The sequence below is a fragment of the Thunnus thynnus genome, chromosome 21 (assembly GCF_963924715.1).
Source record: "Thunnus thynnus chromosome 21, fThuThy2.1, whole genome shotgun sequence".
Classification (NCBI taxonomy): Eukaryota; Metazoa; Chordata; class Actinopteri; order Scombriformes; family Scombridae; genus Thunnus; species Thunnus thynnus.
In genome coordinates this window covers 16511884-16656062 of record NC_089537.1, presented here as the reverse complement: position 1 = coordinate 16656062, position 144179 = coordinate 16511884, and the positions used below count along the sequence as shown (strand labels likewise).

General features: G+C 40.4%; 3 protein-coding genes and 1 non-coding gene across 9 annotated transcripts in view; 3 read left to right on the top strand and 1 right to left on the bottom strand.

Moving 5' to 3' along the window:
• The window catches only part of zfhx4 (zinc finger homeobox 4), a 174794-nt gene extending 166777 nt beyond the window's left edge, over positions 1–8017 (top strand). For all 4 annotated transcript variants that reach the window (XM_067578654.1, XM_067578655.1, XM_067578653.1 and 1 more), the window contains exons 11-12: positions 1–3158; positions 3667–8017. The exon at positions 1–3158 is cut by the window's left edge and continues 2254 nt beyond it. In XM_067578654.1, coding sequence (XP_067434755.1) covers positions 1–3158; positions 3667–5237 — 4729 coding nt within the window. In that variant the 3' untranslated portion in view covers positions 5238–8017. The remainder of the gene's footprint in view (positions 3159–3666) is intronic.
• Positions 8018–23721: 15704 nt separating this feature from the next.
• pex2 (peroxisomal biogenesis factor 2) lies at positions 23722–32448 on the bottom strand. The gene is made up of 2 exons (XM_067577954.1): positions 32314–32448; positions 23722–25384 (listed from the first exon to the last, which is right to left on the bottom strand). The coding sequence occupies exons 1-2, from the start codon at positions 32315–32317 to the stop codon at positions 24396–24398; spliced, it is 993 nt and encodes a 330-aa protein (XP_067434055.1). The 5' UTR covers positions 32318–32448; the 3' UTR covers positions 23722–24395.
• A 92-nt stretch (positions 32449–32540) lies between these two features.
• Positions 32541–129765, top strand: LOC137173222 (restin homolog). 3 transcript variants are annotated; one of them, XM_067577951.1, is made up of 28 exons: positions 32541–33011; positions 37052–37201; positions 47557–47627; positions 53159–53282; positions 54931–55110; positions 55404–55670; positions 66110–66193; positions 75371–75490; positions 81753–81920; positions 83810–83989; positions 90256–90339; positions 90644–90811; positions 91017–91100; positions 92006–92173; positions 94018–94248; positions 94418–94648; positions 96466–96567; positions 96817–96893; positions 97254–97398; positions 98684–98921; positions 104942–105026; positions 107651–107762; positions 118181–118290; positions 118530–118604; positions 120187–120280; positions 120384–120424; positions 125039–125141; positions 128497–129765. In XM_067577951.1, exons 1-28 carry the CDS (start codon positions 32775–32777, stop codon positions 128893–128895), a joined length of 4128 nt encoding a protein of 1375 aa, XP_067434052.1. In that variant the 5' UTR covers positions 32541–32774; the 3' UTR covers positions 128896–129765. The 3 variants fall into 3 exon arrangements, with proteins under 3 accessions (XP_067434052.1, XP_067434053.1, XP_067434054.1); XM_067577952.1 differs by lacking the exon at positions 66110–66193; XM_067577953.1 differs by lacking the exon at positions 75371–75490.
• trnal-uag (transfer RNA leucine (anticodon UAG)) lies at positions 33052–33133 on the top strand. Its single transcript has one exon. It is a non-coding gene; the product is annotated as a tRNA-Leu (tRNA).
• Positions 129766–144179: the final 14414 nt, after the last annotated feature.

Genomic DNA, 144179 nt, shown 5'->3' with positions numbered 1-144179 from the left:
ACCCCCTCCTCCACCATCTTCTGCCCCTCCTGCGCCCCCCCAAGTGCAGCTCCCTGTTCCCTTGGATCTGCCCCTTTTCCCACCTCTAATGATGCAGTCTGTCCAGCACCCAGGCCTGCCCCCTCAGCTGGCCCTCCAGCTGCCCACTATGGACTCTCTTTCCACAGACCTTACACAGCTCTGCCAGCAACAATTAGGTCTTGATCCAAACTTCCTCCGCCAGTCCCAGTTTAAGCGACCACGTACCCGTATAACGGATGACCAGCTTAAAATCCTCCGTGCCAACTTTGACATCAACAACTCCCCCAATGAAGAGCAAATTCAGGAGATGTCAGAGAAGTCTGGCTTGCCCCAAAAAGTCATAAAGCACTGGTTCCGTAACACCCTCTTCAAAGAGAGGCAGCGGAGTAAAGACTCTCCCTACAATTTTAATATTCCTCCCATTACTACATTGGAAGATATTAGAATGGAGCCCCAGCTTAGTGCACATGAATACTATAGAACTGACTCAGCCTTGAACAAGAGGTCCTCCAGGACCAGATTCACTGATTACCAGTTGCGGGTGCTTCAAGATTTCTTTGACACTAATGCCTATCCGAAGGATGATGAAATTGAGCAGCTCTCAACTGTGCTCAACCTACCAACCCGGGTCATTGTGGTGTGGTTCCAAAATGCACGCCAGAAAGCTCGCAAGAGCTATGAGAACCAGGCAGATTCTAAAGACAATGAGAAAAAAGAGTTGACCAATGAGAGATACATCAGAACCAGCAACATGCAGTACCAGTGTAAAAAGTGCAACATTGTGTTCCCCCGTATCTTTGACCTTATCACTCACCAGAAAAAGCAGTGTTACAAGGATGAAGATGAGGAAGGTAATGAGGACAACCTCCTTGAGGATTGCATAGATTCTACTGAGCAAGGACCAGCTAAGATGTCCCAACTACCATTAGAGCTAACCAGACAGTCCCACGGAACTGCCACCAGTTCTGGCTCAAGCTCCCCTGTGATGGCCTCCCCTCGTGCCAGCATGGGAAAAAGTTCCCCCAAGCCAGATGTTGCCCCTGAAACTGAACCTAAACAAACTGAGACTGCCCCTTCACCAGTGGTCAAGTCACTACCAGAACCCAGACCATCTAAGGCTTGCACACCTCAGCCACCTCCTCAGAAAGCTCCCCAGCCACAAATGTCAAGACCCCATTCCCAGCCACAGGCAGCTGCAGTGCCCTCAAGTCCACTCTCCCTGGCCCTTTCCTCACTCACAAACAGTCTCCCCCACCAGATGCTTCAGTACCAGTGTGACCAGTGTAAGATTGCATTCCCCACTGTGGAGTTATGGCAGGAGCACCAACACATGCATTTCTTGGCTGCCCAAAACCAATTCCTTCACTCCCAATTCCTTGAAAGACCCATTGATATGCCCTATATGATATTTGACCCCAACAACCCCCTGATGGCTAGCCAGCTGTTATCTGGAGGTCTCTCCCAAATCCCCTCTCAGAGTAGCTCTGGTTTGACCTCTGCTGCAGGGTCTGGGGCAATGAAGAGAAAACTGGATGACAAGGATGAAAGCGCTAACGATAAAGATGGCGGAAACAGCAGTGAAGAGCAACATAGAGATAAACGTTTGAGAACTACCATCACACCAGAACAGCTGGAGATTCTCTATGACAAATACTTACTTGATTCCAACCCAACAAGGAAGATGTTGGACCACATTGCACGAGAGGTTGGCCTGAAAAAGCGAGTTGTGCAAGTTTGGTTCCAAAACACTCGTGCAAGAGAGAGAAAGGGGCAGTTTAGGGCTATAGGGCCTTCCCAGTCCCACAAGAAATGTCCCTTTTGCAGAGCACTGTTCAAGGCAAAGTCTGCTCTAGATAGCCACATACGATCTAGACACTGGCATGAGGCTAAGCAGGCAGGCTTTAGTTTGCCACCAAGCCCAATGATGAATCAAGACAATGAAAGGGGTGAAAGTCCAAAGTATAATTTCTTTGACTACCCGCAGCTGCCTACCAAGACTGAGCCAAATGAGTATGATCTGCCTGCTGCATCCTCAACTCCAGTCAAACCATCTGAGTCGCATATAAAAAACTTCTTAAGCCCTTCATCCTTAAAAGCTGAAAACTGTGATGAAACAGAAGGGCCTAATATAAATTCAGCAGAAGCTTCATCTTATGATCTCAGTAAGATGGACTTTGATGAGACATCATCGATTAATACAGCCATTAGCGATGCTACAACTGGAGATGAGGGTAATAACAATGAGGTTGAGAGCTTCACAGCCAATGGAGGGGACAAGCTGAGTGACAAGAGTGGCCTGATGCCAAATTCTGATGGTGGCAATGACAGGTTCCAATTCAGCATGGTGAGCCCTGCCCTCAGTTTCTCTGGAAAAGACTGTGACTCATACTTAAGTTACAGAGATGATGATGTGGACGATATCAATGACAGGAGTGAATCATCAAGCCTTGCTGATCCAAGTTCCCCTAGTCCCTTTGGGGCAGGTACCCCCTTCAGCAAGTCCGGGAAAGGCAACAATTCTGGGGATAGGCCAGGCCACAAAAGATTCAGGACCCAAATGAGTAACCTGCAACTTAAAGTCCTCAAAGCCTGTTTTAGTGACTACCGCACTCCTACAATGCAAGAGTGTGAGATGCTGGGCAATGAAATTGGACTCCCCAAGCGCGTTGTCCAGGTGTGGTTCCAGAATGCCCGTGCTAAAGAAAAGAAATTCAAGATTAACATTGGAAAGCCATTCATGATAAGTCAAGGCTCACCAGATGGGCCCAGGCCCGAGTGTACTTTGTGTGGTGTAAAGTACACTGCCCGGATGTCCATCCGAGACCACATCTTCTCCAAACAGCACATCACCAAAGTGCAAGAAACCCTGGGAAACCAGGTGGATAGAGAAAAGGACTACCTAGCACCAACCACTGTCCGTCAGCTGATGGCCCAGCAAGAGCTGGACCGCATGAAGAAAGCTGGTGAGGGACTCAGCCTGCCTGGCCAGCAGCAACAGACTGCAGTGGACAACAATAATGCACTTCATGGCCTTAGCCTGCCCTCAGGCTACCCAGGGATATCTGGCCTTCCGCCAGTGCTACTTCCTGGGGTCAATGGGCCATCGTCACTTCCTGTTTTCCCACCCAACACACCTGGTGAGTTAGTATGACGAACAGTGAAAAAATAAGTTAAATAGACTAGAAGCTTTATGAACTGATCTTTATCATGCACTATTTTATTCTACTATACTACTGTTTATTCTCTATCACAGTGGTGTTTGTCAAAAAGTCCTATTTTTAAATACTATTTTAAAATTAAAAATGGTGGGATTTAGTGCATGCATAATGTCATCATCAGAGTTGAACTGCTAACTGATAATTCAGAGATTTTTTACAACAAATGTATCTTTATCATGGCTTTTGTTTGTGTTGTTTTGTTTTTTCCCCTAATTGTAGGTTTGGTATATTTATATTATAATATATTGGCAGATTGAAATTATCATAAAGCGCATGTGACAGTTTTGATCCATAACAAAATCTTAAAAACTCAGCCAGAGACAAATTAAGCATCTTTATCTTGTCATACAAACAAATTTCCATAGTGATTTGGGGTTGAATATTTAAATATTGAATATTTCCATATTTATATACCACTGTATTTCAGCTTTAGCGTCTCCCGGTGCTGGCATGCTTGGGTTCCCTACACCAGCCACCCCCTCTCCTGCCATGTCTCTCAGCACTACCCCAACCAAGACTCTTCTGCAGACTCCTCCTCCTCCTCCTCCTCCTCCACCTCCTCCTCCTCCTCCTGTTCCCTCCACACCTTTGGCAGCAGTAAATCATACAGAGCAGCAAGGTAAAGACTCAGAGAGAGACAGCAGCAAGAAACCAGGAGACAAGCCACCTCAGATGAAGGTGAAAGGCAGAGAGAATGAGAGCGGCTCACGCCCTGAGACCCCCAGCATGGCCAAGAAAAGGGAGAAACCAGCTCCAGGAAAACCAGGAAGTGAGACTCCACTGGATGCCACACAGCTTCAGGCACTTCAGAATGCCCTTGCTGCAAGTGATCCCAGCTCTTTCTTGGGGGGGCAGTTCCTGCCCTACTTTCTTCCTGGATTTCCCAACTGCTTCTCTCCCCAGCTTCCTAGAGGGGTCCAAGCAGGAGGCTACTTCCCACCACTGTGTGGAATGGAGAACCTGTTTCCATATGGCCCAGCAGCAGTCCCACAAGCTGCCATGGCCGCTGGTCTCTCCCCAACAGCTCTCCTGCAGCAGTATCAGCAGTACCAGCAGTCCCTCCAGGATTCACTGCAGAAGCAACAACAGCAGCAGCAGAAACAACTTGAGCAACAGCAGAAACAACTACAGCAGCAGCAACAAAAACCAACCCCTGTGAAGACACCCCAGAGCATACAGAGCACCACCACCAACTCCTTCAAACCAAAAGAAGCTATAGATGCTAAGGATGACACCAACACAGGCTCTTCAACAGAAAGCACAAAAGAAGAACCGAAAACAGATACCAAAAGTACCATGGATTTTCCAGACGCTTTTATTGTACCGTCCGTCAAGCATGAGTTTATATGCAGGAAGTGCCAGATGATTTTTGCTGACGAAGATTCAGTGGTGCATCATCAGAAGTCCTTCTGTTACTTCGGACATCCTTTTACTGACCCGCAAGAGACAGTGCTTCGAAAGGCAGTGAGCAACTACACTTGTGTTGCCTGCAATGTGGTTGTTAACGGGAATGAAGCACTTGGCCAACACCTTCAGTCGAGCTTGCACAAAGAGAAAACAATCAAACAAGCAATGAGAAATGCCAAAGAGCATACTAGATTATTACCTCACTCTGTCTGCTCCCCTACTCCTAACACCACATCTACCTCGCAGTCTGCAGCTTCTTCTAATAACACCTTTCCTCATCTCTCTCGCTTGTCCATGAAGTCCTGGCCAAATGTCCTGTTCCAGGCCACCACAGCCCGGAAAGCTGCTTCCTCCTCCCCGTCTGCCTCTCCTCCTCCCCCCCTCTCCTCACCTTCAACGGTTACCTCAACTTCCTGCAGCACCTCAGGGGTTCCAACCTCACTACCCACCGAGAGTTGTTCAGATGAGTCTGACAATGAGCTAAGCCAGAAGCTGGATGACTTAGATAACGCGTTGGAGGTCAAGGCTAAGCCGGCCTCTGGCCTAGACGCGAGCTTCAGTAGTATCAGAATGGATATGTTCAGTGTGTAGGAGTGACAAAAGGATCCCTTGCTTAAAGAAAAAAATAAGACTTTTTAAACTGCAGTTCCAAAGTTTCTCTTAACCCAAAAAATTACAGTACCAAATGATTGACTCAGGATTGTTTTTCCCATATTGATATGCTGGCAAGATATTGATTGATTTTTGTTATGGACAGAACTGTTGCAGATGCTTGACTGAGCTTATATTGTATACAAAAACATGGAGTAGGAAAAAATCCCACAGGCTCCCTTGGGGGGCTTGTTTCAAGCCAAAAACTCTCACGATAGCAAATTGCACCTCAGCTGGATTGTTTTCCAAATGCTAGCATGTACTGTATGGGATGACGATCCAGAACCCTCAAAGAGAATCTCTCTTAGTTTAGATAGGTGTAATTCAGTAGCTTTAAATTCTCAGGTCAGAACATAACATTTCTCATTTGTTAAAGCAGCAACAAGCCTGGGTACACTTGGCTTATAACCAAAACATGTCAAGCTTTATCGGACGCATTTCCTTGATGTGTATAGAGTACCAAGAGACAATATTACTGTTACAATGGACGATGTGCATATCCTTTTAGTTTTGCCCTACAAAGACAGTATGGTTTTGCCACTGAGGGAATTTAGAATGGTGAAGTAAATGTGTATGATGCCCCTGTGTTTGCCAGTTTGTATCACAACAAGCTGTATCTATTTCCCACCCCCTTTTTTTCTTGTAGTATATACTAATCTGTGCCAACTCTTACCTTCTCACTTTTACCTCTGCTCACACCCTTTTCTGAAGAGGTAATAACTCTAGTTTTGATAGACTCTCGGATTATGTGAATATAACATTTTTCATTTGTGAATTGCTGTACTGTTACGGTACCTGCTTGTGTCTGGACTATAGTGCACTTATTTTGTTTTTATTTGTCTTTTTATCATTTGAGTAGGCCATTTGTTAATTTAATAGAATTTTTCTGTTTGTATGTATGTATGTTTGTGTTTTAATTATTATTTGTGTCTATTGCAGCAGCATATTGGTCCATATTTGTTACAGGATTGATGCCTAACAATCTAGAGACCTATTTAACAATTGGTGCATCCATGAAAGCAGTACTGTATACTTGAAACTGTTAAGGTACAAGTTGGTCACAATGTTAAAAAAGGTATGATCATTTGCTATACGTTTGCAAATATGCTGCTTTAAAAGGGGGACAACAGCATTTGTGTTGTATATTAAAAACATTTTCATGTACTTGTAGGACTTAAAACAGTGTTACACCTATACGCTGCCATTTAGTGCATAGGTTGACGTCCTCCCATCAATTTTCTGGGCACTTCTGATGATCTACAGTTAAAGTCAACATTTTTAATTTTTCCACATTTAGTGATTTCAACATTGCAAAGTATTACCTTACAAAGTTTTGCTGCTACTGTGTAATGTTATTTTGCCTGCCATAAATTCTCTCAACTTTCTACCAGACAAAATACTGATCCATTAATTGCTTTGCTTTTCTCTTTTTATTTTATGTTATTTTGTTATTTTGCTGTGGAACTAAGAATGTGAAAGCTGTCAAAGGGTGTTCAATTTTTTACGAATCACTTTCTAGTTTGGTAATTAAAACCAATGTGATTCATTCCAAAGTAACAGAAGGCTATTTGTATGAAAGAAAAAGGCTTGTGAACAAAGAAAGCAAAGCTGTTGTACATATTCGTAGTTGGCTGTGCATGGTACAAATTTATTAATATGAAGAAATGCAAAAATGTATTGCTTTTGGTATTTCCTATTCTGAGATGAGCAAGTAGCATGTAATGCAACTGTTTGACAGGTTAAATCAAATCATGCTTAGTTATTGTTTCAAACAATGAAATCAAGTAACATTTCCTCTTATGTTTTATTATTGTAAAGGTGTTTTTTTTCTCAAAGTTTTAAAGCAAAATGTCAGTTTTTAATTTTCTGTGTGAGCTTTTTAAATGTCATTATTTGGATTTTTAGTATTTTAACATTTACTTTAATCCTGAAGACACTTTTCGATTGTGTTTCATAAGAGACATCCTGGCCTCCCAAGGTGCAATTCTGCCATTGTACAAACATGAGCGACTGTCCTGATTCCAAAGGCTTTCACAACTCTGGCTTTTTGCCTTTCCCCACTCTGTGGCTCAGCATTATAAGACTGAACTGTCAGCTAGCATCATGTGCTAAGATGTTAGCATCAGACAGGACGCTTTCCACACCAAGGACTGGTAAAAGCTAACAAACCAACAAAAAGGATGGTCCAACAATATAACTGTACATAGATATTGCAACTGCACAGCAGCCAAAAACAAAAAAAAAAGAACTTTTTAAAAAAAAAATGGATGGATTGTGTCATGTTTATGGGGACAGCCTTCAAAAGGTTGAAATTGGAATTGTTCTTCTGGATGTCAAAGGGATTTTCATGGCGCAATCATATCCTACACAATATGTACTCTTCAACATCTGGGTTACATAGGAAATGCACCCTGAGGTTTTAATAAGAAGAAGCCCCTATGGCTAAAACTTTAAATAAACTAAACCAAAAATGTTATTGATGTTTTATATATAGAGAGTAGTCGCATTAGTTTTTGTTACTGTACTGTTTGAGGTCTCAACTGTACCGTATCACGGTAATAACATGGTTTTGAAACCTTTTTTTTATTTTGTCACAGACCTGTTGTCATAGTTGAAATGACGTTTATTGTAGATGGTATTTGAACAACTTCTGGAAATAGTTCATCAAGTATGTTTGTTGCTCATTGTTGTGATACATTAAAAACTGTATCTGCAAACCAGTTTGGTCTCATCAAATATTATTTATCTCATTTTCACTCTTTCATATTCTAATTAGCTAATTATCTCATTATGATGAATTCTCATTAGCTTGTCTTTCACACATCTGATTAGTAGGTTTTTGCATTTAACTCAAACTAATTCACAATATGTAATCACATGTGGTTGTCATGTTATTTTAATGCAGTACTTAAAATCATCATATCTATAAATAGTTTACCTCTTTACATTATGTGTATATATATATATATATATATAGTTTATTATATATTACAGTTATATTGTGATGTGATTGGCAGTTTAGTTTTATTTTGACAGTAATGTAAAAGATTTATTAGTGTCAGTAAAATTACTAATGCAGTACTAGATGTGTGTAGCATTTAAGACAGAATTTGCAATTCAATTGGCAATAGTTTTTGTTTTTGTTTTTCTTAACATAGTTTCCATATTACACATTCAATTAAAGCACATTTTGTCCCGTAACTTTCAGCAATGTCTACGTATGTCAGACTGTTAACAAAGTAAGTATTGTGTCAGCATCCCTCTAATAATTATCATTCCAGTTACTGACAGTAAAATTCTAAATCATACACTGGGTATTTCCCGTCATTATGCTATTTGTGGTAATCTGACTCTAAGCAGATGCAGGGGATTATGTTTTGAAGTGTCTGCTAATCTGGATCTGATCAGGTGCTGCTCTAGACCCCACCCTTTAAAAGGGAAAAGTCTGCAATAATAAATCACATCCATGGATAAACAGACGTACAGCCGCAACAGAGAGCAAAGACCAACTGTTATTGCCTAAAATGGCTAAAGTTGATCCTATCATTACAGGTATGTAAGGCCCATGCTAATATGTTGAACAGAGTTTACAAAAGGCAAAAGCATGTAACATTTTAACCTAGATATTCCAAGATAAATAGACGAGAAATTATGTTTTGTGCTGCCGACTATATGCTTTTAAAATTACATTAAGAAACAAAATGGATGCCAGTGTGAGACAGGAGGGTGACTTTTTAGATCGGAGGTCAACAGATGCTGTCACATTAAAAATTGCACCTCAGGAACACCTCAACACAATACATCACACCCTGCCAGCGAGACGTGTCCGTCACCAGTGTCAGGGTCACGGAGAAAGCCGACATTCACAAGTCGTTAAATTCACCTAATGAAATTTCACAAGGGCAGCAAAAATGAAGGGGAAGATGAGGATCTTTTCACTCAGGCAGAATCGGTTGTGTCCTTTATTGTTTCGCTCAACACACTTCAGTGTGCAGTGAAACAGCCGCGACATGTAAAAGCCTCAAAAACAGCTTTTTTTCTCCCCCCTTCTGACTTCACCCCTCGCCCTTGACGAATGTGCTTGGCTCACAGGGTGCAACCGTTCTGCTGAATGGCCCTTTCCTGTTGCTCACCCTTAAAGCGCAGGCGGTTGCCGAGGTAGGGCTCCCCCCTGCTATATTATGGGATTGAATTGCGTTTGACCTTTGTGGAGAACAATGGCTGAAGGCCTTTCATTTTTTTGGCCTTCTCAGCGCTTAGAAGGAAGGACCTCTTTACACTGTGTTTTCACTGTGGTCTGCCAGTAATTCACAAGCACGATGACAATATGATCCATGCACAGTAAATGTGTGTGTTTGTGCGCAGGACGTTACACACAAGTGTATTATTTGCCAATTCTGACTCATATCTACTGAAGTTACTGTTTATAGGTCAAACAAAATTTAATACCTTAAGAAAAGAACCATTTTGATGTGACCATATTTGGGGGGGCCACCCCATTCTGCTACCTAACTGTCGTAGAATAAAGAGGACCTCTGAAGAGAAGAGTAGTTCATAGTATTTCAGACACAGCTTTGCTAAAGAGGCTGCAGCAGTGAGCGGTCTTGCCCTTAATACACGATAAAAGGTTTACTGTAAATTCTAAATGGCGTTTTCTGCAACCCATACATCACTCATGACCATTAGGTTCCACCCTCACTGCACAGTGCACCCTTCTAGCCACAGCTTTCCAGATGATACAGTACAGAGGCTGCAGTGGAGGCAGATCTGGCTTTGAATAGCCTGCAGCCAATGGATTTTCTCTGGATAATACAATGTTTGGGACAGAGAGGCAGGGATTAGTCCAGACGGATACATCCACCACCCCCCACATGCCCAATCTAATTAGACTGGAATCAGTTTAAGATGAAAGCAAGCCCTAGCATCACCACACTAAATACTGGAATTAGTATTCCCCGCATGGGAATTTAATGACGGAGACTGAAAATCCAATCACATTCACTCCCAGTTTAGCCCCTCATGCATTGGGCCTGGACAATGACGAAACGAAAGAACAACAACAATGATTTGTCTGTCAATAGATATTGACCAGCATCACATCTGAGGCCACTTGCGCATTGGCGTTACTATGTTTTCATCATTTAACAAGGATAAACAGCTTATAATCAGATATTTAGACAGTCTGTTTCTGATGTAAACCTTTGTCACATTCTGACTCCTCCAGGTGCTGTTATAGAGATGAACGGAGACAGGAATGAAAAAGAAGAAACAGTGAGGATGTTTTAAGACAAAAACGCCTATAGTCTCTGTGATTTTGGGCCTACAAAAAAAGGTAACTTGTTTTGAGGAAAAAGAGGGACTTTGCTTGTCCTCACTCATTTATTCTTCTTAGAGGGCTGCATTTGCACATAAAATCCTTTAACAGAGATTGGTGAAGTTAGTTATTAATCAGCTCTTTACATCAAAGCCTTGATTGCTACATAGGAATTGAAACTGTCAAATTATTGTTATCAGGCAGACAGCATCAAATCCTTTTTAGTTTCTATTATCTTACAGACTTTGAGCCCACATTCACTGATAAAACAGAACACATTCTGCAGCACACATTTATGTGAAACATTTTCACAGTCTCTTGACTTTATCTTGCCCTTATTATTATTATTTCCCTACCTAAGTATATGCAGTCAAGGGAACTCTATTTTAAAACCACTAAAATGCAAGCCATATTTCAGTGTCAGGCTGGTGATTAACAGCACAGACCGGAAATAACTCCTGCACCTGGGTTCCTTCCACCACACAATATCTCCTACACCTGCGATTCATCCACCAAAGGGTTACACCTGAGAAATCAGGAAACCATTGTCCCTCGTGCACAAATACTCAACCTGAAATCTTATTATTTATTGCTGGCTGTATTTGGGGGTATGCACAAAAACAGAACCTGTTGTTTTTCTGCTAACAGGTGTAATGCAACTTTTAAAACTCACCCAACAACTGATTATGCAAAACATACTTACTTTTTCCCCTCAGGAGGAAATTCAGTTTCCTTTTTTGGTAAATGAGGAGATAAATATTGTTTGTTCAGTTGGCAGCACTGCATCAGTTGGGAGGAGGACACAGCAATAGGCAACAAAAGGTACAATTCTTGTTGTGATGCGTCCTTTAAGATGGAAAATAAACATTAACAACATTTTCTGTGGATTTACCCAGGTGTCAACAAAGGCCACACACAAACTAACATATGAAAACGGCAATCTAATCTTTTTTGTGTAAATCTTGCGGCCTTCCTGCTTTTAGTGTTTACTGCTGCAATACCTCATTTCTGAGGTACAAAAGGGAAGAAGGAAGGTGAGGAAAATGGAGGGAGCAGGAGTACACCTGCCTCATTATTGCATTGTGGATGAAGGATACAATCACTGCTGGCATTTCTACAAGACACACAGCCAACTAACACATATTTTAAAGTGAAAGAGAAGGAGGAGGAGGTGTGATGGAGAAAGGGAGGCAGACCCGAGAGAAAAAGAAAAAGAGACAGACAGGCCAATGGGCTGATAGAGACTGAGTGTCAGGGACAGAGAGAAAGAGAGAAAGAAAGAAAGGAAAAAAAGGAAAGAAAGAAAGAAAGAAAGTAGGTGATATAGACGGCAAAATGAGCAAGTGATAGAAGTGAAGTGAGAGTGAGAGCAAGAGAGAAAGAAAAAGAGGGGCGACCTGAGAGAAATCAAACATAAGCTCTGTGCAACAGAGGTACGTCGACAAATGAGCATGTTATGGCAGCCCGCTGGGACTTCCCCGGCAGATCGTTTGTGCTGTTTCCCAATCTGTTCTGAGGAGCGGTACAGCCCCGCATGGGGATGTGTGAAGGCGTCAAGATGGGATTGCTTAAGACAGATGAAACAAGGTGTTTTTTGATGCCATCTCGAGCGGACAAAAGCCTGATTTCCTGTTTTGCCTGTGACACAAAGGGTGCTGTGTAGTTTGCTGAACAGTTCAAGGCTTTTTGTTGTCAGGGCTGTAAATAACTAAACACACGAGAGATGAAGTTATGGAGGGGCTGGATCCACATGCCAAAAACTGAAAAATATGTGACACATTTTCTTTTTTCTTTTTTTTTTTTGGCATTAATAATGCCTTAACACCTGTAACAAACAAATAACATTACAGCTCTCTCATCAGTTCCGTACGTATTTTCTTTCAGTGTGAAGTGAATGTTTTTGGCTCTCACACTTAACTCTGGACAGCCACAGCTTTCCTTACATTCACTCGACCCCCTGAAACAATACCATAGTAACAGAGATCAGCGTGTCAGGCTTCGTAATATTACTTTACATTTTAAAGGGCGCTGAGCAGCCAGGCTAAGGTTTTTACAAGGCGCGCTGAGTCGTTGGGGAAATAAGGGAGCAATGGAGGAGGGAATGAAGGAATTTTAGGGGGTGATGGGATATGTCTCACTCTTTGTTCACATACACACACATACACTCACAAACTGAAATCATACCATGTGCAGCGGAAGAGCAGGCGGTGAGGAAATAGAAGCTAAATATAAAGTGACACGATGCATTCCCCAGGTCATTCACAGGCCCCTGCACCAAATCACAATGCTCCACAGCTCGTCATTTATCACACGCACAGTCTCAACAAAGAAAATTATAAAGCAGCCAAATGCATGCCTTGTAATTTATAGAATCACTGATGAAGGGATGAAGAGACGCATTGACATCAAATTGGCTCAGATGCTGGGCATTCTTACGGTCCTCTTTGTGTATCAACTCGGCATCCTGGCAGGAACATTTGTAACAAAAAGCTTTTTCAATGTTTAAATGAAAATTTTAATGAGGCCCTGTGTTTCTTTTCCTTTCGAGTCTTTAAGAGCTCTCTAAATCATTAAAACTTGCTCTTTCTTTGATTTCAAGGTCATTTGAAGAAATAAGGCAGCCTTAAGTGGCCCTCGGACCAAAAGTGGCCTATATGCCAAAGACCGCAAATGAATGTAGCCTAATGCTTTTTAATTTGCATTCATCTTTAAAAACACAGAAAAGCCATCTCCAAGTTATAATAGGCTGAGATGGCAGTTGGAGGCCCTCTAGTCATTAGTAGCAATGTAGCTCCTCTAAAATGAAGGCCTTTCTCATCTTGTTTTAAGTTAAGCCCATTACTACAAAGATACATTAGCCTGCTGTCCACTGCCTGTTTGTCTGCATACAATGTTTCTGTCTGGCTATGTCTGTCTGTGTGTGTGTGTGTGTGTGTGTGTGTGTGCCCATATATATTAACATATATGTATGGATTCGTCTCCTTTTCCTCCCCTGTGAGCGTTAACACATGCAACACTGCCATTCAACACACACATGCACGAAAACAAAAGATGCTAGAAACAGGGACCTTAGGAGGAGACGACATGTATTGTTTGTTTAATCACGTGTTATGAGATGACTCTCTGTAATTATGTTGTCATCTGCCCGCTTCAACACGGCAAAACTGGGCCGCCACAGCATGCCTTGCTCCTTGCTCATAATTCCACACTTCAAGCTTTAACGGTCAAAAGCAGAGAGAAAGGCTTTTTTTTTTTCTTTCAGTCTTTAATCTTTTTTTTTTTTCTTCCTTTTTTTATTAACGTCGCTGTGTACAGATAGAAACTGTGGCTTTTTTTTTTTTTTTTTTGGAGCAGTCACATAAAGCCTATTTGACAGGCGCTATGTGTCAACTCCCAGTGCATATGAGTGTAGGGCAACAGATGAACGGTTTTTACGTACTATATTGAACTGATGAGACAGCAAATAACTGTGTGTCCTATTAAACACAGCAAGACGGGTCTTTCTTATTTTCTTTTATTCCCCCTATCCTTCCCTTTCAATTTAGCTTCATGTGTCCTTCTCTTCTCTGTTCCATTTCCTTTGCCATTCTTTCCCCTCTTTCTTTATCTTCCTTTTTCTCTTTTCCCCCTCCTTTTTCCTCTCTCTCTCTGCAAGGAAAGGTGGTGTGTCTGTGAAAAACTGAACATCTCCAGTGAAATTGGTTTTCTGTGGAGAAACTGATGGATCACTCTGTGTTCCTGACGGGAGTAGGGGATTGTTTATGCCATACGGACAAATACATGTATACACACACACACACTCTCTCTCTCTCTCTCTCTCTCTCTCTCTCTCTCACACACACACACACACACTCACACGTACACAGATATGCAGGGGTGAGAGGACAAGGGGATTGTTTATGCTGAAGCAGAATGAATTTTTATGAGCTGTAGATTGCTGTTTATGGGAAAATACACTTTTAAGCTGCGAGAGATGTAATCTAGATTGTAGCATTCCCAACAATGAATTATGGTTTTGGAGGCAACAGCTCCAGCAGCCTTCCTCTCACCCTCCATTTCCTCAGCACACACACACACACACGCACACACACAAGCACACACATTAGTGGCAAAATGTTACTGCTTTTAAAAACAAATGATTTCGTATGTCCAGCAAATCAGGCACATCTATATAAACACACACACACACTGATCATGAACATCTTATCTGTAGACAAGTGTGTGGTGGCAGCTAATTTGCATTTGTGAATTTTCCTGCTATGATAGACACACACACGAGCACAAAAACATTGTCTAAAGAGCTTGTCGTAAAGTGTTATTTGATTATGGATTCTATTGATCAGCAGTTATCAATAGTGTAATAGAAATCTGAGTTTTATAATATGATTGTGTTCACCTATTTTTACAGTTAAAGTTAAACAAAGGATTCATTCCAATTTTCAGCCTCAACAGCATTATTATCATCATTTCTTTAACACCAGCAACCCCTATTACACGAAGTGAGAAATTATTCCATTACCAGCAATCTTTTCTCCTCCTCCTCTTCCTCCACAAACAGACACATGTAATACTACTCACACGCTCTGTGAATGATGGAGGAGAAGCTTGCTTATATTATTCTAACATCCAAAGTAGCGTTTGGCTAACGTGCACAGACAGAAGGTTGAAATTTCACACCACAGAGCGTCGTACACACATACACACAAACTATAAAGCATCCTCTAATTTACAATAACAAGACAAGACTTGCTACAAAACAAAAGAGGATTCATTTTAGCATTATGTTCTAACCGTCTTTACTGACCTCTTCACTGCTTTGCAGGTCCTAAAATTTTTTATGTACTGCGTCTCAGTCTCCTCACAGACATGATGCCTTGTAGAATAAATACATGAATCAAATGCAGCAAATTATTAATTTCTTACAAATGTCACATAAATGCCTTTAATAATGATATACATGGCAGAATTATATATAATATAAAGACAAATACAGAACAAAGCTTAAATGTGGGGAAAAGTGTTGAGTGTTTTAATGATGGCTATTCTGTATTTGAAACATCTTGTGGATCTAAGCTTTCGCAATTGCATAAAATGTGTGCAGGTGTGAACTCGCATTCAAACATAATGCATCAATGAAGAGATTAATTAGTATTATATTTCTTCATACTGGGTGCAATCAAAAAAATAGTGTGTTGCCCCGTTCATGACCAAATGCACCACTACCGTCCTGTGCAGGAGTCATAAAAGAGATCCTTAATTTCATCTGGTGTTTCATAACTGAATAAAGGTGGGAAAAAATGACTAAAATGACAAAAATTAGTCATGCTAAACATATAACTTCTTGTGCAGTCAACTCCTATCAATGTGTGTTGGAAATAAAGGGTTTTTATTCAGAGATTAAATTCATTCCTTGTGTCTTTTTTTTTTCTTTCGTTCCCAGTTTTTTATCAGCACTCATGCAATAACTCGAGTGGAGATGGAGCAAATGTATTCCACCCATATGTATGAATGAATGAATGAATGAATATGATTAACAAGTCTTGGACCCTCTCAAGGACAAAGTGCTGTGTTCGTCCTGCGTGTGCTGTTGAGAGCCTCAAGTCTGTGTTTGTATGTGTGTATCCTTGCATTGGTTGTAATGCATTTTAAAATCAGCACTGACCTTTGTCTATGTCTCAGTTTGGGGTGTATGTATGTAGCTTTGAATTTGAATTTTGTGAGCATATGTTTTCCTTGTCTTTGTGTGTGTGTGTCTGGAGGTCTTTGTGTGTAATTAAAGGGTCACATATTGTATGTTTGTGTATATGTGTGTCTGCAGGAAGTTGTCTTTTAGACTGAGTCCATGCTGCTTGTTGTGGCGTAATGACAATCTACTCCCTTCCACACCACAGTACACACACACACACACACACACACACACACACACACTCTAATACCCATCTTTCCCTACTCTCCTCCCTCACCTCCACAGTGGTTGTCACATTCAAATGCAGTCGTTTGCAGGTGACGTACCCAGGAAATGCTGTCCTGTAATTGTGTCGCTCTGTCTTTCTGTGGTGCTGTCTTCCTGTGGTGAGGTAGCCGGTGGCTTGCCGCCTGCCTGCCCGCCACTCACCAGAATTACCAACTGAGGGGAGAGAGGGGTGAAGGAAGGAGAGGAGGGGTACCATTAAAATGCAAAATCACCACTGCGGTGCAGTGCGGTGCCTCGCTCCCTCACTCTTTCTCCGAGGCAGCCATCTTAAGATGGAATGAGTATGTGTTTGATGGTGTGTGAATGTGTGTCCGTTTGAGTGTGTGTGTGTGTTTGTGTGTGTGTGTGTGCACGCGTGCATGCATCTATATGTCTGTGTGTTTGATAGAGTGTAGAGTCAAGCTGCGGCGAGGAATGGTGAGATGGCGTGGGGTTGGCAGGCGGGTTTGTGTGTGTGTGTGTGTGTGTGAGTGTGTGTGTGTGTATGTGTGAGGCAGGGGTGATAAATCAGAGCTAGGTAAAGGCTTTTTAATGCAGCGGACCCCTCTCCCAGCCTCCATCTTCTGTCAGGGCTCAGTAAAAGATGAGAGCCCCCTGGGGAACAGCACTAGCCTGCAGCACAGCACGGCTACGCCGCAGGTCACACACACACACACACACACACACACACACACACATAAATGCACACATGGGAGCCTGACGCATAGCCACTGACTAGGCCTTGTGAATGAGTGAATACATGAATAACTGAATCTATTCAATGCATGGAATAAAACTTTCCACAGGAGCCACGTTTATTGATGAACACCCCCCAAATAAATGTGTTTTTCAAATGATTTCCAAATGAATTCCTAAATGATTTATGGCCGGTGATATTGCATTTATATCGGAGAAAATATTTTCGTAGAAAACAGAATGGATATTTGCTTCATTTCTGCCTGTGCTCCTGAGGTCAAACAGAGTCTTTGTCGATGATGTGCCTTGAGTCTTGAAGCGGCCCCAAGTTTCGGGGGGCCGGATATGAAAAATATGTGGAATTTGCCAACATCTGACAATACTTAGTCGGCAATATATCTCCTGTCTGATAGAAAAATGTGTTCTGAATTGCAGATACGCTCTCTTTTCTGGCATACCTTTTTAATTTGACTTTGAGGGAAAACACGCTGGGCTCCTAGATAGACAAGCAGAGATATGACTGCTGAATGTTGTGTAGGTCTTTGTGGATGGGGCAGAGAGAACTCCAGCAGCTTGGCGCAGAAGACAAGCACAAACACTTGAGAACATAATACTTGACAACGAGCCCAGAGTGTCAGTTTGGGGCCCTGCAGAGAAAAGTCTGGCATGTTTGTGAAGAGGATGAAAACAGAGACTATGAAAATGCCAGAGAGCTGATTCTTAGGATTTCAGAAATCTGGACCCCCAATTTATATTATTTTATTTCATGCATTTGTCTAATTATTAAACAATCTACTACATCCCAGAAGAGGTTATTGCACTCCAGCCAAACCACAAAAGTCTTAATCTCAGAAAAACGATGATTACAAAAATCAGTTTTATTTGCAGGATTTAGTTGAATTTATGTAAAGAAAAAAAAAGACTCAACGTGACGTGAGGCACAGACTCACAGGCAGAAGTTTTTTTTTGTATATTATGCTGCACTATACTTGACCCTGCTCTAACAGGGTCAGTTATAGTATGCATATATATTAATTTGGTGGGTGCTACAAGAATATAAATGCATAATTTAGTTGACATGGTCCCAGTTGGAACAATCCTCTAACCCTAGCTTGATGCTCTACATGTTAAGCAAAAGTGTCTTATGTGAATTGTCTGAAGTGAGTGAGATTGAGAAATAATATCTCTGAAATATTATCTGTACCTCAACAGAAACAGAGAAATTATAATATATGAAGATATGACAGCTTATAATTATTACAAAAACTACACTAGATACACACACATGCATGGACTATAGTATTATAGTCTTTAGAAGCGAGGATTTTGTCTGTTTGGAGAGTACCAACTCCTCATTGGAGGTTTAGACCTCATGTACTACAACAGAGGAACATTATAATCAAAGTTTTTTCTTCAGGTTAAAGCTCCATGTTCACTCAAGAGTATATCAGCTCAGACAATGCATAGATATACTCACAACTGTGTGTTTGTGTGTTTAGATGCCGCAGTTCAGTTTGTGCTGTGCTCTGCGTTGAGATGTGAAGGTTAATGCGCATGTTTGTGTGTGTTTATTATTCTTTCTTGTGTATGTGTGTCTCTGTGCATCTGTTGGACTGAGCAGGTTAATGCTGGTTGACACATGCGGTTCACTGATCTCCTAGAGGAATCGAGACTCGCAGCAAAACCTTCACACACAGGTATCCATGGCAACAACAAAAATTATATTTCTTCCTTCCCCGGCAAGCCGGAGATTCCAAGATGCTGAAATGCACAAATACATTGTCATTACCCGCCAGCCTCATACTTAACAGGGTTAGGCTTTTTATGCCTGCTGTTCTCATTGTTCAGTGTGTTGCCTACACATGTAATTTAGAAATTCTTCTTGTTACCTTTGCCAGACAGAAACTCCACATTATCTTTACATGCAGGGATGATGCTTTTCTCTATGCCCACATGAGGTTCCTTTATTGAAAGCTCTTTCCATCTATGGACATTATTGCCTTTCTGTTTTACATTCTTACGTATTTTTCATTTCAACTTTGTTCTGAGATATGAGAATCTTGATTTTGTCAATGAATTGAAGCAATGGTAGTCAGATTACCAGAATATATCAAATATTCATGACACTTTACATGTGCTCCTGCTTGTATTTGTTGCTTGTGTGGATTGAGGTGCCTTGTAGCAGCATTGATTGACAGAAGATGGGGAATAAAGCTCTGTTCTGTTCCATTTTCCTCTGTAGTTGCTGACAACTTCTGGTTGATTGCACAATGATCAGAAGCTTTCCTCACAATTATAGTACTGTATATGTTTATGGAAATGAGTCTATAGTCTGAGCTCAAACAATATAAAACTAAATAGAACAAAAAGAAATAGGAAAAACAGACTTACTGACACTGATTTGCATGTGTATTCACATTTAATCTGTGTTATAAAGATTGATATGTAAAAATTCTTTCTGATATATGTTATTAATTTGAGTTACCTCAATTATATCTTAAAAACTTATTTCTTCATATTCTTATATTTTACAGCTTATACATCACACGTCAAACATCTTTTTTTAACAGTCCGCTTAAAAAGTGCAAGCGATTATATTGAACCAATAGGTGGACTGGCATCGGAGCCGAGCGCATGCCTTCTTTTTCATCTCTTTGAGGGGAAATAGGAATAAGCACATTGTGTCCTGCACCACATTCCTGAACAAGCAGAGGTTCAATCACATTTGCAGAAGTTATCAAAACTTTCAAAGAGCTCAGCTGGCGCCTTAAGCCACAGGAAATTCACTGGGACATCTGGAGGGATGTGTGCAGATTATTGCTCATTTAGTCTGTTCTAGACATCAGTAGGAAGAGGACTGAGATGGCTAAACACACACGCAGACTGGAAGATGCACACACAGACACATACACACAAAAAGGCTTGACTCTGGCAGATCTTACCCCAGGCGCACCACAACACACCTGTGTATAATCCCCCATGATGCCCTCTGGTTGTTTGTCCAATCCCCTCGCTACTCCTGTCCCAGCTCATCCAATCAGAGGACAGGTCAGGTAAAGTTTGCTTCCATCTCTTTAGCCCCGTGTTAGCGTAAGAGGATGTGAAATATATAAAATATGTTGAAAAAAATGCACTGCTGGTGTTTTTATTTGATAAAGTTTCAAATACCTCACTTATCCAGTTGTTTCACAACAGTAAGAGCAAAGCAATTTAATGTTCAGTCAGAGTTTACTTGTTCTTAGCATCTAGAAAAACATGTTGTGTGCTGCTTCAGGGAAAACACTCAAATCTGATGTTCAGATTAGATAGATTTATAATGTATGAAATAGCTAATCATTTTACTGCAATATGAACACCATGGTGAAAACGACAAACCTTTTAAAAATCAGTTTCTAAAGGTAGATTTTACATAGATATGTAATATTGACTTATATGAATCTACCCTCCACATCTCTGACTGTATGCATGCATGCTGTCAGGGATATCTTTGTTTCTGATGTGGAGGAGGAGGATAGAGCTGCCTACATTGAAACTTTTTAAAGTTATACTGTGGAATAACCTTTATTGACGTGGATCACAAGGTACAAGACTGTTTAGTGTATTTTCTTGATCTTTGTGTTTGCTCTTCCAAAACTACACATATTGAGGTGAACATATAGATCATATATAGATCCCAAATTATCCTGGGTCTTGAGAACAAAAAAGGAAAGGCCAAATTCTATATATTCCCAAACCAATGCCGCTCCATCTTTCTCAAGGTGTGAAATGCAACCAGACAAAACCTCAACACCACGATAAAAGCTCAGGAAATGACTTCCTTATTTTAGGTGTGATTGATTGTCCCCCTGACCTGTTAGACTGAAGAGGTGGTTAAGAAGAGGAGGCAGACTAAGATAATTGGGCCCGGTGGTATCCAAAGCCCGGCAGGTGTTGAAAGAACTCTCATAACACAGGTACCTGCAGCGGCTGCAGACCTGAACTCAAGCACACCTAGGATTTCACTACCTTGGAGGAATTTTGGTGTTTTATGTTTGGCATGTCTTTTATTGAATAGATGAAATATGAGAGATACTTGTAACTCCTATTGACATATTGGACATGCCACAAGAAAAAAAGATATACAGGTGTCAAAAATCCTCTGAGGTGTCAACAAATAAATGGTGCATTTTTTTGTTTCATCTTTTCTTGGCATGAAAATAATGTCATTCACTCTTTGAAAGCGATGTCAGTTGTCGGAAATATCTCCCCATTACAAGTGGCGAAAAGTAGGTAAAAGCTTACACCATGAGCAAAAAGGATCAGAGATGGAATTTAGCTGAAGTGAAAAAGCACGTGTTTTTATTCTTTAATTTCATTAGTGATACATAGGGGTTTCTGAGTCCTTCTAGCCATTTCAAATGAAGAGGTAAAAGCCAGGCATATGCTTAAATGATAACATTCTTTCTCAGAGAAAAATGTGCACATACGAATCAAAGCTATTGTACTATCCTTATTATTATCTGCAAGCCAAGGGCTCTGTTCCAATTAAAGAATACCACAGATGGACCATTCAACAAGCATGCACACAAACGAACCTACAATAGGTACAGTAAAGTACCCAGTATTACAGAGCCAAGAGAAGAGATTTTTACTTTAAAAACTATTTAATCAGGAAAATCAATGCCTCACATCAAAGAAATGGAGATGAGGGACAGGCGGATAAAGAGGCTCATCAAAGAAGGAGATCTAGTTAGGGATTCAACACCCTAATTCCCTTTCTCTTAAAACCTTCGTCAGAGGGGGCACAGGGCCAATTTGCTCCCTAAATGGCTGCGTGTGAATGTGCAGATTGCTTTGCATAGCCGCTGGGAATCTGGGCTTCTTCCTCTTTTTCCTCTCCTCACGGAGCCTGTGAATTAGAAAAGATCCAAAGACAGATAGGCTTAACGGAGCCCTCGCTACCTTCCTTAAGTCCAGAGCCCTGTTCCAACTTCCAACTAATTCAATCCATGGCCTAACTCAATTAATAGACTTTAATGTACTGTTTCTTCTTTATCTTTTCTCTTTCCTGGGGATTGGGGACTTCAATTAGAGTTGTAGAGTAATATCTGCAAAAAGGTTTGGATTGTAAGTCTGTCTGAATGTTAAGACAATGACATGTCCCCGTGGCATTAAGGTTGATCATATATGCATCCTTAATCTCAAACATCTCCTTAATCTCCCTTTCTGGGACTCGTTGTACATTAATGTAATGTAGTGCATGAAATATTGACAACCAGTCTTCCCCGTCTCAGGCTTTATATGCATTGCTATAGGATTCATTAGTCAAAATGTCCTTGATGTGAGAGAGGACCTCTGAGTATCCACGTGATGAGCCCTGTTTTTTACATTATGTCAAACCAATCATCATCTAGAGCTGTAACCCCCACCTCAAGGTGTACATTTTCTTTTAATCCAACAAGGGGCCATTTCAATACTTCTATATGTGCTTTAAACCATGCAATTCATTAATTTTGGCCTTGCATTACCCTCAAGGTCATTTACTCCAGCACATAGTGAATACTCCACAGACCTGTGAAAGTTCTCGGAGAAATAAAGATCACATCGGTCAGTAACATAAATAATTTAAGTTCAACCCTGCCAGTACACCTTCCGAGTATTCTTCAGGGCATTCATGCACCTCATGAGGACAAATATGTCATGCTTTATCCTCTCCACTCAACAGAAACATTAACCTCATCTGAAAGCCAATGTGTATGCATCTTTTTGAGCTGGTAGAGATCTGAGACCAGCTCTCCGCAATAGGCTTTCTATCACGCCTGCAGTTCCGATTGATCGTCTCGGCAATCAGCAATTAAGCCCTAGTGATCAGAGCGGGAGAGGGGAGGAAGGGGAGGGAAGGAGAGGTGGGAGGTAGCCCTCCCACCCACCCACCCCACTCCTCTCTTGTCAGCCCAGGAAAGGCTTCACTCAGCTGGGGTGCGTTTGGCCCGGGGCTGGGCTCACTGGTGGAGGTTAACTCCAGCATAAATAAGCATCTTTGGACTCATTACAGGGATTAGAGAGTAATTCGCCTGCGAGGAAGGAGACGACTGCCAGGGTTTTGGTACAGTTTACTACAGTCTTATAGGGGCGAGGGCCCGAGAGATTACAGAGGGAGAGAGATGGAAAGGCAGCAAAAGAGAGAAAGGCCAAGGGAAAAGAGAGGCTGGCTGTCAAGTGTATGTGTGTGTGTGTGTGTGTGTGTGTGAGTCAATCCAAGCCCCCGGCTGCCCCCTTGATCTTGAGCATGTTGGGGTGCTGTGAAAACGGATAATGGGAGTTAGAACGACCAGGCCTGTCTAGAGAGAAGTGTGCTGATTGTTATAACTTTCCCTCATCTCTCTCTCCTCCACTTAACTAAATAAACACCCAAGAGGTAGCACTCTATCAATTTTAATGATGTTGAAATACAATTTAGGCACAAAATACACAACAAATGCTAATTTGGCCATGATGAGAGGCTACAGAAATTCCTCCCATTATTTATTCAGCTGACTTTCTGCATTTTTCATCAGAACAAATATTCCCATTTCAACAAACACACACATACACACACTCTAACAGAAAGCCAATTTGGAGCATAAATCAACACGTTCGCTCATCAAATATATGCTCTGTGTGGTTCTCTGTAGTCTGTCCAGTGCACCAAAGACAAATAGTTCTGTCTAAAGTCCAGCTGGAGAAACGGAAGGGGCAGAGGATTGTCAATATATGCACACATACATTAAACATAGCAGGTCGATGTGTGTTCAGAAAAGACGTAGACATCATAAAGACTGAAGTCCAGTCATAAACTCATACACCTTGTGAATCTTTCAAAAGGAGGGCTGCCCACAGAACAGTGATGGTATTACATTTCTGTTTCCATGATACATTTTAGAATATGATAATTAATATTTTTAGAAAAAGATTTTATAGATTTTTAAAATCAAAACATGGTTAACTCTTAGATACATTTAGATGTTCATACAAAAGGTGGTGAGTTGTGAATCTTTTCACTGCATATGTGTGCTGTATTTCACAGCTTGTACAGCTATAAAAATATGAACCACCATTTTCATTTTAGCAAGTACCTGCCATCAGTCATGACTACTTCCAACATAGCAGGACAAAATCATGACCTGCCGACCATCTCGACCTCCATCTTGACCGGCTCCAGCTGCCCCGCCTCTGCGCCACACTTGGGACAGGTGATGTAAGCGTTTGCAATGCTGTGACTTTTGATACAGTAGTAGCAGAAAACATGCTGGCAGCCCACCATATGAGGCATGGTTGGCCACTCTCCACACAGCCCGCACTCTTTCCACACCCCTTGCCCATCCCTCCCGCCATCCCCACCTGCACTTTCTCCCCCAAGCAGAATCGAACACACCGTTGACTTCAGTTTCCTCGTATTGATCAGTGGTAACAGGAAGATGAGGAACTCAGCAAAGCCGTGCCACAGCAGCTCGCGGTTCATGTACTGGTAGGTTATGTCCCGGATCACATTGGGCTTGCTGAAAACCACCCGAGCTCCCACGATCCTTTCAGCCAGGACAGGGTGATGACCTTTCCTGAGGAACACGAGGAAGTTGACGAGGCTTGCGAGCTGGGCGATACTAGAAACCAGTGTCAGACAATTGCGGAGACCCTTTTGGAGAAACCCACTATCAATTTGAGACACAGGACCTCCCGAACTCAAACCTAAGCAAAGCAGCAGACTGTGGGAACGCTCCTGAAGCCAATGGGGACCTGCTGTGAGCAGAGCTAGACTCAATTTCTGCCTGCGGGACAGAGGTTTGTAATGGGGCGATGAGGAAAGGGTGTTGTGGTAACGCAGGCTCAGTAAAGACTGGCCCACTGTGGTGCTGCTGGAATACAGTGTAAACCTCCACAGGAGCAGTTGGAGCAGAGCCCTCAGTTCTGGCTCCACCGGGGTGAGCAAGCCCGGGCGGCAGTTCTGGAAGCACTGGGAGAACTGGGTCCATACCAGCTGCTCGAGGGCTGAGTCTAGCTCAAGGGCATCCAGCTGGCTAATGCGCAATACTGGGGTCAGTGGGTCGACACCAGTTTCTGAACCAGAACCTCCAACAATCTTTTTGTGGTTGTCCTCACTTTCCAAATCTGTTGGAAAAATATAAAGAGCATAAAAGTCAAATTTCTCAACATTTTTATGAGTTGACATTACTTTCGCAGTGTTTGCTTCATGTGCAAAACAAGGAGAAATCGAGATTTTTTTTCCCAGCTTGGATCTTATTTTTGTTTTGTTTAGGCCATCATTAGTGTATGTTGATATTGCATTTACCCATTTCATTGCAGACAAAGCAAACTCTGTCAAATACAGTTATACAATTTAGTATACCACAGAAGTGATCAGACAAGTTTTAAACAAATACAAGCTGGTACAAAACAAACTACTTTAACAAAAGTGGAACATTCTTAAAAAAGGCATAACTCAGCTTATCTGACTGTAACAACAAAATTATTTAAACATAGATGGATAATTTAAATAACGCTTTGGCAAGTACTCTTCCTTATTATTCAGAATTCTTATGTTTTTACATTCACACAAAATATGATACTTTTCTCCTAGACGACGACTGTCATCACAAAGGTTGCAGAAGCACTGGTTTCTATCTTCCAGTGAACTTGGTCATTTTGGTGTTGGTCCCCCTGAAGTTACAAATAGTCTATTACATTGGTTTTAATAAAATGGGTAATTTTCCATTTTAATATCTGATTTAAATTCTACATCAAGATCACATACTGACATCCAATTAATCTGAATGATCTAAATCACTAATGTGGAAGTGAAAATACCAGCAAAGCTGAACTTCCATTGATGGACATTTCCTAAATGTGAGTGTTTTAAATAATAATTGTTGGAAAATGGATTTATTTCTTAAAAACCTTAATTTTGAAAATGATACAAAAAAAGCACAGCAGATTTTTCCTTCAAGCTGCCAATAATTGAGTACAGAAAAGTTCTTATGACTTTATATTATTGTACACTATCGATATATCGGTAACACCATGCTGGAGCTATTAAAGTCATGAATATTAGAAAAACATATAGAGAGGCAAAAACTATTAAAGGACAGCTCGGTTGTTGGGAGGAATGAGGCCCTTGAGGTGAAGCCCATCCTATTAGGAAGGTTATTTTTTCCTTATACATAGGAACGGAAATCACTTTTCACATGTAAAACCCGTCCTTAGTGCAACCTTTGAGCTGTGCAATGCGGAGGACCAGGGGGTCTTAGACTGCTCTCTTCGGTGTATAAACACACACAATCCAACACACACACACACACACACACACACACACACACACACGTAGCCCAGGGGCTCTTGGTGCCTGCTCCCTCTGGAGATAGGGGTGTGTGTACAAATCACATCACTAGGGATTAGGCTAACGGCACAGTCTCTGGTACACCGTATACATCTGCCAAATGTGGAACAATTTTCCTCCCCCTAGAGTCAACTCCATATGGGATCTCGCCATTGTGACGTCTGGGCTATTTTGTGCTGCATTCGTTACCAAACTGCTCTCAGTTCCCCAGTTTTATCTGTCTTTTCCTCAAATGAAATGCTTAGGAAGTGGGGGACTAACTAATGCAAGGAGAGACAGTGCATGAGGGCCACAGAGAGAGATAGATAGAGAGAGAGAGAGAGAGAGGGAGAGAGAGAGAGAGACAGAGAGGCCTTTTTTGACAGTGGCTTTTGTGTCTTGCTGAACAGGATTTGTCACGAGGCTTTAAAAGAGATTTCAGCCGGGTAAATATGGCAGTTTTGACAGAAAGAGAGAGAGATGATGGTCACTTTAGACGTCTCTCGAGGAAGTAAAAAAAACATTCTGATATGTGGTGGCAATGCTCGGGTTTATTGTGGTGCACAGGACCATCTGTGTATTCATGATGTTTCAATAGACCCAGGATACACCGTCCAACTAAGTTAGAATTAGCAAATGAATGAAAAAAGAGGGAATTCACGCTGAAGTAAGCAGGTGTGACAAATTCATTGAGTTGCATTTGAAATGCTGCCATGTTTAGTGACTAGAACCTCGCCTGTGACGGAAGAAGAGTTTGGATTAAAAAAAAAAAAAAAAAGGAGAGAGAGGTAGTCTGAATGTGTATGCGAGCCAATAAACATGCTCCATTTGTTTAGCTTAATCTGAAAAGTTTTTCCTTGATGGGAGAAAATGTGCAGATTATGTGCCCGTGTGTGTGTGTGTGTGGATGTGTGTATGACTATTTATGTATGTCAAGTGTAGTCTTGATCTATGCAGAGCTTTAATACAGAGCTAAGTTAATCTATCAGTCCATAGATACACACACACACACACACACATACACACACACACACACACACACATAGCCAGGTGGTGGAAATCTCCGTCACAGCAGCAGCCCTCTCGGGAGAGTAAACCCGGCCGGGTCCAATATTCTTTTCAAAGCCTTTTATCGAGCAGTTTACAAGTTATGAATGAATATGTTTTATTTGGGGAAACACGGTATTGACAGCCACCTATCAATAGTAATGTGACTATTGTCAAGGGTCTGTCAATATTAATGTAATTATGATGTAGAGGGATCAGAGGGATGCCGGAGTCGGGGGCCAAGTAACATCTCCTGCCCACTGCCATATCAATAGCTGGGATTGCTATTGACAGCTTCCCTTCAGAGTTGCAGTACTTGCCAAATATATAACAAGCAGACACTTCAGTCAATGCTGGGCTGCCTATAAAAATTAAGCATTTGAATTTACAGGACCTTTTACCGTGGACAGCTGGAAATCCATGTTCCTTATGTAATAGTCAAAAGTCACAGTCAATGCCAGTGTTTACAGAGTACCGACATGGTGCGTTAGAGCGTGTGCACAGACACTACAGCGTTTGCACACAAAAAGTATGCATGGATACAAGCGGACAGACTCTTCCTCTGATGTATTCACTCACACACATACACCTGATGTGATATATTGACTTGATAATTCTCTTGTGGGTCAGCCAACCGATCGACCCAGAGCCAAAATGCCCTCTCTTGGAGAGTTGGCGGCTATTATTATTCGTTTATTTGTAAGGGACAAGTACAGAGAAACATTGACAGTTGCAGAAGCATTATCTGATGTACTGTACATGTTTATATAACTGAAGCTAATGTCCAACACCAGTCCCTTGATGGGCATTGATAGTTCAAGTTCATTGAAATGACGCGTTACAGTTTAGAATCCGTGCACAAAGTAATAAAAGAAAAACAGCAACCGTCCATGACAACACAACAACAAACAGACGAACAAAATAAAACAAAATGCAAAAACATTTCAGCATTTATAGGCTGACAACCAACAAAGTCAGAAAGCAGGTTAGAGGAGTTCATAGAAAATCAACAGAAAATCACCTGAAAAGTCTGAGGTCTCGCTTTTCTATCAGGGCTGTATGAAATATTTTAAAAGCATCTTCGAGGGAGTATTAAAGAGTATTGTGATTCAGGTCAGATGAGAGTTTTTCCCTCCCCTTGTTCCCTTAGCCTGTGCATGTTGTTCAGACAAAGATAGCGCACTGACTCAAGGCTGACTGCCATAGCTTACAGACAACAACAACAACAATATCCAATCTAACAGGGAACACACTGCAACATCGCTTCAAGCAAAAGGGGCCATGACCAGTGTGAGGAGGGAGACATGAGGCAACAAAAGCGTACAGAGCATCAGACTGAAGCCTCGCAGCTGCACCGGGTCCTCTGAAAACTATGCTGTAATGACAGCTACCCAACAGAAAGACGGATAGACAAAGAGACAGACGGACACGTTAGACAACACGTCATGAAACCCCCAGCTGGGAGCTCTGAGCTACTGTCTACTGATACAGTGAAAGAAATAAAACTGGGGGCAAAGATAGCCAAGGAGAAAATACGAGAGAGGGGGGGGAAAAAACAGATAAGCACAAACCTCTCCCTAGAGCTGACCTTGAGACTGACGGTCACAATAAAGGAGGAGGGAACATTCCTGAAGCGTACGCGGCTCAGCCCTACTGAGGTGCGGGCATCCAGGGAATAGCCTATAGACAGAGGAAGGCTGCTCTTTCTTCTTGACCTTGGCTTTGGTGTCTAGGGAGGAGATGAGGGTGTTTAGGGCAGGGGACTAAAGACTAGGGGATGCTGGGAAGGTGGAGTGTCTCTGGGGGATTGTATTTTGCTTTTTCTGCAGCGGACCAGTGCTCTGAAGCCGCTCACAAGGCTATCATTTCATGCCAGTTGGAGACTGTGTGGCCAAAAGTCTCGATTTAGCTGCTGGCGTAGTGTAAGCGCTAAGCACTTAGCTATGGTTGTTAGCATAATATATTTGCTGAAATAATGCATAAACGTTCACTTGGCTTTCTATGATGCTTGTAGCGAGAAATAGGCTATGCATTGGCAAAGCATGCTGGATTACAACTTTACATTTTCTTCTCTCGCTCATGTAAATTAATTTGTGTAAAAGCTCTGGTGAATAAAACCTATTTCTCTGAGCACTCCAGTCTCGTTTTTCTCTCTCTCTCTACCCCCCCTGCTCCCCCACTTTATTGCCCTTCTTTCGCCAGGAACGAGCGCGGGCCTATTAGCCAAGGCCTGCTAATGTCCTCACTATGAAAACGGATGAGAATGTCAGATTTAGAACTTTTAAGAGAGTGATGTCATACAGCAGACCACAGGCATTACAGGGACGCTAAGATTACCCAGGCGGTAACCAGACTAATTGTTATGAGTCTGTTTCATGAAAAATGAATGTGTGCAAATGCACAGAGGGGTCTTCAGGCTGTGTGTGTGTGTGTGTGTGTGTGTGTGTGTGTGTGTGTGTGTGTGTGTGTATGCGTCACACACTAATGCTTTATCAAGGCTCTCCTCTTTCTCTAATCACCCAAGACTCCGCCAAGCCATGGGGTGAGGGCCAAGTTAATGTCTGAACACACACAAAAAAAAAATACACATCAGTTAGAACACCTCATCTGACGCACAAAAAATGTGCTCTGCTTAATCTGGTTTGCTCAGAAGGTAAATTATTTAAGAGAATTAATTGATTTCATGAGTATGAAGGTTGCGTATGCTAAGGCTGTATGAGTAATAAGTACAGGGGTTTGCGAAAAACAACTTAAAAAGTCATAAAACATTTAGAGGGCAGAATGGCACAATGAACGTGGAAGAAAAAGCGGAACAGCTAATAAATGAGAGAACTGAAGTTGTGTCTTTCTTAGGAGTCAACGAGAGAGCACTGGGACCTAATCTCATGCAAATAAAATGTGTTATCCTAAGGAATATTTGATCAGCACATTTCTTGGCTCCATTTTATGCATGAAAAACACAGGGATAATAAAGGAGAAAACATTTGTCTGTGTTTTTTTTTAATCTGAGAAACAATTAAAATGTGTGTGGGAGTGGAACAGTCTAAACTGAGGGGAAGCTGCTTTTTGTCTCCTGTAAAATATTTGAGAATGTTGAGACTATTGCAGGATGAGAGATTTAAGAGTCTGTCAAGCCCGCTGTACAGACACTACTTTTTGGGAACTCTTCATCTATGAATTAATTTGGGGAACTGGATTGCTGACGCTGCAAATCGTACCCCTAATGACATGTCAACATGTTATACTTTCATCTTGATTTGGAAATTGAATGCCTTGATTTCTTATGAAAATAAGATAATAATGTGCCTCCTGGCAATGTACAGATCACAGCTAGTGCACTGCAAATATGGAAAACATAACGTGATACCTAGAAGACAATATAATATGATGTACAGTATGTAGACTTTATCAAAATTTATGTTGCATACTGAATGTTGACAGAATATCCTACATTGCCTATCTTTAACATTAGTTTTATGTCTGCCAATTCCTAGCGTACTGAAATGTCAGAAATGAAAATGAAACTAGATAGAAAATCAATTGATAATACATCACATAACCAATTAATTCTTTGTAACTTAGTCCAGTGAATATATCATTCTAAATTGAATGTCTTTGGCACTGTTGATCAAGAAAAAAAAAAAATCATGAAACAGGCCACAGGTTTTCTTTTGCTTTTGCTTTTTTGGGGGTTAATTGACTACCCCTAAATAGCTAATCTGTCTAGGGTGGATTTTTGTCCACATAGGTGCACATACTGTATATTTCCATGCCATTATTGCATGCCCTCATATGGAAACTGTATAGGATGACCTTCTGACCCCAGAGTGACATCACAGCCCAATTTAACCTTAGCCATTCCCGTAAAACACACTCATACACTAAAAACACACTCATTAAGCTTAAGTGTTTAGCTGCAGAGGCATGCGCCTGTACTTCAATTTCATGCAATCAGCCAATCCACACTCTCCTCATAATGTCATTGTGTTTTAATTTTTTTTTTTTTTTTTTTTTTTACATACCCATCAGTCTTTTGACAACAAAACAACCCTAAATCTGCTCCATTTTGATAATAAGGCAAGAGCATTATGTGATAATCACAGTGGGGGATTAAGTTTTGGGCAGTGTGTGTGTGTGTGTGTGTGTGTGTGTGTGTGTGTGTGTGTGTGTGTGTGTGTGAGAGAGAGAGAGAGAGAGAGAGAGAGCAGTGCAGTCAAAGCCACTGGAAAAAAGGAGATATAACCAAGAGAAAGATAAGAGTAGAGGAGTGATGATTGGGATGAGAGAAATTAAGTGAGTAGTCTCTTGAAAATCAATAAGATCAACTTTGCCTTGAATCTCAATGTGGAAGGTTTTGATCTCTGGCACTGATTATTTAAGGGAATAATGGGATTGTGTGGGGAGCAGTATAACATCCTCTTGAAGGAACACACAGTCACAAGGTTACCAGTCAAAGTTAAGTCCATAGACATTAATGATCGATTCGATTTGAAAAGTAGATATATAGATATAAACGATCAAATAGTGCGATATGGACACAAGTTGACATGAGACAGATAAGTCACACCTATTAAACGAAACACACGTGCCGATTTGGAGCTTTTCCGTTGACGTACCAGTGGGTGGAAAACAAAAATGCGACCGACTCGGTTCTTAACAACACAACGACGATATTTACCCATTTCTTTCAAGAGAAAGGCGAATTCCTGTCGTGCAGTCCTGTCATTCCTGACCGTGAGGGTTCCTCTTGACAGGAAGAAAACAACAATCTGTATTTCCGGGTTGTAAACCTCGACCCCGCCTCTTACAGAAAACTCATCAAATGGGATTCAGCAACGTAACAATGATGACACCCGTGATCAAATATAGCCAATCAGATCACGCAGCGCCAATGCAGCGGCAAACTGCAGGGGGAAGCGTCAGTATTGCCTGAAAATAATTCATCTCCAGCACTCCGTTTGTTGTAGTAACCGCACGTAGCGACCAAAGTTGTTGCTGAAGCCACGGTAATTCACATTAAAAAAACAGAAAATGTTCAACCTAACTCCAAATGCCAGGCATTGTCATTTTTTGAAAAAAATGCTCTACAGTTTAATGATGTAAGCTATAAGGCTGTGCAGAGATTGAACCAAAGTGACCATGAGCCAAACGACAACACCAGACTCAGGGGACGCCTTGGAGTGGTCGGGAGGGGGAAATGATACTTTGAACCTGTCCTCACCCCCAGGAGAAATAGAGCTTAAAGTAGCCGTTCTGTGCCCTGGCACTGAGACAAACAGCATTAAACAGCTTCTGAACGAGTTCAAAGGACTGTACGAGCAAAGGTTGAGATGCCTGGAGCTGGATACCACTATAACCCGAGAGGAAACACTGCAGGTAGGTAGACCTGACCTCCTCTTCATATAGGTATATCAAGGGTAGCGTGGCCGAGCGGTCTAAGGCGCTGGATTTAGGCTCCAGTCTCTCTGGAGGCGTGGGTTCAAATCCCACCGCTGCCATTATGATCCATGAGGAGTGCTTTGTTACCTCTGAAAACGTACTGTCCTAAATATGAGTAACTTTGTGTCCACTTAAGACACAAGTTTGTAGGGGAAACCCGTCAGAAGTTTGACTATTTGTAGATATTTGTCCTCAGTTACCTGTTGACATAATAAATCAAGTCAAATTTATTCACGAGCACATTTAAAAACAATAGGAGTTGACCAAAGTGCTTTACAGAAAAATGTAAAAATACAGTTGAAGAATTAAAACAAAATAAATAGTAAATTGTAATAGACTAAATTAACAATTTTAATATGCTTTCAAAAAAGGGGGACTTAAAAGCGATTCTTTAAAGGTGGGTCTAGTATGTAAAAGTGGTGATAGATGGGGAAGATGGTGAGGGGAAAACTGTTCCACAGTCTGGGAGCAGCAATGGAAAAAGCTCGGTCACCTATAAAGAGAGTTTAATAAATGTCTTATCATATTAGACATGATCAAACATTGACTCCATCCAGCACACATTCCCTGTAAAACAGTTTCTTTTTTCACTGGGAAACCACATGCAAACTCTGTCAGTAACTGCTCCAGGGGTCTGGACCCTGGATTGTATACACATGTACAGATGAGTAAATTATTTGGACATGTAGTAAATCTCGTGGGGCTAGTGAAGGGTTAAATACTCCCCACCAGGATGTACCCTTCAGAACTGAGTGACATTACACAGTGTCTTCACTTGTACTGCTTACCTCTGATTTCCTCGATCAGGCTTCAATAAATGTTTCTGCGTAAGACATCCAGGTATCCTAAACCTTCTTCAGTTACGAGTTAACCTGCTCTCAATATTTTCATTCTGATCATCTGCATAATTTATGCTAAAAATTACAATAAGGGCCTGATTCAGACCCAAAGTTGCTACAGTACGTCTAGTTTTCTGCAACATCTATTGTCATTAGGTTATCATCCATCTAATACAAACAAAAGAGCATCCTGTCCACCGTGACTCGGTCATCAGAAGATGACCTCTGTCCTGTCAGATAAATGAGAGGAGGAAGCGCAGGGGTGCTTTCATAAAGCCGCAGCACTTGTAACAGGTGGCAAATTGCATTATGTTTCCATCTGAGCAGCAGAGATCAGGAACACAGATCCACACTCATATTTAAAAAAGAGAGGTTTCTAATCATCAAGATTGTCATGTGACATCATTTAGCTACAGAATGTAGCCTGTGTGAGCTGGGCTGTGCATCAAAGCAAGTGTAACAAGGTTTCGGAGATGGGTTTCGGTCAGCCGGCCCCAGTCGAGGGCCTGCTTAACAAGGTTATGTGTTTAGAACCCAGGAGCTCCCAAGTCCTAAAGGTTGATGTGCTCAGTTAATCATGAAGCTTGTCCATTGAAAACACAGCACCCATTCATCTGTAATCCATTGTAGGTTTATGATGTTTCTTAAAATGTTAAAACATTTGAACAAACTCTAAATTAAAGAATTCATATGAAGTATGTTTGTATGTTTTATGGGCAGTAATCATGAATAGCTGTGCCAAAGCTATGAAACCGTAAACCAACAATGGGTTTTATATGTGTATTTTCACTTTCACACCTTAAAATACAATGTCAGGGACTAGATTGTTGTCTTAGATACTGCCACGTCTACTATCTTTGAAAAGTTACTCTCCCTGAAGCTATACATCAGTGTTATATTATGTGTCATGGGACGGCATACCTGCTTGTTGACTTTTTTGGCTTTAGGGGACAGATGTTTATGAACACAGATGTACAGGTGCTCCTCTAAGGCATACGAATTCTGAAATTCAGTGGCACCTCCTCTTATCAGAGCTCAAATCATTGTATGTGTGTCGGCTATCCGGCAAAATGTACAATCCCTTTAAGGAACAAGTGCACAAACTGTGAGGATTTAATTAAGTATGTCAGATAGACTATGTGGAGCTGGTTCAGGTGACCTATTTTTGTAAACAATAAAATATGAACTTTGAAATGCAGGCAGAAAGCAGAAGCAGGGAATAACATCTTTCTATGCATGCCCGAACCCCTGACCCAACTACCTACTGTACTCTTGCCTGAAGTATCCCTTTCTATTAACACAGTTCAGAGGTCATCTGTTGTGAATGCAGGGTGGGCTACTGTGTGTAGGTCAAGAGTATCTGACATTACAGTCTGGCAGGTCCAGTTGTATAAAGAAGTTTTGGTTTTGAAAAGTTAAACGATATTTAAAAATTTAAAGCCAATTACCACTCAGGAAGGCAATGCCTAAAGTAGGGCAGTGATTATGAGAAGAAATTCAATAAAGTCCCACTAACAACAAGCTTGTGGTTATGATGATGTATTATTTACCTAAACTGTAGACTCACAAGTCAGTCTCTAAAGGCTTCGCTCAACTAGAGACTGAGGACAGTCTCCTAGCTTTGGTTATTAAAACTGGGTGGAAACAATTAGAGTCTTTAAAAAAACCCTGCATCGCAGAACCAATCCAGAGTCTTTAGGGTGGCCCTTCATATTGGCACAGTGTCATGGAGGAGGATAGGGGAAGAGCATGGTTTCTGGTAAGGTGTGACCTTGGCAAAATGTAAGGGATGTAGGTTTGTTAGCGGCTGTTCTTGCTGCTGTTCAAGCAACTACCTTGCATTTAGAGATCCCCACATGATCGGTAGGCAGGTAGACTTTCGATTGTCTGGTATTGTGAGACTACCTAAACTGAGAAAGTGCAAGTGAAAAACTACCAGATAGGGAGTACAGCTGCAATAAATTTGGTGTGAAAGCATTATCAGCTTTTGAATTCTAGATGTTGTAGATGTTAATAATACAACTTCCCTCAAAGCATGATGTTCTCTACTGTTGTGGGGCCTTGTCCATATGTTAAGAATGCATGGACTTCTTGTTGGGATGGAATTAGAGCCTGTGGTCTTCAGCAGTGGATTTTACCACCGCCACAATTTCAGTTAGTTGCCTTCAGATGTGTGTTGTTGTCACAAAGTAAAATAATCACTACCTTCCCTGCAAGATTATTGACTCCCCAAACCTTATGTATCTCCCTGTTAAATCAGAGTCCTAATCTCAATGGGACAACCCTTAAGACACAAGGCAAGGGTTAAATACAACTAAATAAATTATACGTTTCCTGTTTCTGTTATCCTATATGTCTGGAGAACGCTCATGTTTGCCCTTCAGGCCATCATTGGGGGTTGTGCTCTGATCTTCTGTTCATCTAATCATGTGTCAAAGTGATAAGACATCCCTTTGAGTTTTGATAAATGTTGGGGAAAGTATGCATCTCACTTTTGTAGTCTGTCATTTTCCACTCTGATCTGCACTACATTTATATATCAGAGAAGATTACATACTGTCTTACCATCAGTCTCTTATGAACTATGTTCAAATTGCAAATCATTTACAATATTGATTTATTTTCAAGTTGAAAAGTTGCAAGGAAGGAAGGAAATTTGGAGGGATGGAGCGGCTTAGTGCTTGACTTCAACACTGCATACTTCAGTTTGTGTCCCTCCTCATGCTTTAATTCTGAATTTATTGATTCTTTATGTTTTTCAATGATCTGTCTCCAAACATGGTCATAAACATACATATATATCACAATTCACATGAGTGGATGTTGTTGGGAAAACAAATGGAAAAATGTTGCCACTGAAAATCTTGCAAATACTTAGAGTTATTATGAATGTACCTCTTTGGGAAAACTGTTGGATTTATTTATTAGTGAGCCATGCAGCTGTACATAATTTTTGATGCACAAATTACGTGTTTACTAGTCTCCTGTTTTAAACAGGGATTTTGTTTGTCATTTATTCAACTGAGTCAATAAAACAAAACAATTTGCATTATAGAAAACTGCTTGGTCCTACTGTCAGCTTGTTAAAACACAGCAAATAAACCACTGTTTGATCCTGCTGTGCTGTTATTCTTGCAGAGGAAAGTGGATTTCCTGCAGTCTTATGTGAATGACCTCGCAGACCAGAACCAGGTGTTGGTTCAGACCATTGAAGATCTGCAGAAGGAAGCTGACCACAAGGTTTCCTATTTGGGAATGAAGCTACACACCTCTGATGATATTTTGGATGTAAGGTTTTGTACATTTTTTTATTTTAAAAAAACATTGTTTTGGTAACATTTCTGTCGAATGAGGTAGTTGATCAAGAAAGAGCATCATTGGTTTTTTTGATATGTTATTAATTATAGAATATTATGGTATGTATTTCCTTTAAAAGATTTTGAGTGGCAAGTTTGGAAAATTGTATTTGTAATATGTTTGGACCCTTTGCAACCTGAAAATAGTTACGCCCCCTCCTTGTGCCCACATATGTATGAAACAAAAATCCTAAATTAGCCACAACCTTGAAGAAAAAGGTCACGAAAATAAGGTGAAACTGTTCAGGTGATCCCCTGTAAAGATTTTCAGCAGGAAATTTGAATGCAAACCCAACTTATATCCTTTAGATACAGTATATACAAATACATTGCTTATATTTATGTCACCTTGCTGTTTAACCAGGTATATTTATTTAGTATTCTGCAATAAGTCTAATCATAAATACAATCTATATACAAATATAAAACATGGACAGACACAACAGCAATTAGAAGAAATTCAAGTGAGGAAACAAGAGAGAAAGAGAGAATAACAGCTCATGGCTTTCTTTTCTATTCTGCTGTACCACTGTCTCCAGGATCCTTTGTTTCTGTACACTACACAAGGCCAAGGCCTGTCTGACATTACAGAATTCAATCAGTGAAGATCACATTGATCATAGTTAACAGAAAAGTCCATGAAAATCTCTACAAACAACCCTCATTGTTTGTAGTATCACTATGTAGAATTATAGCAATACAGAAAAGCAATTAGGATGAGCATGGAGTCATGCAAGAGTTTTCTGTTTTTAAGTGTAATGGCATAATTCTTTGTTGAGACCTGTTTTTAAAAGATACAATGAACTCTTTAAGATAAGATGCGTGTAAACTGAAAAAGGAGTCAAGCAAAGAAATGTCTATAAATACCTTTTCAAGTTTGTGGTCCAACTATTTTCTGGAGGAAACTACAAATAATCATTCATTCTTAGTGGACTGGAGGTGGAAAGCTGTTTGCACAAATTCTCCATCAAAGTGTTTTTTTTTTTTTAAAGATTGCATCAACACAAGGCAAGTCTATAAAGACATCATCACCACTTGATGTAGTGACCTTAAGTTATTGTTCCATTTCAGTTATGGCTTTCAGTCCAGGCTTCTATCAATATTAGCCCTTCTGACTGGATTTTGCACACAGAAAAGTAATTATGGCCTATTATACATCAAAGTACTTATCTGCTATTACGGAGAAGGTCAGAAGGCTAGCTTTGTGTGCTCTCTACGCTGGTCACAAAGGTCATTGCAATACAATGCTTTGCATTTCTCAACATTCAATGCTGCCCATTTTTTACTTCATCAATTTAAAACTTCATTTTCTTCAATGGCATTGCTTTAGCAACAAAATACCAGCACCTCGGCATTTTCTCTCTCATAGGGTGTTCTCATGCTTTCACTGAATAGGCTGCACATTATATATATATATGTTGCTCACAAACTATTGCACAATGCACGCCTACTGAATGGCATGAGAATGGCCAAGGCCTTTTATTAGTTTTCACATGTTATTATCAGTAGTGTAATTTTCGGCACTTTACCAATTTATTTGTCTTTCTCTTGCAGATTAAACAATTACAGCTGAAGGGGAATAGGTGAAGAAAATTTTGAAAAACTAATTAAATAATGTTTTCTTAGTTGACGAGAGTCCTTCAGTCCATCCAGTAGCACAATTTTGTTATTGTTTGCGTCAACAACAGCTTCTCCTGGCAGCCAAAGAGACACAGCGTGAAGGAACATAATAGCTTGTTGCTGTTCTATAGACCCGTCCTCTGAGCTTTTGAATCTTCCATTTTCACCCGTCTTAAACGATGCTCTCGCTGTCTGTTTATGTTATTTTGTATGTTTTCAGGGTCTAGATTGGTAAACAAATACAAACAAATGGACTGCCTCACTCAACAGTCTATTAGTATAGTCAGGGGACGACAGTGTGTTTCTGCTCTGATGTCCATAATGTGAAATCCAATCAAATGAAGAGCATTTAGAGCTACTTATGGACCGTTCCACCATGTAAACGATGCAATGAGCTCTGTAATAGGAGCTTGGCTAACATCTGATTGAATCGTAGTGTATGGTCTTGTTGATGCACAATAGGGTTGATCTGTAATGGACACTAAACAGAGTTTGTTTTGTGGTCATAATATCATGAAATTGAAGTCTTGTATTCTCTATTCTAGACTGCTGTAATTAGTCTGTTGTCTATTTGTCATCCATGGGCAGGCGGATATAGCATCATCATGTTTGTCGCGTATAATACAGACTTGAATCAAACAGTACTTTGAGAATACTGATCATTAGTTTTGACCTGTATTGCTCTTTAAGTAGGTTATAGGACAATGCCTTCAGTATGAGCAAGGTTTGACAGCTATGTGGAGAGAATTTAAAAATCCATTTAACTTCTCTACTATTTGGCATTATTGTCCTGTGTAACTTGTATTAGTAATTCCTTGCAAATGTGCGACAAAGGTCTTTATATGAAGCATCAAGTAAGCTGTAACAACAAACTGTTGCAGCAAAAAGTTTCATTCTTTCTCTCTGGTGGTATGCGTTGATGCAGGTTATTATGGATTTTGAAGGACGTAGACATACATGGTTGTCTCAGAGGCAGCTGGACTGCAGCTTTTGTTTCCCTTGGAGAATCTGTATTAGTGTTAAGATGGAGACTTCCAGTACTTTTGGTGCTATTGCCAGTATCAGTTTAGAGACTTATTAGCTTTCCAGCTCATAAAGAAATAAGGAAGGAACTTACTTTGTGTCATTAGGTTGCAATAAAAAAATGCATCATTATGAGTGCTGAGGAGTTTTGGGGAAACATGTTCCCGATAGTCATTTCCTTCCATCTTTTGGGTTGTATTCTTGTTAGATAATCATTTTGGCAGCTTCTAGGAGCTTAAGGATTAGTAATCATATAATGCAATAAAATTGGCACTTTATTGATCCCTGTAGAATTTTTTTTTTCCACTCGCTTTATTCCAGGCAGGTTAAAGGCACAAGGGCAGCTACAGAACAACTTCTGGAGCTGGCAGAGATTCAGTATCTTGCTTAAAGGCAGTTTTGTTGGCAGAACGGTTGCCAAGTTTGGGCTTGAATGACAATTGGAGGACAGATAAACCACTCACCCTTAATTTGAGACATATAATTAGGAAAACATTAATGACCAGGCTTAAACTTAATGTCAGTCGATCTCATCTCTCATCTCTTATATCATATTTTCGCCGCATTAGTAGCGGGCTGAGGATGACAACATCAGTTGGTTTATGTTCATCCAACTCTTTTGTTCAGAGGTGGAGTTTATCCAAAGTTTGTCCAAGATATTTCAACAACTATTGACAGAATCCCTGCTCCCCAGGTGTAAATTCCTTTTAGGTTACTCCCTAAACCTAGCTCCAAACCTAGCTCGAAAATTTCCACTTGACTGTCCAACAGTCCATGACAAGATATCTTAAAAATGCCCCAGACGAACCAGCTGATTCTTGTTAACATTAAAAAGGCTGAGGGGTGTGTTTTTGTGTTTTCTGCATCTATCAGTTGATATGTCTTGTGTTTTGTTGTTGTTGTTGTTGTTGTTGTTGTATTTTGCTTGTAAAAATATGCATTCTGTGTGTGTGAATGTGTGTGTGTGTGTCCGTGTGTGTGTGTGTATGTGTTTGTGTGTTTTCCTTTGTGTCAGTTGGGTACATGTTTTAATTCCCAGAGTTTGGCCCCTGGCCTGCAGGGCAGTATGAGGGTCTGTGAAGGCCTGAGGGGGATCAGTGTAGATCAGAACAGATCAGTAGGGATCATTTGGGATCACTCAACCTCTCTTTGATCCACTCATCCTGTCATCTCACCATTCCCACACAATTCTCAAATTATTACCATACCAGGCAAAGTCAAACACCCACATGTTAGTAAACACATTTTTGAGACTCTGTGTCTGCACTGGAGATGTGTGGTATTCTGTTGTGCTGTAGCCTGAATTGGAAATATCCCATTTGCCATGCTTGTTAGCTTCCCTTGTTCATAAAAGTCAGGGTAAACAAAGAAGACCTAATTTCTTTTGTCTTATTTGTATCCGAGAAGAGAACAAATAGGTTATAACAAGTGTCGATAACTGAATGCCGGGAATGTCTCCAGCTGTGATGAGTCTCCAATTTTTGTGTGATTCACAAAGTGACTATTTATGACATTCCCCATAAACCACAGAACAGGGGCTATTAAACTCTTTAGGCCTTGGAACCAAATGAGAAAACTGGTCTCATGACTTAATCCATGCTAATGAGAGCATAATTTTTTCCTGTCATGTGGAGCACCCTCCATAGCAGGACCCTAAAGACCCATTTTGCTTCCCTGACCGTAGTTCAACAAAACAGTACATAAAAGAAGAAGTTAGGCTGTAGCTGTTGACTGAAACCTCTTGATCTTCAAAAGGGAAATTTTACTGGAATTAATAAAACAGCCCGCTTTTCAGAAGGACCACAACTTTCAGTTGCTCAGTCTTACCAAGACCATCACACACACACACACACACACACACACACGCACACACACACACACACACACACACACACAGCAGTGACACCCGAGACACACTACTATACTATATATGGTTGGAAGATACTATATGTATGTCCATTTTCTTAGTAATTTAGATTAATTTGTCATCATTAATGTACACTATTTGCTATAACGATTTGAGACCAGATGTAGACTGACAAGCCTGTAGACTATTTATACTTTGCACATAATGCAAAAAAGCGGTTGCTCCAAGCCTGGGTGACCCTTTGTAGTAGTGACTGCACTGTTCAGGTCAATGAGAGAATGTGGAAACTCAATTCAGGTCTGCATTAAAAACAGTCTCTGAACTGTGTGACCTTTATCATTTTCTCTCTCTCTCTCTCTGTCTGTCTGTCTCTCTCTCTCTCTCTCACACACACACACACACACATATGTACATTTGCTTGTGTAGCGGCTGCTTGGAGGGAGAGCGGGAGTGTTAGTGAGAAAGTGAGAGCAAGGGAGGTCAGGGGGTTGTGATGGTTGACTATGCTAATGCTGTTGTTAATGACTTTGCTGTGAGTGATAATTGATCGTCTTCATTACCATATTAACTCCACTGCCCCCACCCTCCCCACCCCCCAGTCTCTCTCTATGCAGTAATGGATGCCCCCGTTTGATCCTTGGAATAATGAACTAATTAGCTTAATTAAAATCAATAGAGGTGCCAATACCAAGTTAGACATTTCAGGGACGCTGTCTCTATCTGCAGGGAAAGGAATTTTCAGAAAGAAAGAGTGAGAGAGGGAGGATGGCAGAGGGTGAGAGGAGCGATACATAAACAACAGAAAGGGTGGAAAAAGGTGAGGAGCAAGAGAAAGGACTTTGGGGAGAGAGAGATGGGGGAAAGACAGACAGAGAGGAAGCGGATTGTTGAAAAGAGAGAATGAGACCGACAGAAATAAAAAGGTTTAAAAAGACAAAGAGAAAGTGAGGGAGAGGAGAGAAGTTGCAAGTTTAAAGATGGTAAAATGGAAGAGGTCAAATGTAAAAATTAGTGGACAAGGGCGAAGACAAGAAAGCATGAGAGAGAGAGAGAGAGAGAGAATATCAGACGAAAAGAGGAGAAACTAAACGCGTGCGAGAGAGAAAGAGAGTGAGAGAGGCTGAAAGAGGTTCCTAATGCTGATTTATGAGTGCTTGACGGTCGTTAGCTGGAATAAATGGCTTGTAGGAGTGGCTGCAGCATTACTCCCTGTACAGGATACTAAGTGCATTGTAAGGTCAGCCATAAGGCCAAACTTACATATGTAGTGCTCTGCCCTTGTAAACCTTTGTTAATATATCAGCCACAGGATGGAACTGTAACTAGTCTGTCTGATATGGCGGGAGGACTGTAGCTCCCTAATCTCTATGATAATTCTTGTATATCAGTTTAATGTCAAAAACAACACAAAAATGAACTGGACAGTTGGGCAACAGAAAAATTAAAGCACATACTGTGTTTGTTACATGTCACTGGAAAAATATAATGACATTTTTCTCTGTTTTCATTCTACAATTAATCAGTGAATCACAAACTAGTCAACAGATTAAATAATAATGAAAATAGTAAAGTTACAATTATTTGCAGCCCTATTACAGCCAATGCTAACGCTTTAGTATTTTGTGTATGTTTTAAGTTTTGTGGACTGAACCTGCTAGGTTTAGAGCAACATAAAAGCACTACAGCACAGAGTTTGCTGAGTGTGAAATGCCTCCTCTTCAACTTCATAAAAAAATTTATTGTGCAAATATTTTGCATAACCTATAAGCCAGGCAGACATCTGCCCTTGTGTATTTGATATCACCTCACAATGTAAAGTTTATATACATTCTCCCAATCATTTGAAAATCGGTGTGGTAGTAAATTTTATATTTTAAAACTTTTGCCAGTTGTGGAGTTTGAAACATAATGACTTTGTGACTATGTGAGTCCGTTCATAATCAAGTCTTACATCACTGTTGTAATTGCGACTCCCACTTTTCAGACTGCAAAGATAGAACAAATGTATTTTCAGAACATGTAATCAGAATGTAAAATGAAAAATGTAATAAACTTGTGTGGGTACATACTGTATATTTATGTGTAGGTTCCTCCAGTCCATTTTTATGCCATACAGCATCTTCTCAATATGGTACAGAAAAAGATCTGAATGTAAAGCGGCTGATGTTTTTCCTGTAGGTTATCATCATAGTTGCATCACGTTACACTTGCATCAAGCTCTCAAAATTAGTCCACATTTTTAGTATACACTCACTCTAAACCTTGATATAGCAGAACAAGATGCTTGCGTGTTCCTTCCAGTCACCATCACCATGAGTTGCATTATCCTATTTTTTTTCGTCCCGCGGTTTCTGTTGTGATCCGGTGACTCACGCACACGCACGTTGCCTCTTTTGTTTTTTCTCCTCTGTTGCTTTCAGTTGACCTAGCTCCAGACAAAAGGAACGGAGGGGAGTGGAAAAATGGAATGATTGCGTAAATGGGTGGCTATTTTCAGATAGAAAAGAAACAAGAAAGGGGAAAGTAAGTGGGGGAAGTGAAAAAAAAAAAAAAAGAGCATGGAGGCGTGGGTGAGGGGCAAGTGGATGAGACAGGAGGAGACAAGAGAATGTGATGAGGTTGGAGGATGTAAACAAAGGAAAAGAAACTTAGGGAAAGGGAAGAGAAAAGACAAACAGTGACAGTGGTGGGGAGAAAGTGAACCGATTCCATGAATGACTGTTGCTATAATACATTTTCTTTGTTTATTTCTTTCTTACAATACAATTACTGCTACTTGCACTCTTACAATATCTTACAAGTACTTCTACTTCTCTACCGCTACAGTATATCTGCCACAACTACTGTCTTTCCTCCAGTTTTTAGCAGTGAATGGATCCATAGTGACAGGATTTGTTTGACTATTTTCTACACCCTTGCTTTCTGTAATGGAGGCTGAGATGTGATCACTTTGGAAGTATCAGCCCTGCTTGTTATAGACAGAGTGACTTCTATAAGAGTCTATTGCATATGTCTATTCTGTTTGTCTTAAAACTGAGTGAGAAAAGTTACTGATGTGATGCAACATCCATGTAACGTGCTTTCTGTTTCTCTCACTCCTTTTCCTCTTTTTCTCTCACTCGTGCACTCTGCTGATTTTGACCATTACTTTAATAGTATATTTCCTCACCACTCTTTAATGGTATAGTTGTATTATACATAAAAAACACACACACACACACACACACATAGACACACGCCTATATATACGCGTAAGCCCTCCCTCTAACAAATGAGTTTACCGTGGTCATAACCTTCACAGGGCTCATTATCATAGATTGCAGGCCTTTTCATAAAGCTGAGACCACTGGTGACGGATTACTAACGGGATGGACACACACACACATACACACACACACACACTGTGATCCATAATGAGACCTTATTCCGGACACCCAGCCCAGCTGCCTGTAAATTACAGCCGCCACTCTGCCATACATACTTAATCAGCTAATGTTGTTTTATTCCTTATTATTAATTTACTCCTGTTTCTGATTTATCTAAAGCGCTCTGCATCACACCAATATTTTGTCTCCTTTACAGTTCAGAGAGGGAGAGAAAGAGAGGAAGCCATGTGCTTATTCATGTACTTAGGGGATTGCATCTGTAATGAATTGACTGGCTGTTTAGGCATACATAACACAGCCTACTACTCACCTTAATAATGTAAGCAGGTCGTAACTCCTGCTAACCCAAGGGTATATAAGGCATGCATACACAGACACACACATATTCACACAGCCTACCTATATTAGCCACTGACCTCTACGTGTGCCAGGTCTTCTCTCTGTCACATTGCAGCTGCATCGGAATATGAATGTTTACGATTGGGAGATGTAAATGCGTCTTTCGTGTGGATGTCTGATAGCGTGTCTCGTTGTTGTTTGGTGACTTTTCCTATTTTTAAGAACTACACTATTCTTTAATGATCTTTGTGGTAAAATCAGAAGGTTTTCTGTCATCATAATTAAAGATATAAGGTGCTTCAACACAAATTAGTTTCCATAGAGGTCCTACAAAAAAAGGATTGGACAGTGGAGTCAAGAATGAGGAAGTCCATCTGTGTTTGTTTTTTTTACTGCATCTTAAAGTAGTGTCCTAAAAAGCAACTTGTTTGCCAGACAGATATGAAGGTAGGCAGTCTGCCTGCATTAGGCATCAAATATTAACTTCACATTTAATGGATTGGATCTTATCTTTCCATTTGCTTCAGCTCCTCTTTTGGGTATATTTTAGTTACTATTTCACTACCATATACCCTACATACACACAAAGTTGCACACACACACACATATTTAACTCTAGCATATGCATAATTGAAACACACACACAAACTCATACTTAAAGCACATACGCAAACAGACACACACACTCACACACACACACACACACACACAGGGCTATGTGTTGACCTGTGAGTCATTGCTGTCAGCATTGATTTCCTTTTCCCAGAGTGACCCCTGTCACCACAGCGATAGAGTGGCCGATATTTCTCCAGTACTGCTCTCTCTCTCTCTCTTTTTTTTCTCTTTCTTTCTGTCTATTTATGTCTCTCTCTTTCTCTCAAGCTCCCAATCTTTTCCTCTTTCTGTGTCTGTAAGTCTGTTTTTTTTCTTCATCTCCGTCTGTACTTCTCATATCTGTCTTTTCAGCTCTTCGTCCACTCCTCTTTTCCTTTGTCCCCGTCTGTTTATTCTCTTTTTGATAGTTACATGTAATGAGAAAGCTAGGCCATCTTAACCGCCTACCTCCTCCTTTTGACCTCAGTTCATTTATATTTTTCTTTATGTTTTCTTTTGTACAGATACATTATAGATTGACCTCACCATAACCGTGCTGACCCATATTTCCCACCCGTCCTCCACATACTAATATTCAGTCAGAGAAAGAGACAGACAGAGACAGGCAAACAGGGTAATGAAGGAGGTTAGCTGAGTCCAAGGAGTTGCACTGAATCTAAGAGTAAACAGAAGACTGTTTGTGTCTGTGTGCGCACTTTTATCTACGCATGTACTGTCTCTTCATCTCAATGTCCTCCTTTCAGAGCAAGTGACTTTGTATGGCACTATTGTGTCAAATATTTTTTTTCAATTCCTAAAGAGGAAAGCCAAATGATTAAGTCATTAGAGTAATCACATTTTAGATTTCATCTTCGATTTTTTCTTCTATATTTGATTTTGTCAGCTTTTTGATTTGATTCTGGTGATTTGTATACAGGTGTCCCTGTTTTGAAAATGAGCAAAGTCGAAAGCAGATCTTTTTTTTTTTTCTTTGGTCGCTTGTTTATACAGTCGCTCTTTGTATTTTAATTTCTTCTCCCTTTTTTTTCCCATGACACTGTCATCATGTTGCCCTCATCATCAAGATGCAAATTCAGAGCAATTAGTCAGGCGTGACACACTTCACACCTGTATTCCTGTGTGCTGCCAAACTTCATCACAGTTTACAGCAGTAGAGAAAATCACTTTATACGAGATGATTTTCCTTAATTGAGCAGTGTCCAATTAAGGAAAAAGATGCCAAAGTTGTGCCAGGCTCTCAAATGAACAGCCTTTGAATATGCCAGACACAGTTATGTTTCAGAAAAGTAAGTACAGTATCTATTTTTCCCCTTTAAAGACTATATACGAGACACATACTTTGTATAATTTACTGTATATACTGTACTTTGTCATTAAAATTGTTTCAATGTCACCTTGCTTATAAAGAATCTGGATGTTGTTTTGTCTTTCTTCCAGGTGTCCGACGTTGCACCGAGGACTTTGTCGTTGGACGAGCTCGGTGGACCAATGACTGACATCCCACACAAGTATGTACTATATAAACACATGGCTGGATTCTTGTGATAATTAGATACTCAGATTCCCTCTTCATCAAAAAATCTCAAATCTTCTGAAGAAAAGTTAACTCTTGACTCAAAGAAATAATAACTTCTTCATAATAACTTCATGAATCGACCACACGCACTCACACACATTCACAGGTCCCCCAGTGTAGAGAAAGGTAATAGAGTTGGCCTCAGGGACTCTGTCTCTCCTTAGGGAGGTGGGTCTCCTTGGGGAGTAACTGCAACACCGCTGTCCCCATGGCAATATGCAAATCCCTACATGATATTTCCCACCATGCAGTTCTCCAAAGCCCCTAGCTTGCTCTGTTTCTGCTTTAGACCTCTCTGGAAAGACAGATTTTTATTTTAAGTTTCACAAATTTTGACAAAAGTAATCAAAGCAGTGTTTTCTGAATCTAAATCTTCAGGCTCATACATATGTACAAATTTTGGATTTTCCATCACTAGTTAGATACCTGGACTCACCAGACCAGGGAGAGGTTTGATAAGAAAATCATTTGATTTCAATATGTTCAGCTTTAGCTGTATAGTACATGCATTTAGCAGCTGTGCAGCTATGAGAAGTGTGAGCTTCAGGCACATCCTGTTTTTGTCAGTGAAAATAAACTCTTTAATTACATTAGTCACCTAATGCACTTTCGCATCAACTTTCCATTGATTTGTACTGACAATAAAGTCAAAGAAATCTGACGAATACTTCATCCCAGAAGATGTCGTTGTAATGTTTACTGTGATGTCATAAAAGAAATCGATGGATTTCCAAACATTGCAGTCAATATATTTGTGCTTTCAGAAGTTGTCATATAATAAGAACACATCCAAATATGATTGGAAGTAACCAGTCAGTAGTTTAACAGCCTGTAGTGCAGCCAATTAAGGCACCCAGCCAAGCAGGAATGGGTGGTCTGGCACAACGTGGCACAATTGAGTTTGTGGCTGTACAGGGTTTCTTTGCCATTCCTATGAAAGGCACTGAAGGGCGTGATGGATCCTCAGTCAGCGTGCTCGCTGTCAGAGACTCTGGGATTTGCATCACACCCTGAGCGTTTTAAATGGCTGCACATATAATAAAAAAAAATGAAATAAATGAAATGAGTAAATCAGGTCTCATGAAATGAAATGACAGGCAGGTTGAAACAGCGGGTGAGTGTGTGTGTTTCTTGCCACCAGCGTCAACATTAAACACATCAGATTGAAGCCACCCTCCAGGGTAGCATCACTCAGCCAGGTGTGTGTGTGTGTGTATGTGTGCGTGTGCGTGGTGAAACCTCAGTCTTTTATCTACTTTTCCATTTCCTCTGGTTTTTTTGTTTATCTACAGATTTATTTATATATTTCTGTTGAAATGGTGTACAGAACACACACACACACACACACACACACTCACACACACACATTGATCTATCAATGTATTGATGTGTGAGTGGGTGTCAGTTTTTTATTTTCCGTCTCCCTCCAATTTTTTAATTATTTTCCCTTAGTATAATCTCCTGCAGAGTTTTTTACACTTGAGTTAACTTGAGTGCTGTTTTCCTTTGCCAAAAGCAGTCAAATGCGGAAAGTTAGTTGGAAAAAAAGCTTTGACAGAATATCCTGATTCTCATTTGGGAAAGGTAGGAACTTAACTTATTTCACAATCTGACAGTACCCCTTAGTGTAACTGTTCTAATTCAAGACTCAAAACTTTTCTTTGTTAAGAGAAGTGATAAGATATTTAGGCTTTGGAAACTGGAGGTTCATTATTGTTACATTATTATTTTCCTTGTGGCTTTGTTTGTTTTCCTATTGTCCAGCTGTTTTTCTGACACTCCCCAGACTCTTCCCTTACCATTTTCATCTTTGCAAGGACAGCAGTGGATGCACATTATTTTCTTATTTTCTCTCTCTCCCCTCTCTCTCTCTCTCTTTCTCTCTCTCCCTCCCTCTCTCTCCCACTTCTCTCTTAGGACGGGAGGAGGATATGTCTCTTTTTCTCCATATTGACTTTCCCAGGTCAGGCTCCTCTTCTCCTATTAGGCCAAGCTAACTGATCAATACGTGGGCCTGGTGGGCTGCTGTGTGGACAAGCAGACAGGCACACACAGCGGGCCGTGCCCCGGCCAAGTGCCACGCTCATTAATACACACCAACACACACACACAGAGCAGGACACGTACAATGCACATATCTATGCAGTTGCATGCTCCTATATTTACATATATATATATATATATATATATATTTTATTTTTTATTTTATTAAGTATACCTAATTCATAATGATACAACTGAACCTAGAATTGATTTCAAACATTCCTACAAACTAATAAACAAATCTTGACACAGCTAATCTAATGACTAAATCAATCAATCAATCATGTATAAATCTATAAATCTTCATCCAGTTGGATGCTTCTCTGTCAAATACGGAGATGGAACTCCTCCTCTCCTCTCAATTCTGCTCTTCTCTTCTCCTTCCCTGCTGTTTTCCCAGCTGGTGAATTGTGACATCTGCAGTGCTGCGACATGGATAAGCAGCTGCCAGAGATGGGGGGAGGAAGGGAGGGAGGAAAGAGGGGAAGGATGGAAAGCAATAGAAGACAATGTAGGAGAGAAGCAAATGGGGTGAGGGGCGCTGACAATCAGCAACAGTTAGGTGTGCGGCAAGGTGAGATACGATTGTGTGTGTGTGTGTGTGTGCATAAGTGTGTATATGTGCGTGTCTATGTGTGAGGGGGTATCTGTGAATGTGCTGCATGTGTGCACGTGCACATGTGTGTGTGAACATGGCAGCGTGCCAGGCGGTGCCATCTGGCTGCTTGACAGAGCTCTTCTCATTAACAGGGAGGTTAATTGCTGTGGCAGCACCCAGGCTGTGTCAAACATCACCCTGGGGACACGGCAGCAACAGACGATCTACAAGTTTGTGTCCACACATGCACACGCGCACACACACACACACACATGTATGTGTGTGTGCATACATATGTGTGCTTTTGCATGTATGGCTGACTACATGCATGTTTATATTATTCTTATGAATTATGCCTTGTTGCTGTAATGATGTAGAAAGAATTGGGTTTACAGAGCCAATGTCTATAGCCCTGAGGGCAAACACACATACATGCACGCACGCACGCATGCACACACACACATACACACATGCACACGGGGCAGGGGGGAAGGAGTGGCAATTTGCATGTTATTACTGCATATTCATGACTAATTTTGTTAGCCTTGCCTAATAGGCCTGAGTGACAGCTTTAGAAATCGAGAGCCTGCTTTAATATCACACACACTCACGGTGATACATGCACACACACACACACACACACACGCACACACTCTTCAGTCACATTTACTCGCCCTGCTCTCTCTGTCCACACAATCATCATAACAACACTTACGGCTCTAAATAGGAATTCCCTGTTCATCTGGTTTGACATTGTGTCATTTGTCACAACTACTTTATTGTATATAACAATATAGTAAATCATATAGCCTCATTTGTTACATGCATAATCATGACCTAATATGCACACACGCCCACACACACACACACACACACACACACACCATGAATGGCATGAATAAATTCGCATTTTGACTTGTTGCAGATCAGAATGTATTGCATGTGTACGTATTTATTTTCCCCAAAGACGCAAAAAAGTATAAAACACAGCCCACACATGTTGTATTAAATCCTGTTTCCTCCCTTAAATGATGCAAAAGTAGAGCATTAAGTAATATAAACTATGCTTATTTTATTTTTTAATCGTGTTGACCACATATTAGCTTGATGTGTGTGTGTGTATGTGTGTGTTTTTAAAAAGAATCCTATGCCAAGACAAAATGATGTCCCTTATCTCAGCAAGCGTTTTCTGTCTTACACATATGCATGTACACACACATACTCACACACAGCATTCTAAGCCCACTACCCCACTGTGCAGGTGAAAATAGGGATGAAATTGACTGCAGTTACTTTTCATTCAAAACCCTCTTTCGATTTTCAACTTGTTCCTATTTCAGACCATTCGTCTCTAAAAAAATCTCTCTTAGATTTGGGGTGATTTAAGTATTTTTTCCACCAAACTGACAGGGAAATAAGTTTTGAAATTGTTAATATTTATACCAAGCTTTTGCCCTCTATCTAAAAAGCCCTAAAATAATAAGAAGAGTCACATTATAATGCAACGGTAAAAGGTTTTGTCCTTTGTAGAAGTGTAGGATTGAAATTCGTGCATATCTTTAGTGAAACATCGTCTTTGTCCACACATTTAGATGTGTACACAGTATATGCTTTTGTGCTTAGGTATACACACTGTTTTTGTACATTCTTACAGATTTTATGAGAGAAATGCTCAGCAGAGTGATAATTCACAACAAAGGAACACTGTAGTTAGAGTGGAATAAAAAAAAAAGAAAAATCAAGTGAATTAATAGCACAGCAGCACGCACTCTTTCCCATTCTCTACTCGAGACAGAAAGAGTCTATAATCTAAAGTCAGTTTTTTCTTACACTCCTCTGTGGCTTTTACTCCATTTGACTGAAAGGTTGTTTTTTTTTTTTTTTTTTTTTTTTTTACTGAAGTGAAAGATTTAACTCTCAGTGCTCTCTATCCACTCACATGTCACTTTTGTCAAATCTTGCCTTTCCTTCACTGCTTGGTGCGAATGTGCAGACACGCTTGATCAAATGTGAGTTTAACATTTTTAATCTGTGTAAAGTTTCATCAGAATAACTCATCTCATGAGGCTGGTAAATATGAAACTCTGCGTGTGTGTGTGTTTGTACGTGCCTGTGTGTTTGTGAACAGTACCGCTCTGTGTGATCTGTTTTTTTTTTTTTTTTCTCCTTCCATCTTGGGTGTATGACAGCTGTCATTGGTGACTCAGAAAGGTGTCTGGGCAGAGTTAACATATTTTCACCGCTGGGAAACACATGCACACACGCACACACACACACACACACACGCTAACACACAGACGTATATCAGCTTCAGTTGCCATCACCTTACCACAAATTTCACCAGGCTCAGCATCTCTTTGCGTCTTCTGAATTAGATCTTGTCATCAATCACATATTACATTATATACATATTGCATTCTGATCACACATTTTTTATTTATTTCTTATTTTATATGAGAAATTAGAAATTAATCAGTTTTTTGATAGGCTCCTCATACATCACATAACATTTCTGTCATTTTTATTACAGTAAACAATGTAAATACTGGCCTTGACAATAATAATATACTTTAACATATGTTTTTTTTTTAGATATATCATGTCATTTTTGTCCATAAATATTTATTTAGATCATAATGATGATTTTTAGACCCTCACCTCTGTAAGTGGAATTTGTACCAGTGAATAGATCATACTTATACAGCATTATGTTACAGTACATACAACAAAAGAACATACTTCAACCTGTAAAATGGGACATGATCATGAAACAATTTTGTGTTTTTCCACTCCCACCTTTTCTCTTTTTTTCTCTACTATAGGTCTGGTTCCCTGGTCCAGATTGCCTCAGAATTAGAGGAGCTGAAAATCCAATTGCAAACCAAGGACATGGTCATCTGTGATCTGGAGAGGGAGCTGAGAGAGAATATACAGCAAAAGAAAAAGGTAATCGACTCGGTTTGTCCTGACTTTACCTGATCACAAAGGATAAACTATGGGATCACACAACAAAAAACGTTTATAAGATCTTTTGTCCGGGTTTAAAACTTTTTTGTGAGGACGTCTGCCTGTTGGTTAAGATATTTACATTTTTTAAATCATTCCTTTGTATCTATAATTGAATTGAATACAGTGTTTTCAAGATATTGTCACAAATTTCAAGAAAATTCTTAGCCTGCGTTGTAAACAAAGCAATTGAATGTTATCATTTTGGCAGATTTTTTTCCACCACAGATTTACTGTAAGATTGACTACAAGATTAAATGACTTGTTAAGCTGTTTCTTGCAGTGTGCTTGTTATTGTTTAGAAGCCTGTCGGAGAGGTGGAGAAGTCTTGTTTTTTTACGATATTGGTTTGGCAGCTGTGCTAGAAGCGCTCCATGTGCAGCCAGGTTTAACAGGAAGCCGGGGCGTGTGTGATGAATTACCAGCATATCTCAGAGCCCTGGGTAACAAACATGGCGTCGCCGGCCGGGATTAAAAGGGAGAGTTTTTTACGGCCTTCCTACACCTCCTTACAGGGTGTCACTAAATTATACCCACTGCTGTTTTACTGTCTTCTGTGGCTTACGGTTAAGGCACACGTAAACACACACAGGCTAGCAGAAATGCACACACACACACATTTATGCTTGTGGTAAACCCGGGCTTGTTGGTTGTTTATGTGTGTGTTGGCTGGTTACTGTTTGTTTATGCTGCTTGTGAGTTGACTCATTTGCACTGCTGCTAATTAGTGGTTTGTGTGATTACAGAGCCTTAGAGAAACAAGCAGAGTAACTGGAGCTTGTTCTGTTAATCATATTTCCAACAAATGTTGATATATGTTTTCATTCTGCTTGCGTTTCTGTTTAACTGGTACGTCTGCAATGCAGATGCATGGAAAGCTCTGCTGACACAGACTCACACACACACACACACACACACAGCCTTGTTCAAGGCGGTTGCCATAATTTAATCTCGAAAACATGTCGTTTCTTAGCATTAAACCAGTTTTTGTATGAACTGAATAAGTTGCCAGAATCTGGCACATTTGAACTCAAATTAAAACAACTGTATATTCTTTACAATGGAAACATTGCATTTAATTCCTTGCAGGGTACAAGGTTTTCGTCTCTAATGACATGTTAATTACTATCATGAGTGCTGTGTTTCCTTTCCATAGCCCTCACCATTATCAGATTCTGTAACAACAGTTTATGCTTTGCATTCCTCTGCTTGACCCTGTGTCTCCTCTGTGTCAGTCTGCCATCACCATGAATAACTTGAAAACAGTAAAACAGATGACATGAACTGCTTTTTCTCTTTGGAAGGACCACATATAAACACACATATACGCTGGAGCTATGGTATATGACAGTCATCCATAACAGTTTTAAAAGTTTTAATTTTAAAAGGAGGTAATCATTTGCAAAAGATGATAATCTGATTTCTGGACTTTCATTTAATGAAGTGCTGCCAATGTTTTCACATATCCTAAAATGATTTAATGGCTATGTGTAAAAATTAATCAACAGCATTTTTAAAACACTGTATGAAGAAAATAACCCTCATCTTTTAATTAAATCTTTGACATTTGAACTCCTCTTTGGCCCAGACTGCAATGCAGGTGCCGGAAGGTAGTGAGAGGCTAGTGCACCTGAAAAGTGAGCTGTCTTGTCTGCAGCGGATCCAGAAAGACAACATGAAGGAGATTGCTGAGAAAGACATCTGCATCACCAAACTGCAAGCTAACATTCAGCTGCTGCAACACGAAGGTGTCGACACACATGCTCAGGTGTGCAGAAACTCACACGCGCGTGTTAGCACTCCTGTTTGCACATGTAGTGTTCATGCAAAATAACTGGTGATTTGAACATAGATGCACTCACTTGCTGTCAGTCAGTCACTTCAAACATCTTTTCCTTTATGTCCTTTCACCTTAGCTGTCTTACAGGATGCTACATTGCAATGAGCATCTTGATGATTCAGATTAGTTTTAGATTAAGTGACTAGCACCTCATTTGTTTCACAGAGTGCAGAGATGTGATTGCCTGTATATTCCTTCTTTTTTTTTCTGTCTGACTTAAGCTCTCCAAGCTGAATGTGAGAGTAAGAGAGCTGCAAGAGGAGGTGAGGAGAAAAGAGGAGGAGTGGATGCGAAGAGAAGACGAACAAAGACTGAAGTATGAAAAGGAGCTTCAGAAAGCAGAAGACAGGAAAAGGCAGGAGCAACAGAAGAGAGAGGATGAGAAGAGGATGGATGAGGAGTCAAAGAGACACTTAGAGGAAGAGAGAAAGGCCCACACTCAAGCTATTAAAAAGTGGGCTGAGAAGGTAGCTGTTTTGAATTCTGAGGTGAGTATATTAATATAGTAAATAGATCTATTGTGCTCCTTCATTTTAATTGTCTTTTCAATAGCAAGAACCATGCCACAACAATATGTCATTTAAAGGTTTAATGGAAATCCAGGAGGTATTGGATGTTGAGGACAGATGAATGGATGTAAAGGGGAGGGGTGAAGGTGCAAGTAGGTTGTCATCTGTCAGGCTGGTCTGGGAGGTCGTACTGTAGACCAGCCGGAGGGAGACTCAGTGTGGGGGTTCCGTCTCAGGCGTATTTCCATCAGAGCTGATTACAGGCCCCAGACGGTACCCAGAATGAAACGTGGGAGAGGTATGGACCGGATTGAATAGGAGAGGGGAGGAGGGAAGAGAGGATGAAGGGATGTAGGTGGGGATGAACAGAGGGAGGGATGGGGTAGGAAGGTGAATGGAAGAAGGAAAGGGAAAAGGAGGGTGGGTTGATAAATCTGAGACAAACAGGGCAGGGTGGGTTAACCAACGAATGGATTAGTAGGCTTGACAGTTGATTAGAGGTGTGGTTGAGGCGTGGCCCTGCTCCCGAACCGAACTTAACTAGTTAACTTCATGTATTAAATGATGCTTTTGTTGTAAGTAAGGATAAGTAACTCCAACATAAACTGAAGGAGCAATAGATCATTTTAGCTTATGAAAGCCAAAAATCAAAGATTTGTAAAATCAAGGGAAAAGGCCACACCTGCAAAGACACACAGCATGTACTGCGCTCAAACACCAAGTCTAAATATCACACACAGTAATACACCCATTCCTATCAATTTACAATCTTTCGATAATGTATACTTTTTAAATGTTTACAATTTCTCCTCTGGAACATTTCTTGTGTGTTCGTACCTTTTTTGTCCTCAAACCAGCATGTTGACTTTCATTTTTATGATGAAATTTCCTCAATTGATATTTACGCACATGCATGTTCACGCACTTACACAGTGGTAAAAAAAAAAAAAAAGCAACAACAAAACACTTCACCTTAATTCAGACCTCAGACACTCTGTTCTCTCCTCCACCCCCACACCCCCTCCTTCCTTCCATCCTGCCATCTCGCCACAACCGCTCCAAATTAATCTGCAAAATATTGATTTGAGGAGCAAGGGGGTGGGGGGTGGGGGCGCACGATTGCGGCCGCATATTAATACGAACGGGCCGCTCTTCGTCTCTCCTCTATACTTTAAGATCCTCATATCTTCATAATTGATTAATGTTCCTTTGTGAAGTGGGGATGAATAATACATTAGTGGGCCTGCTGCACCCTCAGGCTGATGAGAAAATGTTTAATTTCAGTAAATGTAGCGCTCCCTCTCTCTTTCTCTCTCTTTCATTTTCCCTCTCTGGTTATTTGTGAGTGTTGGAGTGTGTTTGTGAGTTTTCACTTGTGAGCTGAAGACTAAAAGAGTGTTGTTGATTTGCTTTTTTCGTGTTTACTGTCGGCTTGAAGCGCATGTTAAGCATCACAAACAAAAGGCAACATCTGCATTTGCAAACATGAATGAATAAATTGGTGAAATGAGCTCGGTATTGTTGCATTAACTGATATAACTGCGAGAGCTTTGTCACTTTACAAGTTGTTTGCCTTCAAAAAAAGAAATCACCCCCTTGGACATTTTTTCACACATTGCATCATAATGCGCTGCGAACATCAGCTGCCTTATTATCCTTCAGCAATCAGTGAAAACATGCAAATGTGCCATAAACCCACCTGATGGGGGACAAGTAGCCTCTTCAACAGCCTGGAAAGGTGCCGGAAGGGTGACATATGTCTACCGCTGTGACTGGCACGGTCTGGCTCAACTCAGCTCATTTGGTTAACAATGCTAATTATGCTAAAAGAGGCCTAATGATAATGATGAGGGATTTAAGAGCTACAGCATAGCAAGCTTGGTGAGTGTGTGTGTTTTTCCGTGTTGGTGGGAGGGTGGGTGGGGTGTCTGGCACCTGATGGTGAGCATCTGTGTGTGTAGAACAGATAAATGATGAAGTGAACACACACGCACACAGACACCCACAGGTCTCACTTCATGCCTACTTAGCTTTGCTTCATTTTCATTTGAACTTGTGCCAGTGATGAAGGGGATCTATACACTTGCACAGCATCATACATGCACACACAGAGCGCAAATTGAATAAATAATACTTATCCGTTAACAAGGATCCTAATTAGTTATGCTAATCAGCCTAGATAACCCAATTAACCCCATAGAGAGAGGCAGGGGGGCTTTTCTGTGTGTTTATATGTGGGTGTGGATTTCTATGCCTGAGAGCATATCAGAGACACTTAAGAAAACACATTTGCCTAATTAGTTTTCAATGACATAGAGAAGCATTTATGTTTTTTTCATGTCCTTATTGTTCTACCTTTGAATGCAACGTAATAGGCTTTCCACACCAAAGGAAATAAGTGGTACTGAGTTCATGTAAACAGTATTTGTGTATCTGTACATGCATATATGAGGATATATGCATTTACACGTATTTCTGTCTGCCCACTGCCAGTCCTTCTCTCGTTAGATCCACATGGACATGTATATTTTTACAACTATTATGGTAGTTTAAACAGAGTGTGTTTGAGAGTGTGTATTTGTTCAGAGAATGTCTGCCTGTTCCATTAGTTTATGTCCTTGGAAATACAATTTGGCCTCAAGTTCTCTCCGTTTATTTAAAACCTTCAGTCAGTGTTCCCCTCCTAATAGTGAGCCGTGTTTCCTCTCGTTTAGCTTCACCACTCATTATCCGGGCCATGTGGAAGAGACAGTGTTTAGAGAAGAGAGAGAGACTTGGAGAGGGACAGAGGGAGAGGGGGAGGGGGAGTGGGAGAAAATGAGTAAAAGCGAGAGCAAACCAGAAAGAAAAAGACAGAGGGAATGAATGAGTGACTGAAAGAGAGAGAATGTAGATTGTCTTTGAACCTGACCACAGCTTCTTGTGCCTCTAATGAATGGTGAGGAGAGAGAAGGGAGGGAGACACAGGACAAGACTGTCTTTGTTGTGTCTACGCGAGAGAGAAAGAGAGAGAGAGAGCGAGAACACAACAGATTTATGTCTTACAGGAAGTCTCCTAGTTATGTGGTGTCGCAAACCGCCCACCCCAAGTCAGCTGCGTACTCTGGCTTTTAATTAATAGTCAGTTTAAATATATGTGTGTGAACTTCAGTGTATGTTTGTATGTGCTGAGTATTTATGTACGTGTGTGTTTCTCTGTGGCATGTGCCTGTGTTCTCAATGTTTAGTCATGCAGTTTATCATTTTGAGTTTGTAGATTAGTTTCGACAGAGGGTTACTCATCTGCTCCTCTGGTTTGGTCTTTATATGCATCACAGTGGGATAGCTTCAATTAAAACAACTGCATCAGAATGATTTGCCATGAGAATTAAACTTACATTGTGTGTGAGGCTCATCCTTAAAAGTGGCAACTAAGATGTTTTTGAGGCATGCGACCATCTGTCAGCTACATGCTACATTTCTGTCTGTCAATCTGTCCAAATGTCAATCTGAATGTTTTTCCTTTGTTTGGATTACCCTTGGTTTTCTCTCTAGAACAATTTAAGGGCTACCATCAAAATTCACTTAAGGTATTCAAAAAAACAAGTTAGGTATAAAATGCTTCACCCAACATTAGCATTAGGTCATGACACCTTTGCTAATGTGCTAATAGAATTCAGTGTGGTGAACTAAACTGTGGGGCTTAACATCGAAGGCCTGCACTTCTGTAATGGGAAGCCCAAACATAGGATGCTACTCCGCGCAGTACAGAATAGGGGTGAGATGCTAATATTAGCCCGTGCTCACATCAGCTGAGTCATCTCCTCTGTGTCCTTGGCTTATTAACTGATTTAAGACTGATTAGATCAGTCTTGCGCAAACATGCACTGGCACGCACACACACACATACGCACCAAATTTGAATATCAAAATGGAATTGCTTGACCAGTGAAAACTAGATTAATTCAAAATGTTTGCATCAAGGTGTAGTTAAAACAGATGACTGTGCATATTTTTAATGCACCTTGCAGCATTTAAAGCCATTTATGACATTAACTAAAGCTCATGTTATGCAAACACATCTTGCAAGTCACAGCCACTTATGGTGAGAATACTTGATGCTCCTTTTTCCTCCTTTGCCTTGATTTGACTTCATGAGCTCATCAGCATAGGTATTGATTTTGCACTCTATTTGATGGCGTTTTAGTGAGCTAAAATGTGTATACCTCCTCCATAATAACATGCCACAATCATAAAATGATGATGTTTAACTCTGTTGCTACACCACTGTACTGTGCATGCCTGGTGCTTTTAAACACAAGATACAGATACACATACCTCAGATATGTTGATTGGACTTTGCTAAGAGAAGATTGTGAACATTTTTTTCATGCACACAGAGTTCACCCATTTTCCATAGCGCCATTATTTCAGCCTCTACCTGTTAAAGTGTTTCTTCGTCTAGCTTTGTCAAGGTTATGTAAACAGATTGGCCATTGCTCTGCTCCCAAGAAATACCACAAATAGCTTTTCTTCTCTCTAGTCCCCAGAACTGTCAAGAGATTGCACTGTTGTGAACAGGTCAAATCCCCTGACAATCTAACAGTGTGGTGGGTGATGTAAGTTTGGCCTAGAAACCTCCCACAGCCTTATTTTTCCTTTGAAAAATCATCTATTATGTCATTGTTGTGGTTGATGTCAGAACCCATTGCGCTCCTATTTCTTCCTATTTGAATGTAGTGCTCAGTTCTACTGTGAGCTATTTGATCATTTCTGAACATGATGTTACACTTTTAGATAGTGGTTCTAGTAAACAAAAGAAAGTTGTTTTTCTGTCTGTTAGAGTTTGAAACTAAAGTGTCAATTTGACTTAGCACCTTTCATGTTAGATGTAAGGTAGTGGAGTGTACACAGCCAGTATAAAATTTGTGTGTGCTCATGCACAGGATTGAGTGTTTCTACTTCTCTGCATGTGTGTGTCTGTGACAGTTTCCTCTCGAGATGTTAATTCCTCTCCTCCCTGTTGTTGTCATGCTTCCACCAGCAGTGTCTGCACCAGGGAGACGAAGACATATTGGTGTTAATGAAAAGCCCTCCTAAACTCTCCTCCCCGCATGAATGTTTAAACATGCTTGTCATAACATTCATTCGCTCACACATGACAGCTAGCATCTGCAGCTGCCTTGCTCGCCCTCAATATTTTATCATACCATCTCCCCTAACCCCACACTAGCACAATGGCTGTGTGTTAACAAACTGAATTATAATGACTCAAAACAGGCAGTGTTCAGACCCACTGCCAGCACAGGCCATACATAATGGATTCAGCAACACCACAGGTCTCATAATGGTGCAATTAGTCAATCTTAAATATGAAAGAAAGAGAGAAAGGCCAAATGAAGGAAACACAGTTATACATAGAGGGAAAGAAAAACAAAAAGAGAGAGATAAACAAAGATGATTAGAGGAAGAACAAAAGGAAAAGAGAGGAGAAAAGTGAGAATCAGACAGCAACATGGAAAGTGTGTGAAAAGAAAAAAGGAAAAAGTAATGAAAGAGAGGAGGAAAGAAATCTTCATGTCCATACAGTACGCTATTCAGAAGCCCCACAACACTGCAGGTCAGCATTTGTGACCTTGGCAGTTTTGACAGAAGTGGTTCACCATGGTAACGGTTTGTCGGCAACCCTCAGAACACCCCCGCAACCCTCATCACTCCCCAACGTTCCTCGCTGCCTCTCTGCCAATTTGATTGGACGCACAGTTGAAATGTCATGCCTCAGCAACACACATGCACACACACCAGATCAACCAGACGGAAACAGTGGGATGAAAGAGAAACAGGGCACATTGAACAAGTCAAAATGAGAGAAACCAGAGACAAAAGTAATGCACTAAGAGGGGATAAGGGTTTTAGTTGAGCTTTATATAATAATAATAATGATGATAATAATAATAATAATAATAACTTTATATATATAGCACCTTTCAAAACTACCGTTACAAAGTGATTCACAAACAAAGACAAATAAAAGAAAGCAAGAAAACAATCAAATACAAAATCACAGTCAACAAATAAAATAACAAATAAAACAGTTAATAGTAAAGATAAAATAATGGATAAAAGTAACACATAAAAGTAACAGATAAAGTAAATAACAGATAACATAATTAAGAAAAAGCCATACGGTAAAAGCAAGTGTTGAGAGACAATTTAAAAGAAGGCAGTTTATTTTCTAGTCTAAGTTCCTCAGGCAAGCTATTCAAAGGGTTGGAGCCCTAACAGCAAAAGCTCTGTCACCCTTGGTCTTCAGCCTTGACCTGGGAATAGCTAACAGGGCCTTATGAGGGTGAGTAACGATTTAGAAGCTCAGCCAGGTATCTCGGTGCCATACCATACAGGGCCTTAAAAGTCAAGACTAAAATTTTAAAATCAATTCTAAAATGGATAGGCAGCGAGTGACGGGAAGCTAAAATAGAGGAGATATAATCATGCTTTTGTGATTTGGTTAAAAGTCTGGTGGCTGCGTTTTGGACACTCTGAAGCTGTACAATCATGTTTTGGCCAAGGCATGTAAACACAGCATTACAGTAATCCAGACGAGAAGCGATAAAAGCATGAAAAACTCTGAAGATCATTAAAAGTAATAAAAGATTTAATTCTAGAGATATTTCTTAAGTGGAAGAAACATGACCGAGCCTTTTAACATGGGACTTGAGAGTAAGGTTCTGATCTAAAATAACTCCAAGGTTCTTAGCAGTGGGTACAACATGCTGAGCTACAGTGCCAAGAGTTTGGAGGAGTTAAACTGAAGAAGATTTTCTGCCATCCAATCCTTAACCACAGCTAGGCAATTATGCAGGGAAGATAACTTAGCTGATTCAGATGGTTTGCAGGACAAGTACAGCTGAGTATCATCTGCGTAGCAATAAAATGAAATATCATACTGATTGATAATGTGGCCCAAAGGGAGTAAATATAAATAAAATAAAATTGGTCCTAGAATGGAGCCCTGTAAGCCATCAACAAACACAACAAATTTTCTGTAAAAAGTATGAAGAGAACAACTGGAGGGCAGTCCTGGAGAAACCAACCCATGTTCTCAGCCTCAAGATATCATTGATAACTGTTACAAGGGCAGTCTTCCAACGATTGATTTGAGACAATTTTCTCTAAGATTTTTGATTGAAAGGGAAGCTTAGAAATTGGTCTATAGTTGGTATGGTCAGAGGGCTCAGAACCAGGTTTTTTGAGAAGTGGCTAGACACTGGCAGACTTAAAATAATCAGGAACACATCCAGAAGATAAAGAAGTGTTGGAAAAAAAGAAATGGAAAGCAGGCAAGGGGCTTCACCATCTAGAATCTCTAATAAGAATTTGTTAGGTATTATGTCCAGTGGATTTGATGATGGTGTCATGTGTGAAATAGTTTCAATTAATTCTTGGGTAAAAATTTCCTTAAAAACACATAAAGTATCCAGCTGGACAAGATAAGTCAGACACAGAAGTGAGGGGGTGAATCTTCGATCGAATCTCCTCAATCTTGTCTATGAAAAAGGTTAAAAACCTTTCACAGTCTGAATTTGAAGTAATAGGGACACCAGGAGAACCAGGGCTGACTAAATGATCAGTGGTCTTAAAAAACAACCTAGGCTTGTGCTTGTTGGAGGTGATGAGCTCTGAAAAGTAGACCCAGAGTAAAAATCAAGTCCAATTTATGGCCACATTTATGAGTAGGGCCTGACACATGCTGAGTGAAATTAAAAGACTCCATAATGTTTAAATAATCAGTAGCAAAGCCATCAGAAATATCATCAATGTGGATGTTGAAGTCACTAGTAATCAAAATTTGGTCATGATAGAGAACAACTGAGGATAAAAACTCTGACAGGTCAGGCAAAAACAGGGTATTGCTGGGTTGGGGGCATAATTCAAAAAACAAGCTGTGCTCACCTGGTTTGGACCAGGTCTCAGTAAGAAACAAAAAGTCTAGATTTTCAGATAAAATAAAATAACTTGAAATAATTGTCTTATTTGAAAGAGATCATACATTTAAAAGAGCTAACTCGACATCAGTAGTAGTAGGCACAGCAATTTTAGCAACTAGAGAAATAGGGAAAAAGGTCCTCATGGTTAGGTTAGTATTTCTAAGTGCAGTTGAAAATCTATTAGTTATTAAAACTGGGATATTAGTGGTATCTGATTTTGAGGCAGGGTGACCACAATCCAGACTTTCTGTACAGGCCAAGCAGTAGTATAGGGCCAGTTCAATGTGCATGGATAACACTCATGATCCTGAGTGGTTTGGGTGGAGACGATCCCATTTAAAAAGTCTGGTCTGTTAAGGAAAGAAGTAAAGTTATCCACGAATTGGATATCTCACCTATTCCTACAGCAGCCCTTGCACCAAATATGAAGCTGATGTAGGCGGTTGAACTTCACATCACCAAAACATGGAGGGAGCAGCGGACTGGAAATAGAACACTACTTACTGGTGTCCAGCAGATTATCCAAATGGCACACAAACTCCTCTTTGAGAATCTCTGACTGTAGATTTTTGTTGTCGCTGGTGCCGGCGTTGACAATAACTGCAGAGGCAGAGTTGTGTTTTTCAGTCAGCTGCAGAGCGGTGGGTGTAATGTCCTTTACGCAGGCACCTTGATAGCAGAAAGTTCGGCCACTGTGTACCGCTACATGCCGGCCCATAGAGGTGGCGACAACAAGCACTGAGGGTGGGCGCCACGCCTGAGTGTGCATGACTGACCACCTGGGGGACTGGATCCGGATGGGAGCACTGTAGCACATATAACTCACAGTTAAGGGGATAACATTGTGTGGTGGACTAGGGGACCTAGGCACACAGCATCAAAGCAGAGAGCCTTGTCATAGCTGCTGAATACAAAATCAAATGAATATTAATGCGGAACCAATTACCTCAGGGAAATGTTGTCTGTAGGTTAGCTTTGCTAACGCACATGTCTCACCTTTAGCAAAGTGGAAGCAATGGGGGGGGAAGCCTGGAGGGTGGACGGCACTGATGTATTCGTTTTTCCCCTAACAAGCTTGTCTACTCTGCTAAAATAGAATTGTCCAGCACACAACCCCCTCTCTTACCTTCCCCTTGTTTCACCTAGATGCAAGGTGCATTTAAAAAAAAAAAAAGAATTATGGAGAGTACATGTGATACAACTCTTCAACAATGCCTATGGCTAAGTGGGAGTTAATACTGATGGCATGTCTGACAACATTGTTTGTTTTTTAAGATTTGATAAGAAGCAAAATCTAAATTTATCAGTGCTTTGCTACAATATTCTAAACTATGGTTAATTCTAAAAATAAACTATATCAGCCTAAATATAATATAGTATAAAATAATATAAGTTTTGAACACACGCCAATAAACAAAAATGCTTCTTTTTAAAATTCCATTTTCACTCAGCAGTGCCAAAAATGACAAAAGTCCCCTCTTTTTCCCTGCAGTATGACAGAGTTTGCAGTCTTTAGAGGTGACATGTATACTATCTTGTTGTGTGAGCAGCTTAGCACAGTACAGCACTGATCTGTGCAGGTCTGTAGCTGCTGCGATCTGCATAAGTGACTGTGGCACACTTAAAGCCGCTGGCTTCTTAAAGCCCCTTCTAAATCAGTGTTAAAGCCTTGATAATAGACCTCACTGACCAATTGATTGGCCTTCATATGTTTACAGCTCACTTTAATTGCCTCAAAAATACCATTTATCAGCCATGTGTGTCCATGTATGTATGTATGTGTGTGTGCAAGCATGCCTGTCCATCGACAAAAAAGCTTATTGATTTATCAGCATCGGGATTTGTCCTGTTCACCGTACATAAAACCCCTGCGTATGTGCTGTTCAAAATGGGAAATGGCCCCATCGATTCCCTTAAGTTGGAGCCCAAATGCTAAAGATTTTTGGATAAGCTTTCTCATTACTTAAGCTGAAATCAATAGGGGAGAGCATGGGTCTAATGAATGAACGGGCCACAGATCAGATGGGGTGTGCTCATCCCTGGCCTGTCCTGGTCGATCTGTGTGTGTGTGTGCGTGTGTGTGTGTGTGTGTGTGTGTGTGTGTGTGAAAGACAGAGAGAGAGAGAGAGAGAGAGAGAGAGAGAGAGAAAGAACCTGACTTTTGTACATCACAAACCTTTTTTTTGGCACTCAAAAATTCACACTCAATGTCCATTTGTGTTCTTTTTTCTTTCTGCTCATTTAACCCTTATTTTTTTGTCACCTTCGATCTCTACTTGTTCTCCACTGTGCTATAGAGCATATTCTTTCTCAAAAACCAAAAACATACAGTATTGGCGGATAGTTTGGAGTACATAATATAATTGTGCTTCTAAGTAGGCTAGTTTTTAAATATTTAGTGTATTATTATTATTATTATTATTATTATTATCTCACTGTGTTCTTCTCTAGTTGGACGTCAGCAGGAAGCAGGTGGAGCGACAGAACATGAAGCTGTCAGAGTTTCACCAGAAGGAGGAGACTCTTCTCTCTGAGGTACAGGAAATAAGAGAAAAAAAAAATCACCACATTCATGTGTGTCAGTTTTTTGTTTTTTTAGGGGGTTCCCCTTAGCCTGATAGTATAAATATAAATGTAATGAAAATTCATCATCTGGCCTCATCTGGCATCACAAGCCCCAATTTCCCCATGGGGATCAGTAAATTCTGATCTTATCTTTCACCCCTATCTGAGTGGGAAATAAATAACAAAATAAAAAAAATATACAACAGCAATAGCTTCTGCATGTGATCATGGAGGTAACCCAGGATTGAAGATTTAAAAAAGAAAATTACCCCGATACACAACATCAACAAATACATTTTAGATTAAACATAAAACTTTATGGGGATTAAATATGCAATGCATGCGTCTGTGTATCAGTGGGTGAAACCAAAAATTCAGTTGGGGACACACGCACTCATGCACACACACACACAGAACCAAACAACCACCATTCCCAACCACGACCCATTTGACAATCTTTTTGGTTTTTCCCCTTTTCATTCTTTCCACTCTTTTGAAATATCAAAATGATACAGAATGGTGTATCTCTAGGAAATTGTCTTTGGCTGAGTGTGCAGACACTGCCTTTAAGAGTACATTTACCCGACAACTGTTAATAGTTTCATTTTGTGGTTTGGCCAACTCATGGAATTAACTACATTAATTAGCTACAGCTGATATTGCAGACAGTTGTCATTTCAGCTGGTGAAATGTCGACAGATAAAACTGAGAAGCCTGCAGACATTTAAGATTAATTATAAATTGATAATATCATAGACATTACCATAATACATGTGACGAACTATCTAGTGTCTCTCTAGTGAAAGCTGTCATGTCACTTCAAAAAAGAATAATAAGCAATAATTTGCGCATATCAACTATATAAACAAAGAATTAGACTCTGAAATCCAAATATCACTAACCAGCACAGTTTTCAAATAGTAAACTCCCTGTCCCTTCCCGTCACTCCCCTCTAAGGTGTCCCGTCTTTTCAACTCATAAATATGGAAGGCAAAAGATGATGAGATTCACGGACAAGAAAGGAATCAAAATCTATTGTTGCGTGTCCTTTTCCCCGTGTAAAGTTTGGATTAAATGTCACACATTAGCATGTGAACTTTTAAATGAGCTTGTTTGCTCTCTGCGGTGTGGGGCATGTAAATACCCATTTTGAGTATGGAATGGGGATTGCTTAGTTGGGGGTTGGGGGTTCACAGGAATTGGGAAGTGTAGGACATATTTGAGTGTTGCACTGCCAATTAGGCCACAGCAAGGGACTGGAGTACCAAACAGCTCTATTGACTGGTTGCGTCCATGTGGCTGATGTACCACACCTGAAGTGCCAGATAGTGGCAGATGGGAAAGCTCCCTGATGGCTGGAGATGATTGACAGGCACTCCCAAAATGAGATGATTGAAAATGAATCTACTCATGCATGGGCAAATCTAAGTGTGAGTGGAACGAAATGTGTGTGTGGATACACAGGAATCCGGGCCAACACTGCAACCCTGAAAATATAAGGTCCTGTCTCAGTGGAGTCTAGATTTTATGAAAGATATCATCTGGCTGAAATGTTAAGAACATTTAACTTTTACTCTATTGTTCTGTTCTGTTTTTTAGTATTTGACTTTCAGAGATGAACCTATACAAAAACAAGCATATAGCAATGATATTCAGATACAAATATGTCCATCTCAGGCAGAACATTATGTCTCTGAGCTCACAATGTACCACAGTGTGCGTGTGTGTGTGCCAACATGGCCATGTTGTGTGAGATATTGATAGTAACCAAACACCATTCTATATTTGCACGTTTTTTCATTGACTATCATTCCCTTTGTTTTAAAATGGGAGGCTGCTTATTTATTGACATAATTTCCTCTCAGTGAAGGGCTTGTGTCTGTAAAACACATTAAAATCATAATGCAATCTTTGCTAACCCAGGAGCAACGTTATTGTTCTATTATATTCACCGAACAACAGCATCCCAGCTTGTTTATCAATCCAATATCTCATAATGTGCTCTCTGCCTGGTCATTTTGAATGTAAAAAGATCTCATACTGTTATTGTACCATATTTCCTATATTTAGTATTAATCTCTTGTTCTGACATGAATCCGACACATCCAATATGATATTTGATTAGTTTTTTTTTCTTTTTGTCTTTTTCATAGTCTCCAGGTGATATTGGATACATGTGCCGTGCTGGTATTATGTTGGCTGTTTCATCTGGGTATAAAAATGATTTAGTGTGTACTCAGCACGCAGTGTCATTGACTAGCTTTAATTTCACTGCAAGGGTGGGCTTTATTACTCTGCTTCTCTCTGGACGTCTGTGTGTGTGTGTGTGTGTGTGTGTGTGTGTGTGTGTGTGTATGTGTGTGTGTGAACACATATATTTGTGTGTGTTCATGCTTGCTGATGGAGCAGCATGCCACACCTGTGCACGCACATGCACTTGTGCATATCTCTGTGTATCTCTCCATGCCTGCTGTATATCCAGCCTGTTCAGCATGTAATTACCATTCAATGGACAAATCAACTAAACCAACATGTGGAACAGCTCTCACATCACACTCAGGCCAAACTGGTGGTCCCAGTGCAAGAAACAGAGGGGCTCCACTTTGCCGTGACAAACCTTACTTCTGATCAAATGCTACAGAGCCATAATCATGTTTGTGCCACTGAATTCTTTAACCTTTCCATGACCCCGCTGAATGCCAGCGGCCCAATCACAGAACCTAATTGAATCTGCTCGGCGGCGCCCCCCCGACTGATGAAAAAATAAAATTGCAGGTGAAAAATGAATACAGCAGCAGAGTGAGAGAGAGAGAGAGAGAGTGAGGGAGAGAGGAGGAAGGTGACGCTGGTGATGGTGGGGAAAGGGGGAGGAGGTGGTTGCATTGCAGTTTTATAAATACACAGATGTGCTCACAAACACACATCCAGACACGTACACACAGTCACACCTTTTTCAATCCCGCTGGAGAATGGGGAGTGGGAAATGACAGAGAGAGAGAGAGAAAACAGAGAGAGAAGGGTTGGGCCCAGGTTTCTCATTACCCCCTCGGCCCATTCGGAGGATATTCCTATAAGATAATCTGATTTATTTGCAATTTTCCTTTAAGCGGCTTAGTGTTTACCTCCAAGATTAATATTTTTCTCTGTTATTAATATCAGACTGTAATTAGGAGTGATGTGTCTCGCTCCGTACTGTTACGTGGCCGCCAGGCAGCTCGCTGGATGAAACTCTTGTTGCGACTTTGTGATCCTGTTTCACAACACAAAAAAAGAGAAAAGAGAAGGAAGTTTTAAAAAGGAGGAAAGAGGCTGCAGGGTGGGGAAGTAGAATTACAATTGCGCCATACCTGTCTCTGTGTCTATGGATGTGTGAATGTGGGTATGGGTGCAGGACCGTACAAATATGTGAGTGTGTATTTCTTTGGTTTATGTGCATGTGTGTATGTGTGACAGTGTGATGGTCCCCTCTGATTGATAAGGTGTCTGTGCTGGCTGCAGATTGCTCTTGCTGATTGCTTCTGAGAGCTCCAGCTGATTTATAATCAGAGCAGGATGAAGGATTGAGCTGTGGATTGCTTATCTGTTTAGCCCCCTCACAACATAAACTGACAAATTATCATATTGAACACACACACACACACAAACACACACACACACACACACACAAGCACGCGTGAAAGAAAAAAACACAATAATGTGGACTTTCTTATTAAACACACACAGACACACTGTCATAGAAACGTAATTTTGAATACACACACACACACACACACACACACACACACACACACACAAAGAACATAAACAGCTTTACTCATCAGCACATTCATATTTTCATGATTGCCCAAAAGTGTGCAATCAGTCTCATTTGTTTACATGTGAAAATGTCAATATCAGATATAAGTCAAGTTAAGTTGCAATTAACTTGTTTTATGCACTTTTTTATTCATGTTGTCTAGATGCCTCTGTATGTTTTTGTCACTGATTTTCTACACGCTGAAGAATTATTCAGTGGCTACTGTACACATTATGAAGAATTTGATGATTGTTTTTTTTCTTTTCTTTTGTTTCTTTGGACACACAAGCCATTGCTACTTACCTGATATTTCACTGCTTTTCTATACACATAATCACATCCCTGTGGGGGAGGAATTGTTTAAAACACCTCTAACAAAACCACAAATACCAGACTTTTATCGTCTCAGGTGAAGAGATGATTGTGTTAAAATCATATCTTTATATAATACAATTATAGTAGGTGTTTGTTGTTTTTGATAAAGAGCCTGGCATATTATGTGAGACTAATTCCACTTGGCAAACCAGAGTACAAGCCAGCAGGTTTAAATGCTGACAGGTTTAGTATGCCCTATGGCACTGTGACAGCTCTGTGAGTGTGTGTGTGCGCGCGCGTGTGTGTGTGTGTGTGTTTCTACGTCTCTGCATCTTTCTGTCTTTCCCTCTCTTGCCATTCTTACCTGTCTGTCTGATTATCTGTTACTTTCTCTCTTTTCACCACAATTGTTTGTAAATGCACTGTGACAGAATCACGAAAGAAGCACAAAAACACAAAGTACAGGAGCACTTACAGACACACACACACACACACACACACACACACACACACACACACACACACACACACACACACACACACACACACACACTGACGAATGGCAGCAATTAGATGGGGAAACCAAGCATGTGAGGACAGAGGAGCGCTGAGGGGCTGCAACCGCTGTATGGAACGTGTGTATGCGCGTGTTGTATGTGTTTGTGTGTATTTGGAAGGTTTTCATCCCTCTAATGCACCATCCATCTGTCTAAATATCAACACTGTATCATATGTCACTGGACAGTGGCTGTGATGGGGTGCACTTGGTTGTGGGGCGTTAACATTTGCAATCTAGGACCAAATAAGAAAAAGACAATAACAGCACTATCACTTTGCAAAAATGAATTGCTCGTTTGACCAAAGCTGGAAATAAAATCATTGTTCTAGCTTTGGTCATTAAGGAAACCGTATAGACAGAAAAGAACAGAAATGATTGAAATTTCTGTTTTCTCAAGCTGTGGTTCTATGTCAGCCTACTGAGTTGTTTAACCCATTGACACTAAGACCTTGAGTTATCTTAGCTCTTCTACTTGTCAGCTATTGGGAGAATAACCTTATAACTCCAGTCAGAGCATCACCTCCCTCTAATTTTCCCTTTTAATGTGAGAATTCATCTTTTTAATTAATTCCTCACAGCAATTTCTTATCTCTGAATAAGCAACATCTTATCTACTCCAATAAACAAATCTCCCTTTTCTTGCCTTGCTCTGTCTCTAGGATTTCCTTGCTTTTACCTAACATTTTACTGGCATTTTACTTACATGTCATCACAATACATAACGCACAGGTACGATATGGTTTTGTCTTTAAATTCTACATACAATACGATACAGAAGGCCTTTGTTTTGATCTACTATTTCATATTTTTTCCAAACCTACTTTAATGCTTGATATGGTGGTGCTGCTGAGTTGAATATGTAAAAGTCACCATTTTAATGTGTAATTTTAAGACAAACTCAGGCTACATATCCACAACTCTGGTGACTTGTATCCCTGGCTTTACAGATGTGAAGTGGGTGACACTTAATCCAACTTTCCTATAAACATACTGCATCATATGGCTGTTTTTTTTAATTTCTATCTTGAATTTACACAGGTATTAATGTCAAGTTTTTTATTCCAGGTATTTGTGGAGGGTGTGATGTGAGTGAGAGCACATTTGTGTGTGTATTTGTTGTTACCGTAACAATTTTTCCTTCATGAGAACTTTTTGCTGTTGATTTATTCCCTCCTTGGTAGGATTGTGCAGATTTGTCTTACAATATGTGTATGTACGTGTGTCTGTGCAGATTTGTATTTACAGTATGACCAATGGAGATGTATGTTAGACACAGCTACTGATGAATTACTTCACTTGTGATAGCTTACATCACAAATCATCCTGATATTATAACCCTTCTCATGCAAATAAGTGGCATTTTTTGTATGTGTGTGTGTGTGTGTGTGTGTGTGTGCTTGTACAAGAGGGAGAGACAGGTAGAGAGAAACAGAGAGGGGGCATGAAAATGTGTCTCTACAAGATAATGCAAGCTGTTATTTACATATTAACTAAATGTACACTGTGAGTTCATGTATGTAGCCTATGTATCGTATCTATGTGTATTATAAATGGGTGAGTAAGTGTGTGTGTGTGTGTGTGTGGTAACTCTGTATCCCTGGTGAGCTCATTTCTTTCAGAAATCAAAGTTAAATGGGTCATCTATCATGAGAATATGTGACTGGGACACTTGTCTCTGCCACGCTCGGTGTGTGTGTGCAAATGCGCACAAATGCAAGGTGTGTGGTGCAAGGGCAGCGTGTGTGTGCTACTGCAGCTGTGTGCACCCTCTTATGTGTGTGCATATGTCTGTGTGTGTGTGTGCATGTGTGTATGTGGTGGCCACTTGTCTTTGCCTGCGCTATGATTAATGGTTTACATTGGGCTGTTCAGCCATGCATGTTTCTTGGTTTATCGTTTTATGCTGTCTCCAATTAAAGCTCCATAACTTGAGTGATGGCTTCACGCCAGTGTCCATCAATAGAGGCCATCAGCGGCCTTATGCATTCAGGATATGGAAGCCACACACTAACTAATATCCTCTTGTGTCAGAGCCATTGGGCAGTCTGTGCGTGTGAATATGCAGATGTATCTGTGTGTGTGTGCATGCACAGTGAAAAATGTCGATTGTAATCGATCTAACCAATAACCATGTAAATCTGGTTTTAGTTCTAAAAATCTTAAAACGGTGTCAGTGGGGTGAAATAATACCACTTTTTAATCTAAATCTGAATCATCTTGAACAACCTTTTCAACTTAAGGTGAGCCTTTTTTTTAACATTATAGGGAAAGCAAAACTGAAGGTCCTTATAGAATAATATGTTTGTTGTTTATTTGCATATTTTTTGCAGTGTGTGCATGCAGTTCTGTCTGTGCCAGGAAAGTGGTAGGGGATACATACATCTGGACGTGTAAGCTCGCTCATGTGTGCAGCACACAGGCGTGCACGCGCCGCGCAATATCATTTCACGCAATATTATTTCTCATATAGCTGTAATGACATTAGGCCGATATGTTGATTATACTGTCGGCAAACAGCAGCCTGCTGATTGGGTTAGCATATTACCTTATATCACATCTCTCCATTCATCCCTGTGTTTTTTTTTTTTATTGCCCTCATTTTTCCAAATCACTTCCCGCTTCCCCAGTTTCTTGGGCGAGGTTCCAGGCTATGCAAGCAGGTGATGTGGAGTAATATGATGATAGGAAGGCACAACAATGCTAGGGAGGAAAAAGCTAAAACCTAAGAGCAGTTGTTACACGTCTGGATACAGGACAATGCCTAGTGGTAGAATAGCAAAGTGTTAACTTCTTCAGGGATGAGTACATTTTTGATTACACTAACTAAAAAACAAATGAGCACTCAGTGTGATGGTTTCTGGTCAGCTTTTGTTTTTGATAAGTATATTTAAAGGGTGTGCAGTGGAGCAAAAATGTGATTTAGTAAAAATCCAGAATAAGAATGGGGGGTAGGGAGGCAGGAGGGAGATAGATATTTCAGCGTGGGCTACTCAGACTGTTAGAGAGAATGAGATTTCATTTGCAGCTGGGACATTGAGTGATGACACTAGTGGTGTGGGTCTGTCTGTGTGTGTTTGTGTCCACATATGTGTTCACACGTTAATGGTTGAGTATTTGCACATAGAATATACACACACAATATTACACGTATATATATTGTTCAAACTATAGATATGGTTGCCTACAGTTTTTAGTGTGAGGGCAAGAGAGAATCGCCCATGCGAATCAAAAACCTCTTTTGTTAGAATGGGACAGTTGTGTTTTGCTTGTGTAATTCTACTGTGTGTCAGTTATCTCTTTAACATCAGTCTCTAAGCAGTAGAGCACAGTGGCAAATATCTATATCACTGAAAAAACACACTACATCAGCATACATTCACCTCTCTTCCCCTTTTCCCTGACCAACATGTACACACAAACACATATTATAGTGTACACTCAAACACAGACATCATTATTAACTAGCAGGAAACAAACACTACACAAAACACCACAGGCAATAATCATGCTACGGTTCAACTTAGACTTTTGGTTCTGTTTGTCTGCTGTTAAATACAGCAACATGAGCATGTCTAACTGTCAAGATAGGAAATTTCACTGCAAATTACTAATGGTGTTATTTGATATTTTGTACCACATGTGCAGGTAATGATTTAGCCATGCATAGTATACAGTAGGACACACAGGCAGTAAATGGAAAAAAGATAACAATAACAATAACTCACCTCAGCCATCCCTAATATATAGGCTGCTACGCCATGTCATGGCTATATGACACTCGGGGAAAAATGAACTGTGGTTATCTGGAAATTAAAAAAAGGAACTGATTTAATTTTCAGCAGTAGCTGAAGGGGCTGGGGGGAGGGAAAGAAGGCGGATGGACCTATGGATGGGGGAGGGGTGGGGGCGATGAAGATGGAGGAAATTAATCAGTGGTATCATCTCCATGGGAGTTTAGCTAAGCACCGACCTCAGCGCTTTAGTCAGCCTATGAGGGAGCTGCTACAGTAGCTGCTGCCATGACAAACCAAACCAAACCCACCAAATCACCATTCACATACACTTTCACACAAAGACCACACAATGATCACGCATCAGACATGCCCTGTGTTATCAAAACATCCCACTCTATGTTTGTATAGATTTATATATGAACATTTTAAGCCTAAAGAAAAATGTATGCTTGTGTGTAGAAGCATACCGTCCATCCTGATGTGTAGGGAGAGTATGTGTTGTTTATCGTGTGTATGCAGAGCTAGTCAGTCCTTTTTTTATGTCTGTCACTATTTTTTGAAATGGTATTCTGATTTTATTTTCTTATGAGGACAATCCCATGCAGCATTGCTCATAACTGATTCTTCACTCAATCATTCAATTTGAGAGAAGACATTTCTTCCACTGTAAAATATTCAAGCAAAACTAGAAGTGAGCCGACAGAAACAACAGTGAATGATAAGAACCCTTGGCTCTGTTGCAGGCCGAGGCCAAAATGACGTCTTTGCGGCGCGAACTCAGCACCTTATTTGAGAGACGGATGGAGGAGAAAGAGATGAGTGTTAAACAACTAACTGAAGAACTGAACGGAGTGAGACAGCGGGTGAGTTAGCAGAAATACACAGATGCTTTTGGATCCAGTGAGTTTTTGTCAAACACACAAGTAGACATTGTACAGTATAGTACTGAAAAGCTATCAAATTAAAAAAAATGTATTGCCTTGTGAAGCTTTGGCTAACATTACTGGTTGACCCCTGGGATCCTGTCAGCTAATTTAACAATGCTCTATAGCGCTTCAATCAGTTTTCCACCCACTTATTTTATACCCTTTCAATTATACAGATTACCAATGCTGCTGGAGTTTATTGAGCTGTACTTTTGATTCAAAGGCACACCAGCCCGTTGAGGCACAAGCACCGACACAGAAACACACACGCACACACACATCCACACAAAAACACACAAGTACACACTACTTGATCTGCATATCATTATGCTTTTGATCAAATGCCAAGGTTTCGCTGAGAAAGACATCAGAGTCAAATGGAGCGAACATGTACACAACACCTGTAGGATTTGTGTGTGTGTGTGTGTGTGTGCCTGTGAAAGAGGCAGCTGTGAAATCTGCACCTGTTTAATTGAATTAGCCTTGTTAATGTATTCACACCAGCTGCCAAAAAAGCGTGGCATTAACGAGCTCGTTAGACCAATTAGTTAATTAATTGTCTGAATAGCAGCAGCTTCCCAAAGAGCTGCGTCTTCATTATCTGATGGCTGCCGCCTGTTTGATCATTGAATGAGAGCTGATAATGCATTACTGTCAGACTGTGCTCATGACTGTGTGTGCGCTTGGGTCTCTCCCCAAATGTCAACTATTCATGCATGTGTGTGTGTGTGTGTGTGTATATATATATATATATATATATATATATATATATATATTGATCAATCTATCTATCTATCTATCTATCTATCTATCCATCTATCTATCTATCTATATATATAAGAACCACAGAGACACAGGTGTGTGCATGAATGCTTGTATACTGTATACTTGTCTGTCTTTGTGTGGTATTCTCAGAATATGGTGGCCAATATCAGTGTGCATATTGCAGTGAAAGGTTATGTGGGGGCCGTCACTCCCACAGGTAAAGACAGAGCAGTCCTCCTAGCCACTTTCTAATCTCTCTTTTATTAGAAGTTAATATCTCGCCTGCTCTTTCTCACTCCACACTCCCACCTGCTTAGAAATGGCCCCGCTCCATCTTTTTAATTCAATTATATTAGCCACCCTCTCTCTCTCTCTCTCTCTCTCTCTCTCTGTGCCCATAACTCTGCAACTCACATCTCTCTCTCACACTCAATCTCTCTCTTTTTTTTCTCTCTGTCTCTTCCCATCTCATCCCTCCTTCCTTTGTCCTCAAACGTTCCATTTCTATTCGTAATCCTAGATGGAGGATAGACTTTGGCCAATCAAGGATTTGTGCAAGCCGCTCTCCCTTTCACCTTGTTGGCAAAAACATATGATGGCTAGGAGGAGAGAGAAAAAAGGGAAGGAGACGGGAGGAGGAGAAGTAGAAGGAGGCGGAGGGCAGGACCCCAGGGGCGAAACTTTGATTGCTAAAGTAATGAGACTTGATCAGATTGAGGTCTCTCTCTCAATAGGGGCTCTACTAATATGAAAGTCCAAGGCTTAAGCACTTATTTGAAATAAAATCACAAATCTGATATTCTTTCTTCCGGACTTCCAGCCAAGGTCCTATACTCCCCCACTGGAGAATTAAGACTTCACACAGACCACATGGGAACTTTAATCATCTCTGATGGTGGCAGATTTGGAGATGAGAAAAATCGCCGTAATGTATTAATTATGTAACAATATTATGGAGTTCTCAAAGTCAGCGCCATAAAGACCTTGGACTATAGCAGGGATTTTGACAGACATTGGGCTCTTTAACTAGCTGCCTGGTGGATAGATCAGACAGGACCTATAGTGGGTGCAATTATGAAAATGTTAATAAACTGGGTATACAGATTATTTAAAAAGAATATTAAGCAATGCAACCGTTTTTGTTTTCTCTAATAATAATGTGACTTTTATGATCTGAACATACTTTAGTAAGTGATCATTTCAATGATGATTTAGAAACTTTTAAGACCATAAATATCACATTGCTAATAAAACTCAAGACATTTAACTTTCCACGGGAGAAAAAAGCAACACACTGTGAATCACTAGCTGACACGGACAGACAGTCTGAAAAATCTTGAAAAAAAAGTCCCTATTTTATTAGTCACTTTACTTTGCAGTTACTTTTGTCCTGGGTGGGAGGTGGGGGGGGGGGGGGGGGGGGGGAGCACACACTGCTGCATCAGCTATTGAAACATTAACTGTCTTATGCACTTGCTCGCATTAGTTAGCTTAGCTACAGCACATCATTTTAACTAAGATGACACAGAACAATCAGTATATTTATTTAATATTTTCTCTCCATTTACTCTTATACATAGTTAATACATAGTTCAAATCTATCATGAGCTTACTGACCTAGTTAATGTACCAATCCTGATACGACACCTTAACTTAAATCCATATATGGTATAGTACATTCTTAAAGCATTAGACCTGCTTAACGGCACGTGTTTATTTGAAATACTCTGATATGTTCTTTGACTCTGGTCCCTAGTCTACAAGCAGCATATTTACTACACACTATTTCAGTAAATCTCAAGAGGAAGTTGGATTATCTCATTAAACCAGGACACAGAATATACTGTAACAATGAAATAGCCAATTGCGTACCAGTGAATAAAAAACATGATATGATGCTGTTTTCCTGAGTGTTTTTCATTTTCACTGTCATGTGCATAATTATTAGTAGCCCTGTGTGAATGTGAATTGATTGAATTGTTAACGTTTCAGTTACGCCTTCATTCTTTGTAGAAATAACTTGACAAATATGACAAACAAAATAGCCGGAGAGTGCTACACACTAGGCACAGTCACAATATATTGCACAAACCTCAAAACAACATGTTTTATGACACTTGGGCTTTATGTAAACATGAAAAGAGAAAAGAGAAACAATCATGTCATTTTTTTTGGATGTGTTGCGCACAAAACAATGCATACAGGGTTTATCAAACTGTGTTCCTGTAAATGTTGTAGCAATCAGGTAAATAATGCCAGGGTTTTAATATGCAAAGTTAACTTAGAGGTCATCTTGCATGAGAAGGTTTGGTTTTCACAGAGTCGTCCTGCTTTCTTGTGAGCATTTGCAGTCACTGAGCTCAGAGTTTTTCAATCCTGCAAGTACCTTAGACTTAAGCTTATTTTGTTTAATGCGCATCCTCAATTATATGCTTTGCACACTTTTAAACAAACATAATGATATGGGTTGGCAATACAATGATATGATGGTGGCAATCAAGGTTTTGGATATAATATTTGGATATACTGCATATGATTTCCTGTTTTTGGTCTAATGGAATGAACTGCAGTCAAAAGTAAGTACAGTAAAAACAGTTGCAGTAGCTGAATTTTAGTAAGATGTAATTTCTTTAATGTAGTTAAACATTGATGATTATGATATTTAAAATGTGTAGCAAATGTGCTCTTTTGCTTCATAATCGTTTTTCATCTGAAATCCCTCTTGCACTATAGATGGGTTAGCATAAAGAAGACGAACTTTTGCCCACTTTTCTAATACATTTAACTGCGCTTTTGCAGTCTACTTGGCTTTAGCACTGAAATCCACACATTATTGTCTCAGTTTTGTAAAACTTATTTTATTTCCCAATAGTGACACTAAAAGTGGTGGAATATCCAGATAAAAGAGTAATTTTAATTCACTCTTGTAATACGGCCCTATTGCTTATAATTGTTACCATCTATTAGCCATGATGTGGATGAGTTAACTCCATAAAAGACCACCTTTAGCTCACTGTTACAATACGTTGGATGATATATATACTGGATTGTCTGGAGAGCTTTCTAAAAGAGGCAGAGGAGGCCTGTGTCAGTACCAAGGCACATGTCCAGAACCACAGTCTGCTGTTAGAGGAGACAGCGAGAGAGTTTAAGAGATTATCAGCAGTTAAGAAGAATACTGCACTTTAGGAACCCTCTATGTGTGTGTGTTTGAGTGTATATCGCATGTGGTTATATCTTAAATCATCTAGTCTGACAAAAATGTGTAACGGCGTGGGTACTTGCGCATGCATGTGCATATAAAAGTGTGTATGTGTGTGGGTATGTAAATGTGATTGTGAGTGTGTGTTTACATGTGTGTGTTGACTGTCTGCGGAGTCTCCTTACTAATCTAACACAGGGCTCATTTAACACAGTGCTAATGAATAGGGGCTTTGATTTGGCAAGGGGTTCTGAACCACAGGCCCACACACACTCACATTCATGCATGGGGTGAGGAGTTCATCCACTGTCTGCTTCCTTAGAAATAATTAGTCTCTTTCCCCCAATAATTAATCAAGCACAATTTATTTACAGTAACACACAACAACAGTTATTCTGTTTTAGTTTCAACTATTTATAGATAATAGTCATGTGCTTTTTTTCCATGGTTCTGCATACATGCATAGATTGTGAGTTACAATTTCCATTTTGGAGGTTTACGATAAGCGTTTGGGTGTGTCAGTTTTAAACAGACACCATGAGAGTTAGACTAAAAGATACTTTTTCCAGACGAAATGCCAGAGACCTAATACGCATGATAAAACATGTTGAGGTTTTTCCACTTTAAATTACTGTATCTTTGGTACATCTGCCAATATTATTGGACAGACTATTGAGATCTGGTGCACACAAGAGACCGTCTTTCACAAGATCTTTGGCACAAGCATATTTTCTTGTACACACCCAATGGATTGCAAGAAAACAAGAAAAAATTAAAGGAGACGTATCATGCACATTTCCAGGTCTATATATTTCATCTGGGGCTCTACTTGAATACCTTTGCATGATTTACAGTTCAAAAAACTCTTTATTTATCTTATAGTCGCCCTTTACCTAGCCCTTCAATTTAGCCTCTGTCTGAAACAGGTCGCTTTAGCTCCTGTCTCTTTAAGACCCCCCTCCCAGTCAGCCCACTCTGTTCTGATTGGCCAGCTGCATCTCTGCAGACTTCAGGCAGTTCTGGAGGCTACGTAAACAAAGCCTTATTTTTTTTCCTACCTGCATTCTGCGAAGACCCGCCCTACTCTGCCTCTGATTGGCTAGTGCTTTTTGCCTTCTTTGGTTAGGTTTGTTAGGTTGGTTAGGTTTAGGCATGGGGAATGAGATGGTTACGCCTGGGACACACTGGCGAGATTTCGAATCTCTAGATGAAGCGACGCAGCAGCACCGAAGTGAAAAGCAAGAGGTTCCGCGACGCACACGCGCTGCTCACGCATCCGATGTGTCCCAGGGGTTAGGGTTAGGGCAAAAATATCAGAGTCAGAGCCAATCAGAGGCAGAGAAGGGGCAGGTCTTCACAGAATGTGGGTAGGAAAAAAAAATAACGCGTAAACAAACAGTAGGAGTAGAATTTCAGTATTTTTCTCGTTCTTTACATGAAATGCAAACTTCTCAAATACATCTGTACATGTTCAAGCCTGAATCTAGTCCAAAATGCGAGTGGATAATGTGAACAACCCATATAACAACCTTAGCCACAAAGACTATGGAACAGACGGCCGCTTGTGACCATGTGTGGACAATCTGACATAATCATGAGGAGGAAGTAGAGGTAACATTGCAAACGAAGTGTTCAGAGAAGGCTGAAGCCTGGGCTTTTGACTTTCATACATTTTCATGTATGTTCACCTCAAGTTTTAGAACTTTAACCATGTCTAACATAGGCATCTGACATGATAACAGTATAAAAAATAACAAAATCACAAAAATCCTGACATGTCCCCTTTTAAAAAAAACAATTTGAGGGGCTCTGTAGGGGGCAACCATAGTGGCCATTGTACAAAAAAACGATATGAATTTCTCCTATTTGAGCTACAGTCATGAAATTGTAAGCAAAATGTGAAATCTATGAAGTAAACATACTTTATTTCATTTGATATTTTGACAATTGTTCAGATTCAGTGGAAGTACTAGCTCTACTTAGCGTAATCTGAGGCATGAAATTAATAATAAGGTGAAAAGATGCATCCAAGCATACTACTTTTATTTAACCTTTTGGTGTTTGCATAGACACAAGGGAGGTAAAATCTACAGGCTGTAGTATTATTAAAGACCAGGAAAGGAATGAAAATAATGTAGTGTATACTAATTTGTGCCTTAACTGTATATGTGCACATACTGTACACAATGTTCTGCTATGTGTGTGTGTGTGTGTGTGTGCGGCACATGCCAGATGAAAGAAAGAGAGGAGCATGTGAGGCACCTGGACCAGGATGTGGTTGGTTTGCAAGCCACACAGGACTCTCTGAAGAGAACCTTGGCTATGAAGGAGAAACACACACAACAGCTGGTCCAAGACAACACACAGCTCGAAGACAGCCTGGCTGTACTGCAGAGCAAAGTAGGTGACACAAACACACACAGGAGGTAAGCTCTTCTTAAATAAGGAACAGAATTGGGCAACCTTCTCTAAATCAAATCCAGTCAGGTACATCGGGGAATTCTCCTCATTTTTTACTTCCTTCACAGTTAATCATCCGTCTTTCTTCCCCTCCTCCTCTGCCTTTCCTCTCTCAACCTCTCTCCATATTTAATAACTCATCGCCACCATTTTACCTCCACAGAGGGTTGGCTCGTTGTACAATAAAGAACCATGTTCTTATGAATATCACTTAGCCAAGAGAGGGACTAAGAGTGGAGGAGGGGGGTTAAATCTTGTTCTGTTTCTCTTTTGTTCATTGGTTATTTTTCTTCAGATCATTCTTTCTTGCTTTCCATCTTTATTTTTTTTTCTTGTCTTTCTTTTTCTCTCTCATCTCCCTTGTCCAGTCTCACTCTCGCCCCCAATGAGAACCAATGGTAATGAATGGGAACATTAAAGAGTCATACGCATGATGAATGGTATGGCCTTTAGGTTTTGCTCGTTGTCCTTTCTCTCTCTTTCTTGTGATTCTGTCCCTCTCTCTGTCTCACTTCGACTGTATTTCTTTCTCTCTCCTTCTCCTCCTCCTCCTCCTCCTCCTCTCGCCCCTCTAGGTATATCAGAGCGGCGCGTGGCAGTGATGTGTTTTAGGTTTAAATTAACCCATTTACTGTGTCCTTGACCAAACCGAGTCATTCATCTGCTACTAGTGTTTTAGTGATGCGAGTGCTTGCCAGGCAACTAAATGAAGTACATTCAACATAAAAGCATGTTACTTGACGAGGGAACATTCGAAACACTTTCTCATGTGCCGACTTTGTGCTCTTACTTTTCTAACACTAACTTAATTTCCCTGTTACTTAATTGACATTAGTGATGTATTTGGGACACGGCAGCAGTTTAAATGTGATCATTTTAAGATTGTATTCCCTCATATCTTGATGCACTGGGGCTGACTTTGCATACTTGCACTGTCAGGGATTTGAGTCCGACTCAAATTTGTCTTTTCCTTTTCCCAATAAAAAGCTTGTTTATATCAGAATCCAAATTAATTTGCCTGTACAAGAAATTTATATTGGAAGGATTGATTTAGTAGGTGATGCACAGGACCAAACAGGTCACATATAGTGCTGACAAGATGCACTGAATGATAATAGACACAAGCATTTACATATACTTTCACCTCCTAAGTATTATCACTGACACATCGATATTTTAAATAGCTTACACTGGTATCCATTTGAAAATGTACTTGGATCTGTTTGCCTTTCCAGGGTTGTGTATACATAGGCTTTGAAGCATGATTTCATTGGACAGGGAAAATGTAGTAGCCTAGCTAAACATCTAGAGAGGGAAGGTAACATTAAGGAAATATGGTGTTTTCCAAGGACCCGTGTTAATCAAAGCATATTGTTTCTCTTGTCTGATGGGGAGCCAGTAGAAAAAAAAGACAGCAACTCACGAGCCTTGCCCCAAGGTTTAAGAAGCACTACAGTAGTCTAAAGTTAGTGCCCTACAACTTTATGATTTGTAGACTTGCAGTTTTATTGCTCCTGAGTCAAAGCAGTAACTGTAAGGTTCCCCAGACTGGCACAATGCCTTTATGATGTTCCTTTTCAGTGCCATGGAGACAGAGAAGAGGCAAACATCCCTAAATTATACTCTCATCTCCTTCTTGTTGTAGCTGTAACGGTTCACCCATTCTTCTTCTGTGCCTCTCTTCCTTGGCATCAGTCTCTACAGCTGTCTGTGTGCCTGCCTGCCCCTCTCTCAGCCTTTGGAGTAGGTTCAAACCATAGACAACCACACATACTGAACTTATTCTTCATCTCTACCCCCCTCTTTATCTATTTCTGCACACCCCTCAGTTACAGACTAGTGAGTACATGGTGAGTGACATAAGTGAGACCCTGGATCAGGCTGAAGCCAGTCTGAACGTGGAGAGGCAGCAGAGGCAGCAGATTCAGGACCGGTTCCACCATGCCAACAAAGAGGTGGAGCGTCTGCAGCAGGAATTAACTAATGCACGTCGCACCACTGAAAAGAAGGTAATTGCTTTCTTACTCAAGACCTTCATTCACATATTAAATACATAACCACTTTATTGCAATAATTTAACTGAGACAAGCGCATTTGACTTCCCTGTTGTCGGCCATGTATTGTTGACACTTGATACCAGCGTTATCAGCGAGTTCGCTGCCTCACAAGGTCACAAAACATTTTCTACATAAAGTGGACAATGCCAAGAGAAAAAAAATGGTTAAACTAAAAATACGCAATTTCTACAGGATGGAGATGAAATATAATATTCACTTTAATGTAATGCATTGTCTTTTCCCACAATGGGACTGATAAGAGGGATCGCACAGGTGAGGGATTCATTTAAATGTTCAATTTTCAAATGTAATATTCTCTGTGACAGGCATTGTCTATTTCTACAATAGTGCTGATAATAAGGTTTTAGATAATGGGTAATGGGATGTTCTGATATTTAGAGCCTTATTAAAAACACACACTTTTGACAAAGACAGACAGAAAATTTGGGATTATTCTGCTAAAATGGGATTTTTTCCCCCCCTGCTAGGGCTACAGTAAAACTAAAAAAAATCACATGCTGCAATGCTTTTTAGACCTTTTTATGCTCTGCCCTTTTTGTGATACAGTATGCCAAAAGCATATGTTAGTGGTTTGTATTTAACCTTCAATTAACCAGGTTGGAAAGATACTTTTCACAAAGCTATTGGTGAATTTCAAGGGCTTGGATTTATCAAAAAAAAAAAGAAGCAGCCCACGAGGTTCAGTCCTTTTCACTGGCAAACCTCTTCACTGACAATATTCATTTTCAGAATATTTTTCTGGTTAGGGTTAAGGTCAGGATTTTGTTGGCTATCACTGAGGCTATTGTTACAACAGTCACCCAGTTATAGACTACATGGTCTGTAGCTCATGTTATATGAAAGTGAGTGGCCTTTGCTAAAATAACACGTTTTGATTCAAAATTTTAGAGCATATTTTAACCTCTTGTCATTCACTCTCAAGGAGTGAACGTGAATTTAGTTGCCATCCAGCAGGATATAACCAAACTGTTGAATTGGGATTTCACTCCTTCAAGACAAGCCATTATCAACTGTGTAAGATGGTCAAATGTGTGTTTGCACCCATGTTTGTGTGCACCCAGGTGTGTTTTTCCTTCATGTTTTTGGTGTGGATGAACACTACACTGCATGCTACTCAGTTGTACTGTATTTCTTTGTGCATATGTGTGGTGTATTTGTACGAGAGAGTCTGCATGTGTCCTTCATGTTTGGATCGGTTAAGTCAGCGGATGGACCATTACACTCCGTCCAGGGATCCGGTTTCTGCTCCACATCTGGCCCTGCTTTATACACCAAAACTGCTGTTTCTCTGATCTGTTACAAGCTCTCTCTCACACATGCACACACACACACACACACCCACACACACACACACACACACACACACACATATTATTATTGTATGGACAGTTGTAGTAGTGTGTGTGTGAGAAAGAGTGAATGTGCCTACTCCCACTTGAATATTGTGAAACTGAGAGGACTTTCTATTAAGTATTTTCCTCCGCTGCTCTAAATGTCCTAACATTAGCACAGCTGAACAAATACTGTCAAGACTCTCTCCTTCATCTGAAATGTACTCTGCTGATTCACTCTCCCTCTTACTCTCTCCTCCTTTCACTTAGACTTCTTTGCTCAGAAGAATAGGAAATCATTTTTGCCTTTTTTCTTTGTAGAATGAGTAGCCCACTCACTATTATTTCTAGCTTATTCACTGGAGCTGCTGGGAAGTCGACAGGAACAGGGAGCAGAGGAGAGGAAGAGGCGGTCTGACTTTAGTCCTAGGGGGTTCCACAGGACAATACTTGACCACTCAGCTACCTTTGAGCATGGGTTGAATTTCTTTTTTTTTTGTTCATAAGGTTAATTCTGTGAGAGTCTACTAAATAACATTAGTCAAATCAGTGGTAAATTGGTGCATCCACACAGGCTTAGATACATGTAGAGAGAAAAAAAAAGGGGAGAGAAAGATGGATCAGACTGAAAGGCTGCATTTTACATGAACAACAGTACATTCCAATTGTTATTCTACTTGGTTATAATATAAAGTAGTGTGTACTGTACTGCTGCTATATACATTATTTTAATTAAATTCTTTGTTTTTTGTTGTATTTTAGAAACCAATCAAATCACGTGTCTATAATTTTTTTTGTATTATCATTTGTAGTTTTCTTGACAAAGCAGTGGAGGAAACAAAAATAACATTTGAAATTCACTAAATAAAAGCAGATGTTTCCTCTTTTTTTGACCAACAATAATATTTTTTAAGCACAAAATACTTTTTAATCCCTTCCTGGTTCATCTGTGTGTCTTTCATCTTTTACTCGTTCTCTATCTCTATTAGTAGTTCTCTCCATCTCACTGACTCACACACATCATCGTCAGGCAAATGGCCACATGTTGCTGTAGTTTTAACATGTGGTTAAAGTGTTACGCTGTTCCAAACCGCCCCATTGAGGGACTTGAAAGTATAGTGAAACCATTAACATGACAAGAAGCTTTGTTTCTGGGATGATCTGCTTCATCTTCCCAGGACCAAAAATCTCTCTCACACACACACACACACACACGCACACACACACGTACAGTTCTCTGGAGGCTCTTCTTTTAAATGTGCAGGTCATAAATGTACACAGGAAGGAGTAGAAGATGGAATGAGACAGAGGGAGGGGTTTTGTGTGAGAAAAGGGGAGAGAGGTTGATATAAAAGGGCATCCTTTGTGATCCAATTGGTTGTGTTGTCTATTCACAAAAGATTGAACTATGGTCATGAGAATCATGAGATTACAGTAGCCAAAAATCTGTGTCATTGTGCTTTAGTTTTGTTTGGGGAGGTCACATTTCTCATATCAAAAAGGGTTTTTTGTCACGTGTTTGTGATACTGAATACGCTAGTGTGAGCTGCTCATTGACTTAAATCCTCATGGAAACTATTTAAAGCAAATCAAATTGTGTGTGAAAGAGGAGAAAAATTACTGTAAATATAATGTTTGGGATATTTGTTCCATTTAGTTGTGGCATAAGAGCTTGTTGTGTCTCAATTCTGTGTGCTTACAGGATGCAACATGAACAAAAAAACAAAAAAATCAGTGAATGTTAGTTCAGTGTGTGATGTCCAACCTTTTTATTTATTGTGAAAGGGAAACTTAAGGATTTTTCAACCTGGGCCCTATTTTCCCATCATTTTGTGTCTAAGTGACTAATGGGGACAACAATTTTTGAAATTGGTCCAGTATTGAGCGAGAGCGCTTCAGCTGGCAGCCATGAAAAGGGCAATGTAATCCTTTTGGGGCAATAGCACCCCGTCAATGTATGTCCACTAAAAGTGCTGGTTTTTGCCACTGACATGCTCAGGTTGTCATTATAAGTGTCTGACAACATTATGGAAGGATCCCTTCAGAGAAACAGAACTTTTTCTCTTTACCTTTCGCTTGATCTGGTCTTGTTGTTATTGTATCTAACCGAGTCTCGCTCAAGGAGAGGTCTCACTCTGATGTCTTGCGAAAGTGGAGTTGTTGTAGGAAGACAACGGTGGAAACGCGAGTGAGAGTAAGAGAGAAAAGTGCTCGGAAGAGTTTGTGTGTTAGAGCACAGGAAGCATAGCTGAGTGTTATCTAAAAGATTTTCAAAGTCATGGCTGAATATTTAGCTGTTTATTTAGGTGTATGGTCCTTTCCATAATGTTGCCAGACACTTAAAATAACAATCTGAGCCTGTCAATGGCAAAAACAAGCACTTTTTAGTGGACATACATTGACCGGGCACAATTGCTCCAAAGGATTACATTGCAGCCTGTTTCGCGGCTGCCAGCTGAAGTGCATGAAATTTCAAAAATTGTTGTTTCCATTAGTCACTTAGACATAAAATGATGGGAAAATAGGGTCCAGGTTGAAAAATCCAGACGTTTCCCTCGCACACTCCAGCATAGTGTTGCCTACAGCTTCCCCACTGGGACTTGAGTTTAAAAGTATGCACTCATAGTTCTTCTGTAAAGCGCATTGGGAAAAAAGAATTCAAATTGCATATTATTTGAAATGGACAAGAGCGGCTGTGGGGGGGTGGGGGGAGTGAGAAAGCAAACAAGAATGAAAGGAGACAGAAAGAGCAGTACAGTGAAAGGTAAGCAGTATTGTGGAAGGTTGTTCAAGTCTTCAAGGTTGGACTTGGACAAACATCGGTCCTGCTCACAATGCTTTACAACCATCAGAATAGCTTACTGATTTTTCTCTCTCCCTGCTTTCTTTCTTGATCTCGCTTATTGCTCATTTCTTTTCTTGCCTTGCCACTTCTCTCTTTCATCCCTCTCCCACCCCCCCTCCACCCCCCACCCCCCCATCACCAACCCCACCCCCGACTGTTCAAATATTATTTCTCCCCCTCCTGTCGTCCTCTCCCCCCTTTTTTCTCCCTCTCTTTATCTTGTCATTGTCTGTCAGTAGGGATTCTATCTGCGCTGAGTGTTGTGTGCATGCGTACATGCGAACACATTGAGACTGAGATACACTTAAGAGCTCATTGATTTAAAAATACCTTCGATATTGGAGGTCCCCCTCCCGCAGATTCGTTCAGGAGCTTATCACACACACGTAGACATCCACATAGAGACATGCATAAACCAAAGCTCCACTCCAAAGTTTCTCCTTAAACTTTGTGATTGACCTAGTTAGCGCGTCGTTTTTGACAAGTTGTCTGTTTTGACACGACATCCTCCGGTGTTTATCAACATCCATTCTGCCTATCACATGCTCACATTGGGAATTCACACGCACGCACACACACACACACACACACACAGGCTCAAAGATAAATCAAGCTAAGATTTAAAAATTGGCAGGAAGTGAGTGTTGTATTTGCTGTGGGTAAGTGGAATGACTTATATTTGTAACATGAATAAATGATCTGGTCATCCGTTTTGTTTTCCACAATGTGTGTTGTATTATTTTATCTGATGTCTATAGATACTGCATTATAGCTGTCCAGGGTACTACATCTATGTATGAGTGTGTTTTACATGAGCATTCATTTGTGATTTCGCCCGTATGTGCATGGCAGTGTGTATGTAGTGTTGTTTTTTTTTTTTTTTTTTTCCCTACCCCTTGCCGTAGCTCAGGTTTAGTGTGTTTAGCGAGCCTGGCTGCTGACAGCCAGAGGTGAGAGGTCAAAGAGCCAAGTTAACTCCATCAATCCCCTCGGACAGTTACAAACGAGCCCTCAACTCTGGTCAAAACAATCCCTGGATCATGCAGGACGGACTGGAGGTGGGGAGGGATGGAGAAAAAGAGAGTGAGCATTTGACTCAATTTGGCATGAAGGACTGTTGTATATATAAATAGAAAGTGGTAGCTTGGTTTGCATAAAATGTATGAACCAGTAATAAATGTGCAGCACAAATTAGACACAAAAGGTACAATGGTTTTATTTCTTTCCACATTGTGGAGTACGACAAGGCTGTGATCTTATTTCCATTTTATTCAGTATCTATATACAGTAAATTAAGTTGTATATATTACAACAGTCACATTTCTTGCATCCAGATGCCCAGATATGCAGGTGACGTGGTTCTCCTTTCAACCTCTAACAGCAAATTCTGAACATCTTAAAAAAAAAATGTAGTCAGACATGAGCGCTGACCAAAAAAAAACAACTCCAGAAATAAATTAGAAACCTTTTTAACACATGCTGGCAGATACCTGGCCATTTTGACTGACCTCAAACAGAGAAAAACCTTGACAAGATACAGACTCGATGAACTCAAAAGAGAAGAGATAAAGAAGTCGATAACATTTCCCCAGCAAACTTGTGAGGACTCACACATGAAAGCACATGCAGACTTGCACGCACACACACATGGGCGCAGAACTGAAGTGGGTAATTAGGGAAGGTCACCAAGGAAACAGACAAACACAAGCAATTGTCAGGCACACTGTATACTCAAGAGAAGCATAAACAACCGTTTCTTTGTACTGTACGTATCATCATCCACCCACCACCACAGTTACCTTAAAAACAAATCTGATAACAAGACTGGAATATTTTATCTCAAGTTTTGTAAACAGTGACCTAAGTTCCCCAGTTTCCTGAGATACAGTTTGTGTTGACAATAAGGCTTGACAATAATATTACATTTTCAAAATATAATCTAAAAGAGCATCTGTGTTTTGCAATTAAAGAAGCATCTTGTAACATCCTTAATCTGTGAGGGAAATGTTTTTGTCCTCCAGATTCAGAAGAGGGAGATTAAGATGTGCACACTAGTCAAGGAGCTCACAGAGAGTAAGACGCAGCAGTCTGATTGTCAGAAAAAGGTAAAGACAATGACTTCACTATTCAGACTGATTTTTAAATGCTCATAATTCATACTGATTCTCTTAATTTAAGTTAATATTTATATGATAATCAAAATCAGAATCAATTTAATTAAACATTTTGTGTATATTACATTAGATAATGCTGAAAGGGTTGTGTGATCTTATAATCAATATTGTTTTATATGTTTGCTACCTATTATCTTATTTAAAGTATATTTTCAACATCGTATGTGTTGGTATTGAAGTGTTCTGATACTGCAGCAGTATTTGAATGGCTTATTTTTCTTGTTTATTTTTCCAGTTGCTGGGTAGAGAGAAGGATTTGGAAAAGATACGTGAGGAGAGGGATGAGCTGAGAGCCCAGATGGAGGACAGGAGCAGGGAGTGTGTCCACCTCAACCAGACCAAAGAGAGACTGGAGGCTGACTTGGCTCTGAGCCATGAGAAACTCCACACCTCACACCTCGAGGTTCATCTCTCTGTGTCCATATCTCTGTGTGTGTGTGTGTAAGCGTGTGTGCTTTTGAAGGTCCAAGCTATACAGAAAATGAACTAATAATTAATTAAACTCAATGTTGTCCACTACATATTTAAATAAAGGAACATAATGGCCACAATGCCAACATATTTTACTGGAGTTATGCAGGATTTACTGGAATTTTCTGCATGTTTAGGTACGAAGCAGAGATCAGTTAATTCTGCAGTTGAGAGCTGAAATGAAGACAGCTGAGCAGAAGCATCAAGGGACACAGAAACAGGTGTGGTGGCTTGTTTGTGTTTTTCCTGTCATTTTTATTCATTTATGTCCTTAGCGGGGCTTATTTGTCTGTATTTCTGTTTGTGTGTGTATGATTTGAGCATATTTACATGTTTTAATATTGCAATTTTGACAGATTTTATACTGTACCTGCTGAACAAAGTACAATTTATTACATATCGAATGTACCTGTATATTTTGTATGAATGTTAGAGTGGACAAAGACAACAGATAAAAGCTTGTTACTTGTTAAGGGCCATGGTGTGCAACTAATTTAATTTCTCTCCCTTTTCTTATTGCCAATTTAACATCTTCCAACTATGCTCCATGAGAAATAAGGGTTTTACAAATTTGTTTCCTTTTTTTTGGGTTTAAATTTGTGTTCAGGCTTTTTAGGGAGTAATACAAGGGTCCTTAACCTGTCTTTCTATTTTTTGTTTTTCCTTTCATATGCTGAGGCTAGGCTGAACGAGCACCCTTGTGTTGTTGTTTTTTTTTTTCCCGACAATGCCCTGCTTTACACCCACATCCACCCGAGGGAAGTGCCCAAACCAACTGCAGTCTTCTACCGTTGGCTACTGAGCAGCTCCATTAGAGCAGTGGGAGGCGTAGCACCTTGCTCAAAGGCTCCTCGAAAGTTGGAGCTAAGGAAAGGGGAATCGTTACTCATTCATGTCTGCTGTGCCCACATTTTCCCATCTGGTCCTGAGACTAAACTGGGAAACTCTCTGACTCAAGCCTGATTCCTTCACTTTTAGGCTGTTGCCGCCCCCTCGCTGTCTTTTCTGTCTGTCTGTCTGTGTGTGTGTGTGCATGTGTGTGTGCTTTGTATACCTACATAAAGTTTCCTCAGTTGTTCCATCTCCATCCTTTTCACTTTTCCTCTCCCTCTCTCATCTTGCTCAGGTGATAGCACTGGAGGGTGAGGTCAGACGTTTGAACCAAAAGATCAGAGGTCACAAGGAAGAGGCCTGTCAGTTAAGCAAAAAAGTCAGAGATACTGAGCGTCTTAAAGATCAGGAGGAGAAAGACCAGCAGCAGCTACATGATCAGCTCTGTATTAGTCAGCAACAGGTAACACTCTCCTCTCCTCTCATCACCACCTCCCCTACAGGTGAAATCTCTAGTAAAATCCATAGATCAGTTGAACTCTGACCGGGAAACTGTGAAACAGGCTCACAAGATTGATGCGGAATGCTGGAGCCACAGAAGTGTCCTGCTTCACAGCCGATTGAAGCAGAACAACTCTGAGCTCAGCCAAAAAACAGAGCAGGCTGAAGGATAGAGAGTCGGAGGTCATGGATCTCAAGGACAGTTTTAATCAGCAGCACACAGCCACAGAGAAGGCAAGTTTTTGTGCGTTCAGTTGTCAGTCATTTGAGCCATGACCCTACAGTAAAACAATCTACTGTGTTAATCCGGTGAACATAAAAAGCAAAATCAGAGGCACTAATGCATCTGAATGCGTGTGATCTAAATCACACTAGACAATCAAATAGTCAGTCTTCTGCCAGGGACAACAAACTGACCCGTTTACAGCAGACAAGCTTTATTTTGCAGTCAACTCACATATATCCCCGTCTACATCATCTGAATTACCAAACAAGACAGGATGACCCCTCTGTTTGTCAACCTCTCACATCCAATTGGTCCCAAACATTAATACAGAGAGGAAAAGATAGACCGAGAGATTCAAAAAAAAAAAAGAAGAAGAGGAGAATAAAGTTATTATCAACCAAGGGCGGTCATGTGACAGCCATGAATACTCGGCAGGCCAAATGACGTTCATCAGGTCATGAGGGTCAAAGCGATGTGTTTTCCATCATATTTAATGAGGGTTGTTTGATTCCCCAAAGCACAAGCTCCTGATTATGGTCACAAGAAAGCCATGGTGTTCCCATTAAGCCTTGTTATGAGGCCTTTCATCCAGTGACAGAAAGAAATGCTAAATCCACTAATAGTGTGTGGACTGTTGGGTAGTGGATACATTAAAGGGAAAGAAATACTGGCAGAGAGGGAGCAAGTATATAATATACGGCTATAATAGGTAAAGTTGACATATGACACCTCACTTTATATTGTGTATGTGCGTGTTACCTTGGGTAACCTTGGGTAAAACATTCACCATTACACTTTATTAAAATGGAGTGTGCCTAAACATGAGCTGAGTCAATGGTTTTAAACATTCCACGCACAGGGTCGTACACCTACACAGGCTGTTCAGTTTTTGAAAGTAGAGAACTAAAGTTTACGGCGCACCTCCATCCTCTCCTCTCCTCTCCTTTCCTCTCCTCTCCTCTCCTCTCCGCGTCTCTTTCTTTCCTTTGCATGAACAGGTTTTCTACTCAGTCATGCTACCATCCAGCAAGTGTTACTCTTAGATGGGGCCGAGCTAATCCATGGTTAAACCAAGCTGCGGTGAACCACTGAAATCTAACTAGTTGGCTGTCATTAGTTGTAAACCCTCATGTTCTGATCCAGATTACAGCGGGATTAACGTGGATGAACTCAAGCTGAGTGTTAGAGCGGGTTTAACTTTCTCAACCTCTCCCCTTGAAAGGTGAGCTACGGTAGGATTCCTAGTGTAACACCAGGATTAAGCCCGGTTTCACTTCCTGGGTTCCCCTTTCATTATGACAGAGGTTACTGTAGAGCAGCACTGTGTGTTTCACCATGTTAGGCAATGTTGTATACTTGGTATACTTGTTTTTTTTAGTTTTACCATATGTCTGTATACTGTATCTATCTCTTTATCTTTGCTTTTTGGCACATAGAGTCCTGATTAAACATAACGTCAAGTACTTTTATTCACAAGTCCACTCTAAGAGAATTTAAGGCTACAGCAATTCCACTAAATTATAGAGCAAAGATTTACTCCCATCTACATGCATACTACATTTGGCTGTATTTGCTTTCAGATTGGAGCATCTGAAGAGAAGCTGAAAAAGCAGGTAGTTGAGCTGGAATTCCTTCATCAGCAGCTGAAAGGAGCCAAAGAGGAGCTGAAAGAGGCCAGTTTGCAAACCCAGGAGCAGAAAGAAACAGTTGCAACTTTTAAACAGAAGTACACAGCAGCAATAGAGAAGGTGCATAGGGTGCAAGGGAAGGCTGAACTTTTAGAAGAGGAGCTACGGTATTCACAGCAACAGGTAGATAACGTTTGATACCATGTAGATTGTACTGTATAGTAGCACCATGCTATTACCATGATAACATTTTTGCTTTATATCTATTCTACATTTTATATCTTCAGTCCTGTGAGTGAAGCCGCAGTGTAAAAATTATTTCATTGCTCTATTCACTATGTTTAATTGGCAGCTAAGAGAGTCCCAATTAGCAACTCATTCAGTGAAGGAAGAGCTAGCTGAGCTGGAGCGGCGGTACCATGAAAAAGTTGGCCAATGGGAGAGCTCACAGGAGTCTCTTGACCAGTTGACAGATGAACTCCAGGCCAATCAGAATCGACTGAAGGAGAACCAGCAAAAAGCGGACCACTACAAAAGCCTGATGGGTACCCTGCAGGAGCAGGTGGACACACTCAAACAACAGGTCAGGCCACACATGTACACACATCACATGGCATGGTACAGTTAATCATGTAGCTCTCTGTGCAGATGCCAATTTGTTTGTAGCAGTAATGAACAACCTTTTTTCAAAGATCACTTAATGATTTTGGAATACGCCTGTTGCTACACAGTTTAAAACTGCTCAAAATGGTGTTTTTCAGGTTATTTTTTCAGACATTTCTTACATTTCCGTGTAGGAATCAACAAAGCTGCTGCATGGTAACATAGAGAGATGATGTGGGGGCAGTCTTTCATTTCAAAACTGCATATGTTGCACATATTTTTACAGTCTTCACAGCGGTGTTATGTATTTTTTAAGAATGCAGTTTTTATGGATCCCCACCCTAGTTCTGTCAAAGAAGATTTGGATTTTGTATATAACGTTAATGTTAATTTGTGTCTTTGTGTGCCCTCATGTGTGCCCAGGTGCTTCCCAGCTCCATCACTGTGTAAGTGGGTATATGCCTCTGTGTGCACATGTCACTGTACACGTGTGTATGTGTGTGTACAAGTGTGCGTCGGTGCATGTGTGCACTGGCGCGTGTCACTTAATATTTTCTCCTCTTTCTTTCTGTTTTATATTTACTACATCAGGCAACAAATGAATCATCTTTATTACGGAGAAATTTAATTTGGATGAACTTAACTGCTGCCGCCAAGGTCAGACGGGCAGAATGTCATTTTAATCCAATCAACTTTAATCTGTTGGTTATAAAAGAGTTAGGCTGTTGAAGAATGGCTGTATCTCAGGCCCTTTATTACACTGGCTAATGACTTTGATTGTGAGGCGCCTATCAAGAGGTTAGGAGTTCTTATGGAGCTTCACGTCCTGCTAATTCTCTACCTCATGCCACTGTTGGGCTCAGCTAATCCTATGATCACTGTTTACAAGAAAATCTCAAAAGTGAAATATTTTTACAAATTTAAAATGAATATTAAATTAATGTACGAGTGATAGCAGTTCATACTTGAGCAAAAATGGAAATAGAAATGGAAACCTGCACAGTAGCCTGAGTTTAGTATCTTGCTCTGCTATCTCAGTTCTAGTCCATTTGTATTCTGACTTGGGAATATTTCACTCCAACATAATCCTATGATGATGTCTACTTTTGAATTAGTTACATAATTTTGCCTTTATAAAAGACAGCAGATAATAGACCAAGATTGAGGGTAACGATGAATTAAGCTTTTTTTCTGCACAGTGAACATGGGCAACATTCTTAGCAATGAGCTACATTGTCTTTTTTTGGAATTTGTTTGTAATTAAAGGAACAATGCTAGGATCCTAATGTACTATTGGCTGTTGGAGTTTCCCAGACTAGATTCATGTGTTAATGTTATGCTAATTGTGTTGAAGTTTGTCATCTTTGCTTGGAACATCAAGGCCACATTTCTCTGTGCTCTGCAACAAATCAATACACAAATGAGTGTAATACATAACAATGTGTCTCCTTAATGGCATATCAATGTCATTGTCATTTATTAGTAAACCAAAATGCATATAATCTGTTGAAATTAAATTCATTATATAGCAAATCTACCATTTTGTGACTTTTCTTTTTGAGAATAATATTTGTTACAGTTTTTAGATCTGCTTCTGATTTCAGAGGCTTCACAGATTTATAACTGAATTCCTGCTGAGAAGGATTCTTGTTTTATAATGTGAACTACTGATATTTTTATCAACTGTGCAAAAATCAGCCCTCCAAAAAACAAGGGATTTTTACAGTATTATTAAGTTTACCAACTACTAAACTACCTTTTCTTCTTTTACCTTTCATTTGCTCTCTCTACTTATAGAAACTGATGTTTGAGTGTGACCTAAGGCTGTATCAACAGAGTCATTCTCATTCTGATGAGGAGTACCTCAGCCTGCTAAAACACAGACAGCAGCTAGAGAAGGTAAGGCCGTATATTTCCTACACATAATACATTGCTCGATTCTCAGATTATTATGTACTAAAACAATTGACTCCATTCACTGTAAAGTTATATTGAGAGATTTGGGAATTTGTTTACATTTTAGTTACATTCAAAAGTAACACAATCCATAGTTTATGGGTTCAGATTCACACTGACACGTAATGCATAGGCTACATTCCACTACCCGGATTTTCTGTGTGCGTATGTGTGTGTGTGTGTGTGTTTCAGCGCTGTACTGAGCAGGTCGAGCGCCTTGCGGAGTGTGAAAAGGCTATTCTTCAGATGAAGTCAGAGCTGGAGAGACAGTAATAACGGAGTCTATAAAACTCTCATTCTCCTCTGCTGATCCTGGTTCTTGTCCTTGTCTCTCCTCTCATGCCCTTCCCCTCTGCCTCTACCCCCCACTCTCTTTTTCATTCTCTTAACAGTCTACATACTAAATGGCACATAGCAACTTTATGTTACATGCAAAATTTAACATAATCTATTACAATTGCTGATTTTAATTTAGTTGATATAATTAATTTAGTCATCCTTGTTTAAATTTTGTTGTGTTGAAGACCTTTTTTCTTCCACTGCGTTCATTGGTACTATGCACTGCTGTATGCTTACACAGCCGTTCGGACAGGCCATCGGACAGTCACTGCTTGCTCTCCTCCCCATAGAAATCAGGAAAAGGTGGGTCTGAAGCAAAGTCTTGTTGCATCCCATCATACACTCCAAACCAATCGCAGCCAGCTGGAACAAGAAGTGACACGCCTGAATAAGGAAGTTACACGCTTAGAGCTTGAGCTGGCGGACACCCAAAAGGTATGAAAGTAATGTATATCTGCTGACCTGTCCTTTAATGTAGTGACAGCTCATATTATTTTGACTCTTTCCCCCACTACTTTTACATTCAGGCACATCCATTGTTCTTAAATATTGCTTATGTATGCATCACAGGACAAGAGCATGAGCTGGAGATTCAATTCAAGTTTCCATAGAGGAGTACTCAAACCACCTCCACCTCCACCAGCATCACACACCCACCACTCATGTGACTGTCCCGTGATTGCCTGGCAGAAACAAATTGCCTTGCCATTAATTAAAGCACCAAACGGTGGCAAGGCTGGTGAAATTGACTCCAATTAAGAGCTCAATGGGACACTAAATATTCAAATTACTCAAAGTGGTGACTGTAGCCTGGCAGAGTGCCAACATTGCTGGCAGTCATAGACACATCCTGCGTGTGTGTGTGTGTGTGCACGCGTGTAGCCTTGTATGCGTAGGTGGAAGTGGGAATATTTGAGTTTACACATTAATTTGTGTGTAAACAAGTGATTTGATCGTGCTTACCAAGATCATATGCATACACAGATGTGTACTCTCACAAACACATGCACATGTAGGCAACCAGAGTATATTCTCCTCTCGCTGTCAGGTCTTGTCCGTTCAGTCAGTCATCTTCCCTGTGGAATTTCACATAATGAGTTTGTGCCATGTAAGGACACATGTATAGAAGGCTACATCTATATTCGTCACATGCATTATGCATATACACATTATTAATCTTGATCATTATGCATATATACATAATTATACAAGAGTTTAATGCTTTGTGTGAATGTTCAGTCATACATACTCCGGCTGAGTTCAGAGCTGTTGACAATAAAAGGTTTTTGAAGGAAACACAAAGAGGGCAATTAAAAAAACATTTACATAATATGGCATATTGGATGAACCAATCACAAGTAGACAAGTCTTAATACATACGTGAACACACAGAATACATATGGGAGTACGGTTGCTCAAGCCACATTCACAAGTGGTCAGTGACACTTGTTTATACATACAAAACAGACTAAGTATACATATATATGGGGTTTTTTTTCATTTTATTTTAAAGTTTCAGTCAGTTCCCCATGGATAAAAGCAAACATAAGTGGGAAAGCAAAATCTAATAATAAATATTCACTCCAGGTGTTAAGTGCATTCTAGACACAATCTATAAAAGATACTGTGTCTGAACAGGTCCACGAAAGCAACATGTGTATACACATTAAAAACGCAGTCACTCATTCTCTGTTCATCTTGGCCCTTACTTATGCTGCAGGTACGCGTGATGCTCCTCAGGCAGTCAGAGGAGGAGCTGAAGGAAGCCAGGCGAGAGGCTGCCAGAAGGTGCAGGGAGGTGGATGTTCAGAAAGGAGAGGTACAGAGACTTCAGGAAGGGTTACAAAAAGGGGAGGAGAAGGTGATGAGCACCCTCAGAGAGAAACAGAGCCTGAGCAGTCACATCAGGCAGCTGAGCCAAGAGCTTGAGGAGCTGCGCAGCAAGCATCATCTGACAGGTAGCAATCAGTCAATATATCCATCAGTCCCTTATGTTATACATCCTTTCTAGTCTTTCCATTTATGCTTCCAACAAATAACTTTTCATCCAACCAGATACACATGTAGAGGGTATACACATTTTTTTCATTCATTAGTCAAACATACAATTATTTTGCCTCTATTTGATAGTGATTGTGGAGACAGTGTGACAGAGAGGAGAGACAACATGCAGCAAACCAGGATCAGCATCTTAAACCCCTAAACAATCTGGCTGGGCAAAACCATTTATTTTTAAATAAAGCTAGCATTTGACTGGTGACCAGTGAGGATTTCACACCAGTGAAAACAAGTGGTGCCCAAGCAAATAGTTAATAAATGTATGAAAACTGAGATTTTATGTCAGTTTAATTCACTGTTTGCTCTGATTTTCTTGTTTGGTTGCTGTTGAACTTTTGGTCAATGTTGTCCATCAAAATCCCATCGCATGCAAAAGGAGCTACAGGAGTGTGCCATGTCTTTTGTTGCAGAACCAACCACAATGCTGTTAGCTCAATCAGTTAGCTTAAATTAGCCAGCAGTGGTACAGCAATGTGGTGATTCAGTTGCTAGCTGTCTGCACGCAATGTTAACTCAGACACACACACACACACATACACACACACACACACAGTAGATAGAGGTTTGATTTAATGGCACACTGCTTTAGCTGTATGGTAATGATCTGGTTTATGTGTGTGCGCGTGTGCACGGTGGTGGCCTTTGTAGTAGTGTGTCAGTGCAGGAATGGTGATGGCTGGGTCTCTCTGGGCACAGAAATGTCTCATTAAGAATTAACGTACACATCTACGGTCACGCCAGGCAAACACCTCACATACACACACACACAGCCATTTCTCCCAACTCCCACTGCTTTAATTAGCACATACACACTTGCTCTCCGAGGTACAAATACACACACACACACACACACACACACACACACACACAATCACCTATTGTCCGCAGAGAGATGAATCTGAGGTCTCTCTCTGTGGCAGACAGTGGCTGGCTCGCTCGGTGAACACTGCTCATTAACAAGATAGAGACAGAAGGACAACGCTGTGTAGCTTGGCCTTTGTCTGTGATCAAAACGCATTCCCCCAACTCTATGCTCCACACAAAACCACATATTATTCAGCTTTTACCTTCAGCAAATACAATCCAGCAATGTAGAGCCTATTGTAATGACTTAAGAAGAATAAAGATGCATTATTATAACAAAGGGGGCATTGTTTACCTGGATATAGCAGTGGCCTGAATAGACTGGGTGAGGAGTCAGCTTGAGAAATTACTGTCATGAACAAAAGGCCTTTTTATTAACATGAAGCCCTTGTCGAGGTTTTTCTGTATTATGAAAACATCGCCTTGAGTGGTGATGATTCTTTTTGTTGCTTGATAACAGCAGATCTGCTCCAGTTGTAGTATTGAAGTAGTAGATTTTGAAAATGAACAGGTTAGAATTCAGCCTGTTAGAACAGTATGGACAGACACAAAGAGGTATAAAATGATTAGAAAAAGAAAACATGCGGAGGAGTAGACACTTATCACCAAAGTATATAGCTACAGTATCAAAACCATTTAAGACACTACTGCATAATTGTATTTATTTATGCACTTTGTTAACTTGTTATAATGTCATATAAAGTGGGTATCCAGTCATTCATCTATCTCGCTTTTGGCATCCTGTAAAATTACAGAATTATTCATCTGGTAAATAGAGTAGCAATGAAATATTAGCATGGTAACAGCAAATATCAGCTTAAAAAATCATGGTACCATTCCCTTATTATTTTTACTGCTGATTAAGAAATTGGCATCTTCGTGATCTCTGTCACAGCATTCCTACTTGTAAGGCGACTTGTCAGGTAACAAGAAAACTGGCAACATGTTACCTGAACCCTTCAGTTAACTGGGTGTTTTTACATAACTGTCGTTGGGATGTGATGGATATTATATTAAAAGGTTGCTTTGGCCAGATAGAGAAAAATTGTCAGAGAAGGAAAGAAACAGAGGATAGGAGGATGAGTAGGGAACCAGGGAAGTGTCACAAGGATGAGATTGAAGCATCTGAAGGCAGCTGGATTCAATCAAACTGTGTCAAGAGAGGATGAGGAGACGGGAAAGAAGGGGGTGATTAAAAAGAAGTAAAAAAAAAAGTCCTTAAACATTGCGCATGACTGTATGTGTCAAATTTATCATCACTATTTGACAGCAGACATTTTTTGCATGATTCTCAGTTCAGTAGATATCCTGTTTCTTACAAAATACAGTAGAGTCTAGAAAGTAAATCATGCAACACTTAATAAGCTGCTGTATATATGATGCTAAAAGTATACCACTGCATATACTGTAGACAATGTAGCGTATACAGTGCAGTATACAGCATGTGGGTAATTAGAAATAAATACTTGATATACATTGCAACAGACATGCTGAATTCAAAAGAGAATGGATCATTTGTGACATGATTTTTTAAACTTAAGAGCAACTGTACAGAAAATAAATAGAGAGGTGTAGATAAATAAACTGTGTTCATAATCTGTATTATATAAAAATGTACGTGGTAGATTCTAAATGGCTGGTTAATTGTTTTAGAAAAAAAAGTGTCCTTAGCACCTACCTGTGACATCATGTTTAAAATATTCAAATGATATGGCTGATAGTGTCATCTTACATCTTAAATAAGACGTGTTGTAAGGTTGGCTGTAATGTGAAATAAATGTGATACTGTGTGACAACAAATGAAATAACCGCATAAACAAAAACACAATATCCATATTTCCACACTTCCACTAAAACAGAAATGTGATATTACCACCCCTCTGTGCTGCTGATGTGCATCTGCCTAAAGATGATGAAATCATTATCGTGTGCATGTGTGTGCGCGCATGTATATGTGTGTGTGTGTGTGTGTGTACTTCTATCCAATCTGGATCCCTGGACGCACACGTGCACAGGCCTCTCTCCTCCAATTCACCTCTATTACTAGCTATAATCCCATTTCACACTCTATCGATCCCCAAAACTGTTGTTCACCGGAACCAGCAGCAAACACTGGCATTTCTCCCCATCATTTCTACACCATTGTTCTTTATTACACAAAGAAGCCCCCCTTTGTCTCAGAGCAAACTCAGCCCCGCTGAAATATGAATTATAAATGTATGGCTAATAAAAGAGAAGGGGGAAAGGAGAGAGAGAAGGGGAGAGAGATAGAGATAGAGAGAAGTGGTTGGTAGAAACATCAGAGAAAATGACTCCTTTACAAGAGTCTATTGATCAGTTTCTATCAAAGGGGGATGTCAGACATGAGATTACCTGGCAGTTTGAGCATTAGGTGCCGTGTGTTATAGCCCCGGGCCCTTGTACCGCTGCCAGAGGATTGTAAATAAAGCGGAGAGGAGAGAGCAGAGGGGAGTGTGTTGGGGTGTATGCGTGTGTGAGTTTTAGATTCTATGTGTGTGTGTGTGTGTGTGTGTTAGTCTTTGTGAGTGTTCACTGTTGTGTGCATATTTTTTTTTTCTTGTGGTGTATTTGTGTGCATAACGTTGTGCGGCTGTGTGCCTACACCTTTTGGCTTATACCCAAAAGCAGTGTTGCAAGCCCATGAAACTTCAGAAAGAGAGAGAAAGAGTCTTGGGAGGCTTTGGGACGTCTCTTGGGAGCACCTTAGCCCGCTACGAATCCCGCAACAAAGCCAAAGGAAGCCCCTATGAAGCCTTATGAAGCTTTTATGAGGGCCAGGCAGGGCCCAGCCTAGCCCCAACTTCTGATTCTGGGTTAGCCGGGTTTTCATCCTTCTCATGTTAAAGGTTAGCTGTGAGAGCAGGGTAATCTGACTGCAGATCTGTGATTACAGGCTGATGCTGTATGATGGGCTTTGAAGCTCATATGAAGGCGTTGAGAGGGAGAGATTGACAGAAAGTTAGATTATGGACTAATGTCATACCTTAAGTTGTGAAGCCAGTATAAAAGGGTCAAGAAAGTGAGAGAGTAAGGGACCCAAGATCTTAGATTGTGGACTAATGTCATAACTTAACTCATGAAGCCACTAAAAACAGGTTGTAAAAGACCCCAGACCTTAGAATATGGACTACCGTTCTACCTTAAGCTGCTATGAAGTGTTGAGAAATCCAGAATCTTCTGCGGATCCTCATTTAATGTGGAAAATTGTTGCAGTATTTGGTCATCAATCCCTTCTAAGCTAAACATACCCCCCATCTTATCTATTTTTCTAAAGTAAACATCTGGTGTGTGCATGTGTAAGTGCTGCTGTTTGCTCTCTGCTTTTGTGTGTCTATCATTTTTTTTTTATACCTCCAGAAATTTTAAGTTTTAGAGCAAGCCGTCTGCTTTTCCACTTAATTTTTTTGTGTGTGTGTGTTTCAGTTGTGCGTGTCTGTTCCTCTGACTATGTGTGTTTGGGCGCAAATAGAAGTGTTTGCGTAATCGGTCAGTCTGTGCAGCTAATTGCTCTCTCAGTGGTGGGAGGTGTCACTGAGGTCACCTCAAACTAATGCCTTGAATGTGAATTTGATCCCCACCTCAAGTTTTCACATCTCTGCTTTATTGATTATTGAGATTCATAGCAAACTTTCACCTTGAGGTTCAGTAAAATAGCCAATGTAGGATGCATACATACACACACACACACACACACACACACACACACACACATTCACACACAAATAAAAGTGTTTGTGCATCGTTAAATATTTAGCAATTTCAGTTACAGCTTCAATTTTCCTAGGGCTTCAGTTTAAACAGTTTGGATGCTGCAAAACCATAAATTAATCATAGTTTTATTAAATGTAGATTTTCTTTTCTGTATTTCTTCCTTTCTGGTATTGGTTTTAGCTTCCCCACCATTCAATCTGTCCCACCACTACTATAACAACGTGGTGCGTGGCCCTAAAAGCATTACAGCAATGCCCTAAACATTTCTCTACTTCTATTTCACACACTCAAATACACATGCACGCTCACAAAGTCAAGGTCCGTCCTGTAAATATTCAACAGAGCCACACACACACACACACACACACACATACACACACACTCAGGAGCGCCCACACCTCTACATATTCAGTGCACACACCTTCTCAATATTCACTAGCCTTGGCCACCGATGGCTGACAGTTTATGTTATATTCAATGAATACTGAATTTAGTGAAAAGGTTTTAAGAGCTATGAAGAAACATTGACTCACAAAACAGCATACATAACAAAAAAAGGGGGGAAGGAAGCAAATCCTAAATTTTAAATTCAAACTGAAAAGGGTCTGCAAAGCAAACCTAACCAAGGAACCTGACTAGTGGTTTATTATGCACCCGCTCAATGTGCTAAACTAGTAAGTGTAGGACAATGGGGTTTTATTGCATGTAGACGGAGGAGAAGGCTGAAAAGTGAATGTGATTGAAGGGCTGCAGTCAGGAATATGAGCTCGAATGGCCTGCTCAAGGTAAAGAGTGCCATCTATTGACAAAGTTGGGGAGCGCTTCTTTTTTTTTTTCTCTCTCAACAAAAGGACTGTTGCCCCGTCTAAGTGTAAGCAGTGCAATACGTTCACTCCCTCTTTCTCTGCCCCTGAAAGGCATTCAGTGCCTCCTCTGTGGAGTTCTTGATTTCGCTTTGAAGGTGACTCACAGTTCATATTTTCCCACTCATGCTGAACTTGACGAGAATCAATAATCACCTCTGTGTATACATGTTGTGTAAATTATTCTATTAACTTCAGTCTGATGGATGATGTGAGGTATTATGTAAATGTTTTAGATAGATTTCCTTTAAATACAGTTAAAAAACAAAATCAACTCGGACACAAGAGCTGACACTATTTTATTAATATCTCAACTGGAAATTTTCTTTTCTTTCTTGCCTTCTGGCCATTTGAATTAGGCCTACTCTCTAATGAATCTTAACCAAGAGTGTCTGAAGTGAACTGTTGCTCTTTATCTCACACTTTTCTTTTTCTGTCTCTCCTCTCTCTCTCCTGCTCAGTGGAGGAGTTGGCAGCCTGTGCAGAGGAGGCGAGGCGGATGGCGGGGTGCCTGAATGAGGGAAAGCTAGCAGAGGAGAAAATAAGGTAAGAAGGGAGAGAGGGAAAGAGGCTTCCTCTCTTATCCCATTTCCCATCGTCCCCTGTGTAAGCTCAGTAATCAAAAACATTTAGATTTTTTACGTGCAGTGTACAGTAGGCTGTTTAACTGAACATGTGTTGAACAGAGCAGCCTTAAGCTTGAAATACTTACATTGTTCAAGAGGGTGTACAAAGCAAAATGCTTAACTTTTTACTCTGTCAAACATTAAATGATCATTTTTGGAAGATTTGAATATCAGATGATGTCAATAATGACCAGTAATTTCTATGTAGTTTATTACTGAACAGAAATATCCGAATGTGTATCGATGGGACACGGTAGGTAAGCAGATGTTAGGTCGTGGAGTTCAGAGTTCAGAGGTGAGACCCCTGGTTGACCCCTGTGTGTCACCAGAGCTGCGGTGATGACATCAGCAAGCATGTATCACCCAGTAAGAGTGTGTGTTTGTGTGTCTGTTTGTGCATGCATAGTTGTGGTTGTGGCTTTGGCTTCGACATGACCTCACTGCAATGGTCTCCGTCTCAGGGAGTTTCTCGGTTAAGTTGAGCCATGGAACATTTTCATCGTCAACCGACAATTTAAAACTCGGCATGGAGACTTTATAGGTTACATTCTGAATTATTACATTTTATTACATTTAAACCAATTTTAGGTACTGAATGGTAAAACAATCGCTGTGTCTGCATATTATATCCATTTGCAGAATCATGCTGTTTACTGTTAACCCAGTATTATCTAATAACTGCAAAGACATGAAAGGTTTTTAAGCAACAACACCATACTAATGGCTTCCATCTGTGCTGTGGGAAATCCCCTCCTTTCTCCACAGGATGCCTCCTCTCTTTCTTTCCTTTCTCTCTCCTACTCTGTTCATCCTATCATGTGTTCTCTCCATGGACCAATCTATCAGGCATTTTCTTTCTTTTTTGTTTTGGCTGTTCTGCTTCTGCTTCAGCTTTTACTACCAACAAGTTATTCGATTAGTATCTACAAGTTCACTGCTGAAACATTTAGTTGATGTGTTGAGACACACAAAATAAGTAAGCTGTAATTTTTTTGGGATAAAATATTTAGAATTAATGGATTTGTTCTTTCTTTTTAAACTGCCTACACAACTTGTAATACTTTTTCTCATGTTTTTTTTTTTTTTGGTGAATATCTTGAGTTTTTGATTAAAACAAAAGATGTAGCATCATGGAGGTGGGTGTACTAGTGGCCTCAGCGTTTAAGATGCTGAACAATAAAATTGCAACGTCCCCCATTCCAAGTCCAGCTGGAGATCTTTGTTGCATGTCATCTTTCACACTGCTCATTTCCTTTCAAGCTTCTACTGTTCACTATCTAATACAGGCAAAAGATGCCCCAAAAATACTAAAAAATAAAATTTGAGCATCATTTTTAAAAGTAAAAATATGAATATTTGGTAGTTTTCTTCATTTTCTCTGATAGTACATTTGAATACCTTACAAAATACCATACAAAACAAGCATTTTGAAGGTGTGACTTTGTGCTCTGGGAAATTTTGATGGATATTTATTTTTTACTATTTTTGACACTTTTTAGATCAAACAATTGAGGATATAATCGGCAGATTAATCAGTAATGAACATAATCAGTAGTTGCAGTACTAAAAAAATGTAGGATCCAATATCTTGTACTACAGTAGGTCTGTTTTTACATTTAATAAACTGAACAGGTAACTAAAAAATAAATAAATTATATATAGACTCAGAGGGATAAATATTGGACTGTGCATTTATTTTCTGGGATTTTTTTTTGTATTCGTCAATTTAACAGAAATGCCTATAAAAACTAATGTTCAAATACTGACTTTGTGGTCTTTTTCTGAGTAGTTATTAGTTTTAACTGTAAAATCTATAATATAATAACTTCAGCTCACTGTTCCAAAACTTTTGTCTGTACAAGGCCCAAATATTTTTCTATTCATAAACTTGTAATTTCTCATTTTTATATTTGCTTTTAAGGGTTTGGGTCAAGAGTGGGGGTTGTTTGTTTTGGTCTGTGAATGTGTGTGTGTGTGTGTGTGTGCGTGTGTGTGTGTGTGTGATGGGGGTTGGTGGGGGTGTTGAGGCTCACTGAGCGGCCGAAGCGAGGCTGTGGAGGGAGGTTTGTGGAAATGGTAATCATTTGTCGTATTGATCCCGCTGTAGCCAGGGCAGCCGGCACACACAAACTCCCTCACACACATGTACACGCACACTCGCAGACACTAACTGACTCACATACACACAGACGCACAGTTGCGTGGCAGGAATAGACCCCTTCGTATTGATCCCCTTCACATTCCCTTAGCTCGGCTGCCACACACACTCACACATACAGTACTTCCACACACACACACACACACACCCACACACATACTCACACTTTCTGAGCCCGATGTTAACCGATCTGGATTTGCTAAAAACTTGATACTGGAATACTGGAATTAAATATTTTAAATCTTTAAGGTAATAATGAATATAAAATAGACTGATTTTAAAAAATGCATCTAAATATCAGGATGACTGAAATCGAATTACTGATTTTCAATAGATGTTAACTTTATTTATAGTGATAATAATGCCATTGGTTTGTTTGTGTGCAGGTCAATGGTTGTGAGGCTGGAGACGGAGATGGCAGAGCTCAGGAAGAACCTCCAGCAGGCTGTCGATCAGAAACTCAAGGCTGAGAGAGAGAAACAGGATGCACAGGACCAGGTAAATAAATACACACCGGGCCTGAGTGACATAGCCTCGGCAAATACTTCAGAGTGTTTGTTTAAACCGGCTTGGAGCGCAGCACGGGTGGGGTGTTTGCCATCTGAACCATTCAGATACTGTCAGGGATATTGTTATACTCACAGAAAACTGTATCAGTTTCGCCTCCTCATAACATTTAAATGTAATTGTCAGCCTATTGATTTTCGTAGCTGACCATACTCATTTTATTCTCAAGTTGGTTTAAATATGTGCCTTTGCTGTGTGAACCAGGTCTGTACTGCATATATGAACATAAATACTCATACATATACGTTAAAGTGATGTTGGTGAACTAAACCCTTGCTGATCCTCTCCTCTCCTCTCCTCTCCTCTCCTCTCCTCTCCTCTCCTCTCCTCTCCTCTCCTCTCCTCTCCTCTCCCTCAAGGTCTACCACACCTCTCCTTCCTTCCTCTTCTCTCTCCCTGCACCTCCTCTACCTTTTTGATGATTAGTGGCATATATCCGGTGCTAGAGCCCGGATTATCTTGTCCAAGAGAGGGAGGGGTGTATGCGGGACCTAAACCTGGCAAGGTGATTTGGAGCGTTAATTCCTGGGTGTAATATTCCCTGATATTCCCTAATGTTCTGGCTGGGAGTGGGGGGGAAATCTCAGGGGAGAGCGGTTGTCAGAGCTGAGCCGCCGCTGTACAAAGGCAGAATGGATAATTAAGGGTAAAGCCAGGACGGGAAGTGATGTTCATTTAGATTCGACAAACTTTGAATTCTGTCTTAAGATTCTGTGCACTGTGCTGTTCTCTTGGATCTTGATTTTGCATTGCTTTGCTTTGCCTTGCCTTAAACTTTCTAATTTTCTGTCCTCCTGCTTGCCTCTGTTTCTGTCTTTCTGTCTCTATTTCCCTGCTCTCCTTTTTTCCTCTTCCTCTCTTTCTCAGTATTTCTTTTATATGTGTTTCCCAGTCTTCCTATCTCTCTCTCTCTCTCACCTTACTCTTTTTCCTCATTCTGTCCTCGTGAATAATGCAGCCTATGTAGCGTGGTTCTTCTTTTTTCTCTCAGCATTAGTGCACCAGGGTTTGACAATAGTCATTGCCCAGGGCCAGTAAGACACTGACTTGGGTCAGTTGATTGGTCAGTCAGTGGCCAAGCAAAAGGAATTCTCCATCTTTTTCTCGACTGTTGAAAAACCTTTAATCTTTGCCTTCGCTGTGCGACTGGCCCTCTTTTCTTTTGCTGTACATTTTCTGATCAAACATATTGCACGACATGTCAGAGTCAGTCAGGGGTCTGTCAAGTCAAAGTCTTGCATGGAGAGAACGTGGTAATGGCTATAGTGTATGAATTATCAAGCATAAAGCATAGAACTGTTGCTTTTAATGGAAGCAACCGTTTCCTTGGGCTGAATTGTTGATTTGATTGCAATCAATGTCACAATATTAATGACAATGTTTTTCTGATATTGATATATATTGCAATATGGCAAAATCTAATATTAAAATAATCAACTTGATGTTATTTTCATTGAACTGTGTTCCACTGTTATGAATTACATCAGGCAAAAGTCTTCAGGCATGTAACACAATAACATTAAGAACTAATTTAGTTTTTAATTACGTCTTGCTTTCAGTAATTAATTTGGGTTACAGATTTTTTAAAAAGATAACATGATACGATTGTATCATCACAATACAATCAAACTATAATATTGAAAAATTGCCCAGACTTGCCTTAAAAATAGCCTGTTTTCACTATTTGCAGGCAATCTCCAGATCACGTCTTCCGTTTCCACTCTTTATGCTAAGCTAAGCTAACTGGCTTCTGGCTATAGCTTCATATTTAACAGACAAATATTAGAGTAGTATAAATCTTCACATAACTCTCGGCAAGAAAGTTAATAAGCGTATTTCCAAAAAAAGTCAGACTACTCCTTTAAGGCAGTTATACCACAAACGGATGCTTTAACAACAGCAGCAGCATCTAATCACTGATGATGGTAAAGCCGACAGTCCAACCTCCCATTAGGTTAATGGATTGACAACCTACATTAATTTAGCAACTCACCACTGTCATTTTGTTAGTTGGTCCTTTTAAAGCTGGTATAATCATAACATTATTATCTTAAATCAATCAGTCTCATACATCTTGTACTTTTGGGTTTCTTTTAGTCTGTATTTCTTTGTTGTTTCGAAATCTGTGCATGTACTTCTCTGCGTGTGTCTGTGTATCTGTGTATTCGCTGGCTGGCTCCTGCACTCGTACACAATCCTTTGCATCTCCCCTTTGAATTCTTGCGGTCTTCCATCATCTCAACAACAGATGAACTTTTCAATGAATTTGACTCCAAACAGTGTTTAAAAACCAGTGTGATGGCCGCTCTGACTATGACTCCTTCATTAGGTCCCAATCTCTGTTATTGACCAGCAGAAGATGAATTATCCGCTGGTGAAAAAAATCAAAGGGTTTGAAATGGTAAATGGTACACTACAGTGGCCTATAGAGGAAATCTATATTACAAATTGCCTCGGTGCACAGTAGCTGAACCTCAGATAGCTCTGTCTTTCTGTATGTGTACATCTTTGTATGCACAGCGTGTATGAGTGTGTGTGTGTGTGTGTGTGTTTGAGGTACATGTGTGACACGTATAGTTATGTTTGTGTTTTTTTTGGGTCTGTTTAGTCTCTTCTTCTTCTCTATCTTTTAATACGAAGAAAAGGATGCGCATGTTAGTCATGCCAGTCAATTTTGTGCCTGCGTGTGTCCCGTTCAGCACACACGCAGACACACACATCACTCAGTCCTGTCCCTCTGCATGAGTCCAGTTCAAATACAAGTCATCGTAAACATGAGGCATGTTTTTGTGACTACTGCTTCAAACACACACCATAACCGATCAGATCTTCTCTCTCCCTCACTCTCTCTCTCTCTCTGTCTGCCACACACACACACACACACACACACACACGCACACACAATCATAGTCATTAATGTGTTTACCTCAACTTCTTTTAGCATGGAGTAAAAGATTTCAAACAGCTTTAATGAGTATTTGCAGAGAAGTTTTCAGAAAGCAAAAGTTTATGAGCATGTTTTCATACTCATAAACTCTTCTTAGTTCCCCAAAAACTTTACAACTATTGATGTCATCCTATAGAAATACAATTAGACAGTAGCTTTTAATCACTCTGTGTCAGTAGGGTGCCAGCCTAGCGATTAGAGAGACAAGCCTGGTATCCTTGAGCCCTGAATAACAAAAAACTCCAATAGACTGTTTTATTCTGTATAGTAGTTAGACATGGAGGTGGGCAAAGTATAAATGTTTCCTCAATTTTCTTGACCACTCCAGCTGTGATAGACAGTGGTTAAGCTGCCTAATGTAATTATTTTTGGGTAGGATACACGTATTTACATCTTTACTTGTTCAGTTAGTTTCTGCGTTTGTTTTTAGTTGCGTGTGCACACACAGAAACACGGCTGTGTGGGTGCCCTCCGCAAACATGAGCGTGATGTGTTTTCATTTCGGTGATGCGAGGGAAAGTTGGTCTCTGGAACGGTCTTATCTGTTCATTGATCTCACTCATTATACCTGATAGAAGCCCCAAGCCTGGCCTAATTAGCTTAGAATGACCCACACTAGATCACCGTTTTTACACTTACACACACACACACACACACAGGTTTGATGATGGAGAAATGAGAGCAGACAAATGAAGCTCATTTGTTTAGTTGATGAATAAAGAGAAGTGGTCCAATTGTCTGACTGTTTAACCGTGGAATGGTATTTGTTCAATGTGTGTGCACGTGTATGTGCATACATGTGTGTCCCATCACCGTCCCACACAGCTCATTAAGCTACAGTCCTGTAATTCATTTGAGAGATGGGATGGACAGTCGAGCAGGCAAACTGATCTCTGTCTTTCTCCTGTCGTGCTGCTTTCTATATAACTTTCTGTCTCCCTCTTAGCTGTCACGCACAATTTTCCTTAACCAAAGGACACACTTCTTTGTTTTCTGTGTGTGGATGTAGATGCAAGTGTTTTCTGTCACTATGTATATTTTTAGTGTGTGGAAACATATGTCAGAGCAAGAGGTGCGCTTCAATCAATTAGTCAGATCTACTTCAGGAAGTCAGGACAAGACTTTGAAAGAATCCAGCGTGCAAAGGCTCATGGGAGGGGCTTTGTATTTGTCTGTGTTTAAAATTAAAGTAGCAAAAGATGGAAGAGGAAGAGGGGGAAAAAAAGAATGAAACTCACCACACAGATAGTTAAAAGCAGTTTCTCTCTCATTCTCAGGTCATGCTTAGTTTTGTTTTACGGATAAAGGGATGAATTACCAAAAGCTTTTGTTCTCCAAATGCTCATAAATTTCTGTTTACCTTGTTAGTTTTGGAAAGATGCTGATGAATAGATAAGAAACTCATATCAGGCAAAGTTCTAACTCTTCACATTTATACATTTATACTGTGTGTTGATTGTGACTGTGTGACTGCGGTGAAAGTTTACAACACTTGAGGAAACGAGTCACACCTGACATTCTTTGAGGAGTGTCTAATTTATAAAAGTAAGTGAGAATGCTATCATCGTATTATAATTATTCAAGGTTAACCTTTAATCATCTCACTTTGGCTGCAGGTTTTACTCTACTAAAAATCATCTTAACCAATTCCAAAAGAATTGTGTAATATCTCCCGATTGAAAATTCTTCCTTTTGAAAGAGAATAATCTTTCCTGCCCAAAGCAATAACTTTCTCCAACACCTCTACAACACTTCACCTCTGTCTAACAGAGAACTCTCAGAACTCTCAGCTGGATAGTTTCTTTTTACTCCTTCAATAACTTTGCATGTGATGAATTTGCACATCTTTATACTCCTACACTACCTCATTTTTAAAATTTCAACAACTAAGCACACTTGTCTAATGTATATAATATGTTACCCTATGATTATATTTTATATTTTATTATATTTATAGTGCATACTTTTTTTCTTATATTCTTGTAATGAGCTATTTTATCTTTATTATTGTCTCTCCTCTAGTGCTGATATGTATATTTACTGTGTATTTACTGTTCCCCTGCAATACCTGCTGCTATATCTATCTATCTATCTATCTATCTATCTATCTATCTATCTATCTATCTATCTATCTATCTATCTATCTAAAACCTAAAAGTGATATGATTAATAGCTTCGAAAAATTCTAAAAGCGTGGGTTCATTTTTTTCATTTTAGCTTTTTTTCACAGCAACATCCATTTTTCCTTGTGTGGCTCACATCTCTAATGAATGCTTCTATTCAAGAGAACATGGAACATAATACCACAAGTGAATAGAGCGATGCTCAGTGTTGACCCAACATTGCTGATATGTGGTCTGCTTTACTGTTCTGTACAGGAATAGATAAGACATAATATTTAAGTGAGGTGAGAGCTTCAACACATCTTTACAGAAACTGTGTCCTATAAATTAACATACATGACTGGGAAAAGAAATAATTATAGTTAAATATGTTAAATGCCACCACCACATGATGTTTTTCCTTTACATTTTACTGAAGTGCTAAAAAAAAAAAAAGAAATCAAGTAGAGAAAGCAATGAACACAGCGTTGACAGCATTTCCCAAACTCCTGCTGTATAAGCTGATCACTAAACAATACAGCAACAATGGAAATCTAAAATTGTAAAATGTTCTTTTGTGTAGCTGCTATCTGCTGTGCTCTGTTGCAAACCAGTCACCTAAACATCAGTTAGTCTGCCAAATGGGAATCCTTCACATCCAGGACATATTTATGGGGTTTTACTGTGGGAGAGAGGTTTATAACAATTGTAGCAGTCTTAGAAGCAGCACTACACCGGTTGCATGTTTTGCCAATTCTGGTGCACTTCTTTAACCACAAGATTTAAGTAAAAAAGAATGAAGAGCTAATGGACTAACACAATGAAATCCAATCACTTCTAAGACTGGGATTTGTATTGAATTTGCTAATACGATACCTACGGTTTGATACAATACCAAAACCAAATTTATTTATTTTTTACTTTTTTTCCATTTACAAAGCTTTTTTAAAAAATTAAATTAATAGTTATATAACAATTTTATTATAACTATGCAACTTAAAATGTTCTCTGAAAACAAGCAGCAATACAAAAACGTCGCTCAATTAATATACAGTATACAGTAAGTATAGTGTCAAAGAAAGTAAAAAAGTACAAATCTTATCAAGTATTCAACGCCAGCTTTTGGTGCCTGATGGTTTTTCATACTCTGGGCTATGAACAAATTTCTGATGGGTTGTTACAAAATGGTTTTGAAGTCTTCTGTATATACAGTATTAAAATGATACCTATTAGATGAGGGAACTTCATGTACCTGGGAAGTGGTGGAGAATCTTGTTCCAAGGCTGTAGTTAATGTAGTTGTGCTCATGCAGGCTAGATGCAAGATAGGGGACTTCAATAATGGCAGCCGCTGATAAACAACTCGGCAGCATGCGTAGGAGAGTGTGTGATGAAAGGACTCAGGGAAAAGGAGTCGGGCCATGCAGCAGCAGACGAAGGTAATTAAAGAAGCCATCATCAGCATCATTAATATGCTAGATCTGCTGTGGCCCACTGACTAGTCTAATGGAGAACATGTCATCATCGTCACCATTAGGGAGAGTGGGACACACATAAACACACACACTCACGGTCTTAATGTTGGGTCACGCCATGATTATCACCATTAAGTCTAGAGTGAGAAGACCTGCTTAGGAAACCTCATTCTCTAGTGCCATCGTACATGCACACATACAGTACACACACACACACACACACACACATACACACACACGCTTGTAGATCTTTAATTCAGACCCTGTGAGTGATAAGTATGCATATTTAAGTGATGTCAGGCCTGTTGGGTCTTTTAATTAGACAGAATGAATGAATGTTTTATAAAAACGTGTTTAACAATAAATGTGTTCATTAATTTGATGAGAGGATGTGCTCTGATGAGCTGAGTGGAACAGAGTAATGGCTCATATTCAGCTCTGGCAGTTTGATGATGATGGTGGCAACAACCAGGCAATCTGTTTCTGATTTTGTCCTCATTTTCATCTTCCTCTCTTTACCCAGTGAAGTTTACTTTGAATTATGTTTATCCCGTGACCTTGAGCAGGTTGGTCTGTTTTAGTGAAAATGCACTTCTGTCCTGTGCAGCTAATGTGCAATGTGATACTAGTCCACAGCTCCATGGAGAACAGAAAAGATGGAAAATCCATTAACTGCTAAAGTCCCCACAATCATTTTTTTTCTGTCTGCAGGTAGGCTTTGAGGATTGTCATGAAAAGTTCATTCAGATGTATAAGTTCAGAAAGATTGTGTGAGTCCACAAAGTCCATCTTCCATCTTTTGTCAATGAAAAATGTGGAGTGTGGACTAGACAACTCTGCCTTCTTTGATAGAATAAACTATCAAAATGATAAATACTGTTCCAGCAGCTGTAAAGATTCCAAATCCTTCACCAGCACCGCATAGTCAACTCGTATTTTCTAGCATATAACAGAAAGGACCAGTGGTATCACTAAACTTGGTTGTAAGTGTGTCCCAAATGCATTTTGTTGCCCCTTTTAGCCCCCATCATCTGCTAAAATATTTGTGCAACAAAACCAATCTAAATGTTAAGCAGGTTTGCTACTTTACTCCTCCCCCTGCTTCGAATCGCACCTCCTTGTCCTTTTCCCTTTTTCTCTAAATGTCCCTCCCTCTCTGTCTCTCTCTCTCACACACACACACTCTCCCCCCTCTTTTTCACACACCCTTTCACTACCTCCCTAGACTCTGGTGGAAACAGAGTGATGGTGTGTAATTTAGTCCTAATCACAACATCAGACTTGCGCTGCGATTTACATCCCTCCACCAGCAGAGCCAGTCAGACAGTCAGGAGGGAGATGTTAATGTGAGACCACAGGTAATTACTGTCATTACAACACGCCACAGATCCTGCCAGTGTGTGTGTGTCTGTGTGTGTGTGTGTGTGTGCAGATGTATTGTGAGTATGGGTGTGTTTGAGCTTTTGAATTGTACAGTTTTATGGTTTTGTGTATATAATTAATAATGGTGTATTATTGTTTGGTTTTGGCCAATAAGTTCACAGCAGAAGTTGCTTCACGTGACGGTGTGTCGATGCATGAGACAAAACAGGAATGAAATCCCAAACAACAGGGGATTCACAATATTTATTTCACCATTGATAAATGTAATTACGATTGATGCCCTGACTCAGTTTATTCCTCAAAATTCAATGATTTGCTTGATCTAATTTCATTCTTCCCACACTTTTTCTTCATTGCTTTATTTGTTGAAACGCAGTGCTTCTTTAATCCAAATGTAATTAAAAGCGTAATTCTTCATCATGTTATGCAATTTGAATTATTGATTATGTGCCACTTTCATCCTCACAACTTCCTTTCACATCTAAGGCTGCCTATTCATTTGTGTTGATGAAGAGTAATTCTCCATTTGAAATGCACTCACATTATTTCACTTTACTGTGACAACTGAGAGTTTCCCCGAGTCACATGCTACATCTCACAGACTTTGTAAATATTGGACAAAGTCGGACCTCACGGTTTTTGTTTTGTCCAAATCTGTCTTTACTGAGAGTCACCTCCTCGCTGCGCCTTATACTCCTGCATGTCAGCATGCTGATTTGCACTGGAAGTTCTGTTTCTTTTGTATTTCTCTCTGCAATGTGTCCATTTATCTGATATCAGGTATTAGAAAACAGGTACAGTATTTTACTCATTTAGCAGTATTTGCTCATTTAGTGTGCACGCCTTAAACATTTGCAGCCAATGTTAGTATTACACTGTACATTATGCTTCAAAAAACATAGGCAAAACCCCTTGTGTCCCACTCCTAGATCATGTGACACAAATGATGTTCAACTTTTGCACCGTTCGACTTTTGAACTGGCTGTCCTCTCTGTAGCCCAGGGCTGATGTGGTACAAGTTTAGACTGACTCATCTTAGGTTAAGTTGTAAATAACTTAAAAGCTTACATCTCTCCAGCCTGGCATTTAGCTACGGGCCTCTTTTTTTACCTCAGGCAACTAAAAGCTGTCATATAGGGGGATGCAGAGGGAGCGCTCCTGTAGCCCATTGCGGCTAACATATTGACACACCGTATTTCGGATGTTCTGTTTAATCACAAACAATCACCAGATCAACAGACACTTTATAAATACTACAAACATTTCATAATTCTCTGTGTTGTCCTGTTCACTGAAGCCATTTGATGATAAAATGAAGGATAAGGGTCTTGTCATACACTCTTTTTCTCTAAAAAAAAATGTCAGCAGTAACAACAATACTCCAGGTTACATCTGTTTTTTTCATTCAGCTCTGCATCGGCAAAGTCTGCTGTCTCTTTATCTCTGTCTTATATTTAACTCTTCTAGATGCATATCAACAGAGAAATATTTCGTATACATGGTATTCAAAATACACATGCAGACATACACACACATGCACAGAATTCATCTCACAAAGCGGTTGATTTTCTGACATTTCAGGTTAATCATATGACATTTTTGGATACTTAAATCATGGCCCACATATTGGAAACTTTTTTTTTTTTTCATGTTTGCCCAAGTCTTTGTGGGTAGATGGTATGGTATATCAAGGTGTTTCCATGTCGATAAGGGTAATGTGTCAGGGTCCCCAGAGTTTAGGCCTGGAAAGGTCCTGACTGATAAGCAGAATGAAAAAGTCAGCAGTTTGTCCAGTGCCATCCCGTCCCTGTTTTTCACCCCACACCAGTCTTCTCCTCTCTGCAATCTTGTCTTCAGTCTTCACCCCCCACCCCCACCATCCACCATCTTTCCTCCTTTGCACCTGCTTAATACCTCACCCTGCTATTTATACCTGCATCTGCAAATGCCATCTGCTTCATCCCCCATTATTCCCCATTTAACTAATTTTTCTCTTGTATTGCTATTATGCTCTATTTTTGACATTTATTTTTGCCCTTTATTTCCTTCCCATCTATTAGAGCCTCACTTATCCCCCTTTTTTACCTTCCTTTATTTCACACCTTTGGCTTCCTCCACCCCACATTTATATATATATATATTGTGTGTGTGTATGTGTAGAGAGAGAGAGAGAGAGGAAGACCTAAATCCCTTCTAAATGAAGAAAGCCAGTGTTAGATGTTAATATTTTCCTATATATGTATTTTTATACTGCAAACCTTAAGAGTACATATTAAATATGAATAGGGTGAGAGTTGGTCTTGCAGATTCTGTGCTCCACAAAAACACTCAGAATAGACAAATGGTTTTTAAATTTAGGAAAATAATTAAATAGAGGGGAAACCTGAAAAAGCTATGCACGGCATTTTACATTGTTTGGCGTATTGCTGGCTCTATGTTGCAGGTGGACACACTCAGGTCTGAACTTGAGGTGATGTGGTCAGACAATGCAAACCTTCGCCATGAGAGCCAGCTGGTCATGGCTAATGTCAACCGTTGGATCACTGAACAAAAGTATGAACATACTCACCACGTGATGTGTTATAAAAAGCAAGTTGCAATATTGCTCATGTTTGCATCGGTAATATTATGCATTTTTTCATCTTTTTTTGTGCATTTTGACGTCAAAAACAACTACTGTTAATGAATTTTAGTGTTCATTAATTAATGCTGCAAAATACAGTATAGTAACTGGCAGGAGTATACAGTATATCTTCTTAAAAATGTTACCTAGTGAAGTTTCTCTCTTTCAGGGCTTCCAATGAGAGCCTCACTGCCCAGATGAAGGCCCAAAACAAGATGCTGCTCATCATCACTGAAGAGAAAGAGTGAGATTTTTTATATACACTCTTAATTGGTTAATTTTTGTTTGTATAATTGGGCATCTGTGTGTACATGTATGTCTCAACCCTGTGCAGTATATTTGTTTACTACAGATGACTAAAGATGTGGAAAAAAAAAAAAAACATCTCAGCTAACCATTACACCTGCAATAGGTCACCTTTCTTAGCAGAAGTTTGTATGTGTATGTGTGTATGTGTGTGTGTACCAGGTGTTCCTCATGTTGTGGGGACATAAATCTGTTTAAACAGTCATGTTGTGGGGACTCGACTCCCCTATGAGGATAAAAGGAAAGTCCCCTTAAAATAAATCATTGATTTTAGGGTCAAGACTTGGTTTAAAATTAAGATTAATTTATGGTTATGTTAAGGTTAGGGTAAGGGTTAGGGTTAGGCAAGTAGTGGTTATGGTTAGAGTTAGGATAAGACTCTAGGAAATGAATGTAAGTCAATGTAATGTCCTCTGAAATGATGGAAATATGACTGTGTGTGTGTGTGTGTGTGTGTGTGTGTTTATGTACAGCATGTGTGTCTGTGCATGTGTTGGTGTGATTCAAGTGGACTCTTTAACATACTTGCACCTGACAGTCTTTTCTGCATGTGTGCATCATCATGACTCACACAGGCACACACACAATACACACAGACATGGGCGTGCCATATTCCTCTTTCTAGAGATCAAAGTGGTCTAGCCGTCTTCTGTCATCCCACCCCCCTGTGGTGCCATACCTCCCCGAGGCCCGCCCAGCAGCACCACAACTGTCTGTGTGTCTGCTTTTTCCTTTCTCTTGAAACTTTCGTTGTGTGTGTGTGTGTGTGTGTGTGTGTGTGCGTGTGTGTGTGTGTGGGGGGGGTCTTTCATAGGCTATTTTCGGGGATACATTTCAGACTAAAGACCAGTTAATTGGGAATGGCTTGTCCAATTGGAGACAAAAGCTGTGTCCCCCAATTGAGAAAAAGCTGATTTTAGTGTGTGTGTATATGTGTGTATGTGTTTTTGCTATGGTAACCTGTGGCAATAGTAACAGACTTTATACACCTGGAACACAAAGGTTACACGCAGTTATATCTCATTGAACATTTCCTCCTCTTGTGCACAGCACCTTCCCTGAATATGCAGAATGTGATATTTCTGTGTCTGCTCCGATATTGTAAAACAACTTCATGCTTCAGATCTGCAATTTAATAGTACACTAAACATGTAAATAACAACTTATTTTTAGTAGTTCTGGAGTCTGAAAATTGGTGGCATAATAAATAAGTAAAACAAATAGCCACAAAGGTAGGTGATAAATAACACCAGAAATATAGCATTTCATTATAATGGACCATGATATGTGTACATGTGTTTGTGTGTCTGAACTGCTGATAATGCCTGAATTGCTAGTTAAAGGCTCTTCTCAACACTGAGAGACATAAGCACCATTGCCGTTGTGTGGCGGAATATTTTGTCTGCCATGTTAACAAGAGTCTCTTGATGATAATAGTGTCTTGTCTTTCCCTGTGTGTCTGCCTCACTATGTATATTTCCCTGTTTAACTCTGTCTCTGCATCTCCCTCGCTTTGTCAGACATCTTCAGGAGGCTAATGACACACTTAAAGTGGAGGTAAAGAGACTGAAAGAAGTGGCGGATGAGAAGGAGAGAGAGATGGGACGCTTCAAGGTGAACAAGTGCAGAGGGGAAAAGCAATGAAGTACAAATAGGGAGAGACAAAAAGAGAGTCGATCACAAACAGGTTTGTTTTTCATTTTATAATTGTTTGCAGGCCCAGATCCGAGACCAGGGCACATGGCAAGCCGAGAGAATGTGAGTCATCTGTGTGTGTATGTGTGTGTGTGTGTGTGTGTGTGAGCGTGTGTGACTGTACATATAAGTACATACATTTGTGTGCATCCACCAGCTGATCAGAGTTTAGCATTCACATCCAACAAAAGCGTTACCCACCATGTTTCGCTCTTTCACACACAATCTAGCCCAAACAAAGCTGATGATGATAATAACAGCAGGAGTGCCAAGTTGTGAATGAAACACCCCCTGGGCCTAGCCACCTGTGTGTGCCTGTTTGTGTGTGCGCGTGTGTGCGTGTTATGTCTCTTCTTCAATCTGAATGCGTTATTCATGCTGTGCCTTTAACAATGATTACACTCCAATCAAGGGCCCATCCTCTCCTGCTTGCCACCCCCATGGCTGTCAAATAGCATTCATCAATAGAGAGGAGATATATTTATTATGTTCATTAAGGCAATGAAAATGAATGTGGCACAGATGGGATTGGGTGTAGGATGGAGGTGAGAAAGGAGGGTGTGTGTGTGTGTGTGTGTGCGTGAGAGAGAGAGAGAGAGAGGGTGTTTGTGGGGGCACCTGCCTGAAGCAGTACTTCCCATACCCCCAATGTGACCCCCTAAGGTCTCCCTCATTAACAACCCCCCCCACCCCCCCCACCTCCACACCTCACCCCCGTTTTACACGCATACGCACACTCGTGTTGCGCCCCTCCCCTAACGAACCACCAGGCTCTGTTTCCAAAACGGATCAGATTTGTTTTGACTGGGGTAGATTTTCCAATGCTATTCAAAGCTGTCAGTCATTTTAATGATATCATTAAGGGGCCGCGACAGAAAGATGAATCGCTTTTCTTTGTCTTTCCCTCATATGCGAATGAGCGAGAGAGAGGGACGGAGTGAGAGAGGCAGTTCATATAGATGTATGCATAAGAGGGGTTTTGATTGAGCCGAATATAATAACATGGAATGAGATAAAAACAGTGAATGAAAGCCTCTTCCATAGTGTCTCCTCATCCATTCTCTCTTCTTCTTTTTCTTTATTAGGAGGATTCTTAATTTATTTCATTTCATTATTGTACCCCCCCACCCCCCCAACACACACACACACACACACACACACACACACACACACACACCCAAAATGCCATATGTATGAAAATCATACATCTATAAGGCAACAGATATGTCATGATATTTGCATGGCAGCCATATACATTCAGTGTGTAAATCTCATTACTGGTGGCAAAGGGGATATCTTCACAGTGTCACTATCACTGACAGCAATCAACACGGTGTGAAGGTTTTGTCATTAGATATGCCTTTATTAAAGAAATTTATTATGATTACATGGCCTACTGTTCCATAGCAGCTGGAGCTTCATGGCTTCACATTGCGGATGGCATTTTGTACTAATAAAACCCACAGAAAGCTGAGGAGAAATTTAGATTGATAAAAGAATGAGGTGATCTTGGAAACAGCGGTTAGGTAAAGACTCTCACCACAAGCTTCCTTTGATAGTAATACTAAGAGGACAGTTGTGATGCATTTGTTATAAAAAATACAAGAGCATTTGTCGGGATTGGCTTGTATATCACAGAACAAAATAATGTGATATTTTGCTTGAGAACAATACTTTGTAGCTTTAATATCTAAAAATACATGGCAATAAATGCACAATGAAGGCACTACCTGGTGATCAACAACCCCATCAAAACCTCTCAGATCATGTTCATGTTGCTCAATGTGCCTGTAAAATCCTTCTCTAAGGTGCTATGTGTAGCATGGTGTGTTTTCACTCCTTGTCTTCCCTCCAGAAGTGTTTAATATGAAGAGCAAGAAGAAGGATTAACTCAGACAAACAGCCCTTACAATGAAAAAATGGATCCTGTTTTGTATCACGGAGCAATGTTTGTGCTGTAAAGCAATATACAAGGATTGCTCCGAAATCCAAATGGCAATTATACTGCAGTCTCAAACTAATTAAATGATTTGCTATCAAAATATTTCTCGTTTCACCTCAAAGTATCTCAAATAATATCTCAAAATGCTAAAATACCAGTGCAAATTGAAATTCAAGCAGTGGTGGAAGCAGAGATTGATGATTTTCGCTGCCGGCACCACTGACTCAGTGACTGTGTGACACAAGCCATCTGGGGGAAGTGCTCATAAAGCATCAGGCATCATCAGTCGCACCACTAACGATGTGCTTCCAATTAAGAGCACCCAGTGATCACAGCAGAGGATTTGTACAAACACAGAGAACTGAAGAGACAGAGAAACAGAAAGAGGAGATAAGAAAGAGACCGTGTAAGGGGAGAGTCAAGTCTTGCATAAAATTTACAGCAATATGAGAGCAGTAAATAAGAAAGATGAGAGCGAGATTGGAGGAAGAGAGGAACCATGTAGTTTATTGCCTGGTTTAGAGAGCATGGCAGCTTGGCTTTGACACTAATGACTGTAATTATACACACACTGATTGGGTTAAGCCACTAATTACACACATCCATGTTTGCGTGTAAACACAGGAACACATGTTTACACAGGCGTCATGCCAAGTGCTCAGCGCATCGCTGCATGCCTTCTCACATTGGGCGCATAAATCTCACACAGTTGTCTCAGTGGTGGTGATGTTTCATGATCTGCTGAAGACCACATTACCATCTACGAAAGCATTTAAATCATGCGAGGGATCTTTATGTAGTTGGCTCGTGCTTTTAAGTTTATGCGTCTTGTTTTTTTCTTCGCTGTAGCAGTAGAAACTCGTGGAACACATATTTTAAAAGGCATTTACAATTTAAATGATCAAAGGAAATTCCAGAATTTCTACTTATTAATGTTCTTTGTATCATCATTATGGTGTGAAATTAAAAGATCTGGAAGGGTCAGTTGCAATTATGTTCAGTTTATGAATGTCATTTTCAGGAAATTAGGTTTCTTTAAAAAAAAAAAAAAAAATGCTTACATTGGCCGGGCTAAATGAGTTAGTTGTGTAATGGGCAGTGATTCAGATTATGGTCTGTCAGATAGTGTATGTATGGATTTTTAAAAAATGAATAATGTGGTCCATTTTCTATTTGTACATACAGTCAAAAGTTTGGTCATACCTTCCCATTCCCTTCAATGAGAAAGTGTGTCCAAACTTGAATCTGATACTGCATGTGGAAAAAGATAAGAAATATAAATATCTTTGTATTTGTCAGATAGTGCTTTATGAAAATAACTGTGTTAAGTGACACATTTGACAACTCAGACAAATCACTGGATCATATTCATTCCTTGAAAGACTTTTTTACTGAATATGAACTATGAGGGCTGCACATCAGTGCTTCACTACTGGTTTTGTTCTTCTTCTTTGGTTGTTTAGAAGAAAAAAGTTTTTTTCAAGTGCTGTCACTCAAAGTTGCATCTTTTTCCATATCAGTATCTCAAAAAATTTAAATGCATCAGTATGATTGATCTGCTCCCAAATCAAAAGAGAAATAACTGTGTAGAGCTGGTTGGGATAGTTGACTGGATAGCGTTTGTAGGAAGTAGTGTTACTGCCACTGTTGCTTATTTTCTTGTTGTCTCTTGGTTGAGGTTTACCATCAGTGGTTACAAATACATGGAAGCTGAATAGTTTCACTAAAATGATTCTCATAAACTTTTCAGACAAAAATGTCAGTTCATATATTAGCATTTCCTTCAAGTGTCTCCTCGGATCTTAAATGTTTTAAGTTGTGGCTAATAGGGCCAAAAGTGTGTGTGTGTGTGTGTGCGTGTGTGCATGCGTGCGCGCACATCTCAGCTCACACACATCTACAGGAACAATGATGCCATTTATTAGCGTTTCGATGAGCGTGTGCGTCTTCTCAACTGAAGCAAAACGGGACCGTCTTTCCATCCGCTGCTCTGATAGAAAATCCCAGCTTGCTTTTTTACAAGAAAATTAACATTGGGGAGGTACAGTGGTACTTTAATGGGCTAAGAAGTCTTCAATAAAGTATTTAGAAGGTTTTTCCGAATGCTAACTGGACAGGTTCACTGGGGCGTGAAAGAAAGAGCGTAAAGCGGGGGCAGCAAGCTCTTCAGCCCGTACAGAGCACCATTATCCACCGTCATTAATTTAATAGACATTCCTTAGTCAGCCCTGGGTCTGAAGATAGCAGACCCTAACATTTGTTTGTCATTTCCCAAAACGTTTTTAATAAACAGTTAAAATCTTAAATGGCTTCTTGTACTCTTAATGTTCCCTGGCTGCGGTTGTGTTCGTTTTGTTTTTGTATACGCTTTCATATATAATTTAATGATTTCTGGAACCCATTTGCTCACCCATCTTTGAGTTTAGTAATAAGTTATTATGAAGATGGTTATAATGAAGATGATGTACGCCAACGTCTTTATGCCCCAGATTTTGAGGACATTTGATTGAAACTGTTTTGCAAGGCAAATACATATCATTATAGTAGAGTTTAAAAGTTTACCTTGATGCAAGCAAGTGTATACTTAATATACTTTTATGTATTAAACTGCACATGAACCAGTTTCTCTTAGTCTTTAGTTTTTATCATTCTGCTTTCTTAAACTACTGCGGGATTTAAAGATGTCAAAGTTAATATCTCATACATGGTTTTTTTTGTGTGTGCTTGTGTTCCAGCGTGGAAAAGCAGGGTTGTGTGGCTCTAAATCTTAGCAAAATCGAGGACATGCAGACCAGACTGCGAAGCAACCTGGAGGCCATCGGAATGCTAAATCAACAAGTAAGAGCGCGCGCACACGCGTGTATATAGACACACACCGGGTCCTGACAGTCCTTTTACCCGACAGATACAAACACACACCCACACACCGGCCCACCTGCTGTTGAGCTCACACAGAAGAGGAAGCTTTCATGCGTCCAACTTCAAAACACACACGCGCACTTACACACAGGCGCACACAGACATCCATTTCCTCTTCCTACGATAAAAGTGAAAAGGCGGCAGCGGGGTGGGGGTGTGTGTGTGGTGTGGGGGAGGGAAGGGGAGGGGAGGGGGAGGGAGGGGAGGGGAGGGGGGGGACAAATTGTATCGGGAAAAAGCAGTGACGTTTCTTTCCACTGGTAAATGATTTCCCTTTCATGAGACTAAGAGAGGGATGTATATCAATACAGCCGTGCTGATCTCTCCATGACAGCGTAGGGAAATGGCCCGCTGTGATAAAACAATGTGGGGGGAAAAAACACAGAGGAATATTCTGAGGAAAAGCTGACATTTTTTACTGTGTTGAACTTCACAAGAGTCAACAAATCACCAAAGGAGAAAAGAATCAAAAGTACTCTTCAGCCCCCTCAGTTCTCCAAAACTCCTGGGCCTGGGGAACAGCTCACCCGACTTTTGTTAGTTTGTGAAATAGCCCGCTGATTGACAGGGTACGACGAAAGCCGGTACTTGTTGAAGTTTGAATATAGTGTTGTTTCAGTGAAAAGCAAACGGCATCAGCTATATGTGTGTGTATGTGTGTGTGTGTGTGTGAGAGAGAGAGCGAGAGACAGAGGAAGGTGGTGCAGTGGAGAAAGAAAGAGCAGGAAGACGAACAGGAAGAAGAGACGTGTTGTTTAACAGGTCGGGTGTGTAATAGCACCTCTTAATCTCTAGTGTGAATCATTACACACATCGATCCAACATGGACAGTCTACGCACACACAAGCGGAGTCGGAAAGGATAGGATATAGACAGTTCATTTACACAAGGCTATTCCCTTCACTGTTCACTGGACACACACTCACGTACGCACTCATACACACACACACACACGTACAGATATCAGTAAAGAAGCTGAATGGAATGTCTCAGTTTATCTATGAGAAAGGCGTCGGGTTATAAATCTGGTCTGTGTCTCTGCTTTGGATCAGTTTCATTTACTCATAGTCGCAAACTGGTTTAGTGTTCACCCACAGGCGCATGCTATATTAACGCTCCGTATACAACGTACGCACACACATGAGCCACATTTCCGTCCAACTGTCAAGCAAATTTCATGCAAACTTTGAGAATGTCACGCAAAATTAAATGCAAATTAAGTGAATTTCCATCAACTGGGATGAAGATGAGCATCAGAGGGGGAAAAAATGATTCTTTCAGGACTTGATTAGCATTAGAGAAACTGTTATTGTTCTTTAGCGTCAGCTAATGTCCAGATTCTTTCATGTTTTCATGCAAAGATGAAAAAGGAATGGATTAAGCAATGGACAGAACAAGACAGGTATTGCACAGTATTTCCAAATTTCAGGTGCTCCTTACATACAGTACAGCATAATGGATTTCAAACAATTTGGTGGGCAGATCGTCCTACGCCAACTGAGCCAAAACTCAAAAATAACTGAATTGAAAAACTTTTTTGCCAACGTGGGGAAATTTCCTTTTTTCTTATTAAGCTTTTCTAGCTCAGTAATTTTCATAATTTGTATTAAAATACTTGAATGGAAACCCAGCTATACAAATGAAAAAGTGCAAACACACTCATTCCCTAGCATTAAAACACCCCCTCTGTGCCTTTCTGTCTTTCTCTTCCACCCCACCCCCTTCTACCCCCCCCCCCCACACACTTATACACATCCTTTTCATCCAAACATACGCACACCAGTTCACCCACAGTATGTGAAGGTTGAGGAGACAAGCTGTGATTTTTAATTTCACCCCCCTCCTTTGCAATTAGGAAAGCATCCAGAGCCACCAAAGACGAGGAAAATTAAACAGGTCCCCTTGAATATACAGTTAATTATAAATGTCAACCTCAATGTTTTTCATCTAGAAATTGTATTGCTTTTGGCATAATATAAAATGAACACGTTTTCATATGTTTGCCTGTTGAAGATAGTAAATACTCTTTAAGCGTCTTAGGATAGTTTTGACACATCGACATGTCATTGGCTCTTCGAGGGTTAAGCCTAAGACCCAGCTATTTCTAGTCATCAGATGTAATACATTTGCTCAGATTTATTGAGCGTGTGTGTGTGTGTGTTTGTGTGTGTGTGTGTGTGTGTGTGTGTGTGTGTGTGTGCATGGTGTCTGGAAGGGTAATGTTAGCGGAACCATCCGGAAATGTGTCTGTCTCATCTCCGTTTGTGTTTTTCCCTCTCCCTCAAACACACACAAACACACAAGCACACACACACACACACACACAGACGTATGCATACACATGGCCAGACATGTCGATGTGACATCATTCTTGAACCGCAGCTTTCACACAGACGCACACACACGCACTAAAAAACAGATGTGGATGAGTGCAACTGTCATTACCCGACATGTCTCTTTGTCTCTCCATCCTTTAACTTATTTTACTCTTCATCACAGCTAAAAATACATTATTTCAAATCTTTTATACTCTTTTATCTGCCTTATTACAATTTTTAGACTGGCACATTTTGCATATAATTACCACGCTTTACAACAAATGCAAATGCTTTTATTTCTTTTGCATTTAAAGCCACTTTTTAACTCACACTCCTCCCCTGCCTTTACCCAAATGTCCTTGTCAAAAAATAAAACACCCTCAATTTAGCTAGTCTGTAATTGTGTTTCAGGGAGTCCAATCATGTTCTGACGATGTGCGATTTGTTTTGTGTCACGGATGATTTTATGTCAAATCGACCTCTAATGATCGCTCAAATTGGTTGTTTTCATGTAGAAATTTACACCGTCGCATGACTCCCACTTGCAAACATTTCAAACTGTGAACAGAATACTCTCCTGAAAACCCCTTTGCAATTTTCCATTTGCATTTCTGTTTCAACAGGCATGAAAGCAACTGTGAAAGATGAATTAAGCACATAATGGGATGTCGGCTACTTCATCAACATGATAGCTGTTGACTTTTGATGATTGATATTTATTGGTAACTTCCAATTGAGTTTTGTACTTTGGTTGATTTAACTTAATTGTGATATTTAAACTCGCCGATTTTCTTACTTGAAACTTCCCCAAATATAGTCCCTCTTCCCCCCTCCTTCAATCTGTTTCATGATCACCCATGAAGGTTCTGTTTCATAAATATTATTATTCTCTTTGTCCGTAAAAGTCTCTCTCTGTTTCCGTATCTCTCTCAATGTCTCTTTCTTTCCCTCTCCAGCTAAACGCCCTGAGCGGAGAGAATAAGCGGTTGCGTAGGCAGCTGGAGGAGGAGAGGTCCATGCGTAGACAAGTGGACCGACTGCTCCCTCCTCCTCCCACCTCCCAGCACTCTTCCTCCATTCACCTCCCCCATTCCCCAAGTGCCCACCCACCTCCTCTCTCCACCTCCTTTCCCTCATCCCTCCGCCTCCCTCATCCACTGAGCCTGGACCGAGCGACCGGGGACACTGAAGGGATTCTAACCCAAACTAAGCTGAGCAGAACTGGGGTAGAGAGACCAGGTGAGTCCCAGGCTTTGGGTAAAGCGTTCTGGACGAGGCCGACTGCAGAGCGCTCTGTCACAGCCTCTCTGGAAGATGGTTGGTCTGGGAGGACAAGCAGGGATCTGACCAAATAAAGCCCCCAGAAGACTTTGACCTGTCATGACTTTTTGACCCCCATCTCCTCACCAGGGAATGTACTCAGTATGAGGTTAATGTCCTGCAGGTCAAAGTCAAGTCCCAGGGTGCCTTTTGCCTGAGGGGAGCTCCAGAACCAGAGAATAATGGAATTCCCTCAAATCTTTCAAAAAAATCACCTTATTCTATATTCTTACTCTATTCTTATGTATCTTACTCTACTACCATGTCATGAAGACTTTTAGATTTAAAATCTAATACTTTTTACTTGAACTACTCAAAAAAAATCCATCGATTGCATCTCAATGCTCTGAGCAATGGTACCTGAAAACATTAGCAATTACTTTTTTAACGACAAAACTCTAAACACTGAAACTTACTTGAAAATGGAGACAGCTCCGATGAAGTATAAACAATATAAATAGGCAAATGAACTAAACAAAGGAAGTGACTAACTGAGGATTCTTTAGTGTTGATGAATGTGTCTTACACTGGAGATGAGTCTCACTGTGGATAAATGAGGGACGGCACATCATCAGTATCCACAGCCATACCTCAGATGTTGATCTGAATGGCTGTAACACAGTCTCTGATTACGCTGCAGCTGTGCGCCATGTGTCCCGCGTCTACTGTGGTAAATGTGGCCGTGTGTCTTTATGTGTGAGTACATTACGTGTCTGCGTGCTTCTGTCTCTCTCTACGTGCCTGCGGGCCATTGTGTGCTCGTGCGACTGAGTGCATTAGGTGTTTAATATTGTAGATGTTTTATATTTTGTTTTATACTTTTTAAAAAACTATTTATTGATGTTTCCCTGTTGCTATGTTTGAGCCCATGTGTTGTAATGACAGAAAAATAAAAACAGATACATTTGTAAGCGGTTGAACATTTCTTCCAGTTTTTATTCCATCTGTCAATAATTTCTGCCAGTTGGATGCCTGTAACAGCAAGCTAACAATGCTACCTGCTTCTCTTTCTGCTTGTTTGCATGCCATATTTAGGAATTTTTACAATTTTACATGACTGCTGAGACAGAGAAAGATGTTTACACAAGTAACAACATTGCTAGGCAGCAAAACCTTTTGAATAAATAATCTAAATGTGTGCTTGAAGCAGGGATGACAGAACACATATTGACCTGCTGTCTTCCCACGTGCATCTACAGGTGATTCATGCCTTTCTTTATACACAAGAGCATTCACACCTGCAAATTTACACAAGCAAAGACAAGGAAAAGATGCATGCAAATATCTGAACTTAAACAGAAAAGGCACCATTATACTGTGATAATGAGAACTGTGGGGAAAGCAGGTCTCAGACCACAATTGGCTTCCTCATCTTGCCATCACCCCCCCTCCCCACACACACACACACACTCCCCCACCTGTCTTCCTTTTTATCTTTCATTGGTTCTGTATATACATAACTGTTATATAGCTGGTCATGATGTCGTAGGCTATATTTTAATGATTTTGAGCAGAACTGCATGTCCTTGTTAGCTTAGTTTTCCTCATTTGCCATGTCACACTCAGAAATACCCTTCTTTTATGTGCAAACACACATGCATGCACCCACTCACACATCCACACGCATTTATATTCTTTTGCAAACACACACACTTACACAAACGGCACAGTCATTAAAAATGAAACCACAGGCTTTTTGAAAACTCCCAGGACTGAGGGAAAAGTCAGCGGCGCAGCGGTGAAAAGAGTCCCCCTGGAAACAATGAGGAGAATGATCATTTGTTGTTCTTGAAAACCCGGTGAGGTTTCACAGAGGTTAAGCTTCCCTTTGATGTGTTTTTAACTCGTTTCAGGTCTGTGGAGGGATTAGTCAGCCTCTCACACACACAAACACAAATGCACACATTCGCACACACGAGCACATGCAGGCTCTTAATTTCCACACCGTGAGCTCTTCTCTCACAAAGAAGGAAAAGCACAGAACAGACTCCTTCCTAACCTAATTTCATCAAATAAGCGTGTGTGGTACTTTGCTGCAGTATGTGTGGTCCCTTGGAAATCTGCGGTAAACCAGCAAAATATTGCAAGTCAGTATTTTCTTTTTATCCCAAATTAGCGTTGGGCTGTTTGTGAACAGTGTGGGCCCCCAACCACGAGAGAGATGGAGAGAGAGAGAGAGACGGAGTAGCTGTTGATCATCACAACACTCATTACAGTGTTTACGAGGCATTATTTGATCCCTATTTCAAGATACAAATGATTGGGGTGCTTGTGCCCATGATGTGTGTTTGTGTATGTGTGTGTGTGTGTGTGTTATCCGCTCGAGTCCTGGCTTCCCTGTAGGTCTCTGTGTGGTTGCCCATGCTAATAATCACACGAAAAGCTTGCGTTCATAGCCTGTGTCGTAAGCAGCTCTGTAACAAACAGTGAATGCAAGTGATTCTTAATGTTTGTTTTTAACTAACTTGGAGTGCAGTCTATCTCCACCAGATGGGTGCATTGATAATAAACTCACTAATAAAAAGTTATTTTATGTTTATTTGTTGTATCACATCCCTATAATTTGCTGAACTTGTTATCAGCTGTAAGATTCTTGCAGAAACTCGTTCTCTGTCTGTATTCGGTGTGCTTGAAATCAAAGCAAAAATCTTGTTTTTCTTGATTTTAGCAAACACCAAAATCTTGATAAGTGGTAAATGGTTTGGCAAAACAGTTGTCCAGGACCTCCAGTCTATAAGAATAATATTTACTACTTTATACAAACTGATGGTACATTGTGTTGACATAAAATCCATCAGTTCCTGTGCATCTGAGAATTATTCCTTGGGAAAAAGACCTTACAACAAAAACTTTCACTTAAGGAATTTGATAAATATTGTTAATATAAATAGCCATTTTTAAAATTGTCATATCATGACAACCTATATATCCAACACCTGGAACAGCCCTTTAGTCATGTGAAAAATGGTTTAGCTGGGACTAGCCCAGTATTCTGCCACTGTTAAAAGGACTTTTAATGGGAGGGGCGTTTCTGTCACACCATGAGCAGAAAATGACAGAACAGCCAGAGAGGGTGAGAAAGAAGTAAAACTGACAGGAGTGCTGGCAACATATCTCCTCTAAAAGTTTGGTCACTCAAAAAATGGGCAAAAAGAAAAAGGAGACAGTTATTCACACAATGTTTCACTGTAAAAAGGTGGGTTTTTGTTATGTGGTTACTTTTTATAGACCGTACGGCTACAGAAAATGCTGACATTCTGTTGGTGCAGTTGAATTTAAACTGTAGCTAGAGATTTGTTTTCACAATGACAAAATGTCCCTGCAGAAGCCATCAGTTCCCCAACTATTATCTAAATTTTTCATCTGTAAACATATTTACATAGCCTCTAAAGTTAACAATAAGTAGCATTAATCCTGGGCTTAATTTTAACATTTTCTAACATTTTCTTAAGTCCTGCTCTGCTTTAAAGATGGGAAAATAAGTCTAATAAATTCCAATCATTTTGCACTTTTAGCTACACCTCAGTTATTCATTCAGTTGCTGCTTCCATGTCACAATTACATTCATGTACAAAATATCCACTCATTATATTCTATAAAGACACAAACAGGTGGCAGCATTTACGGTGTGGCAAAAGTAAGATGCATTAATGTTATGAAGAATAAAAACTAAAGACTAACCACCAGTGCATTATTTTTATTCAACAGTTACAATAATGTGATTATAAATAAAGCCCAATTCAGTATAGAAGTGTGTAGTTCATTAAAAGTGTTTTTAACATCCTCAGTTTACATTGTTGCATAAAGTAATGATTTAATTTGCAGCATGTGCTGGCCTAATGGGAATTGAACCTTTTGCATTGCCAATGCCATGCTTATGTATATTACATTAAACAACACAAGACCACAACATAAACTCAAATATCCCAGTGGAGGACTTGAAGCAGCCATAACCAATACTACTTATTTAACTCCCATGGCCATTACAGAGTTGTAAGAAAAATAAAACAAAAGTGAAGAGATATTTTTCTCATTTGTAAAGAGAAACTCTCATATATTAGCCATTAGGAAGTCTTGAGGTTCACTGTGGTGTAATTGTCAGTTCTGTTGTTGTGAAATAGGATGCGGGTACACCGCCTACTGGAGTCTAACTCTGATTGGCTGGAAAACAAGAACACAATGCCTCTGCATTACACTGCCTGGCTGTTTAACTGGCTGACTGATTGGATCTGTCCTCTTAATTGGCAGGATAAGGCTATTCTCTGTATGTAGTAATCAATTTACTGACTTTTTATATAGTTGCAATATCCAACTGTATTTGGCAGGCAACAGTGCAGATACAGTGAATCTTTTTTTTTTTTTCATTTTGTTGGGTTTAGTAGTGTTGGGTTTGTAGCTCAGACACACATGAAACATGAAGCAACATAGGGAAAAAGTATAGAAAAGCTTTTGAGCTGATTGGAGGTGAGGGAACACAGTGGGCGAGTCATGAAATGAGAAAGGAAAGGACAACAATAAATCTGAAAGAGTTCACACATAAAATGCAGAGACTTTACCCAGAGGCACTTGGAGTGATGGATGGACAGCGCCAGTGTGAGATAGTTGGAAACTAACAATCTGTGATACCCCTCTGATCCCTGTGGGGAGGTGAGACTGCAGGGTCGGCAAAAAAAAAAAAAAAAGCCTACTCTATCGATAAAGGAGCATGAGCTTGCTGACACTTAAAACAATACAAAAGCAAAAGGTTTGGCAGGATACTGGCCAGTTGGTCAACAAACATGTTAAGTAATGAGAACAGTTAAGAGGTTCAAAAGTTTGTTTGGAGAGCACAGTTTCATATGCAATTCAACGTGCTGTCAGACTGATGACAGCATTTTAAGAATATGCACATACACAAAATCAGAGTAAACAAAATCACACACATTATGTGTCTACTTTGAGCCAGTGTTAGTGGGTAATATAGCATTATCACAAATGAGAATTAGCACAGCCAAACCAAATCTATAGTAAATGGGGAGTAGTTGTAAATAAGATGTTTGTAAAATTAACACAAAATAGATATATTGAACTTTGGTTTAACCCTGAGTTTTACAGCTATTGCCCATGATGTAAGTACAAATAATGTTGGTTAATTAAACATCAGACGTTAAGCTGTGCCTTAAAAAGACAAGGCCAAAAACCATTCTTTTAAAAATGAAAATGAAATGAATATTTTTGATTATTACTGTCAGATGTTGTGCTCTGTGAGTGAGAAATGAGAATTAGTGTTTTTTTCCAACTCTGTTTTCACTTTCATTGCCGGGGGAAATGGGTCTTAAAAAATCCCACTTTTAGCTCATAAATGAACAGGATCATAAATGTATTGCCATGCAATCAGAGTTAAACAAGAGAGGAACACACTGTCCTATTTTCCACTCACAAAGTACAGGGGTGACTGATAAAGATCAACACATTGTACTCTAATGGATAAGTTGACCATCAGGCCAATCTCTCAAAAAACATGGTGTGTTCCCTCAAGGAGTAGATGAGGAGGTAAGAAGAAATGGGAAAATGGTTCAGTTAAGGACAGTAGGAAACCTAGATGGAAGAAGAGTTTACAAGACAATTTGAGAGAAAGAAAAAGAAAAAAATGTAGTGGAAGAGTTGGGGACTACAGGGAAAGAGGAAGTAGTGAAGCAATGAAAGAGGGATGCAGTGGGGGAAGAGACTGAAAGAACGTTGTTGGGGATTTAGGGAATAACTTTGGGAATGAGGGGGAAATAGCAAAGTGAGAGACAGATGCAGAGGGGAGACCGACAAAAGAATGAAGGGAAGGTGGTGTAGTGTGTGATTTAGAGAGTAGAGAGGTTAAGATGGGAAAAGGAGGAGAGAAAAGAGGCAGAGAGTAATGGGACATTTAAGGAAAGGTGGTGAGATGGAAAGAAAAGTGAAAGGTGAGAGGAGAATGCGACGGGGCGGGTGGGGGGGTGGGGGGGGGGGGGATGGAGGAGTGAGGGAGAGACGCTGGAGATTTAGCGAGAGAGAGTGGGGAAAGATGGGAAAAGAACAGAATGAGAGAAAGAAAGAATGAGAGAGTTGTGGGAGATTTAGGGTATATATGGAAGAGAGAGTGCCAAAGAGGAGCATATTGTCCTTATCGGCCTGCTCCAGAAAGCCTGCTCCCTAATGGGGCCGGTGTGAAGGGGAAATGAGGACTAGGCCTGATGCTACCTGATTAGCCATCGACTCAAACACACATCAAAGGCTGGGAGGGAGGAGTGCAAGGTGTGTGTGTGTGTGTGTATGTGTGTGCGGTTGTGGGATGAAGGTGAGTCACCATCACCTCCTTCAGCAGGACCACGAATGAAAATCACTCTCACTTTCCCCATATACACAGACACATGGCCATTTTCTTCAACCTTGAAAGGGAAAGCTGCTCTGAATAAGGAGATCCTCTGAATGGGGGTACGGAGGAAGAGGAGGTGGAGGGGGGGGGGAGAAGGAGGGGTAAATAGACAAAAAGGCGGCGGGAGGCGTGGATATGGTAGAAAAGGGAGGGAGCGGGGAGAAAGAGGAGAAGGGGAGGGAGACATCAAAAAGAGTCATCATACTCCATATTAGAGAAATAATGAAATTTGCCTTTTAGCTAATGACGTCTTGGGACAGCTCTGTTAGTTTTCACATGAATTACAGCAGGCCGGACTGCGTCTCTCCCTCGCTACCTCGGCACAAAGCCATCCACACAGGCGCACACACACACACACACACACACACACACATCTATGCCTGGACACAAGGAAAAAACACACTCGTCCAGAGCGATCAGTGGCACAGCGGCGACCAGTCACTGTCCCTGTTTGAAATTCAACACTCTCAGAGACCTACATCCCTTTTCTATCCCACACCCTGAATTCATTACTGTCACACACACACACACACTGTCGCACCTATAATCATATTCATCATACTCGCCGGAGCCTCCCCTACCTCACTCCCTAAATTTCTATCCAAGGGAACCCCAATATGGCTGCTGATGACCTTCATCAGTCTCCCCTTTCTTTCTCTTTCACGTCCTACCTACTGTATTCATTTTTCATCTCTCTCTCAGTGTATGTGTTCACAGACATGTCCTCTTTTTGTTTTTTGTTCTCTTTCTTATATTTTTTGTCACGCTTCCTCTCAGTTACACATTTTCAAACACTTTGTTTCATGTCCCTTTCGCTCACATACTCTTTCATACGCCATTTCCTGTGCCTTTCCTTCAATTTCTCTCTTTTCTTCTCCCTCTTTTTTTTTCATCTGTCACTCATTTCTCATTACTCCCTCTCTCTGTTTCATTAGCATACAGAGTAAGAAGATGGCGCTGGGGGTAATCTGCGCGAGTCGCCGGTGACAAAATGGAGGGCGTCATCAGAGGTCGCGGCGCTGTCATCAACCGCCAAACCTCCGCTGATGTCTGCCTGTCACACGCACACACACACAGACTCATGTATGCATCACACATATTTGCAGTGCATGAGGGAGAAAGAAGGAAACATGTATCCATAAATAATCAGGTGTGACACATCACAGCGTAAATGCTCCAATCTCACCTGACAGAGACGTACACACTCACACACATGCGATGTTTGCGTTGTGGACCTCCGCGACAGAAACAGACATTGACAGGTAGCTGAGTATATTCAGAGATGTACATAACAGCAGCTTTAATGAATACAATACAGTTTGTTTTGTCTGGGTTTTTTTCCCAGTTGTTGAATTTCTGATTTCTTTTTAGTCTGTCAGGTAGTCATTTTCCATCTTTAAGTATCACTGAAGAATCTGCTTGGTAGACTGATGGTCAAAAAACTGCTTCTAATCAGTTTACTGAACATCATTTGCATCAAGATCTTTATAGTTAGGACATCTTTTGTGTTCAGCAACTGACAGTATATCTGTCTTTTATCAAATACACATTTATTTAATGCATGTTACTTTTCTCTTTGCCAAGGAACATGCTTTAAGGTACATAGTGACGTTTAGGCTACTGTAGGTAAAACAGGTTAGTTACACACAATATGATTACAATATCTACATAGATCTTATCTTGAATATACAGTATGCATGTAGACAGATTTTTATAACGAGTTGCTTCTCATAGTAAAAGGATTGAACTGCAGAAGCATCACATCATCATGAAATTATAAAAAATGGTTGACAAAAAATATGTTACTGTAATTTCTTGTTCTGTCTGGTGACTCTTGCCACTTTAGCTAAGCAAACTTGAAACATTAAAGCTAAGCTATGTAAGCTTTGCTGAATAACAACCACTGTAGCCACAGGTGACAATTACGGGATAAAAGGAAATGGTAAAATGTAGTGTAACAGCAGCGCAAGTGGAGAAAAGTCATAAGTGATACCAGTTACAGAGCAAGGGTGTATTTTCAAACCCCCAAACCACAACCCTTAAGTGTCCGCATTTTCATTCGTGCATACATGTATGCGCTAATGCACGCACCATAGGTGTTTTCATCAGGATCGGGACAATTATTTCAGCACTTAGCACACCTACGGAGCACACCTTTCAACACCATGGACAGTGCCTCAGCAGACGAAAAATAATGTTTTGTCTCCCAAAATCCACCAAGGTATTTGTCAGAGTGCACAAATGCAGGCTGCCAGCCAAATGGCCGACTGTAACATATTCTCTGCTAGCTTTTAAAAAATTTTTTTTTAAACAAACAAGGTACAAATCTCTTTTTAACCTATAAATAACTTTATAGGCTGTACATAAAAATAACTTTAACTTACATCTCCACAACACTATTCCAAGAGGTGATCACGAGTTCACAAAGATTATAACGTCAAAACATTAAATCACAATTGCACCTCGTTAATAACAAAAACTGAGAAAGACACACACACACCACCCTTTTCCCAAGTCCTGAGTTGCACCTGTCATGTAGAAGAGATAGAACCTTATGAACGGACAAGGTGTAGACCAAAACGCTGCCGTACATATGTCCTTTCACACTCATCCCACTGAATAAGTCCATAGACACTGCCACACCATGTGTTGAATGCGCTTGGACGACACTGGGGGGGTCCTTACCCATCTGCCTGTAAGCTTGGGAGATGAACTCACAAAACCAACTAGCCAATCCCACCTGCATCAGCCTGTCCCTCTCAGGAGCCAAGCCTGGAGAGGTTGGCCCGATGTTGGCAGTGTGCCTATTGAGCCAGCCACCTGGAACAGAGCCCCCCACACCTGGGATAATGGACCAGGGCTGGACATCATCTAGGTCACCTCTGCATACCACAGTGCTGAGCGGCACTCTGGGGCTATCAGGATGTCTCACTCTCTCCAGCAAAGGGGTAATAAGATGAAGAGGGGGAAAGGGGTAAAGCAGCCTCCTTGGCCATGGCCCGTGTGCAAATGTGTCCACTCCCAGAGGTGGATTGTCTTGTGTTGTCAGGGAGAATCAAAATGAGCAGTGGGTGTTGTTTTGACTGGCGAACAAGTCCACCTCCATCCTCCCAAACTGGTTCCAAATCTGTTGCACAACCTTGGGGTGCAGCATCCATTCATCTACCAGAGGGCCACCTCTTGACATGAGTTTGGCGCCCCTGTTCCTTGGACCCGGAATGTGGAGGGCTCTCAGAGACAGGAAGTGTTCTCAGGCCCACACCAACAGGTTCTCCGCTATCTTCAACAGGGCTGCGGATCGGACTCCTCCCTGCCTGTTGATGTAGGTGGTGTGGTTGTCTGCTCTCACCAACATGTGTCTCCCCTGAACCAGAGTCAGGAAGTGTTGGAGAACCAGGAGCACTGCCTGACATTCAAGGAAGTTGATGTGTCATTTTTCCCCTTAAGGCCACACACCACCTATTGCTCTCCCCAGACAGGTGCCAACCCACCCCGTCAGGTACGCATCTGTGAACACTGCTATGTAGGAGGTCACTCGACCCAACGGTGTTCCTGACAACAGATGTTGTTGGGAACCCTAGTAATGCAGGTCCTCCTGCACTGATGGGGGAACATTCACCAAGCGGTGCTTGTGCCTCTTGGGATCCAAGTGCAGACTGGCGAACCACCATTGCAGGCAGTGCATGTGCAGGAGCCCCAGTAGAATGACTGGATGGCCTGCCACCAATAGCCCCAATGCCTGCATGACAGTCAAGCTGTCATTGCCACTCCCCACCACAGTCTGAGGACCACCTGCTGTCTATCTGGGTTCAGACAGAGCAGCCTGCAGCCTGAGTCAAGGATGACTCCCAGGTACTCCACCTACTGGCATGGCTGGGGGGTGTTCTTCTTCCAGTTGATGGCAAAACCTAACCAGGTTAGGTGCAGCACCAACCTGGCTGTGTGGAAAATGGCCCATTCTCTGGACCTGGCCATGACAATGAGGTTGTCTAAGTAAAAGACGACCCTCATGCCCTGGTCAAGCAGTGGCTGCAATGCCGTGTCCACACATTTGCTGAACATGCATGGAGCCTGTTGTACTCGTAGGCTATCCCCTGGAAGGCGAAATGTGGAACTTCCTGTGTTTCAGCGCCACCTGAGGTGAAATAAGTATATTTCAGGTCGATGGTGGTGAACCAGTTGCCTGGTTGAACCAGTTCCAGCAATCTGCTGATGGTTACCATGTGGAACATCTTTCTGGCAATGCATTGGTTCAGAATGCGGAGATCCAAAACGTCTTCTTGGGAACCAGAAAGTACGCGGAGTAAAACCTCTTCTGTCTGTCATGAGTGGAAACGATTGAGACAGCCTGTTTCACGAACTGGTACTCGATCTGGACGGAACTGGTTCTCTCTGCATGGTCCTGTCCGAGGCACTCGAAACAGAGGAGATGCCCACCGACAGCATCGGCAATGAGACCAGGGCATGACGGGCAGAAACGAGCTTGGAGCAGTGACTCCATTAATGGAGAGGTAAGATCAATGAGCTAATTTCACCATCGCTAAAGAGAAAGGGCTGAGAGTTGCAGTGAGGTGCTGCCTTACATACTGTTTGAGACACACGGAGTCGGTAGGTGCGTCCTGATTTGCTGCCTACGTACATATAAATTTCAGTGGGCAATTTCGTGCGTGTGGTTGGAGGAGAGTATTACCTATAGAATCCAGAGGAGAAGTAGAAGGAGTAGAAGGAGTAGTGAGATAGAATGGACTCGCTATACATACTGACCAAGAGGATAATGTGGTGTGTACCATTCTGTCCTAACATCTTTCCATATGATATCACTTGCAGTATCAGTTTTTGAAAAGGGTGCTTTTACACAAAATGCAGGTAACATTTAACACTTTTAGAGAACTCTGCATGCTGTCAATTGGTCATAGCGTTTTAGTTCTGCAATCAGCAATGAAGTGAGTATGTGAAAAGTTTCATTTCTCTACTAGTTGTATCTGCAATTGACAGCACAGCACAGCACAGCCATGCGCCACATTTAGTTTGGGAAGTTATGACCAGCAGAAGACTTTAAGCAGAATAATACACAACTCACCCAGTCTGACAATACTATCTGTGTAAACTGTACTTCTGAACTGATCAAATGCATCAGCATTTTATAGTAAGTCAAGCAAGAATTAAATTAATCTTTCGACCTTCATAGAAACAATGATTTTCATTTATAAATCCTGTCATGTTTTAGCTTTTCTTCCTGTAGCAGGACAATAACAATGAGTGTGTTGATCAGTTGATGGCCTCCTACTCTGTTCTTTATTAGAAATTGTACACATATTAATATTTGTGCTTGCTTGACAAACCAACAAAGTAACTCGTATTGGGTTTAGAGAATAAGAGGGAGAGTGTCTGTATAAGAGGATGGAAGAGAATGGAGGAAAGGAACAAAAAGCAAAAGAAAAAAATGTTATAAAGAGTGGTAGCCATGGAAAGGGAGAGAAATAGGAAACAAGAGGGGAAAGAAACAGAGAGGACAAACAGAGAGTGAAGGATGAATTCCCAGGAGGCAGTGTTAAGTTGTATTGGTGTGTGAGCTTGTCACTAATAGTGTCCCTGCCATGGTTATGAGAGCTGGAAATACTTTGGTGCTAATAGACAGATTATGGAAAGAAACGAAGCATGTCCTGAAATCCTCTTAGCAAGACTTCACCTTTTTATTTATTTATTTCCTGCCATATTCCTTTCTTTCTTTCTCTCTTCCCCTCTCTACCTCGGTGGCCTCGGCATTGTCTCGTTGAGCGTTTCATGTTTTGTCTGACGCTTGGCGGTTAGTGTTGTCTCTCTCTCTCTCTCTCTCTCTCTATCTTTTTCTGTCTCACACGTTTTCAAAAGGCACTTTATTTATTGTCCCGGGGGAGCACTACATTATGCATTAACCTGTTCAATTATGCATTCATTTATGCAGCCGTTGCCTTATGTAAATGCACTTTATGATTAAACAAATTGTTTCGCTGTTTGGCCGTGTGTTCCCCACATTGAGTGTTTGCCAGTGACATCATGCAGCAGTAGCAAGAGACTCCATGCCTCTAGTGTGTATGTGTGTGAGTCCTATTTGTGCCCTACTAAACTGGTGAAGGGACCCTAGAGAGTGCAAGAACACACTGTGGGCTTTACAGACTGATACTGAACAGAACAGGGAAAAGGAAAGGTTCCTCAACTGCTGTCATTGGTGGCCTCTGATCTAGAAGGCCACTAAAGAGGCCAACTATTGAAAAGGGTACATGTTGGTCCTTTATACTGCATTAATACAGAGACATGAAGTATTGTAACCCATGGTGAGGTTGTATGCACTGAAAAAGTTTTAAGAATATAAGAAAGCTGCATTTGAATTACACTATTTACTACTTTCTTTAATTGATGCAAACATTCAGAAAAGATTCATTAGATGAAGAAGGCAAGAGTTAAAAAAACTGTGAAATTCCACCTCATTTTATCAGACCTTATCTACCTGAAAGTGCTTCATAAGAATCATATATAATAATAATAACATTTTTCTAGATTTGAAAATAAACACACCAATATTTGTAACAAAATGTGCATAATGTACACTCTGATTAAATGTCAGATATGTGAATTCCCCCCTGCTGTGTAAGTCAACATGAATAAACAAAAGGAATTTCTTGAATAGGAGACAAAGAGGAACATGTTAATCTTTTGAATACATGTACCTTAAACCTGTTGCATGAGTGCATGATCAGTTTGATGTCACCATTAACATTTAGAAAGGTTCATTTATGACTCTTGCTTTCTATAATTACAAGCACACCTTACAAACTTTTTCTGAAGTACATCATTGCAGTATTTTGCATAAAGTGTCAAAGTTTGCACTTTTCTCGGCTTCATTTTTGTTATGAAACAGTTAAATCATTATGGGTACCTCCAGCCAGCCAATATTTATACTTTCATGAGATCAACTCAGCTGATGTGTGCCAAAGTATGAAAGCAGTATCACAGAGTCAAAGACATGCACTCATATAAGAATGCAGGACCCTGAAACAACAGCTAATTTAAAACAAATACCCTTAATAGGCAGTGTTACAATGTCAGGAGAGGCCTTGGAAGTCTCCTATTGACTAAAGACTAAGAGAGTTGCTCCAGACATCTTAATCACAGCTATATATAGCCTTTCCCCTATCTGACAAGAGAAATGAGCAGCCATTTAAGACAGATGAACTGTGTCTGGATGGCGGGTAGACTTATCTAAACCGCAGCCACACCTTTGATCTACTCCAGAATCTCCCATTGGTTTCCATCTGATACAGGCTATCTGATTTACTCACACCACTGAGGAATGAGAAATTGTAGAGGAGAAAAGATGAATGGAATATGCATTAAGACACCTTGACTACAGTCACTCTATTTTTCCGCTTTGGTTTTCCCCTTTTTTCTTCTCATATGCAGCCATTCCTCAATCATGTGGTTGTAATGCTGTGACTGCACACCGCTTCCCTCCACCACCTCTTTCCTCTTTCTCTCTCTTCACTTCTATCTCTCCCTCTCTCTCTCCCTGCCTCCTCCCTCGGTGCGCCTCGCTCTCTCCCCGTCTCTGCCGTGGTGTGAGTGAGTGATGGAGTTTTAGTGGACCCTGCGAGCGGCCCTGTGGTTTTTCAGTGCCACACTTCAGAAGCAGAGCATTAGCCCTCTGCATGCTTCAGGAGTTTGGCTTGGCAGAGCACCAGGCCCTAACTACCTCCTCTCCAGCACTCACTGCTGCCAGCGCAGGCCAGACAAACTACCTAAGCCCCTTTCGCAATATACATGAAATTATGCCCATGTCCCACTGTTTATATTTATATTCATTAACCTTTATAAGGACGTATGTGTGTTTTTATTACATTCATTTTCTGAGTGTATCCTGAGTTTATATTGGCTGTTTTGAAGGAAAGTGTGTCCCTATCTGCATAATATACTGTAAATCTTCATTATCCAAACCTCCATTCAGACTGTACAGACTGAATGGTTGAAGGAACAAGCGTAATGAAGAGAATATGCACAGCAATGTAAAGTTATAGTCTGGTAATTTTGTACATTAATAATGAAGCTACCTGGGACTTACATCTTAGAGCTACTGTATAAAATTACGTGAGCTTTATAAGAAACTCGGTCCTGGTGGAGTTACTGGACCAAAGGAAAAACGAGAAGTATAAAAAAGGGATGATAAGGCTCGTGATGGTGTGTGATTCATGTAGTTTCACATGTGTATACACTGGTGACTTCTGTGTGTGAGACAGAAAACCTTTTTCAAACCGCCTGCAGCCTCTCGTGCTGTAACTGTAATTAAAGACAGATGAAGTTTGAAATCTGGTTTTATAACACTGCAGGTTCATATTAGTATATGAGTGTTGGATAGAATCAAACATAAACATTCATTTATTATTTACCACATATTAGTGAGGATTCTCTATGTGGTCAAAACTGCTGCTTTGACAATTCTAACATCCCCTCTGATTGCAGATATTCCTAAAGTTGATTTTATTTCATTTTTTTTATTATTCAGTTTTATAAAGCAGGGGCTCTGTAACTTTTTTTAACCATGAACAAGAAGACATATATTCTCACCCTTGGACCCTGGGTCATTAAAACAAAGTAGAAGTCTTCTCATTTGGGGACCCACATGAAACAAGCCCCTGACATTTTTTTTGTCCTGAGACATATTTTTAAAAAAACAGCTTTATTGTGACTGACGGTCTGACGGAAGACAGAGGGCGTCAGGAGTCACTACGGTAGACAGATAGCCTCAGGCTGTGCCACACACCGCCAGTGCTGCCTCTGCTTGTTTGTGTCCGCTGGCGTGTGTGTGTGTGTGTGTGTGTGTGTGTGTGTGTGTGTGTGCGCATGACTTTGTGTGTGATTCTGCAGACTTACAGCCTATACTACATGTGTCAATACAAAACA

What these genes read in the sequence shown, in the direction of transcription:
- LOC137173222 (XM_067577951.1), top strand. Translation starts at nt 32,775, where the DNA reads ATGAGCCAAACGACAACACCAGACTCAGGGGACGCCTTGGAGTGGTCG. An exon ending in TACGGTATTCACAGCAACAG is followed by an intron (nt 94,249 to 94,417) that starts GTAGATAACGTT and finishes TTTAATTGGCAG; the next exon opens with CTAAGAGAGTCCCAATTAGC. An exon ending in ACATGGCAAGCCGAGAGAAT is followed by an intron (nt 120,425 to 125,038) that starts GTGAGTCATCTG and finishes CTTGTGTTCCAG; the next exon opens with CGTGGAAAAGCAGGGTTGTG.